This window comes from Drosophila tropicalis, unplaced genomic scaffold (assembly GCF_018151085.1).
Source record: "Drosophila tropicalis isolate 14030-0801.00 unplaced genomic scaffold, ASM1815108v1 contig_878, whole genome shotgun sequence".
NCBI classification, from domain to species: Eukaryota; Metazoa; Arthropoda; class Insecta; order Diptera; family Drosophilidae; genus Drosophila; species Drosophila tropicalis.
Genome location: NW_027173374.1, coordinates 4,281,870 through 4,426,048, shown reverse-complemented (window position 1 = coordinate 4,426,048; position 144,179 = coordinate 4,281,870). Strand labels below are relative to the sequence as shown.

The following is a 144,179-nucleotide window of genomic DNA, read 5'->3' as shown; positions in this document are numbered from 1 at the left end:
ACAGAATTCTTACTCAAGCATAAAGAATGTGCGCGATGCCCATTAAAGTGAATTTAAACAAAACAAAATAGGTATGTATATACATACATATATAGTATATTATTGCTTAAGGAATGAACAAAAGAAAATTTTAATTAGTTGAGTGGAATAAATAAATCGAAATTCATTTTCGATCTCTTTGCTTATGCGAATATGTTGGCGCACACACTCACTCACATATACAGAGATTTATGTATATATATTGATACATATGTAAAAGTGTATGGCAATAAACAACTTCAGGAGGCAGAGCAACCCCCTGCCGTATGGGGAGGTGGCAGGAAGACATCTGTCTGTATCTGTAACTGGCAGCTGCAGCCTGCACTTGAAGCAATTGCAGCGTGGGAATATTTGTTCTTTTTTTTACACATGAGTCTTTTGCTTGCTCAGTGGCTCCGCATGCCAAGGAAAACAAGAACGGGGGAAGGAAACAAAACACACAAAATATGCAGAAAAATGCAAAAATTTTGCTTGTCGACAATCAACGCCCTTCCAGCCATCCAGGAGGCGGCAGCAGGGTACACAGTTGATCGGCATAAGCATAATTGAAATGTTGCACCTACAGGACAGGAAGTATTTACTTCAATAATTTACATTTACATATCTGCATGTTGTTTTCACAATTTGTTGTGTTATTTACTTTAAAAAATATGATGAGAAAGACAGAGGAAACAGCTCATGTTTAAATTATAAATTGACTTTTTGTCTTATGCGAATAATAATTTGATGTTTTCTTTTTGGCATCAACAACAAAATAAATGTATTCCATGCATTGTAAATGCGAAACTCCGCCAGACAACATACATACATATAACATAAAAATATGTATGTAAATCTACATCGCATACATATGTACTTCCATTTTTACTAACAGATAGCATTTCTAGCCAGATATGTACATATATCCTTAAATTGACAAGATATGAGAAAGAAATCGTAATACATGAATTTTCAAGCAATCCATGGGTTTGTATCCTGCGACATTTGAGGTCATATCATTGCAGGACGTATAAGGATTTCGCCAGCAATACGTTATTCTTTTCAATCTGTCTTAACCAGCGCGACAATTTTTAACGTAAATATGTAGAAAATCAAATATTGCAACAAATTATTTGCAGGAATAAACAAAATATAAAAAACATATCCCAAAAAATACGCTGTACGTGCAGAATCAAGAGAGCAAGTAGCAACAAACAAAGCAGCTTAAAGCCAAGGGGGCTAACATCAAGTACACCCACACACGCACACATACCTTAGCTTTATGTATACATATATACTAACTACATAAAACGTGGAGAAAGAGTCCTGTATTGATTTTCAAGCTCCTGGTGCTGCAGGCTATGAAAAAGCGAAATAAAACGAAAGGGAACAGTAACGAAGTTTGGATATCCTGGCAGGAAATTCAACTACGATACAGGCAGATAGACATTTGTGTGTACATATATCAATCTCTTTAACAAGATAATACATATCTACAATAGTAGTAGCAGCAGCAGCAATCAAGTGAAACTCAAACAACTGTTCGCGTTCTCGCCGGTTGAAGGGTATGCAAATGAAATCAGAAAAAGAAATCTAAACGAATGCTCTGATTTTGGATGCGCTTAATTTTATAGTACAATGCGAATGATTGTTGTTGTTGCTGCTAAGGACTCCCAGTGGAACGTGCTCGAACTGAGAGTGTAGAGCAGGAACAGGAGCGTTCAGTATTTAGTTCTTGACTGCACCGGAAGTGAATTCAATGCGGGTGCCCCCAAAAGAACAATAGCGTATGCATTATTTTTCACTGCTCTCTTTTTTTATAAATGAGAACAGGATGTCAGGGAGTTGAGAAATGTAAGCGATGTCCGTTTAGTAACCGTCGGACCCGCCTGGGGGACGAATGTTTTAATTAAACTTTATTTTTTAATGGTTGCATAATGTGTGCAGGATGTACGACAACATTCAACCAGACACGGTCGCAGCATTGTCATCGTCATCCCCATCTTCCGCATCATCATGATGATCCTTTATTGCCAGGATTATGCATTGCCTTTGCTTGTTTCTGGCTTGTGGCATGCAATTTTGCATTCAGTTGCCTTCCTTCCTCTTTTTGCTGCCGTGGCATGCTGCAACATTTTCGTTGTAATTTTTCATGCATTTTTCAACGCTCTCAAAGAACACACGAAAAAAAGTAATAAAAGGAACGCCAAGTTGGCATGCCATTAGAGCGAGAAAAACTTTAGCACATGTCGACTGAGTTTGTGTATGTGTGTGTGGGTGTGCTTCTGTGCACGTGTGTGTGTGTATTTGTCCTTTCTTGCGTTGAAAGCTTATCGTGAGGGCATGCCAGTTATTTCTCAGCTTTTATTTTTCATGCAATATTAAAAGTTATGAAACATTTATTTACTCAGCACATTGGCAAAGTTGAGCCAAGTTGAGCGACGAAAGTGAGACAGAAAGATAAACTGCCAACGCCCATTGTTCGGAAGCATTAGGAAAATATTTGCATTCACTGAAATTGGTTCAACTATTTCTAGACGGAATATGTAATAGAGTATGCTGAAGCGATACATCATTCCGAAATGTGTTTATTATTTAACATTTATGTTAGCTACTGTAAGTAAATGGGTAGCAAGTAGTCGAGTGTGTTTTGATGTCATTTAGTGGGCTTTTTTGTTTGGCAGCCGAGCAGTCATTGTCTCTAAGAGTTGCATCTACATACATATGTGTGTATCTTCACTCCATTCGTCGTTGTAACCGGCCTTGTTACGCTTCTTTTCTGCCCCTTATGTAGATTTATCTGTGTCAAAATGGCGTCGTCTGCATATTGACATCGTTTTCGACATCGTCTCTCTATATCACCTGTGCTCCTCCTACTCACTCCACTGCAAAATGTAGGGACACGCGCTTGGTCCAACCTTTTGGCATTTCCGTTTCCTCTTGACTGCCTGCTTTGTGTGTGTTGTTGGTCTGTTTGTCTTTTAATAACTGCGTGTTCGTTTGTCTTGGGTAAATGTCATCAACAAGGTGGAATCAAAAGAGAAAAACTTCATGTTGTATTTGGGTTATGTTCCATGTGTTTGTCGAGCAACATTTAATCAAATTAATACACACACATGCACAGGCACAGGCACACACACACATATCCCATCAGGATGTCTGTCCCGACAGCTGGTTGACATTTTACAAGCTTGTGTGTCTCTCTGTCGTCTTCTTTATTGATGAATTATTCGAAGGAATGGGATTTTCAGAAGCATTCGTTTGTGGCAAAAGAATTCGAAATTTTATTCTAGGCAACTTTACGGAAACTTAAAGTTATACCGTCTTCTTTTCCATCCCTTTCTCTAGTCCTTGTCAGCCCGACAACTTGACTGTTTGGTATTCCTTTTGAAAGTTGGCTTTTCATTACATTTCCATTTTCCTTTGCAATCTAATTGAACTGAAAACTGTCGAAAAAGCTGCCGGCCATATCGGTTGTCTATCTGTCCGTCTGTCTCGTCTCGTTGGCTGGATAAAAGAGCATTGGATATGGAATTAATTTTGGGCAACTTAAAGGGCACATGATCCAAGTTCATTCGAATTAAATTCAAAAAAATAAAAGAAAGCACTTTGCTTTTTTTCTTCCAAATTTGCCCGGTTGTCTGGTTTGTAAGCTCAGGTTTAATTAATGTGGGAATATATATTTATATACCTACAGACACACACACGCAGAGGACAACTTCGCCTCAAAGTATGCAGTTACAAATGGCTTTCATTTTGACATGGATTTTGCCGTCTCGGCGTCTCAGACAGGTAGAGGGTACGTGCTTTTATTCTGACTAAAGCGAAAGGGCAAAGAGAAATGCCAAAGCGCAACCATTATAAAATGTGCGCAGTTTTAGATCAGCTTATTCCCTCTTAATTGCAGCATTTCCTCTTGTTTGTACGTATATAAAAGAATGTTTAAAAGTGATTACATATATAGAAAGAGAGATAACGGCAAACGCAGGAAACCAGTGAGATTTGCCTTTTGGTCAAGAGCCCTGTAAGACCAACAACTAAGTGAATTCCACTTCACATTAAGTGCATGGCAAGTGAATGAAAGTGCTAGATTATAGCTTGATTAAACTATTCAGATGATGATGCGCATAAAAACTTGACCAGGCGACGGATAAATTCTTATTAAGATATTTTTGTATCTATATATTTATATTCTTAATCATCCGCAGACGACATAGAAATTATCTTTCAGAGAAACCGGGGTAAGCAACTGACATATTTAAGTAAATAGAAATTATAATCTGCCCCTTTAAGTGAGGAGGAATAACACAATTGGCAAGAGTCTTCCTATTCCCCCATAGTCTCGTGTTTTTCCATTAATTATTATTGAATTTTATTATAAAAATCTAAGCCCATAATCTGCCTGGCTAAATAAAACACATGTTGTTGGCTTTTTGTGGATTTTACAATAAATAATTCAATCGATTTTGGCCACTTAAATTACATTTGTACAGTTTGATGGACATTTAGTAAAATTAAAACAGCTTTATAAATTCAACAGCATCACTTTGGGCGTGATTATATGAACATTACAGAAACTTGTGGTAATGGGATGGGAATAGAAACTATAAAGGAAAACAAATATAATTTGAAATAAAAAGATTGGCTAATTTAGTTCATTATGTGGTTTTTGAAAATGAAAACTGATAAATTTATTATTGCCTTGTGTGTACCCATTTCAATTAGCCAAATTGAGGGAAAATTGTTTGGCGGAAAAATCAATAGCCTGGCCTGGGCTGTGCCTGTGGACACACAAATGAAGCATGTAATCATTTGCCGCTTGAAAGCCATTTATGACAGAGCAATGTGTTAACCAAAGTCAAGCAGCTGCCATAATTTTTCTGTCGTGATGGATGAGGTCGCCCCAGCCTCAGACTCAGCCTCAGCGTCAGGTACATCGTCAGGTGTATGAAAATCAACAGCTACGAAATGAGCATGAGATGCTAAAGAGCAACGCACGCCACAGAGAGTCAGGCAAGCAGGCAGGGAGTGAAGTAAGGTGAGTCAGTGTGGCAGTCAGCCAGTGAGGCAAAAGCAAGTCAAGCAAGCGTAAGTTAACCCTTTTTATTTTGCCCTCACTTTACTTTGAAATGCGCTGTCGTTGACGACGATGTTTCTCCTCTTGATGTGGCTGCTGTTGAAGTTTTCAATTTGGCTTGCTAAAAGTTTCGATTATGTTTTACCCATTTTGGGTAAATTGAATCAAGCCAGCCATAGGAGGTAAGGCTGATTGTGAGATGAATTGAAATTTCCGACATTGATAGGATTTGCGGAAGTCGTGCTTAGCTTCAGCCACTTGAACAAGAATAATTATATTATAATGCAAAAATCTTAAGAAATAAGCGATAAATAAAGAGAGAGCAACAACATACATACTTTCCATAGAAAATGATAAGCATGCAACTCTTAATGCTTAGGCTAGAGCATGTTAAATTAGTCGATTAAGAGCAGCAGCCATGAAGGGTTCACGCTTGCTGATAGTGCTACTCTGCCACTTGCCCAGTACTTGGATGATGCCCCAACAAGTAGATGCCAACCAAGAGTTGGATATGAGTGGAATTTACTTGGACAGACTCTTGCTGAATGTGAATACAAGTGTTAATCCTTGCGAGGATTTCTATGGTTATGCATGTGGCAATTGGAGTAGCAATTACATAGACACGGATATCTACTTGGATATGCCGGGCTATATGGATTATTTCTACAATAAGCAGTTGCTCAGTGCTCTGGAGGAAAATCACTCTGCTGGGGGCATATTTGTAGAACTCTGGGCGTATTACAATTCATGTGTGAGTCTGAAGCAGCCGTCCCTGAACGAAATATTGCATTTAGTGGAAAAGGAACTCGAGTTGGAATGGCCCATCTTTAGGATCAATCAAAGTGAGCCATGGGCCAATGAGACTCACTTTGATTGGCTTGGAACATTGGCAAGACTAAGAATATATGGCCTGAATGGCATATTCTTTAGACAGGAAGTGAATGTGAGACGTGAGAATGGTTCCCACTACGTCTTGCACTTGATGCAACAGCAGCCAGTTGCAGTCAAGTCCCAATTGGCTGAGCAACAAGTGCTTGACTTATATATTGCTTTTGGTTTAAACAAGACATTGGCTCAAAATCTAACAGCTAGACTTTTGCAATTGGAATGGCAAGTTGGCAATCTGACGAATATGTATCTACAAAACGAAAATGAAAGCATCACTTCCGAATTGCCAGAGTGGACATTAAAGCAATTGACCGAAAAGTTACCTCAACTGGATTGGAGATATTATTTTAGCACTTTATTGGCTCGCTCTCTGCCCGATGAGCAGCTGATACAAGTGGTGCAATTTGACCAGAGTTATCTTGACAGACTACAAGCGATACTTGAGAAAAGTTCCAATGAAACATTGGCGTATTACATTATGTTCAAGTTACTCTACTACTTCAATGAGGAATTGCCTTTGGCCGGGAAGAATCAGGATTTCTCTGTTGCTTGCATCCATCAGCTGCGTGGCCACATGCCCTTGGCCATGAACTATCTCTACGAAAAAAGCAACTATGCGGCACGACGAGATGTCTTTGATGCAGCTTTGCAGCAAATTATGGCAAATATTCAAGAACAATTCGATCAACTGCTGCAAGAGAATCATCTGCATTTGAATAGGAAGGAGATGACCTATGTGAGAGAAGAGCTTGGCACTTTGCGCCTCAAAATAGGCAATATTCCACACCAACTTACAGAGGATCAACTGGGTCTACACTATAGGGAGCTTCATTTGCATCCCTCACGCTTTTTTAGCAACAAGTTGCAGTTGCTTAAAATGAACTCACGTCTCGTTCAGCAGATGTTGCTCAATCTACCTCAAACTCTTTACCAGAACGAGGGCTATTATCACCAGGAGGCAGCCGTCTCACAGAACTCTTCGCCTGTAAAAATCTTTCAGAATGCCATTCTCCTACCCTATGGCTATTTACAATTGCCAATTTACGATGTACGCATCGATAAACTGTTGCAGTACTCGCAATTTGGATTCATCTTGGCCCACGAGCTGCAGCATGCTTTCGATCTATTTCACATTGTGTACGATGCCAGGGGCAACTATAATGAGACCGGCCTAGGTTTGGTCCAGCATTTTGTGGAGTTTATCAATTGCTATGCCAAGAGCCAATCGGACCATGTCCTGCTCTCGGAAACTATGTCGGATATTGTGGGTCTGCGGCTTACCTTTGCCGCCTACTTTGACCAAATTAAGACAACAACAACAACAAAAACAGAAGAGCACCCACATCTCTCTCACTCTAGGGGAAACTACACACACGAACAGCTCTTTTTTCTCAATTCGGTGCAGTTTTTGTGCGGTAACATGCAGAAAATTGAGGCAATGGCCTACAGTGGAGATGCGGAGCATGGATTGCACAACAAACGAGTCAATCGCAATTGGGCCCATCATGAACACTTTGCCAGGACTTTTAACTGTGCGCCTGGACAGGCTATGCACAGAGAGGAAATTTGTCGCTTGTGGTAAATTTTAAGCAAAGACAGAGAGAACATCTTGAATTTTGTTAATTAATGTGTTCTTATAAAATCAAATTCGTTGGAAATATAACTTTGCTTTTCTTAGTAGCGATTAAACTTTTGTTTACAAATCATATCGTTGGCTTTAGAATGGTTTGAGCGGAAGTTGGATGCCTACCATTTGTGACCTTGAACAACACGTTAACAATAAAGGAAAAAAAACAACAATGCGCATAAATTACAATGGACGCGCGTCCGCTTGCGTCTCTTCATTAACATGTAAATGTTGTTGCAACCCGGCAAAAAGCAAAGCAAACCGAATGCCACACCCAGAAGCGACCCTAAAAAACATGATGTCAGCCCAGGCACGAGGCACCGGCATCGGCACCGGCACCGGGACTCACACACTGGCGACGACATCGCCCATCAAACAAAAAAAAAGCTCAACTTGTATGCTCTGTTAAGATAGCGGCGAGGTAATGACAAAAGTCATATTTAACTTTTGCATTTTGCATATTCCATTTAATTTATTGTTGCGTATATATTAATGGCAATTTATGTGGCCCACGCACGTGTTGCACTCATATGAGTAGTGGGTGGAAGAGAGGAAGATGGTGGAAAAAGAAAATTAATATTGTACATTTAAATTGTGTCAGTGGTGGCAATGGGAAGGCATGGCCATGGCACATCCCCGAAGATGAGTCCGGCATTGTTGTCACACTTGATATACATTTCACACAAGAACGGATACGACAAAAACAGAACAGAAAACCGGTGCAGCAACTGGTCATCACACATGGGCACAGTGACACACAATAGCTAATTTCGATGGCTTGTAGTTAACCAATTACTTTTTCGGCTATCTATGAACCACTGTACGAAACGGCGTTGACTTTTGTTTTGTAGGGTTTCATGACTTTATTTATATTCTTTTCAAATGAAAATGACAACCCGGGGGAGCCATGCAAATGCCTCGCTCTCGGAATTGGTCATTTGATATGAAAATTCCCCCACATTTATAACGTATGAACTTGTGTCCAGCAGTCCAGGTCTGAAATAATTCATGTGAGCTGTGTAGTGAAAATTAAAATGCAGTTTAACTAGTGTCCAACTTGCAGCTGTCTCTCGCCTCGTCGTCAAATCGTCCACGCGTCGTCGTCATGTGCAGTTAGCCAGCCAGCAGCCGGTAAGCCTACACTTGAAGCCAACATGGGTTGAGGTGACTTGTCTTAACCAACTTTAACTTGCCAGGCAAGCCTTTCAGCCATTCAGCCAGCCAGCAGCAAGCACTTTGCATAATGCGAAACGAAGTTTCTGCCGCTGCTTTTGCTGCTGCTGCTGACTTTGGCTCAAAGGCAAATGTGGGTTAAATGCTTTTTGTGGCTTGTGACCACAGAAAGCATTGAGCGCCACAGAGTCAGTCTCATAGTCCGTTGACTGTGCATTTTACTATATATGTATGTACTTGCATATACTTTTTTATTTTTCCTTTATTTGTTTTTCTCTTTTATTTCCTCGCCGTCAAATGCAAATTTTCAATTTGCTGCAAAAGTTTTTCATTTAATTTAATTGAAAGTCAACAAATCGCAAACCTATGAAAACTGATTTTTTCATTGTTTGTTGCGGGCAAATGAAAATAAAGTCAATTAGTCTATAATTAAGTGGTAGTTGATTCTCTTTTTTTGTAAACAGCTGCAATCCAAAGTACCTTTAAAATATTTAACTAAAAAGTTGTAAAGAAATAAAGTTAATCTCACGATCAATGATATGATTTTTGTTGATAATAAGTCTATTTATTGTTAAAACTGATCTAATTAACTCACAAAATGATCGACACTTCCGCATAATTTGTGAGTTTATTCAAAGTTTTTCTTTTAGTATGAAACTCGATGAACTCATTACAAAGGAACCTTATCGAACAACAACAGAAAAAGAGATGAAGACAGGGCGGCAACACAGAGAGATAGAGAGAATGAGAGCGAGCTGTAGAACAAGGCAATGGCAATACAAATCATTATCGCTTTGCCATGATGCCTTTCAATACTTGGCATTTGTTTTATTCTTTTACGTAGCAATAAATAAACAAATATTACACATACGCCTCGTGGCTGCTGCGTCATTCAATCTACCAGTTGAAATCAGTTAACAATTCCGGCCAATTTGTTTTGTGGCCACAAAAGAAAAAGAGATACCCAGAAAGGAATAAAACTCTGCAGCTGCTGGCAATGGTGGGCGATAACAGGCAAAATAGCAATCACCGAGTTAAATGAAAAACAAGTTTGGCTTCCAAAATAAACTTGTTCGATGCACAAAAAAATTGCTAATAATTGTGAATGAATGAATTGAATTTCCGCTTCGGGGCAAATGTTTGCTGGCTGGCCTAACTATGTCAACTTGATAAGGTTTGCATCACAAAGAATAGTTTTAGATACACATTTATTTTATAAGCGGACTCTGTCTCTAGGCTCGTCACTTATCGTCATTGCAGTCGTCTGTCTGGCACTTTGGTCACTCAATTATTTATGCTGACACTTTGTGCGGTTGAAAGTATAGAGATAATTGACTCACTCAAACAAATGCACACAGACACATGGCGTATACGTAATGCGCTTGTTGCTTAGGTGCATGTTAATGCATCGACAAACAACAATCCGCCTGCCACTTCATAGACATGACCATGGACACCAAAAGCGCACCACAGAAAACGTTCTCTCTATCTCTCTCTCTTAAATACGAACCGTATCCGTCCAAATTTAATGGCATCGATTGGCACACACAACTTGCGGAAATTTGCAAAATTTGGTTTGGTCCAAAATTGAAATGAGTAACCTGCGGTACATTGCAATTAATTGAAGCATTTTGTGGTGGCTTGAACAAGAATTATGTCCATAATGAATTCGGAGCGGAGAGTAAACCAAAGCCAAAATATTGTGTTAATATTTCTATTTTAATTGCATTTTCTTTCTGTTATTGTTAGTGCGAACTTTGTTATTTCTTTGAGTTGCAAAAACGGAAATGAAATCCTATAAAAGGCAATGCAAAAAACAAACTGTGGAAGCCCTGGAGAGAAAATGTAAAGAAAAGAATGGAAAATTTCCTTTTTCTCTGTATACTTTGACTTATTATTTATTTAAAGAGAATGTTCATGATGTCATTTAAATTCTTTAATATACTTATTTTTTATTAAATTTACAATTAGTCTTCAGAATTTATATTTATAATGTGATTAATAAACTGAAAATTATTCTTCTTTATCTATGAATCAGTCAAAAAAATTTTTTTTATTGTTTTGAGTGATTAATCAGTTTTGGTTGAAATGCTTATCGGCTTATTGAATATTTTTTTTAACAATTTCTATATACATTTTAAAAGTCCTAATCAATTTAATATAAATTCTGTCTTTTATAATTAATGCCCATCGACAGTTGTTTCGCTTTGTAAAGCAAGTTTAATTGAAAAAGTGGTTTTAATAATTAATTTTCATAAGCTCCCGATTGCTTTAGCCATTAACACTTTTTTTATCGCTAATGTTTACTTTTATAGGTTTTTTTTTAGCCCACATATCACTGACCTATCCCACGGCTGAGACTCACAACCAAAAATGAAATACTCTGTCTAAATATATGCATATAGTTTATTGGCTTTACTGATCGAGGCTTTTCCTATTGTTGGCACAAACAATTAGCCAAAGTGTTGGCGTCATCATCGTCGTCGTCACTCTCCACTCAGTCACCTTAATGGCCACAATGGGATAGGTAAGCCCGTGCTCACAGCTGGGCACATGAATACACACACACACACACACACACACGTGTGTACTGATATGGGCAAAAAAGAACTCATAAAAGCCCGGTAAATAAATGTACGGCGCCGTTAGGGCGTGGCTGTTGCCTTATACGTTTACACACACACATATATTCACTTACACATTCATAATACTGACATGGCAATTCATTCATATAACTTTTGGTTAGATTGCGGCTTGAATTCTTGTTGTTTTTTACGCTTCATTTGTTTGTTTTCCTTCTTTTGTTTTTATTCGGTGATGGAGGGGCAGATCTTTTTGCTGGTATTGCTAATTAACAGTTGGGCACAAATCCCTTAGTTTAGCATATATTCATTGCCATAGTTATAAACAGATTATGGCCATTTAACATGCCTTCGATTGCCACACAAATATCTACATATACATACATATATATATATTTTTTTTTTTTTGGCAAGCAGAGGAAAAAACTATAATTGAAGAGAGAGAAGAAGTGTACGAACTAGAGTAAACAATTGTGTTTGCCTTTGAATTATCGTTGAGCGTGAAGACAAAAAATAATAAATAATAATATTAGGCTTAGTGTTTGTTCAATTTGATGTTTACCCTGCGACTGGGGTAAGTTTCCCTCTCAAAAAAGTGCAGGGAACCTAAAACAATGATGATGTAAGCAAGTTAGCTGTCTGTAATAGTTTTTACAAATTAGTGGATAAACGTTATAAACGTTTACAATGTTGCATCACGCTCGCTATCTTACAACGTTGCAAGACTGAGAAACTTCTTCTATTGCAACATTATTACTATGAAATTACGATTAGAAGCACGTTGATTGAAATCTCAAAAGAAATAAAAGAAAACAAGTGTGATTTTCGAAATTTATTAAAAATAAACTATTGATGAGGGGAAACATCTTTGATTATCTTTGCCGAACAGTATTCAACATAAAATAATAAATATATAAATAAATTACGCAATTATCCAATTAATTTAAAGCATTTAAAATTATTTTGGACTTTATTCAGATTTTTGTAGATTTTATTTGCCAAATTTAATTTAATTAAATTATTATGCACTTTTCTAGCACTGTAAAATGTTTTCAGTGTTTTCATTATGTGTTTGTGTGTGTGTATGCCAGTATATAGAATTGTTTCAACTTTATTGCAAGCAATTAAAATGGACGCCAGGATATGGCAGATGTGGGTCATCAGGCTGTGGCTGCTGCTACGAAAAGTTGTTTCAACCAATGAAAGTCCATTAGAATGCCAATCGGCAAACCGAAATGGCAGCTCAGCTCAGCTAATGCCACAGGAATACAATGTGAAGTGAGAGAATGAGTGAGTGGGTGGGTGAGGGAGGTTGCGGGGAGGAAGCTAAAGAAAAGTTTACACAATGGAAATTGTGCGGAAATTGTTGTCACACATCAAAACAAGAGAAACTGGAACAGAAGCTAAAACAAGGATTTCACTTCTATCTCTAAAGCATTTAATATGCACTAAGCAAAAGCATGACTCACTGGATAAAAGTTTACTCAAGGCTTATTGTGGCTTTTTCAAGTAAACAGAAAACTTAATTGTCATTTGTATCTTTTTGTCATTTTCTCTTGCTTGTTTTTCGGTGCAAGTTGTTTATTATCATGAACAGAGGAGGACAAGGCGTAATATATAAACAAGATTTTTGTCTTTTTAACCGTCTTTAGAGACTAAAGCAGAGAGAAAATAGAGAGGGAGCGAGCGAGAGAGCGAAAGCAGTGTTCATTAATCAACCAGCCCACGCCCACGAAAAGAAAAAATATCGAGAGCAATGTAATAAAGAGCTAATGACAGTCACAAGAGATAGCTTTGGCTTGGCTTGTGCAATTTACGGGGGTGTTCCATGGACCACCCAATCTAATATACTATATACATACATATATACAAGTATATACCGACTTTCAATTGCGTAAATCGTTTCGGGAGGAGGAGAAGGAGAGTCAGAGACCTATTGGCAACATCAATGATAAATGTTTGCTGCACATTGCATCGAGAGAGACAGAGACTTTGCAAGGGTAATTAATGATTGACTTCAGTTGGACTATCTTTCGAACGACTCTTACGTAAACTGCAAAGAAGGAGAACAGGTGAATTCCCAGAGAACAAAACAGTCATTATATAAGATGATCCCAGTGAAAGGGACTTTAGTTGCATTATTTACTTACTAAATTCCAGTTAATCTTGTTAATATTCAAAGGTAGTTTAGTTATAGCTGTAATTAATAGCAAATTAGATTATTTTCACCTATAAGTTGAATAGCAACCAACTAACTTTCAAGCAAGAATCAAACTAATATAGCATTTTAGAACTTTCTGATTTTTATAGCTCAACTTTAACTATTATTTGCCTAAGCATTTAACAAATTAAATCTAAGTATATATGTATGCAAAGTCTTTACACCATTCACTTCTAGTTGCCCAAAAAGCATTTAGTAAATTGTATAATTTGTGTATGCTTAAAAGTACAGAGAAAACTGCCTCTATTCACATCGCATCATACTCCATCCCACCATCATTCCATGCAAGCTTTCACCTAAATCCCTGACCTTTGTGGTTGCCATCTTCTTTAACTACATTCTCCTGAGTTAATTACTCACGATTCATCCGCCTGTGCTTCTTCTCTCGGCATGCCACATTCCCCTGGGTTTTTGAGTTGAAAAATGCCTTAAAATGGATTATGCTGGAGGTTGAGGTGGATGTGAGTGTGAAGTGGGTGGAGACGTGGATGAGCACTGGCGGCCATCATCAAATTTGGGTCAGGCACTAAGTATAAGTGAGTGTTATGTAAATTACAGTGCGCTGTATAGAAAAGGATCCTGCAAGGTCTATTCACACACACACAACCAAACCCTCCACAACGTCTCCCCTCTTTTGGAGCTCTGATGTATTGTATGTTTGCTTTGCACATTCATCTTTGTGAACAAGCAAATGTTGAAAGACCGCGCCCGTTTGACAGATATTCTGCCGTTGGTTAAACTCAAATCGCACTTGCTTCTCTCTTTTCCATTTGGTTCTTCTTCGTTTTTAATTTCAACCGAAGAATGATATGCTTACACACATGGTAGATATTAGATGGAAGTGAGTGAGTCGTCGTCGTCTTAGTAAAGTTTTTCTTGTTGCCGGGGTAACCGCAAAAAAGATTATATCATAGTACTAGAAGTCGTCAGTCTTCAGTCTTTAGCCTTTTAGTATCCCCTTGGTTATGCATCGGCCATTGACCATGACGAAGACGTGAAAGAAGAAGCAAAAGCAGAGCAAAGCGAGGCAAAGAAAAATGTAAATAAAGAACAATAATAAGAGGGGCACAGTCTACACTTTAAGAAACACATAACTAGTTTCAATTTGAATTCTTTTTTTATATACATTTATCTCTCAGTTATACATATTTCCAGTAGATCTTCGTTGCTTACTTGTTTCAGAATTTGCTCAAAATTGTTAATTGTTTTTCTCCAAGTGCACTTTCTCATATGAATGTCAGCACACTGAACGGATCTTAAGCAAACATTAACACTTGCACAGGGAAAAAGAAGAAGGCACAAACACAAGCAAAAGTCAACAATCTCATAATCAGTTCAATTACAACAACAATAAGACAGTTTTTTTTTCTGCCTAATGAGTCTCACAAGCCAAGCGCAGGCGGTCGAAGCGACCTACCGATAAACTTCAATTGCAAAACGCCAATAAAGCGGGCAAAGGTTAAAAGGCCAGCATTTTTTTATTGAGTGACGCAAGCAGGTTCGTGTTTTGTTAGTAAGAGAGATCGTTGAACAAAAGGCAGGAAGGAAACCCCCGAAACAATTGACGCTGACCCAATTTAAGGGACCGTTTTTGGGCCCGTTGTATAGATGGTTTTGGTCATTGCATTAAATTAATTATTACGTATGACATGTGCAGCGACTCCTCTCTCTTTCTCTTGTTTCTCTTTTTCTTCTTTTGTCCCTCCTTCACTAATCTAGGGTGCGTCCAGCATTTGTGCTAAAAATAACAAACTACACCACTTGGGCTGGGGACAAACTACAAAACAGCATTTGAAACTATTTGTCATAGAGTTTTTGTTTTCATTCGCTGGGCTGGCAGCCTGCAACGGCCACAAAAATAGCCGCCGTACAAATCTCACTTGGGAGTTGCCCCATCACCGTTTGCTCCATTTGTTATATGGCAAAGTAGGAACATAAAAAATCTATAATTGAAGATCGCTTTTTTAATGCTCTATAGTTCTTTATAGTTCTTCCAGCAAGATGAAAAATTAACTCAGAAAATTAAAACAATTTCACAGGTTATTTTATATAATCTTAACTTGGATAACTGTAATGGAGAGATTTTGATTCTTAACGAATTTCCGAGTACTCTTTACCTTTCAAATTCTATTAGTTTACTTACGAATCTAATTTAGCCTTTCTTCTCAATCAATTTCAACATGTCCAAATGTTGTTTCAAAGATCTTATTGTTAGCTAAAATTAATTTTAAACGCCCTTTATTTAAAAAGTCCTACCTTTTCGATTTAAAAGTCAAGAAAAGAAAGTGTATTACCAACTCTTAGATGAACACATCAATCTCATGGACCATGCCCATACTCTGCCCGTGTGCCGGAGTCTTGCAGGCCTCTTAGGCGATCAATGGATTGGTTGACTGCCTGGAAACGTTCCAAAACGTTTTGTATGTGGCTAGCGAGCAGCAAGAAAACTTAATGCGGTCACTGGCTTTTTGACATGGCGACGGCACACACTATTTTCGAATATTCCATTCCCTATCCGCCCCTCTCCACAACTTCACATTCATCAGTCGTATCCATTACGCTTTTGGTCAGTATTTGAAAGAGTTTTGTTGGGGGTTTGGTTTGTTTTTTTGTTATTTTTAGCGCCGGCTAAAAATTGAAGTGTGCTCCGAGAGCATCCTTCAATGTTTGTTATGTAAATTTCTCTCTATCTGCTGATGATGATGATGATTTGGAGTGCTCGGAGTCGGCGGCGGTGGCAGCGGCAACTGCTTGGGGCTTCGTTGCAAACTAATAAAACGTCAAAGCAATTTTGACAACATGCAACTTGGTTAAGAAGAGAGAAAAAAAAGAAACTTGTCTCGAGTTGTGGCAGCTTGCGCCTTGCCTTGTGCATATTGCAAAATGGAAAAGTTTGTCTATTGGTTTTCTTTTATTTTTTCTCCTTTCTTTCTTTCTGTCTGTGCAATGCTTTCATTTTGCCATATTTCGACGAGGCGGCAAAGAGAGAGAGAGAGACTCAGGGATGTTAGTCGCAACTTTAAGTCATATCTAAATCGCATATCATATAAATTGAAGCCGTGTGAAAATTTGCTTAGGAGTTTGAAGAGGTGCTAGGATGATGACGATAAGCATCTCTCTGCTTTTATTATAGACTTGTCAAGTGCTCATAAAAATTCGTAATCTGGCATTGACTTACACTCTGACTACCTGGGTAGGTGTGTCACGCCCAGTTTTGTTGTGGGGTAACATGGGTTAAGTGCGGCGTCATTAGCACACACACACATAGTCACACAGTCAGTCGGAATTCGAATGAAATGTAAGAGAGGCCACTTTTTGCAGAAAAGTGTTTTACCACAGCAGGATCTCGACACAAGGACTAAAGGACTCTGTTTTATGGCATGTTCTCACTCCGGCGCCATCGAGAATCGGCTCACATTTAGCATGACTCAGTCAATGTTTGCGTGAATTTGCCGCATTAACGACCGAAAGGACCTTCATTTCCCAGTCATTTTGATAATAGAGTGTGAGGGAAACGCAACCAGAAAACCCGCTAATAATATTATAAATGTTCTAACATTTTGCCTTTCTCCACATCGTGTTTCTTTTTTTTGGCAACAATGTGCACCAATTCAATTAATTTTAAGGGAAAAGACCCCCTTAAGTGGCCTACAGGTTTATTTTTTGCGCTGCGCTGTTAAAATTTTAATGTTGCGGTTTTTTGGGTAAATTAAATTTTAATTGTTCTGGGACCTTTGGTGGAGCATACGAATGATTCCTTAATTTATGTATTTCAAAAATTTATCAGCTCATTAATTATTTCTTAAAATCCAGCAGAGTAAACAGAACTTTATTTTGTAGTGCTATGAAAAACTTTGGCCAAAAGCCTGACGAAAGTGCAACGAACCGAAATAGAAAAACCCAAAGAAACGACAAAAAAACAACGAAATTGCGCAAAAAAATACGAAAAAATTATATAGAAAGAAAAAATATAATATTATGTGCTTTGCCTCTAGACGGCGCTACCACAAATGCAAATTCATGGCGAAAAAAAGACCCAAGCAAAGAACTAGGCGCCCTGGAAAGGCAAGAGGGGAGAGGAGTGAAGTCAGCTGTCGGCAGTCGTTGCTCTTGAGCTTGAAAAAGGCAAATATGCGATAGAGGATAGAGAGGGGAAAGATGAGATGAGAGTAGCGAGGAGCCCCCCTATCAAAGAGCGGAGTTTTGCATTTAGTCAGACAGTGAGTAAAGTGTGTCTGGGCCGGGTCTGACAATTACGTCAATGAAAACGCCAGCCACGAAATGTAACAAAACGAAACTGTTAAACACAAAATGCCACTGCAATTCATGATAGACGAACCATTGTCAGTCCAATTAGACGAAGGAAATACTTGGAAAACTCAACTTTAGGACTTTATTTGTATATAAATTAACGAGTAAAAACTAACATGAGCCAACAAAGAGATTAATTTTAAAACAAGTCACTCAATAACTCAAGGATGCATATATGCCCGTTAGAAATCGGATACTTTTTATGATTTGTGCTGAGTTCCGAAATTGTTATGAAAGAGTACCAGTCATTTCACTTCAGATTGTTTTTGTTTGCTTACTGTTTGTCTCTGATTCATTGGAAATTCTAGTGAAGCTTTGGTGCTATTGTTGTTTTTGTGTTGTGTTTTTGATAGCAGCATCCCAGAATTATGGCAGACGCGTCGTCGTCGTCTGCTGCTGCTGCTGACTGTTGCCTTTTGGCGCTTTCCCTTCGCCAGATTAACTCATTCATACATTCATGTTAACCATTGAGTAGAACGAGTAAATGTGAGTGTGTGTGTGTTTGGGTTTGTATGTGTGGGTAAATGGATGTTGTGGCAGGTGCAGGCAGTGGCAAGAGAGTAGTGAGCATTGTTGAAAGAGCCATGAGCCAGCCTTTTATTATGATTATTTTCATTTCAAAAGTTGGCGGTGCAGAAAAAAAACCACAAGCCGAGAACTTTTTCTGTATATACGGGCAAAATATGTGTGTATATGTATAGTTAGGTGAAATATTTAAAGTACGCAATGAAGTTGCTGTAGTAGAGCCAATATAAAAACACTCAGACTTACTGAAATAGATATATGTATGTATGCATGTACATACATACATACATATGTATATAGTTTTATTGCAACGAGAGCTATTCGAAAACTGCAGAAAAGTTCAGTTGCTTGGCATGTCACACAACTGAGCTGAATTTGTAAACGAGAAACTTTGCATGAATATGTTTTTCTTAGAACCAACCATAACAAGGCGGACTGAAACTTACCAAAAGTCAGGTAAGAATAATTGACAACATTTTTCAAGGATTAAGGGTTGTAAGAGTTTTTAACTGAAATGATTTAATATCTTATTATCAAAATGCTACCCATTAACTATCTTTTATCTTCAAAAATCTCTAAAAATGGCTATATTTTAAAATATTATGAAATTATCTTTAACATATGTATGTACATTAAATATACGCCTACTAAAATGTTGCCTTTTGATAAGCATTGGTTGAGTACATGGACTACTTAGAAGTAGAACTAAATTTAAAATATTGATATATCGGGGATGTCCATACCCTGCAGACTCTCCCCTCGGGATCCCTAAATGGTTCAGTATGTATAGAATGTTCAAATATATTAAAAAAGTCCTTTTTTAAGGTTTTAACAGATCTTTTGGGATCCGCAACCCAGATTAAATCCTTTTTAGTTGCTTTAGAGAAAAACCTATTAAACAGCCCTCGCATTTGTATGCGTTGCCTTTGTAGTTTGGCTCGTTTAACTTTGAATTGCAGCAGCAGCCGGCATGCCGGTTTCTCTCTGTGTTTGTTTATTTGTTGTTTTTTCTTTGCTTCTGCCAACTGCAACTTTAATTGGCGTTGGCAAACGTGTTTTATTTTCGACTAAATTTGGCATTCATTTCCTACACGATTTTTCTTAAAGCGAGGTCAACTCTATATAGTTTTTATGTGTGAGTCTTTTACTAACCTTTTCGGTGTTTGGCGGCTCACTTGTATGCAGATCCGATCATGGTCCGAAGAGGGGGACGGAGCAGTGACCTTAGCCTTACTTAGTAGTTAACAGCTGAAGATGCGCGCGCGGGGATGGTGGCTCCCCTCTCTCTCTTACTCTCTCACGTTTGTTCACTGGGGGCGGAAGCTTAAACACAAACACAAACAAAAGTCGCCCTTTTTTTGGCAGAATGAAAGAAATTAAACGCTCTCTCTCTCTCTCTTTCCCTTTCACTCTTATGCACTCACTTGGTGGATGCTGTTGCAGCGCTGCAACATCATCCACATTTCACTTATGACTTTTGATTTTCTATATTGCATGCACTTTTCCTTTTTCCTTTTGCGCGTCTTCTTTGGTAATTTTTATCGTTTATATCGTCGTCGCCCTTTTCTCGCTCTCACTCTCTCGCTTCGTTTGTTTGTCTCCCTCCCTCGCGCGTTTACCACGCGTTTGCTTCACACAGCTATCCTGCGTGTGGGCCAGGATACAATTTTTTTCTATTCCTTCTTCCCTTCGTTTTCGCCTCGGCAAAAACTATTCGTGGAAGGAGCTCTTGGACATTTTTCCGTTTTCACATTCTCCCGTTCACCATTTTCGACACTTTAGATGCATTTTCCCCAACAAATTTTCACAATTTTCTCGCGCAACAACCGCCCGCACAACCGCTCACTTTGAAAACAAAAACAACAATAAAAAACAACAACATGGCGAATTCAATTCGCTCAGCGCGACGAATTCGCCCAAGATGTAAAAAAATGAATATTCGCCCTAACTTTTTGGCCACTCGCCGCAAAGACAAACAAAAACAATGAAAGACAAAATCACATCGAACAAAAAAGTCGAACTCGAACACAGCAGTCAAACAAGGAGTCCAACATCGAACAACAACATGGCGAAATCAATTCGCTCGGCGTGCCAATTTCGCCCAAGCCGTTAAAAATATGAAAATTCCCCGTAAAAAAGTAAAGTGGCCAGATGGCGAAAATATTGTATTTATCGACACAACTTGTCCGGTCATACGAAATTCAAATCCAACATCGAGCGATGGATGCCAGCATCAAACGAATGATGCCAACATCAAAATTCTTATCCGGCTCCCATTGTCCGACTCCCACTATTTTACTTCTTATCCGGATCCCACTGTTTTTTCAATGGCGCAAAATTTAAAACTATAAAATGTGATTGCTTTAATTCATAGCATTTCAAATCAAGACAAATGAAAATAAACAATATTTTTTTCTTACTTATTCGTTGTGTATCGTATTGAGATAACGTATCGTAATTTTTGTCATCCCACCCTTCCCTCCAATTTAGGCCATAAGAAATTAGAAAACTGCATACCAGAAATGTTTAATTTATTTTAAAATAGTCTTCGAAATCAGTCTGTGGAAACTCGAACGTACAACGTCTGTATAACATTCGCACTGTGCAATCACACTAATGGAAAGTGTATTGGGCGCGTGCGATCTCAGTGGAAACAGGTGTTTGAAAAAAAAAAAAAACATTGTCTGCTCACTGATAGGTGATAGGTGAATGGTACATATATACTATAGTGAGTGGGTGTCGAATAACTCATCAGTCAAGTCGGTTAAGTTGAAGGTTGTGGAACATGAGTTCGGTTCACTCGCTCTATCAATGGTGCGCTTTTACTTTCTTTGTCATATTTTTATTCTATTTTACAATAAATCAAGATGCTGGATTAGCTTCAATGAAAGTGGGTAGCAAAAAACTTAGTTTGAATTTAAGTAAACAAACGACTGTAAGTGAATACGTGGACGATGATGAGGATCTGTTAACGGAAGAGGTGGCGGAGCCGGAGGAGGCGGAAGAACAGGAGGTCTCTAAGGTTAGGACACCACAACTTTATTATGTGGATAATTCAAAGTGTAAGATTCCCTATGTGGATCCCTTTGGCCCCGACACATTGGCCGTCTACACACCCATGCAATTCGAGACATGCTCCAATGAGACGGCTCTGGTTACACCAATTTTTAATCACAACATAAAACGATATGTGCTGCACATCAATGAGACCTTGGCAACAATCTTACTTAACTCCAGTGACATTGATTACAATTGTTACTATCTGGAGATAGTGCGCGATCAGAAACATGACAGCTACAATAGGTAATTTAAGCAATCAATTATTACTGGCTATGAAGTAAAGTGTTAATTTCAATTATAGCTTGAGCCGGAAGTACTTTTCGCAGGGATTTGTGGTGCCACAACATGTTCAGGGATTGATAGTAAAATGTCAAAAATTTGACAATGACTCGTTTGTCCTGCAAAATGATGGCTATTCGCTTATACAGTATGTGTCACCACCTCCAGGTCTCTCAAATGTGCCCGGAAAACGCAAACCGAGTGTTATAATGTTTGGAATCGATAGTTTGTCGAGAATTAATATCAGGCGAACTATGCCCAAGACGTACAATTACCTCACTGGCAGTGGCTGGTACGAAATGCAAGGATACAATAAGGTTTGCGCGATCAGGAATCACTATATGGCCACTTTTAATGATTATTTGTTAATTGCCTTCAGATAGGTGACAACACCTTCCCCAATTTGATGGCCATTCTTACTGGATACACACCAAAAACATCTAAAGAGCTACTCTGCGATTGGGAACAGGATGGCTGCTTTGATCGTATTCCTTTCATTTGGCATTATATGAAAAATGCCAGCTATTTGACAGCCATGGGCGAGGATGAGTCGGGCATGGCTACATTCAACTATTGTAAACCTGGATTCCTGCAACAACCAACTGACTACTATGCCAGGCCACAGCACAAAGCGTTCGAACACTTTCTTGATAAATGGAAGTGCGAGGAATGCTCGATGACCTATTGTATTGGCCGCCGTATTACCAGCAGTTATATCTATGATTTTGGTAGAGATTTCATCAACCGCTATGTGGATGAACGTCCCATTTTTGGTCTATTCTGGTCAAACAGTTTCAGTCACAATGACTATAGAATGTCCTCCAAAATGGATGACTATATCTTGCAATATATGTTAGACTTCGAAACGGATGGAGTATTCGAGCAGAGTATAATGATATTTCTCTCCGATCATGGGTCACGCTATGGCAAAATATTAGGCTTTGAGAGTGGATATTTAGAGGAACGCTTACCGGCAATGTTCATTTATTTGCCGCCGTGGTTCCGAGCTCATTATCCAGAGTTCGCTAAGGCATTGCAACTTAATCAGAATCGCTTGACGTCTAATTTCGATTTGCACAACACCTTGAAGCACATTATCGAACTGGGCGGAACTCCCGATGGTCCTGCCCTACCCAGATCCAACGACTGTCCCAAATGTCATTCGCTTTTCTATGCCGTCGATCCAGAGAGGTCGTGTGACGATGCTGGCATACCGGAACACTTTTGCACCTGCGTACCATACAAAAGATTGAAAGCCGATTGGGCTAGCCGCATAGCACCAAAAGTGATAGATCGCATCAATGAGTATTTGGACAGAAGGAATCTGAGCAGTATTTGCAGTACACTATCTTTAAGTTATATCCACAGGACGGAAATAAAAATCGAGTTGGAAGAAAATTACCATGACGAAATGACTACCAAAGAGGTGGCCATATATCGCACCAAGTTCAAGGTGCGACCAAATGGCGCCGATTTCTACGCCACCGTGACATTCAACAATGTCACCGAAAACGTTGATGTCGATGTGGAGACAATAAGTCGAACAACGTCTTATGAAAAAGATGCCACATGTGTCAGCGATAAAATGGCAAAATTATATTGCATATGTAAAAGTAATGTCAGAGATTAGTATTAGCTTTACAAAATGTATTAAATAGAATCCAATTGTAAATTAAGTCTTATTAGATTAAATTGGCTAGTTGTGGCAAATTACGATTAAGGAAGTGAGTGGGCTCACAGCAGAAGGTAAAGCCCGCCTCTTTGCTTTGTTCAAGGTGTATTGTCTGGGGACAGGCGACTGTTTGGCAAACTGCATTAGGCGATGGCCTTTCTCTTACATGCACATTGTTAAGAGTTAAGAAGACAAAGCGTTTATTGGAGCCATCACTAACTATTTTGAACAGCCATTCGGGTACGGGATTTCGTTGAGCTCCATCTAAGTAAATTGATTTCCTATGACCACTATCGTCTGGAAGCTTGAGAACACCCAAGCCTCCAGTGCAGATCTGCAGAGCATTATAGTGTCCCAGTGTAAGTTCACGACGTATCCAATTCTCAATTTTCTTCCAATTGTGACGATTGATGCTTCGGAATTGGGCCAAGACATTGATGTACTTGAATGTCTGACGCTGATGAAAGATAAAATCAGCTGAGGGTGCCAAATGGCCGCGATCAAAGACGAAATCCCTCTCCGATGTCACATAGGTTTGCTGTGCTCCCAGCAACTCTTTAAAGCGCTTGTATATATTCTTTGCCTCGAACGATGAGGCTTGTGCTCCACTTATGACATTGTCGGTGGTGAATGTTTGCATGGGTCGACCACTGCCAGCTAGAGAAGGAAATCTGTTTATGTTGATGTAAATTAACAAGATTCCGATACTTGCTTACACAAATTATTGGGATAGACCAGATGTAGGGTGAAATAGACTGCGACATTGGCTACATTATAGCAACTTCTATAGATCTCGAGAAAGGTCTGCTCATTAAGCTTATAACCCACACGATACATGGTATATGGACAGGTTTCATCGGCAATTTGTTCTACACTTGCCTTGATTGGTTTATGGCAATCGCTCATGGGTAAAGATGGCTCAAAGTGACCACCTGACTTGCATGTTGTCTGTCTCACATTATTGGCATCGCATATCATATCAAGCGATTGTCCCGTTGGTACCACACTTAATCGCTGGAGGTAGTAATTCCTAGAGTCCGTATGAAAGGCAAATATACGATTCGTGTCCGAAATTTCATGACCAGTCAGCTGGCAATCAGCATCAGCATAGGCCACAACTGAATTAAAATCAATACATCTGTTAGTCACTGATTAAATTTACAAATTTACGGCACCTACAAAAAAAGAACAACAAAAGCAGCAATAAATTTGTCTGACAACAGCACATCTTGCCTTATAAAGCACAGCTCAAACACTGATTCAAGAGAGATTTTTGAGAGATTTTATTTATACTTTAGAGAGTGAGAGCAGAAGGTAGACAATATTGGGATTGTTATCTCAAGATCGTCAGATCAAGTTCTCGGGGAAGTTGTCTTTCCCTCTCTCTCTCTCTCTCTCTCTCTGGCTCTATCTTTTTTGTTGTCAATAACGAATCAAATAAAGTGGTTGTTGCCTCCCCCCTGACGTGGCACATCGCAGGTCATCAGCGATAAATAGAAAACATTCATGAGGTTCAAGTCAATCCTCGGGGCATGCACTGTAAGAATTGATTAGACTCAAAATCAGTTTTATTTACGTGATAAATTACTGACAATGAGTTAAAATTAAGCCAAGTAGATGAGATTAAGTAAAGTAAATAGAAATTCAAATGAGTGTTCATATTTATTTTTAGTTTGCTCTCTTATTTTCACAGTGCATTTCAGTCATAGAAAATTCCACGCTCTCCTTGTGGCCTATCGGTGTTTATTATCAGAGAGACATTGCCAAGTGCTTGGTCCGCTCACGTATAATAACAAAAAAGTATAAAAAAAGTAGAGAAAGGGGTTGCCCCTTTTAATATCCCTTTATGTATCTATATAGGTGTGTATGTGTGTGTGTGCCGTTTCAACAAGCTGCAGTTTATGTGCCTTGCATTTTGTCATCAGCACTCATAAAATGCTATCTAAAATTAAATCTAAGGTGCAGCGTAATATAAAAATCCTTCATTACACTCCAAACTTAGCTGGATTACAGCGGGAATGTGGCTTTGGAATTTAGCTTTATGGGGCAGGTCGAGAGGTAGCAGAAACCCGACTTAGTTGGCTTGTACGATCCCAAAAATGTTGTTGGAAGTAACGAATGCATAGAGCAAAAGTTTGTACCTTCATTTGGAAATTTGAAAGAGAAAGATTATAGCAGCTTTAAGTATCTGGAATAGCCATCAATTTAGTGACTTCTTAATGCTGACATGCTGATAAAAAGTGTTTTTTATTCATTGTTAGATTGAAAACAGATTGCAAATTAGAGAGGAAACGTTGTAGTATTGCAGCAATATGTGTAACCCGCCCTAGCAGTATCCACCAAAGTAACAGGACAAGGCACGCTATTACAGATGGAAGGAGCTGGTGGCCGGCGGGTGGCATAGATATTGTTGTAGGTCACAAAGATGGCAAGTGGCTGATTGGTGGCTGTTCGCACCCGTTTGTACATCCACTCTGGAACCGGATTCTTTGTGGCAGTGCCGAGAATTACTTGACGCCGGCGAGTAGGTGTTTGATTTAGAGATAATGTCCCTACAGTTCCAGTTTTAATGTTAAGCCTGGCCTCTCCAGTGATCTGATTGCGGACCCATCGCTCAATGGTCTCCCAATTGCCATCGTTGATGGCTTTGAATTGAGGCACCACATTTACATACTTGAAGGTGGCGCACATCTGATCGCCAAAGAGAAAATCAGCTGAGGGGGCCAAATGGCCACGATTGATAACCACAGTCCGATCGTTGGGTATGTAAGTCTGGCGATTGCCAAAAAGCCGCCTAAAGGTCCTGTAGATATTACGTGTGAGAAAACTATTGGCATCTGCCTCCGTGAGAGCACCATCTCGAGTGAATTGTGTGCAGGGACGGCGTGGATCTTTAAGGAAAAAAGCTAGTTACATAGCCAGGAAGTGTCAGTTAACTTTTAAAACTCACAGAAGCTCTTGGCATATACCGAATGAACTGTGAAATGGGCCCGAACATTGGTCCGATCGTAGCAGGCACGATAGAGTTCCATGCGGTGACTATTGATGGTATAGCCAATGGAATACATGGTCTGTCCACAAGTGTTGTCCGTGACAACAGTTGCACCAGGGAACATCGGATTTGTACAATGCATGGGTAATGAGCGTGAAAATCGGCCATTCCTCTGGCAAGTGGTTTGGATGATGTCATTCGGCTGACAGATCATATGTAGGACCTCACCTTCACGCACTCGTAGAGTACGCTTCAGATCATATTGGCCAGCTGCGTTCCTATAGGTGAACAGGCGGTTCGTTCCCTCGACCATAGCACGAGTTAGAGTACATTCTGCCCGTGACTCAAGGACTACAAAAACGAATATATAGTCAGAGGACTATAGATAGTAACCATCTCTCTGTGACTCACCCAATCCCAGAGCACAGAGCATCAGGAGTAGCAATTGATAACCTGCCATGGTTGTTGCTTTGCTGGTTTAAAATGCACTTTGGGATGGCATTTTATAGGCTTGACACTTTGATTCGGTCTTTTGTTCTTTAACACTCTTTTGAATTCAAAATAAAAGCTGCCACCCAACTTATGCGCACGTGTCGGCAGCAAAAAGAACAAGAAAAAACACAATTATATAAACTATATAAACTATTTTTGGCACCATATTTCGTTGACCAATTGTGTGGTATTTTAATGCCCCCAATTCTGTGTTCTTACCCAACCAAATAAAGAAAATAAACAAAAACATATTTCACAACGGATATGCATGGCAAATTTAATTTCTTCCGACTCTTTTGACATTGGCAGCACTTCCTTGACCGGACTTAAATACTGGGTCAACATGTGTGCCCCGGCTTCCGTTTATACTGTTGGTTTAGTCTCTGCAGTTAAAATGATGACAGCAACCAAATGAAATTTCCTCATGAAATACGTAGAACCAAAAATATTTCGCTTTATTTTATGCCAAATAAATGTTCCAATTCTTGGCCAAAAACTTACTCTCACAAAGATGCTGAGTTACATCCTACTGAATACTTTTGTTTATTTAACGGGTATTATTTCGACACAAAATAAAGTGTAGTCATACACAAGCTTCGAAATGTGATTAAAACATGGAAAAGGGGGGTTGGTTTAATTTGGAAACTGTGGTTTTTATTTTTGTTAATAAACAAGAAAGTAGAAGGAATTATAATAATTATAATTATTAACATGCAGCCTAAGACAAAATAAATAGTTGTAAATTAAGCTACGGCTACTTTTTATGTTTTAATTAGTATTTAGTATTATATCCTTCATTTATATTTCCTATGATGGTCATACCTTTTTTTCCGTCGACGTCGACATACTTAAATAGCTTTGTTCGAGTTGAGACTATTATTATGTAAAAAATAACAAAAAGATTATAGCAATTCCACTGAGTTTTCAATGCTCAGGAAATTTTATTGGCACTATTACACAATTGTCCCACTGTGCATTGTGGATGAATAAAGCTTAACCCAAATTGCATACCATTTTGTTTGAAAGTAGTTTTTAGCAACAATAATGGTATATCTATGCGAACAATGACTGAATGATTCTCGTCTTATGTCTGTCATTGTGTAGCGGCATTGGTGCTAACAAAAATATCAACAAAACCCGAGTGGCAAGGTATTTTAGGCTATTGTCTGCTGGGCGTAACGTAATTTCCGCAGCTTACGAGCAATTTGGCGCTATTTGGGCAATTTTAATGTACATCCAAGAAGGAGCAAGAGAGTTTGAGTGTGTGAGCGTGTGTGCTCAAAGAGCGCACCAAATTATGCTATATGTATAAAATTTGTGACTCGAAGCGAAGAGAAAACGCATGTGTGCATCTGTGTGGTATCTGTGTGTGTAAGTTGGATTGTAATGGTCAATAAAAATAAAAAGGGGCAAGGCAACAAAATCAACAAGCCGACCAACCGACCGACCGACCACAAGCCGAAACATAAATTAAATTGCGCCGCACTGCAGGCGGATGGAAAAGATTGGAAGAGAATCGTGGGAGTGGACAACACCACATTTACAATGCCATTGAGTTGCGTGTTTACAGCACAATTACAACTCTTAGGTTTTTATGCGTACCGAATAGATGAGCTCAAGAGTAGATGAGGAGACAACTCGAAATGAGATGAGTGTATCGTTCCGGCTTCTAGTCGGAGCATTTGTAAATTTATGCTGCAATTTTATGAGCGCCCAGCCTAGCCAAGACTGGGGCACGCACAGTTTAGGTCATGTTGAATAATTTATTTAATGTCTACTTTTAGGCGCAAGAGCAATTGCTGTGCTTTTATTGCATTCGTACGCATCGAAAAGCGGAAACAAAAATTTATGCCAAGCCACCGAATGACCATTAAAAGACATTAAAAAACAAAAACACATCACAAAACCCAAAGTCAAAGTCAATTCCTTAAGCTTTAGATGGATGAATCAAATGTGGTGGGATGGAATGGAGGCGTTTAGTTGCTTTTTAAAATGCCGGTTGTTCAGTTTAACGATTTATGAAAATTGATTTCAAGGCATAAAAGACCACAACGAGGAAACGCCTAAAAGAAAGTTATAATGTGACTTTAATTTCTCTGGCATACGAAATGAAAACAGATTGAATGCATAAATTTTCGCATTTAACTTTTATTTACCGACATTTGGCAGAGACTATTTACCGAAATTAAGGATTAAAGGTGGCAGGATCGCAGCAGAAAGTGAAGCCATCACGTGCTGTATTCGGCAGCTGAATGGGACAGTTGACGGCTCTACAGAATCGCGGTGCCGGAGGTCTTTGCGAGGCAAATATGTTGTTGTAGGTAAGAAAGACAACCGTCCTTCTTGTAGTGGGATTGTCGACCCTCTTGTACATCCATTCGGGCACAGGATTGCGTCGTCCATTGAGATACACCTGTCTGCCAGCTTGTTGTCCCACTCGCAATGTCAGTATGCCGGTGGCCCCAGTTCGCACATCAACAAACTGATTGCCACGTACAGAATTGCGTACCCAACGCTCAATGGCCTCCCAGTTGCGATCGTTGATCGACGCGAACTGAGGCACTACGTTCACGTATTTGAATGTGGCACACATTTGATCGCCGAATAAGAAATCCGCTGAGGCCGCCAAGTGACCGCGATTTATAACGACATCACGATTATTAGGTATAAACTGCTGATTATTTCCAAATGTTGCCCTAAAGGTAGCATGGATGCTTCGCACCGTATAGCTGGCCTCATCAGCTTGTCCGATCACTCCGTCCGTACTAAAGCGAACGCAAGGCCGCCGTGGAACTGTCAAAGAAAACGAAGCTTAATAAATTCCGATCTTTCGTTTTTATAATGATAATCGGCGATACTTACAGAAAGGTTTGGCATAAACACGATGGGTCACAAAGACCGCACGAACCGCTCGAGTATCGAAGCAGGCACGATAAAGCTCCAAAAACTGATTTCCAGCTCGATAGCCTATCATAAACATAGTGTGTGGGCACGATCGATCCTGCACAGGTTGTACTATGGCAACAGGTGGAGCCCGACAAGTCTGGGGTAGACGAGGTTGGAAAACTCTAGTCTGCAGACAGGTGGTAGCCACAATGTCTGTGGCACTGCAGTACATTTGCAAGACTTCATTAATTGCCGAACTCACGGTACGTTTCAATGACAATCGCCGATTCCGATCACGTAACATGAATATCCTTGTTGTACCCTCCACCATTGGCTGTGTAATTTGACACTGGCCATTGGCTATACCCAAATTTAGTGCCAAAAGCACTGCAGAGCTCAAAAGTATCAGTCGCATCATGTTTGTAGTCTTTCTTCCAGACTATGCCTCTGTTGGCATTAATGCCAGGCTATTTATAGTAATCGCGAAACGCATGGATCTTTATAGTCAGCTATACATATACATATATACATGTGGATATCTTTTGTATGCACAACTGTGCTTCTGTTTATTGTTCCAGTACGTCATAATCGATAAGCAATTGAATGAAATTATGTTAATTATCTCAGTATGCCGCTTTATCTTTTCTCTCTGTACAACACGTGTCGTAGATGGGCATTTAAAATGTTTAAATCATTATTTTGTTTCCGTATACTAACTAGAGCATTGTTTGAATATATTCATAAAGAAATTAACTCTACGATTTCCAAAAGCATAAGGTGAAAGAATTTAACGAGTGCTTCTGATAATTTTTTGTCAAACGAAAGCGAATAAAATAGAGTAATCATTATTACTGAATGAACAGTATTAAAATACTTTAATGTTTGCCGTTGATTCTTCTTGATGCTTTGTATTTGTAAAAGAAATTATTGAAAGATCGGTAGCTGAGCAAAAGGGTTTCAAAATTTCATTGTTCTACCCCCCTAAATAAGATCATAGTTAGTCTCCTGTATTCTAGACGGCTATATAAGTAATCTAGGTAGACATATACCTGCTTGCATAATAAATAATATAATTGGAAACTAACGAGTCCAGTTGATAATATTGTTATTAGAGCCCTTTATCTACACATTTGCAGCATTTGTTGTCTTTAATTATAAAAAAACACATCAATTTGAATTATGTTTCATGCAAATTTCTAATCCCACAAATGTCCATATGTGTTCTTTTCAATCTTTGGTTTGGTTTTTCTGTCTCTTTTCGTTTGTATGTATTTATATACATACGTATGTATATGCCAAACTGTTGACTTTTGGACTGTGTCACTTTCAAACCGGCAAATGTATTTTGAGAGCAAATGTAATTAATTATTGGCCCATTGCCACAACCTGGCCAAAAGAGAAACACTTTCAGCAGCATGTACATATCTGTATCTGCTGCTGTGTTTTTTTTTTTTTTTTTTTTTTTTTATAAATAGGGGGAAAGCATTGAAAGCCGAGGTGTGGGACTTGGTATCGACCTTGGTTAGTGGTCACCGCACCGCACTAAAACCTACCCTATGCTCCGTATCCCTCTCGCGGAACCAACGCTGAAGTACTACTTCACGAGGGGGAGATGGCACGTATGCCTCGTCTAGAGTTTACCTAGAACTGAAGTTTTGGTTACGCTGGCGTTCAGCGCGACGCAAGGATTGCATGATGACTGCTGCCATGTGGCTAACAGCTAGCCAATTGTTTTGCGAGCTAAGTAGGATATCCATAAAGTCGTTGACTATAAATGGCCTCCCAATGCCTAGGCTTAGCTCTTCCCGTTCAGCAGAATATCTAGGACAGACAAACAGGACGTGTTCTGCGTCTTCTATATTCCCCGCACAGTGTGTGCAAAAGGGATCCGTCTCATGTTTAAACCTATGCAAGTAGGATTTAAAGCATCCATGTCCCGTCAGTAACTGTGTCAGATAGAAGTCAGTCTGACCATGTTTGCGATTAAGCCATGGCCGAATGTCGGGGAGAAGGCGCCTTGTCCAGCTCCCATGGTTTGAGTCACGCCATCTGCGTTGCCAGTTAGTCAGAGTCGTCTCTCTTCTAACTGGCGGCGGATCTCTATTTCTAGCCTCGTTAGCCAAGAGGTCTAGTGGGGCCATATCAGACAGCACCAAGGCGGCATCTTCGGAGACTGTCCTAAACGCGCATATGGTCCTGAGCGCGCATGTTCGGTACGACGATCTGCAGTCCCGGCTGTAGGTGGGGGATGACATCGCTGGTGCCCATATGGCGGCGGCATATAGGATGATGGACCTTACCACTGTCGAGATGAGCCATCTGCTCCGTTGCTTGGGGCCGCCGACGTTAGCCATGAGGCGAGTTATAGCTGACGTGGCCTTCGCAGCTTTATCTGCGGTATACTGCAGGTGGGCTTTGAATGTTAGCCTATGGTCCATCATGACTCCAAGATATTTAATGGCAGGCTTTGATGTTATTGAGCATCCGGCGACTTCGATCCTGGCTGTTTCCACTTTTTTCCTGCTGCTTATGAGCACGGCCTCGGTTTTGTGTGCGGCTATGGATAGTGAGTTTGCCTCCATCCATTCCAGGATCCTGAACACTGCTGCATTGGTGTTTTCTTCCGCTTGCTGTATATCCTTGGCCACAGTGACGATGGCGATGTCGTCCGCGAATCCCACTATGCGAGTGTCAGTTGGCATGTCCAATCGCAGGACAGTGTCGTACATAACATTCCACAATGTTGGCCCGATCACTGATCCTTGGGGTACTCCACCTGTGATGGTGTGTTTCCGTGGACCAGCTGCTGTGTCGTAGAGTAGCACCCGATCCCGGAAATAGCTGCATATCAGGTTAATTATGTACTCAGATATGTTTAATCGCTCTAGGGACGCGATAATGGAGTCCCAGCTGGCCGAATTAAAAGCATTCCGTACATCCAACGTTGATATAAGGCAGTATTTTTTGTTGCCGCCTTTCCAGCGTTGCCCTTCGATGGCTTTAGCGGCTATCTCTACCACCGAACTGATGGCGTTGATAGTGCTGCGTTTCCTCCTGAATCCGAACTGCCAGTCCGACAGTCCATGACGTTGCTCCAGTTCCTTCTCCAGTCTGTTGCAAATGATGCGCTCAAAAAGTTTCCCAATCACATCAAGCATACACAGGGGTCTGTATGCAGATGGGTCATCTGTTTTATCACCTTTGGGAAGTAGGACCAACCTTTGTAGCTTCCACCTCGTAGGGAACTCCCGTTGCAGCATGCATGTGTTGAAAAGTTCCACAAACGTCGACGCGTGTTTGCAAACTAGCAGTTTGATTACAAGAGCCGGGACCCCGTCCGGGCCCGGGGCCTTATGTACGTTTATCCTCTTCCCTGCTTCCACGACTTCACCAACATCTGTGAATATCGGTGCACATGGTGTTCCGCTCGCTGCTAAGTTCCTCGTCGGCCTTGAAGGGAATAGCGTTGCTACAATGTGACCCAACTTGGTTGGATCCGTTGGCATTATGCGCCTGGCGAGTTTGCCCATAACTAGTTTATAGGCAGTCCCATGTGGCTGCGCATCTGCATCTGCGCACAGCTTCTTCCAGCAGTCCGCTTTACTTCTCTTGATCTCCATATTCAGGTTGGCTCTTTTCCGTTTGTAGTCTGCAAGCAGCTCCGGAAACGTGGGCATTCTGCGGGCACGTTGCTGTCGTCGTCTGGCCTGATGACATTGCCTCCTGGCATCCGCAATCCTGGCATTCCACCAATGTACTGGCTTACATTTGTTGAGTCCATGCCGTTTGCGTATCATGGCTGCATCACATGCTCTACGAAGAATGTCGCCCATGTGGTTGGCCTGGGTGTCCGCGTCCGCGCTGCTGCTCCTTGTCCCTTGGGTCATCATGGTGAATAACGCTTCTTCGCTCAGCGTGCTTGGGGCCCAGCTGTAGAACGTCGTTGGTGTGTGTGCAGGTGGACAACTCTTGATAGAGCACACAATGGCGAAGTGGTCGCTGTGCGTGTAGATATCCGAAACTGCCCACTGCGCGCTGCGGGCTAGGCAGGGGCTAGCAAACGTGAGGTCGATCACGGAGCCTCTGCCAGCCTTATTGTAGGTGTGAGTGTTGCCTACGTTGAGCAGACTGATGTTGAGTGTGGCAAAAGCGTCCAGCAGGGCCCTGCCCCTTCTAGTGGTCCTTTGGCTACCCCATTCCGTTGCCCATGCATTGAAGTCGCCGGCTATGATGGTTGGCGTGTGGGTTCTGGCGTCCTCCACTAATCCATCCAGTATGCTGCAGAATTCGTCGATGTGTTTGCTCGGTGCTATGTAGCAGCTGTAGACATATACTCCATTGTACCTCGCCCTTACATATCCGTCCGCGCTGTGCTGATTCTCCAGATATGTCCTGCTGTTGCTCCAAATTGCCGCGCCATAACGGTGGTTTTGCGTCCAGCTGTGGTCCTGTATATGGGAATATGGCTCGCACAAGATTGAGAAATCTACTTTCAGGTCCCGCACAGTTTGTTTTAAGAGGTCCTGTGCCGACCTGCAGTGGTTTAGATTAAGCTGTAGAAACTTAATCCTTCCTATTACTGCCAGCCTCTACAAACAACGGGCAAGCTCTGCTGAGCGTGTTGTGCGCCGTATTGCTCCGCTTATGTCGTGTGCAAAGTATGCACGCTGCCTTCTGGTCACACTGCTTTGAAGCGTGATCCTTGCTACCGCAGTTGAAGCATAGCTTGGATGCGTCGTGCTTGCTTCTGCACCGAGCTGCTGTGTGCCCAAAGTCCAGACACTTGTAGCACCGTCTCGGCTCAGTCTTCAGGCGTACTCGGCATATGCACATGCCTACTCGTATTTTGCCCGCCTGCAGCAGCTTGTTCGCCAGATTCGGGTTCACCATCATTGTTGCGGTCTGTGTACCGCTGTACGCTTTCCGCATCTTTGGGTGACATTCTGCCGGCAAATCCTCGTCGATCAGTTCCAGGACGGCGAGCAGAAGATCATCTGCAGTGTGGAATTCTGCGAGATCCTTTATTTCTACCATGGCCTTATCGCTGATCGCCTTGACATCAGCGGTGTCTCCAAGTGCCTGTTTCACTGCCTGCTGCAGTTTAACAGTTGCGTCGTCCGCTGGCTTGGTCAACTGTAGGAGTAGTTCCCCAGCTGCTGTGCGTCGAACCGCACATACATTCTCCTTGAACTGCTGGATTCCGGCGTCTGTGTGGACTGACTTCAGTACCATCGCGTAATTGGCTGGGTCTTTACACTTCACCATGATGACGTCTGGCCTCTTCTTTTTAATGGGTCTGGGCCTGCTTTTCACTATGTGCCATTTCCCTCCAACGATGTTCGTTGCGTGAGTTGTTTCAGCTACTACTGGTCCTGATGATACTGCTGTTGCTGCGGGGCTTCGGGTCCTTGGAGTCCGCTCCTGGATTGGCGACTTCTTTTTCCTCCTCCTGTCATTCTTATTGACTGTCGGTGGGTCTTCCGTCCTGGTATCCTTCCTTTTGGTAACCTCTTTGTTGGTTTTGGCGGCAGCATTGCGCGTTGCGCATGCAAGGCATGGTCCAGCCTTCACCGGATATTCCTGCATCTGTTCCATTACCTGTAGGTGAATGGATTTCATCTTAAGATGTGCCTCCTTCATCCATTGGGTTGTGTTGCGCGTCGGGGGAGCCTTTTTATTAACCGAGCCATCTATGATCTCGTCTAAGATCTTGCCCAGTTCGGCCATCAAAATGTTTGGTGCCTGCGGCGGTCCTTTTAGCTTCTTCGGTGTGATTCCACTTTCGGTGTTGCAAGGGCTTGCTTCCCTTGCCCGTTTGGGTGTCTCTTCTTCGCATCCAGCTGAGACAAGTAGTCCTCGAATGGCCGGCGGGGCCGAGTGAAGAGCCTGCGGTGGTGTCCTGGCGATCTTGCTTCCTTTGGCGAAAGGATTGCCTCCGTTTGTGCACAGTCCGTGCTTTTTGCTGCTGCTGTTGCTTGTAGCTATGTCCGCTGCATCGGCCAAGTTTGCCACCGGTGCAGTAGTGGTGGTGATGACGGTTGTTGGGGCCTCCAGAATCCGTGCCCCTGCCATGGCTTGTACCATGGGTGGATTTCCACAACTGTGGCTGCCACCTGGAGTAGTCGACGTTTTCCCAACCATTTTTCCAAGTATTTTTTGCATTTTATACCTGCTGCCAGGTTTTATACGCTGTGGCCGCTGGCACAAGCGCAGACCACAGTCCTCTTCGTGCCTCAGAGGCCCTGTGGGTTTGTTGGTCCTCTTCTTGTAACCTGAAAAGATTGCTAGTCGGTAACTTAAGACTTACTCAGTCTATAGGGGATTTTTAAAAATCGCGCCTAAGCGAGCGCCCAAAAGCACGCAGCACTTTGGAGGCTACTGTTGTGAGCTTATGTTAAGCCGTCAGCTGGCTTATCGGCTCTGTTATCGATCGACGGTTCACAACACTAGTTACCAGCTGATTAGTTGCAATCGGCAAAGTAAAAAAGCGCTAAAAAGTCAAACGATAAGAAAGAAAAAAAAAGTGCAAAAAATGCACTTTTCCCACCACAGGAGAAAGCGCGGGATATGGTTAACACCCCCGCCGCCCCTCCCGGCGTGGCCTCCAAGCTAAGGCTGATAGGAAATAAATAATTTCTCCAGCACAACAGTTGCAGCCAGCTGGGCAGCCGATTGCAGTCCAGGTGAGTGGCCAGTCTCTTGGCGACCCTTCCTAATCCTTCCTCTCTATATTCCAGGTATTGTACGTCAATTGTGTAGCTTTACTTTGCGGAGCGACTGATAAACGCGACCTCACTTGAAAATACACATGCACATTTTTTTTTTTTTTTTTTTTTTTTTTTTTTTTTTTTTTTTTTTGTGCTGCTGTGTGTGTGTGTGTGTTTGTCGCCATGATTTCATTAAAATTGTTTGTTGGACAAATAACATTAGTTCAGTTTAGTTTTGCATTGATTTTCGGTCATGTTCGACATGCCACAACAACTTCAATTACACTTTTTGTGGTCTCTGCTAGTTGATTATCCTTGGAATAGAATGGATTTAGTAGTTGTGAGGTATGCGTAAAATTCACCAGCTGAGCGCAATGAAATAGCCAATTCGAAATGAGGGAATGTTTTTTGGTAGATATTTTCAAATATATTTCATAAATTTATGTTTTTGCATGGTAAGTCCCTTAACGACCATAAGCATACAAAATGGTGGCAAGAAACTAATACATGCGCATATATCAGACTGGCTAAAGCCAAAACGTGCAAACTTTTCTTATGTAGCCAGCCAAAGAGCGGAAGATGGCCAAAAGCTCAGCTCGATATCGAAATCCCTGTATGTGTGTGTGGCTGGATGGATATGAGTGTCTCGTTTTGTGTTTAAGGATGCGGATAAAAGGAGGCGACATTTGACTTTTACGCGCAATTGAGCCACATAGTTGAGGTTGAGGCTGAGTGCTTCAAGTGGCTCTTAAAAGCAGACCTAGCAGAAGATCTGCCTGCGCCTGCCTTCTACGGCCCAAGCTTATAAATATTTATAACAGCCCACTTGGCACTCACTAAATTATTAAGTAAATGCCTTGCGCCATTCAAAAAAGGTATAACCGTCACCCTTACCCCATCTCTAACCCAAAAGAAAACTTTCCCTAGTCGGGGGGGTCCAATAAAATTCTTAAACACATTGTGAATAAAATGTTGCCACAGGAAAAGCTTTGACAATTTCACGCGGCTTGACTATTTCCTCACAGAAACATGAATGTGTTTATATATTTTCATATTTACTATAATGTGTCTGTGTGTGTGTGTGTGTGTGTGTGGGGTATCAACGATTAATAAGCATGTTAATGTTGCGCGAAATTATCAACGAAATGGGAAAAGTTTGTTGTTTCTAGTTTGCAACGACTTAGAGAGACTTAAGATTTATAAATGGTTCATGGTTGCCTTTGAACTGCAATTAACTAAAGACGACATATGAGCAATGGCAAGTTAAATAACTTTCACACTACAGCCTCATAAATCAGAGATGCCAAAATGCCTTAACTTGGTTCAAAAAGTTGGAGCTATCACTATGTTGCTTGTATGGTTTGGCCTGCTTGCTTGTGTGTGTCACTGGTCGTATACTTGATATTGTATTGTCCGGCATAGGTAGAATACTGTGTGGCCATTTTTCATTTGACGTTTATTAAATTTTTTACTATAGCAACACACACACACAACCATACACCGAAGCGTGAAAGGTTGCAAAAGTCTGAGAGAGAGTAAATTTAATGCAGGACTTGCTTTCGGTTTGGCCCCATTCTATTGAGTGTCGTGTCGTCAGCTGAATAAATATATTCCTTCGGTTTTTATTTTTTTTTTTTTGATAGTTGCTTTTTGTTCTTAGTTTTGCAAATATCATCATTAAGAGCTACACATGCCACACAATGTTCAAAGTGAAACAGCTCCATTACATTACAGTTTGCATAGCCTCAATTTAAGAGGCAATTATTTGCTTTGTAGCCATCCTGCCAAAAAGGCTGCTGAGACCATGGCTGAGATAGACAGAAAGACAGAGTAGACTGACAGACAAGGCTTTCCTTTGCCCCGTCTCGGTTTGCCGTTTTTGCACAATTTCCTTCCGCTTTGCTTTCGTTGTGAAAGTATTACGATGATTTGCATAATTTTAGCACACCTAAAGCTACAGCAGCCGCTGAGTGGGGACTAAACCACAGAGTTGGGTCCTCCTCGCGCGTCTTTTTTTCTTGCGATTTTCTTTTTTTGGGCCTTTTCTTTTGACTTGCCTTTATCTTCTTTGCCTTTGCCTTTGTTGAGGCATGGTGGTGCCCATAATGGTGGCGATGGCGGTGTTCTGTGCTGTGGTGTGATGAGGGGAGTATGAAACAGTAGCCTACATTTTTGTAACTGATGTGCTGCGTTGGCTTGCTGCTGCTTTGAATCCACTCTTCTTGTATTCTTTCCTTGGTTCGTTCATTCTTTGGTTTTTTTTTTTTTTTTTTATCTCAGTGCCTGATCGAAATTGCTTTTGTGTGGTTGCTGGCCTTCTTGTTGGTATTCGTTTTAGCTGTTGCTGTTCTTGTTGTTGCTATTTTAATTTCAGTCATGTGTGCAGCTGCCTCGTCTCGGCCCCTGCCATGGTTTTTGCTTTTGTAAAAAATTTTCTTTTTAGGCAGTTTTTAGCAATTTTCTGCCTGTTTTGGGTTAGATATTCATATCAGTTCTATACATATTATATCCATTTTCCGCTATAACTGTTACTGATTGCCGCTTTGTGGCATGCCACAATAGCAACAACAACAACTACAATGGAGAGCATTTTGTATCTTCTTTCATGTGCCTTTCTCGTTTCCCTTCTGTTGGAGTACCAATTGAGATGCAAATTGCTTTTGCCTAGCATGATTTGAAAATAATTCAGTTGGTTGGCATTTTCTCTCTCTTCTTGCTTTTAAGAATTTTTTATTGGCAATTCAACTAATTTGATTTGCTGGCGATAATCTCTCGGCTTTTATAATTCACCATTTTACATTTGGCCATCAAATTGATTCAAGTCTTAAATTTCAATTGAAATCAATTTCAACCGTGTTGGAGCATTAGGCGTCTTAATCGTTAATATTTATTTTCCTTGGCTAAGTTCTACACTTGCTTATTCACAGAAATCTGTTTATTGCCATAAAAGCGTTTTTGAATTCAAACTTAAACATAAGACTTCTGGTTAGTTAAATGGCGAAGAGATTCAAATAATATTGTGAAAATTAAATTTAGTTTTGTGGAAAACGTTTTAGCACTCGTCGCCGCCATGGCGACTAGTGCTTCCATTTCCTTGTTCATTTTCATTTGCAAATATTTATTTGTACATTTCCTTTTTGCACTGTTTACCCACTTCCGTTGCATACACGCACACACACATACAGACAAACAAACACTTACACACACAGCAAAACATTTGTAAGGGCTTTCATTTTCACTTGCCAGAAACTTTCTAAAAACCAAACATACATACACATACACATACAGAAGCACACAGAAAGTGCTGACCCAGACTAAAATGCAGCGACGTTTTTAGTTTTCATTTCAGTTGCGGCTTGGATAAATGTTTTCCTGCAATTTGCTTGCAAACGTGTCCTGGAGGCCATGGTAAGGAAACCTTTAACCACAAAATCCTAATGAAATGAAGCTTGATGTTGAAAAAATGGACTCTAGAGAGTCAAAAATTGAAATTTTCCTTTTCTTTTTGGTTTTGGCTTAAATACTCAATCATGGCATGAGCCAAATCGCTTTTCCCATTCTACTGTATTTATTTTCGACTTGTGCTCTCCACGCTTTTCATTTCTGGACGTGTCATGCATTTTAACATGCCAAAAGTCATTTGATTCCGCTGACTACAGAGCAATTGGTTTTGCTTCAGCTGTCAATTGATTAATTGTCTTTAAAATGTGGCACTGGCCTTAAGCCGGCAACATTCTTCAATTCCTCCCAATCTCAATCTGTATAATTTCATCCTGCTCTTGCCATTACATTCGCTTTAAGGCTAGCCAAGCTGGGAATGATTTCCACTGTTAAACAGCTGTTAAGCTCATCCTGGGTGATGCTCACATGGGAAATCAATGCATCGGCCATGTCCTGAGCCTGCCCAGCGGACTCAGTTGCACTTGCAATCTGCCCGACGCTGACATGCACATCATGAATCCTTAATGCTCACATACGCAGTCATGGCATTACGAACACGGGTAGGCATTACAGAGAAATAAAAGAGAGAAAATGCAACCAGACTGCAGTGGAATGCAAAAAGTTGGAATCTGTATTACTTCCCATGATGACGCACATCACATTCACCCACCAATGCCCACGTTGGACACAACAGTGAAAATCGCAATCGCAATCGAGGCAACTCCATGTGCATTGCGTGTCTGTTAAATTAATAATTAATTGTCGATGTTTTTGTTGTTGCTGCGCCTCGATTCTATTAACACTTGAATGCTGTATGTTATGGTCCTATGCAGGATTTACGCGCACACCTGTCCACAGTTGAGCCAGATTAATTGCCATGCCTACCCCATTTACCTCATATATGTATATCTAGGTACTATCTCTTGGCCATTCGAATTTCTTTCGCTTAATGATCAACATTTGCCCAAAAATCTCTGACATTGACGTCCTAATTAATAAATTATTTTGTTACAAATTAATTACATTGTTGTGGCTGCTGAAAATGAATGGTCATGCGCTTCCCCTTATATTGCTGTGCGTAGGTGCTTCTATGGATGTGTGTGGGTGCTGCTGGTAAATTGCTGCCATTATATTTTGTAGCATACATTTGAGCGCCGACTATTGAACTTTTCGACATTTTATAAATAGATTTGCAAAATCTGTAAAATTTAGCTAAAAGAAGAATGTTGAAAACGAATATTGCATACATTTTGCAAGCCTGCTGATCAACGGACAAGAATTAAAGTAAGATTTATAAATCTCTGTGCGTTGGCTACGGTTTTTGCAGGTTTTTAACACATTTTTTGCCGTTTCTTTGTCATTCTTCTAATGAGGTTATGCCTTTGCCTTGAATGAAGTTGTTGTTTGGCTTTTGTCTCTCACATGCCTAGATATATCTCTGACTAAAGCTGTCATCATTCATCGCACATGATTTATCATCTTTCAATCTAACTTGTTCGTTTTACGTCATAGCTGCTGACAATTGATTAAGGAATATGTATTTTAATTAAACCAAATGCCTGCATTGCATGTTAAGGCTATTCACTTAATTAAATAAATTTTTATTTAGTGGTTGGGCAAAAACAAACAACAAACAAAAAATACTTTGGTGCTTTTAACGGTAAACACAAATGAAATATGAAATAGCTGCCGCGTCTGGTTTCAATTACAAAATAAGTAAATAATGGAATTTTTCCTTTTTAAAAATCGTTTATTACTTTTACGCGACATCCATTAATTAAATACAAATGCCGGGTGATTATTGCGTGCCACAGCAGCCGCCTTGCTCCTGCTGCTGCCCCTTTGTCCTGTGGCCTCTTCGCGAATGTCACATGCCTCACCCAAGCAGTTGGATTTCTTTTGCGAAAAAGGAATGAATGCAGACGACAATTAATTGTTGCGTTTGTGTGTGTAAATACCATTCATTTCGCACTTTCAACATTTCATCTGCAGTTGTCAGTTACTTTTGTCATAAGCCGCTCCGCGCTTGCCCCATTGTAGCACTGTCGCTGGCATCACCACTGCGGCACTCTTATGATAAATGAGTTGTTTTATAATGCGGTGGCAGGCAACCTGTCGCCTTTGTACGCTTCTTTCCCCCTTGCTCAGTTTGTCTGTGTGTGGCAAATATTTAATCCTTTTGGGTTTTAAGGCATTTCCATTCATTCATTCATTCATTTAGTTTGTCTCTCTCAGTGCAAAGAGCCTCTTAATGCAATGTCCACCATTCGGGCATAATGAGCCTAAGCACAACCTACTGCCAGTTGGTTGCTGGAACTTTCATTGGAAACATTGTTAAAGCCCGCCCTTCAAATGCAGCGAAAGTTTTCACTTTACTGGCAAAGTGGTAACTTGCAACCAACAACTCGCATCATGTGCCACATTCAGAGAAAACTTTACCACTTTGGTTTGCCAAAGGAGAATCATGCACCTGTGCCTTTATGCTGTAAATTGAAGATTCATATTTTCAAACGGTGCCGACAATTTTACCCTGTACTTTTTAGCCAATTAAAGTCAAGGGCAGGTGATGGAATAAAGTTTATCACTCGGCCAGACAGTTAGCCAAGTGAATTGCCCAAATGGCCATTGGGGCTGGTCCTTGTCATTCTCATATTCGATTAAGTAAATCCCAGATTGAATTGGGCGCGTGTTGGCAACTTTTTTGTAATTTATTATTTTTCTGATTTGTCAGCAGAACTTATAATTCCCCTTGGGTGTGGCAAACATATAAATTATTTCATTAAATTGAAGCTTATGCCAGCTGTAAAAGCCGGTTTAAGACCTACTATATGTGCCATACACACATACACAGCCTCACATACAAACTCATGCATACATACTTGCAGCTAAAGGAAGACAACCTGAAGTTCAAGCTTTAAATATTTTATTTTAAAGTCTTTGGCAAAGTGAAAGAGAAATCCCTTTGCCACGTTTTCGGGTGCAGAATACTTGTAAAGTGAAATTGTTGATGGCAGGTTTGGGTCGCTCCTTTTGACATCTTTCAACTTTTGTTGCCATAATCTGCTTTACAAAAAGCCTATGAGGAAATCAGCTGCAGAAACATCTGGCAATCTATATGAAATTCAGGTATTTATTTATATCAATGCACTGAGAGAAAATTAGTCGTCAAGTAACTCGAAGCTAGTCCAATTAAATAATTGGCAGTAACTTTGTTGATTTGACCTTATGCGGCAAAACCACCGCTAGCTGGACGAACTCCTCCGTTTTTGATCAATCATAGGAAATAAAACAAGTGCTTATGAAAAAACGCGAAGAAATATACCAATGTTCATGTCCAGCTTTATTGAGTCAAATTATTTGAATTTAAAATTCCAACATATTGTTTGCTAAATTTTTAGCTTAGATAGATCTACCAAGGAGGAAGTAATTTGATAGCCGGAAATTCGTGTCGCCTGGCTCGAGACCAATGCAACACAATATCATCATTATCGTCATTATAATCGTTTTGGTCATGGGATATTTCAATAGCTTTGTCATTGACAGCCGATTGTGGCTGTGATCGTAGATTAATGAATTTACAGCGTTTCACTTTGGATTCTAGCTGACAACGTGGGTTATCTGACGGGGGAGATTTATGTTACAAGGACCCATGTAAGCCATTGCTCGGTTGTAACTTACCCAAACGAATCTGTTCGACTTGAATGCCGGCAGTGTATGCGGGGCAATGTTTACGCTTGCGTCGGGGCATTTTTTTTTTTCTGGTATAATAGAACGTTAACAACTACAATTGAACTGTTTGTTTGTTTAAATGTGTGTGTGTATGTTATGTGTAGGATTTGACACAAAATGCTCGACAAATCGTGCGTGAACAGAAACAAACATTCCAGTCTCGTCAATTGTTGTCAAGGATTATGAATTTCAACGTCATCGTTTCACTGATAAATCTGAAGAGATTTGCTTAGCATCCATCAAAGTGAGCATTCTTATTATTCAAAGTACTTACACTTGGAGTCAATGGCGGAGACGGGAGGGTGAATGGAAATGGGGGCAATGTCCCGGGCAAGTGCGTGTTGGATAGTATTGTTGTTAGGGAGCAACAGTGGCAATGCAAAGTGAAGATAAAAAACAACAAACAAACGAACGAATAAAGGAAAAAGAAAACAGCAAACGCCACAAAATGGCAGACACACTCACACATACAAAATCCATTAACTAAAGTGTCAATTTAGTGACAGAGATAAAATATCACACGCACACAAAGAAACAGATACACACACATGCTACGCAATGTCTTTACACACTGTGTCCCTCTGTCTCGCCTGTCTCTCTCTCTCTCTCTCTCTCTCTGGCTGTGCGTAAAATAAAAGGAGACCAAATGAATGGATAGAGCGCAGGGGGCATTAGCAGATTGAAGGGACTGCGGGGCGAATACCAGTGCCTTGGCAAATAGCTGAGCACAATGAATGACAGTACTTTGTATTTTCCACATTCTTTTCCTGCCATTTTTTTCTTTTTTTTTTTGTTTGTTGTAACTTTTTCTGTTTTTTTTTTTTTTCATTTCCCTGCTCTGTTCTTTGTGTCGTGTTCTGTTTATTTGTTTGCTCATGTCAAAAGATCTTGGGATAAAGTTATCGTTATCGGTTTCTGTTGTCTATTGGTGTATGCGTGTTCCATGTCTTTGTTTATCTTCAATCACCTGTTACATGCCACGTTTTGTTTGCATTACGTATACGCCACATAGGCCTGTGATTTTTGCCAATCGTTTGTGCTTTTTGCCACTGTGTAAAATTGTGCAATTGGCAGCCAAGTTGCCAAATTTTCAACATCAAAGGCTGTGGCCGTGTCTACTAGACAGGAGGCAAATAGTGAAAATCGTTTTCTTGGCGCACTTTTTTTTGTTTTTCTTTTTGCTCATTCTGGAATTGCCTTGCAGGCATTTTGTATGCGCTACGCGCCACGTTTCACCACAAAGACGGTACACAAAGTGCAAGTCAATATAAAACACAGCCAGATCCAGGCATTGCAGCTTCTTTCAATCCATTTGCCTGCCAATCCATGCCATGCATGCGTGTCTCTATCTCTCCTTCTCTTATTCTCGGTGAGAATTTCAATGGCAATCCAAACATGCAGAAGCAGAATCTTGCAAAAAGTTCTGTTGCTTTTATGCAAACTGTAGCCAAAGTGGCATAAACTGCATTCGAATTCAAATCGCTGAGCCACTGATAAATGACAAGTTCGTGCAAATACATGTAACAACAGACGTTAGGCAACCGCATAATGGCGGAGACTCTAAAAGGAAAACCCATTTCGATTGAAGTACAATTGCGTGTTTGTTTAAAGATTGCCAGCAAACAACTTTTATAGCCCTCAAGGTTTTGCTTTGAAAGTCTCACATTTGTTCACAAATTTAAGCTGCAAATCCACAACTTTAAGCCACCCGGAAACTCTTACAAACAAAGGCTGGCAAAAAAATGTCTACTTAATTTTTTTTTCCCCCAAACTATGCCCCCCCCAAAAAAAAAAAAAAAGTCCAAATATATATTATCTTTACCTAAATAAACACATATTTACATAAAAAAATTTTTTTTTCTTTATTCTTTCTTTGGTCATGCAGTAGAGGGTTAAAGACAAACGTCTACACACATCACAGAGTATTAGAAGAAGAACAAGAAAAATGGCTCACTATTTCTCTTCAATTTTTGCTGTTTGCTAAAATTGATTTTCATTCTCGTTCTGGATGAACTTAAAAGAAGACAACAATTTTTGTCCTATAGATTCATAAGCCGTACCATCTAGTGCTTTACGGACAGAAAATACTCTGAAAAAATAACAGTTTTGTGTTGCTATCTGCTTTCTGACCCGAAAACCCGAATTACTTCTTCCGAAATGATTTGTTTTTTCAATTGGCCGAATTTCCACTTTGGGCCTAATTGCAGTAGGGCGAGGAAAATCTGTGTAAAAACAATATGAAATTTTGTTTGCGTCTGTGCTTCAATTACCTTCCAAAGATTACCTTTAGGTTGGGGCTTTTACATAAAAAGAAAGTATGTAGTAGTCTGTGCTGGAAAGCGGATTGAGGATGTTTCTTACCTTATAGCAACATTGGAATGTTAAAAATTTCGTTGCATACGTTGGGAAGGTAGGCCAGTTTTTAATTATCCAACAAATATCACTCTTGAGACTAAGCCAACACACAGAGGCAATTCATTTTTGGTGGCTCGAGCACTTTATTAGGCCTACGTTTCAGCCTTGAATTGAGCCTCAAGTTGCTCTCTCGGTTTTTGCGCGTATCTAAGTGAGACACGCATATTTTTCATACTTTACACAACAAAGCGTTGCTCAATTATTCAAAGCAGTTACACACACAACCACCACCCCATACACATTCCCTCGTAGACAGAAGGAGGAGTGTCTGTGTGAGAGTAGGTGGGTAGGTAAACAGGGAGGACGCCTGTCTAGGATACTTGGGTTACACGACATTGACTAATGTTGATATGTTGTCAGCATCGTGCTCCTTTTTCTTTTTCCACTTTTTTTTTTTGCCCATGATGGTTTATTTTTGATGTGTGTGCAGTTGAGCTTAGCCGACGTGCGTTCCTGCTGCTGCTCTTGGTGATGCTGCTCTTCCTGCCTCTTTCTGTTCCCAATTTGCTGCTGTGCGTTTTGCCTTGTGACAGGAAGCATAGGCTTATAAAGCGAGCCTTCAAGTCAGTGTATCTCTGTTTCTTAGAGTGAGTGTATGTGTATGTGTGTATTGACGTGACACATAGTCGTAAAGGATTTTCTTTGATGATGTTATCGTTAATGGTCCATGGGTACGGGCTCATAGTATAACATTCAGTGCCAACTTCTGCTTTGGCTCAACTTTGGCAGATCGTTAGCGCCCACGCTGAATATGTACACTTTTTCTTCTTGTCGAGGGTCTGTTGTGTTTGCTTCCAACGCCTCTGCTCTTCTGGTTTGAATAATGATGCTGAGAGCCACCTAGAGGATTTGCCTTATCACCAGAGTTTTCTGGGAGGAGTGAGTGGATGGTTTCTTACAACAGCCTACCAATTAAATCTATCCCAGCTGAATTGGCTTTGGCCTAAAAAAAACAACGAGCAAATGCAATACATTTTAATTAGCCACCCAGGCTCAAGGATATGCCAAATTTAATTATATGCTGACCATTGCCAGGCAAATAAGCTGGGTGTCTTTGTTAAGTAGTTGTTGCTGTTGTTTGCTGTTTGTTGCCTAGCCTGTCATGTTTGGTGGTTTTTCTTGTTCGTCACTGGAGTATCATATTTATTCATGTTAATTGTCAACTTGCCAGACGTGGAGACGTGAGAGAAATATGCCAAGTGTTAATGCCAACGGGACCAAAAAGAATACGGCCTTGACTTTTTCCCCAAGCACCTTTCACCTGTTTGTGAGTGTGTCAAAGCTAATGATTATGAATAGGGCCATGCCAACCGACACAAAAGAAAACTAAATGAAGAAATTTTCTTTCTTCACTCCTACCTTATGCTCGATTTAATTACCTGGGTAACTTGATTTTGATTAGAACTAAAATCAAAAATAGATTCATATATCTGAAATAACATGAACATAAGCACAATACTGAAAAATACTTAAAATAATTGAAAATGTAAATGTCAAACGAAATTTATAGTCCTTAACTACATTTAACACTTCGAAGTTTATGTGGACTCGTTTTTGTATTGAAACTTAAATATGCCATGGTCCACTCTAGAATATTTCGTTCACAAGCTATTTAACTTGGATTATCTTAATAATTTTTGGAAATTAATTCTTGTCGATCTTTGCTTGGTCTTAATTGTGGTTCAACCAACTGGAATCCATATATTTCACTTGTGACACTTGATGGCTAATTTAATTTAAGCCACACAATGTATAAATTTAACTAGCAATGAGACAAGAATTCAATTTCCTGCAAATACATTCACATACATTGTAAGAAGAGTGCATTCTCTAGCATTTGGCATTTTGCATTAAAATTCTTATTAAATGATACGGCTCTCTGACCAAGAACAGCAACAACATAAGCAGTATGTTTGGCCACAATATTACGAAACATACTTGCCACATAAACATGAAGAGAGATTTAACAGCTGCAAACCACAAAAACCTTTCTTGACCACACATTAATTAACTCCCACTTTCCCCTCCCAAAAAAAAAAAAATATGAACAAATGCGGCAGAAATGGTGTCTGACAAGAAATACGTATACGCAGTGTGAGCTCTGATATGGAAATGTGTTTACTAGTTGTGTGTCTCTCTTTGTGTATGTGTGCTTATTTTGCATGCAAATCAGTTTAAAATTGACATAAATTTCATATTGATAGCCTGATATATTGACTGTATGTTTTGTTAATTTATGTGAGGGATCCGCCTCTTCGTTGTTTTTCCTAATTAGACAAAACGAAAACGAATCGAACGAGGGAACCCGAAATGGAAAACCCAAATGTTATTTGCAAGGGAATTGGCGAAAAGCAAATGGTTTTTTTTTTTTGTTTTTTGGTTAATTGCTAATGGAAATTGCATGGCTTGTTTAACAACTCTTGCACTTGTGTAACTATTGAAACTTCTGCAGTTGTTACCCATGTTCCAGTAGTTGCTGCTCTTGTTGGTTTTGTTGTTGCTGCATTTACACTAAACAAGCAGACAATTTTGGGCTTACATTTATAAAACCCGTAAGTAAATTAAGAGATTGTACTCCACACTAGCGAATATCGTACTTTCAACCATATATTTTTCTCTTAAATTTAGGTTTTAGTACACGGAAAAAGCTCGCTCTCATTTCAGAATGAGAGACAGAGAGAGCGAGAGAGGCAGGACTACTCTTTTATGCTTAGCTCGTATTTTATCGTTTACCATACCGAATACCGAAGTGAACCTAGGCCAACGACAGTTCAGTTGCCTTTCGCCTGTGACGTATCCTTAACTGGGGCTGTGTGTGTAACACGTTCTACCAGTTTGTTTTTATACTCTCACAGAAGGGGCATATTAAATGTATACATCTCTTACAACATAAGTTATATAGCCAATATTTAAATAATCAATCTAAAAAGATAAAATTTAGTTTAATTAAAGTTTCCTTTTAATGAAATAGAGAGACGCAGATTTTTAAAATGAACTTTTACCCAATGAAAAGGGCATAGAAACATCGTAATAAAAATATATGAACTGAGAAACTTAATGCGTTAACTGTGTTTCTGGATTTATTTAGTTTAAGAATGACCCGAAGGCCAAGTACACGTTTCTTTAACTGTTGCTGAAACTAAATCATTCATTTTGTTTGTTGCCCCTCGACATGAACTATTTTTATTCTCGGCACGTGACGAATATGCTGTTAGCCAGCATCTCATTCCCTGCTTTCTCAGTTCAGTCAAGTTGGTTTATCTGTCTTTTGCTTAGATATGCTGGTTATAAATAATAAATATTTACATACAGACAGCAACTAACTTTCCCCCTTTAGGGGGCATCCTATGACTGTGAGTTGCTCTCACATTGGTCACGCTCAAGACGGACATTTCACACCAATTACTTGCAATTTGCATATAACCAACCGCATGCAAATGACACAATGCAAAGTTGCTCCTTATCTCACATTCCATTTGAATCTCAAATGTAATCAACGTTGGCCCAAAACCTAAAACCAATGCAAACTTTGCTCCATCTACCATCCCTGTCTACCATTCTGTCCACGACTGTCCGTCTTTGTCTCTGAATCACTGGCGGTCTCCTGGACTCTGACTGTATTAGGTAATGAATTAAGATGCACATTGCGATCAATTGTTTGAAAATGCCGCAGCGACGAGTTCGAAATTCATTCGGCAAATTGCTAAAGTTGCAACTTTACATTGGGTCTTTTTTTTGCATTGAAAGTTTTCCGAGTTTGAAATTAATGATTTTCACAAGCAAAAAGTTTATCAGTGACATTCAGGAACTAAGCAGCAGTTAAGCCAGAAAGTCAATCAGTGAGACAGTTAAGTGAGTTCTTGTATAATTAGTTTGTCAATATGCTAAAATTTCTGTCCAAGTTTCCTTGAAATCTGATAAGGTTTAATATCTATCATATGTCAGGCCTTATTTAATTAACCCAGTCAAAGTGATTTGTCAATTTTCAGGCTCAGGTTCTTCTACTTGGCAGTTATCCGTGCTAATGATGATATGTCATTAGAATGTGACTCACTGCTATTGCTATTGCTACTGAAAGTGGCATTTCAATTTCGTTTGAATAATTTATAAGGTCAATTCATTAATTGGCCCAAGTCCATATGTGCAGTATCATAAAACCACACATACAGAATATGAATGGGTGAATATATGTACATATCTGTGTAGCATGATAGGCTAAAAGTTCAACAAGTGTTGAAAATGGCGGCGACTGGGGTTGAGAGAAATTGGAAAATGAAATTTCAGCTGGTGTTGACTTGGCTTGGTTGCTTGCAAAATCAACATACAGAAAACAAAAAATCTTGCTGTAAACAAGCAGATAAGCTGATGCCATAATACATATGATAAAATTACAAAAATAAATCGACCATGCAATACCATACAATCCTTGTTATTAATTTTAAAAATATTTTTTCAAAAAAAGTAAATACATATTTTAAAAACGTGATAAAATTTGATAATATACTTAGGATTAATATAATTTAAAAGTCTCTTCGTTATATTAATGCATTACCATTATTATTATTAAATAAATGTATTATTTTATTTTGTGGAAAACTATCTTTAAATAGTTATCGAAATAATAATATCAACAAAAGTTACAAGAAAAGCTCTCTAAAATCTCCTTGTTCTATTTGTTTTTATCCCTTAAAAGTATGCAGTATAATTTAATTTCCATACGTGGAGATAGCAAATAACTATGAATGTAATCCCAATTTTAAATTTTATGTCGGTATCAGCTAACAGTATTAGATTCCATTTGATTGAAATCTATTTTAATACACAAGTTGTTATTGACAACAGTCGCTTGTTGATTTGTGGATTTGAATATCAATATGAATCAATAACAGATAATTGGTTTAATATTATTGTTCAATGACTTGGTTAAATGTAAAATGATTTGAGTCTAAAGTTACCACAAAGTGTGTCAATATTTTGTATGATTTGTAATCCACTGATATACCCAAAATTACTATGCACTGGTGAGTAGACTGAATCATTTGCATACACCATGCGAAGCATCGCATGCCAAGAAAAGGGATGTTGTCTGTTGTTTGCTAAAGCAAAGTCGATACTAAATTGACATTTAGTATAATAAATTGTATGTCTTGTCTTTGTTGCCTGCTTGCTTTGGTCGCGGATTTGGATTCTGGGATTGAAAGGAGCAACATAAGCAGCAGCAACAGCAGCAGCAGTAAGGCCAGCAGTTGCGATTTTGTATTGTAAATTATATTAAATATGCAAGACAGTGCTTGTGTATAAATCCCCTAAATGAATTTCAAGCACGCAAACACACGCGCCAATGAGCAGCACACACTCACGCATTGGCACACGCATACTTAACACACACGGATATACACACGCACAAGCCACACACCCACACACCAAGCACCCAATTCTCTATATAGACAACACATTGAGCAATTTTGTGCACTGTTTTAGCACGCGCGTCGCTAAAACTTGCAAACTGTTTATTGGAAATTAGTTTAAGCATCCTCACCCACAACAAGAACAGTGTCCTTGGTTAGTTAAGCTTCCTTATTGCTCTTTAGTGGCTTAATTTTTTCTGTTGCTATTGTATATCGGCTGACTCATAAATCTCGGTTGGAAAATCGTTTGAAGACGGTAGAGGAAAAATTTCAAAACCCAGATCACGTTTACAAAAGTATAGCAAGTTTCGACTTCCTATAAGCACTTTGTCCTAAAAGAAAATAGAAAACAATTGCAAAAGTGAGTGGGGGAACATGGGCAAAAAATGTTGCAAGAAAGGGAAAAGGGAATCGGTTTCCAAGGGACAAATGTGTGGGTGGTAAATTGACAGCTTAAACGCAGCAATAACATTGATGCGTTTCACATTTAGTGCACAAGTCTCAAAGGCAACCATGACGTATACTTAACCTTTGCTTTAACTCCCCTCTTCTGTTTTGTCCAGCACTTAACCCATTGACCAGCTTTGGGGCACGACCCATTTGTTGCTGCCACGTTGTAGTTGCTATTTCTTGGCACGCTTGTCACATAGAATGCTTTACGCTCGATTGAGTATTTATTTGATTTCTCATTTGTGTCTGCCAGCTGACTATTTTTTACCTTGTTCTTTTCTATCCTCTTCTACGATTTCTTGCTCTGTCTCTGTGTTGATTTTCTCGCAGTGCTGTGGAAGTTTCTTGGCCACTTTTGGCTTCCTCTTTTTGTGTGTTTGTCTGACAATGAGTCTATGCCAGTATGTGTGTGTGTCTGTGTCTGCTGTGAGTTTGTATTGTAATTCAAGTTCTGTGGCCAAAAGTTAGCCACAGTTGATTGGTTAGGCGACAAGGCTTTTTGTTCTTCCTCTTATTGTGTGCCAGGGCAAATTTCGATGGCTGGCTGCCGTAATTTCCAAGTAATGGACGGGCACAAAAGTTAATGAAACTTCAAGTCATGATGTCTCTCCAGGCAAAAGTGCATTAAAAAAGAACACACAATCCCACAATTATACGCTCAGTTACTTGCAGAATTTTGAGCCAATTGTCTCCCGGCCTTGACTCTTGGCCTAAATATTTTTTGCAATATTGTGTATACGTCGCAAGTTTCTTTTAAAGACGTATTTAATCAATTGATTATGACTAATAAATTTTGTTAAACAAAACCTAATTCTTTTCCTCTCTCTCTTTCTTTTAATCTTTCTTTCTGTTCTATCGTTTGCTTTTCCTTCCGTTTATCATTTATCTCCTCTTGGGCATTGTTAAGTGAAACGTGTTTGCCATTCTTCACAGCCAACGGGCAGTGATTTCATTACGGGAATATTTTGAAGTTGGTACTTAAAGTTTTGCCTTGTGTTATCTATATTTCTATTTATGTACGAAAATTCGTACATAAACATCCAATGCTGATAAGAGTTAAATTAGTTTGACCTCTATTTAACCGATACCGCTCATCTGTCGCGCCGATTGTCATGGTTAGCAACCACACTAACAGATAACCTGCCAGGATCCGACTGGTATATAGGTATGTCATCTCGAAAAATGAATTTTAGACAATGACGTGTCATGTACTGTGGCAAACCCTTGACACTGATTTGCGACGTTATGTCAAAAAATTAACATAAATATTATTTTTCCGGCCTGCAATATTTTGATATCAACATTTAATTTAAATAAAATTTTGTTTTAATAATAATAAGTAAACAGAAGAGTTGACATGAACTTATAATTATTTAGACGTTTCTTTTTGTCTAATTAATTAGATTCTTTTGGTTTAAAAAGTTCAAATATCGAATTTTAGCATTTTAAAACTAAAAAATTAATGTCAACGATTTATTTAGACGACTTTGGAGATCTTCTTTATATATAAAAAAAGAAGTTAGTTATTATAACTTGAAAAAATTAAAATTTGATTGATTATCCTAAGGAAACAAATTTAAATTTAAATATGACTTAAATTGAAGATTATGTAATATCGCTGGAAAATGAAAAGAACATTTCATACCCAGCTCATTACTCTTGTATACAAGAGCTGTGCTTCTGACAAGACTTGTTATTCCTCATAATCATTTATTTTTTTGTTTTTTGAAGCTGCTTGCATTTACCCCGAGAGATGGCAAACAATTCTGACAAATGACTCAAGGCGCAGGCAGGCAAACAATCAGAACGACAGACCCGATCTCTCCCTCTTCAAGCCATCGCAACCCATCCTATCACATCTCATCCCTGACTGGCACGCACAATTTATAATTTACATTTTGACTAACTTGCAGAATGCAAAAATGTTGTCATTTATCTGGTGAAGTTTTCTTAATAAAGCACACGCACATGTGTCTGGGCAAACAATGGATATGTGAATGTAAATGAAAATGCAATCAGTTTGTGTACTCAGTTTGCCTCTATCTACATCTGCTATCTGTATCTGAATTCCGTATCTGAAGCTGTAGTTGGCTTTGTAGCAGTGTTCGGTATCTGCCAAATTACAAAAAATGTTCAAACATTGCATTTTTTGGTGTGCCAGAAACTCAAATCAACTTTTGGCTCCAGGCATTTGAATATTTAAATTCGATTAGAAGGTAACAATGCCTTTCGGTTACGTTTTAGTTTTGCTTACATATTACAAGAACCTTTGCCCTCTTTCTCTCTCCATCTCTGTGGCCCACTCTCTAAAATCTTTTGATATTCGTGTTGTTTGGAATACTAGTTCAAATAAATTTTACACGTATGCATTTACATATACTTTCTTACCCTTTGTACACCTTTTGGGCATTGCTAAGAATTTGTAATCTACTTGTGAGCTTTGAGTTGAATGCAAAAATTCGACTTTTGACTCAAGTTGAATATGCACACAAACACACACACACACACAGTTGCCTTTAAAGTGATTTGGATATTTCAACAATATGTACATACTTTTACCATATTTAATTCACAAAATTTTCGGATATCCGCACAAAGAGTAAGCTCCGCCTTACTATCGTTGACTGGTTTTTGGTTTTGGGGCTAAGAAAAACCCTTTTGAAATTTCGGTTGAGTGGCTCTCATAAATTTGTAAGTCTCTACTAACCCCCTAGTATATCTACTTCCATTTCTTTTACTGCTTCTCCTATATTTACACTGGCTCTATAATTTGGTTTAGAATTAATGTGCCATATGGCGTTTTTTTCCTTTCTTTCTCCTTTTGGCTTATGGTGGCTGCTTTTCACCTAACTAGCAATTTCTTGTCATAATTCATTGACGAAATTATTAAGGAAATGCCATCAGCCACTTTCAGCTTAATTGGCACACTCCGGCCTAAAGTTCTTAAGCATTTGGTCAATTGCCTTTTTCCTATTTGTTCTCTTTCATGTTTTTGTTTTGCTTACATAAACTACTCATGGCCCCAAGGATTGTAAAGACATTGGGTTCTGTGTCTGTGTGTGCCATAAGTGGTCTTTATCTTCCTTAGAAACAAAAAAAAGCAACTAGAGAAAAAACACAGAATGCTGTATATGTATGTTAGTATAATCTGACAAACAGTTGCCAAACTTTATCATAGAAGCCATTTCCCTGCGGCAGTTTTGCAAAAATTTTCTAGTGTATAGTTGCTACTGCTACTTCTCCCTTCTGGTACCCAATCTCTTTTTCTCTTCAGCTCGCTGTCTCTGTTTGTATCTCTATCGCTTCTAAATGTTTTAACTGTTTCTGACTGGCACAATGGAGATACACAATGACTGGATGAATGAATCGGGGGGGATGATAATGGGGATACAGCCATAGAGATAAAGAAGTCTTGAGTCAAGTTTCGTGCTTTTGATGAGCATTGGCGTCTTTTTCAATTCCACTTGTAGATGAAATTAGCTGCAGTTTTTGGTTCCGTAAAGAGTTTCAATTTCTTTTCCTTTTGCACAAAGCTTTGAGATGCATATTTTGAGCTATTAGTGAGCCTGAGACAATGCCGTGCTGCTGGCAAAACAATGTGAATATATTTTTCACTAGTTTTTCATAAATTATTCACAACAAATGGGACACAGAGTGAAATAGGGAGTAAGAGAAAGAGAGAGTGGGAGAGAGTTATGAAGAGGGACAAAGAATGAAGGAACAAATGAAAAAAGTTGAGCATGTTTTATTGCAAGTAGCTAAAAAGATGGCACACAAAACAATGTGAAACACACAGATATATAGCGGAAGACGTTCGTTGTCGTCTCCATCGTCTCCTCCTACATAAACAATCCAACATTTTCCGCCGACTTCTGCATAAATTGAGCACAACCTAGATGAAGAACAGCATGAAATATAGTGCAATGAACTTGGACAACTAACTGAACAAATTTTTTGTTGTTTTGGTAGCTCTCAATTCCCAGTTGCTGGGTGAGGAATTTTGTTTAATTGAATGGTACAGCCAAATTCAGTTTTCACGACAATGAAATATTACAAAATGCTTAAGAGAATATAATTATTAATTATTAGTTTTTGACAGCGTTTCGGAAATATAGAAATGCAATTTGAATCATAAAATATTAACATAAATTATTACATATAGGGAAGTGATGTTTAGTTTCACAGACTCAACACCATCACCCCAATTTTCCATGGTCTGTCTTCTGTAAAAGTATAATTATTTTGTAAAAGCAACCACTTTTTTACAATGCTAAAATCTGAATGAAAATGCGGTTCAGCATCGGCCGAATGAGTTTACCGAAATTACCCCACAAATGCACATGGTTTGTGGTTTTTGTTATACTCTTAAACTCTGAAAGACTGCCGTCATCATCCGCATTCCACTCACTCTCTCTCGCTCTACATACCTCTTTCGTGTTTAACTTACGTTTATAATGACCATCATAATAGTTGGTAGTAGGTACGTTTTATGTTGCATATCTCTTGGGTCCGCAACAATGTTAAACTTTTCTTTACCTGTAGACTAGTCCTTTTTTCACTTTTGCTAGGTGTTAGTGCAGCCTTTAACTAAGTTAAGTGATTTTCAGCTCAATTAACAATTCAAAAGAAAAATCAAAATGTGCGCCAATGGGGTATGAGTACTCTCACTTGAAGTCTTCGCCGCAGCAGGAAAGTGTTACCATATAAACAGACTCTACAGAGGTCGACAAGCGGGTGCTCTTGAACAGAAAACTCCAATGTCAGGCCTTTGAGAATGACAGAATGACAGGCTGATAGAACTGCCTGGCCATAAAACACTAAAGGCCACTTGCGGGTCGTAGAATGTTGTTGTTGTTGTAGGTGCTATTGCTATTTCAGCTCCTCTACAATCTTGAGCGTGAATTGCTACTAAATTGCAACATCAGAGTTAACTGCTCTAAACTTACGTGACATAATTATGCGTTTGACTAAGATGAAAACTCCAACAACAACAACAAGAACTGCAACCGAGTAGACAAGCAGTTGTTGGGCTGGCATATGGCCGCCTGGGAGTGTCTGAGCTGAGTGCTGTTTGTTGTGTAGTCCTCGTAAAAGTCCATGCGTATACGTGTTTACATATACATATGTGTGTGTGTGTGTGTGAATGTGCGAGTGTGTGCGAGTATGTGAGGTTGTTTACACATTTACTCTGAAATGCATGCGCCATGCAAAACGTGCGGACAGACAGCCAGCCTGGCCAGACAAATAGACAAACAGTCAGTTAGGGCAAGAGCAGTGGCCCGCCCTGTCTTCCATTCTGCCCGTTTACCCAGTTCGTGCCTGGTAACATTTACATAAGTGTGTTCACACACACACATAGAACGAGGCATCTGTTTGCCAGCGGAAGGCGCTTAATGAGCACACATCGCTCTCCCTCTATTCCTTCTGCCTTTTTATGTTTGTGGGCTTGGTAGTCATAAAACAGATTTTTATTGTGCCAAAATTAACTTGCAGCACGAACAGACAAAATTTCAATGAACTGGTCAAACAAGCATTCAAACATTTTGGCTTAGAAAGAAAATCAGTTCAAGGCCAACATCTCAGTCCATCAAATACCCACACACACACACACATGTTTTGTGCCAGGCTTTCAGTTTTTGCCTTAGACTCGATACCACTTTGATTAACGATATTGTGCACTAATGTCAAAAGTCATTCAATCAACCCAAACCAACCCAGCTACAGCATGGACATCCATTGAGTCCTCCAACCTCATCGTTCCAATCGATTTCTAGTCTGTCTCCATGTTTCATTCATGGTTTCGTTGGCAGCGGCATTGTATTTTGCGTTGACAGTATCGATTGATCATTGGCACGTGATTGAATTCAATTTGATGAAATACTTTAGCCAATATGTCGTCAATATCGCTGGCGCAAATTTTTAACGATGTGAATTTTTCTCTTGATTTTTTTTTATTTATGCTACTGTCAATTTGTGGAAAGAACAAAGAGAACAATGTAAATAGATGATGTTCGCTTTCAATGGCTTTCGGTTTAAGCCACGATGACATTTTAATAAGAAAATATTTAAGGCAAGTGGAACAGAAAGGGAGTTGGATATTATGTAAATTTATTCATAAATATATTCATTAATACTTCCTTTAATAATCTCTTAATAGTAGCTTTCCATGAACTCTGAAATTGTTTTCGTTTTGCATAACTTGATATTAATATTTTAATTAATATAAACTAAAACATATTCGTAGAAGAATGTTTTAAATATGTAGAAAATACATTATCTTTGTCTATTCGATTTCACAGAAGTGAGTCCAAAAATTTCTTGTTGGTTATGACAATTAACAACGATTTTCCATTAACAGAATCATTCTCATTCAAAGGTAAAATCTACAGTTTCCCTCTTTGATTGTAGAATTTTTAATGCTGATTCAACAAATTATACGAAAATGCTATGCAAATGCAAAATGGTAAGCCGAAAAGTTAAGTGCGTCAAACTCTTTTGGGCGAATCAATTAAAATGCCAATTGTTGTCAATGTTGGCTAAAAGTTGACAGAAGCGGGCATAAAATCCGCTTAAATGTTAAATGTTGTTTGTTTGCCAACAACAGGACGAACAACAACAGCAAACTGGCAAAACGAATGGATATTATCTTTTTATCTGTTTGGCATGCCATTATTATTGCTGCTGCTTCTTCATTTGCTACTGTTCTCGTTGTTGTTGTTGTTGTTGCTGCTTTTTCCTGTTGTTGCACAAATGGCGCAAAGCTTTTAGAGCCGCTGGCAAACAAAAAGTAACTGTGCACAAATTTCTTTACTCTCTCTCTCTCTCGTACGAACTTTATGCGGAGCCAGCATGGCGTATACGTAATGTGCTTAAGACTCGAAATTTAATTTGATTTTCCAATTACAAGCGAGTAGCTCACATACTCATACTGATGCACACACACACACACACACGAATACATACATAAACATACTCATGCAAACACATGCACAGAGCCAAAAAATATGCAATTCTTTAATTGAAAATTGATTTCACTCTCGCAGCAGCAGCATCAAGTGTAAATTGCTTCATTTGTATGCAATTTGCGGTTTTACTTGTGTGCAACAATTTTTGTTACCTTGCAACTATTTGCCAACAATTCAAGCATCGATTTTAATGTATTACTTAAATGCACACAAATGGTTTACAAATTAACAACAAGCACAAATTGAAAGGTGACCTCTCCTTGCAGACGATATATGTAAGAAGATAGATTGAAATCATGGAAGTTGGTAATTAATATCATTTCACCTGTCTATTAATACCTTAGCCAAGAGATTATAATTCTTAATAAACACAGCAAGTTCTCTAAAAACTTGAAGTGAGTTTCAAATTATAAAATTAAATTTTACTTCTGTTTAACTGACTTGTATTAGGGTATGCTTTAGTTGCATGAAATGAGCTTCAATCACCATATGGAAATTTGATGTTTTGTTAGCTGCATCCATCAGTTGACAACAATAATATCCATCATGGCATACATTAATGGACATCCATTGAAAGCGTCATTTCTCCATTACTTCGAATTATTGAGATTATTAGTGGAGCTCTCCACATTGATGAGTATATAAAGTCAAAGTGTTTATACATATTGTGGTACATATGTAATCTATGTTGACGTAGCGATAAACTTATAGCGGACTGACATGGCTAACAGCCACAAAAGATGTTAATTAAGAAGTCAAAGTTAATCGATTTGTGGCCATCAGTGGGCAAACATGATGACTGTGGCTGTCTTTAATGCTGTTCGATTGAACTCAAATGTGGTTATGAGGGCCCCCCAATCCACCACCCACCACTTGTGGCTTTCGTTTGTTTTTTGACGTGTACAGAGTTTATATAAATGCATTAAATACCAAAATTCCATTACTTACTTTGGGCATTGCAACATTCATTAATATTATTCAGTTTGAGGTTTTTAAATAGCATAAACACCTCTGTATGTAATTTGTTTCACTTTAAATCTAGTTCAAGACATAAAGTAAACTGTAAAAAGTACTTAGTTCAAAACTTGAGGTTAAGAATAATTTTGCCCTGAAAACTCATCCCAAAGATACAACTTTGATGCAACTTAAACAGCAATTTAAAGTCAACAGCACACACACACATACACACAGAGAAAGACACCAACTTAGGCATAGGTATATATGTAATATAACTCTCTTGGCTCCAGCAATTGTTGAGCAAAACACAAGAAAAATAAGCAAAAACTTGAAACATTTTTAGTTTTCTTTATTCTGCTCGTACTAGTTATGGCTACCGGAAATTCACTAATTCAAAGATGGCTTCCATGGCTTTGGCATGGCATGGTCTGGATCTATTTTGCGCCAAAGTATAGTGTAGATTTTCTATTTTCCATTTGCCATCCGTGTGCCATTTTCACTACGTTAATGTTTTATGCCTGATTGACTTTTGCTTTTGATTTCTCTGTAAGCTTTTGTTTTGTGCCATTTTTTTTTATTGGAAACGGACATTTTTATAAGGGTGAAAGTTTGTTTTTTTTTACGTTCATGTTTTGTTATTAAACTTTTGCCCGCTAGCCAAGCATTCCATCGCGCTTTGTTCAGCTGACCGTTGCTAAGTAATGAGATTGATTTTAATGTCGGCTTCATCTATTATTTTGATTTTCTTCATTATTCGCCATTCCTTTTTAGTTGTTGTTTTTTTTTTTTTTATTCTGCTTTGCTGCCCACTTGTGCCACATTTCATTGAATTGAAATTCGTAGTTGTTGGGGGTGTATGTAATTAAATTTGCATTGTTTGAATCAGTAATAAAAAGCTAAGTGATTTTTCAATTATCGTAGCATACTTTGTCGGGCTTTGGTCCAAAAAGTATTTCGGCTTTACAATTTATTAAAGTGCCTGTCCAGCTGTGCAAAGTGGTTAAGTATTAATATATAGGAAACAGTGCACTATTTAAGGATTGCTTAGAACACGTTACAATACTGGACATGAATTCCAAAATAGTGAAACAAAATTAAGTTTCTAATTGCCGATTCGAGTACAGTGTACAAGGATTGCATGATGGCCTATCATGTACTCAATTAGTCATTGCATTAGCCAGGTAACGTTTTGTTTAGCACGAATTTTCTCTCCCCACTTCCATCCTTGCTATGTTGCCAGTAAACTATGTTTGCTGTTCAGTAAATAAAGCAATTTGCAATTGAGTCACGTAAATTGTAATCTGGCAAATAAATTGATTTGTTGTTAAATTTGCTCCAAAAAAAAGAACAAAATGCAAAGAGCCAACCATGTCAACTATTCCAAGCTCCTGGTGAGATAATTTTACTGCAGAAATGAAAATCGGCCGCAATGAAAACATTCCAATATCGCGAGCAATGGTAAAAACAATAAAAGAGCGATGAAAAACGAACAAGAACTTCGAAGTCTTTTGCCTAGAGCAACTTAGTCCCGGGTGTTGCTTGTCAGCTTTGTGTTTATTTAAACAGGTCAGGAGGGTTAAAAGCCTTCGGGTCTACAAAACAAAATAAAAATTAAATCCTCTGTAAAAGGAGCTAAGTCGTTTTGGTTATACCCTAGAAAGTGTGGGTATTGTTTTCTTTTCAGTACTTTTCTCTAGCAGTGTCTAAAAAGACCAATCTTTAAGCTATGGTTAGGGTATGTGACAAAAGTGGACCAGACAGGAAAAATAGAAAAAAGCGTGTCTCTACATCTGTTTCATCGAGTGAAATCAAAACCGTATATTGTGTTTGTCAGGACACATCTATATGGCGACTGTTTTCGTTACTTTTTCACTTTGGCACCGTCGATTTGTATCGATGTCATACAAGCACACACACACATCTTGTGGCAATTTACTTGTCCACACCTACGAGGCATCACTAGAATCTGACACAAACCGAAAACCGATTGTCGGAAATACAAACCGAAATATTTTCTTCATATTGTCACAATTAAATATGTTATTATTTTAGACTATAAATCCAAGTGCATGGTAGTTAATGTGATTTATGATTACTAATTTGTTGCATTGCTATTTACAAAGCAACTGAATACTTACATATGTATGTATATATGCCATTGATGCTGCTTTTAGTTGGTGTCGTCGTCGTCGTCGACGTTAGAAAATTTGCCAAAATGAAATTTATTACCTGGAATTTGATTTAAATATTAAATACGTCTGAGATGCAGGTATTTCCGAATACAGGAGCAATATATAGACTTTGGCCCCATGCCGTCAAGAGTGTTAGTGGTTTGAACTGCTGTCAGTTTGTTCCATGGTCCATCTCGACCGCAGACCAAATGAAGCACAACTGAAAATAGCTTCTCTTGCCCAGCCGCACAAGGAGCTGGCTGAACGAAGAATTTTTCACACAACATCCTCGCCCGTCTGCATGTCTGTCCATCTGCCTGTCTGTCTGTCTGTGGCTTCGCCTGTGATTTACAAGCGTAAAAAAGCAGATTCATAAACTATGCAACACTTTCTTTTAACTTTAGATTGGTTTGTTTTAAAGTATAGTTGCTTTTTCGGGTTTTCTCTTTATTTATTGGATTGCTCATTAGTTTCGTATTGCATAAGTATTAAATGTTAATAATTTGCACTATTGTTGCACAGAGAATTACATTCCCGATTCTCCATTAAACATTAAATTATTACAAAATATTTGAAATGTTTTATACAAACAACAACAATGTACGGACAACCAACGCCAGGGCAGGGGTAATGTAAGAGAAAAATGTGCGATTTTATTAAATTTTCATTAAAATTTATAGTTGAGCCCTGCTAAGGGGAAAATGTAGATGCTCATAAATCAGCAAATTAATATGTGTACATATATACACAGCTTTGGAAATGGAGGAGGGTGGTCCATCATGTGGATAAACATAATTCATGGTTGCGTGCGTGTTTTCTTGTATAGAATTTTAGTGACAGATTCGGAAAACATTGTTTACGTTGTGTTGGCCAAATGGGCCAACAATTTCATTGGTCAAATTCAGTTTGTGGCATTTTGCTTAAAGCTTTCAACACGAGAACTTTAAAAAGTTTGTGCCAGCATCCATTAGTCGTCTGTCCGTCTGTCTGACGGCAATGTTGCCAATGTAACGTGCAAATAACAAATAAATGGCCAACTAAAACCAACATCAATCAGGTCATGTTTATGCGGGTGTTTGGCCTGCCATGGACTTGGTTACCACTCTACTCCATCTCAGTCTCTGTCTACAGACGTTGGTCTACGGCCTCGCCGTGGTTAGTATGAATGCTGCACAAGCTGGCGGCCATATAATGCAATAAGTTAAAGTTATTGATGTTGCACACAAACACAATGACAACAAGAGCTGTAACAACATTAACACACTGCCGATGTCGCTGTGTTTGGTCAAGTGACCAGAAAGCGAATGCAATTCAAGTGGTTTGTGTACCCTAGTTGTTAAGAGGATAAGCTTGACCCTTGCTTGGATAAACTAGATTGTTGATTTTAAAGTGTGCATCTGTGTGTACCGATGTACATATGTATGTGTGTGTATGCTGCTAGTTAAAATTTAAACTTTGGTAATCTAAACTGAAATCGAGTGTGAATTTCTTGTTATTTATTTTTTGACTCTTTTAATTATTTCATATTCTGAACTATAAATCTTATCCTTCTGAACCCTATGTTTAAACATATTATTATTATTTAATTTATTTTCTAGCGAAATTTTTTTCAAACGTTTTCAAAGGTACTTTAAACTACAAAGATTGGTCGAAACAAGACAAAGTCCTTACAAATTGGTTAAGCAACATTTTAGGCGGGAAATTACGGATTTTCTCTTAAATTCCGCTTTATTTTCTTTATCCGAAATGCCTTTTAAACAAAGGAAATTTTATACATAAATTGGTTTAAAAAATAATACAAAAAATGTTATCGCCATCTATTGTGAAAAAGTGCCACAAAAATTTTGAACTCCTTTTTTGAGATGTACTAAATGAAAATTGCCAAGCGAATTCTCTACCAATTTCCCGGTTGAAAAACTAAAGAGATGGCGCCACTATGCAGTGAAATACAGCACATGTAAGGAAGATGACTAGTGCGCATGTCCGAATTCGAAAGGACATTAATTCTTATTTTAATTAAAAATGAAGGATTTTGACTTTGCACTTTTATATTTTGTCTATAGCTTCTCTTTTTGATGAAAACCATTAGGCTATGATTAATGGCTAGTGTGTTGCTAAAGTTTTTTTGAGAAAGTAAATATACAATTTGTCTTCGCAAGATTGAGAACCATCTAGCGAAGTATTACGAAGTTGCTGAATGTGTAGAACAGAAAGAGACAGAAAATTTGAGAGAGAGAAATAGAAAATAAATAAAAGAATCAACTATATTGTAAAAAGCGCGTAAGTTAAAAAAGGGAAATTCATACAAAACGTTGACTGGTAGGAAGCTAAGTTTTAGAAATAAATGTTTACTAAAGCAGAAAGATATCTTGAAAAAATATTTACGCTATCATTTAAAAACTAAACAATTGAGCTAGCATCTGTCATGGCATCAACAATATTTATGGATGTGATCCCGATAGATAGATCAGTGTAAATGCTAGTGATAACTAATTTCTTCTGTGCGTGAAACACTTTTGATTAATATTAATATACCCATTTTAGTTAGTGTATAATAATATCACGAAACGTGTAGTATATTGCATACGAGTTACCACTTTTAATTGTACATATTATTTCTTTGGTGTCGAAACACCAATTAAAACTGAAAAAATCATTTAATTATAAGTATACTTATCGATCGGTTCGCCAAAATAATGTTCATCGGGTTTTGTTTAAACCAGTAATAAGCCTGATAATCTATGACTACAATTAGATGTTATGTCCATAAGGGTATAAAAGCCATTTGCATCTATCTATAGAAAATGTTTCACGCGAAAATATACCTCTGAAGCCATGGCCCGCTTACCGGTCATCCTTTTAGTTCTGTTTCTCGTTCAAAATATACAAGGAACAACATACGAATTCCTTTTTGATGATCAGGACATATTTAGTAATTGTACCAACCAGCCATCAAATGTTATCGGTCTTTGGCAATTATTCGATAATTCGGAGATCAGGACAGTAATGGATAATGATATAATAAATGTATCGGGTAATCTCACCTTACTAAATAACTGGACAATTGAACCAACCGATCGTATTATGGTAAGAAACACTGAAACTACATTTTACCCATTATTTAATTAATAAAATTTATAAAATATATATAATTTCTTTAGTTTAGGGTCAACACATACCATTGGGAAGTTGGCAACTGGCAGCCTACTGTTTTTAACTTAGTCTCTAAGGATTTTTGCAAGGTTATGTATGATAAAAATCAATACTGGTACAATCTCTGGACTGGGCACATAACTAATGTGAATGAAGTGAAAGACAATTGCATCAATGTTCCTGGGGTAAGTATGTATATCCAGAGGGTCAACATATTAAATATTATTTATTTCAGACCAAGTATTTATTAGAGCCCTACGATATTCAATTCGTTGCTAATGCTAGTGGACCCTCCATTGGTGGTCGCTATAAGTTTGAAATAATTTTCGAAGCCTACGATAATTTGAACGGGAAACGCCCCACTAGCATTTGTGTTATGTTCACAGGCGAGGGAATCAAAAATTAAATACTTTCCATATGTTATTGTCTTTATTTTGTGTCTGAACTGATACAACAAAAGTCCATGTTTATCCATGTGTTTCAAAGTATAATAATAAAGGCTATTAACTCTCAGTACGAAAGGCTTTTGCGCCGGGAGTATCGCATAGTGGCTCATTCATCACAAAAAACGCTTAAATGCAATTTCGATGCTCACCGTTAATGACCCTAAGTCCTTTTTGATTGCTTACAGAAATGATTCCACTTGGAAATTCAATAAATTCAGAATGGTCTCTTTTTTTTTGTTTTGGCTTTGATTGATTTCAATAGTATTTTTGTATATTTATCAGTTTATATGAGTTTTCTCTTATATTTTCATTCCCAGTTTAAATGTCTATTTGGTACATGATATGTTTTGCACTTCCGAATAAGTTATCGCCTTAGTTCATAATATGGTCTGAAAAGTTACCGCTCATGCTATACTTGTTTGTTTCCCATGCATCTCTCTCTGTCCCTCTTTCTTTTTTCCCTGCAATGATTTGTCCAATTTACTTATTGGCTTACTAACTCTGATTTTGGCTGATCTACTAGCACGCACTTTCCGTGTCGTTTTGCAATTTGGAAAATATTATTTGGCCGGTTTTTGGTTGTTGTTTGTTTTGGCCTTAAAACTTCCGTTAAATTTTGGTCCGTCGAGTTGTCTCATAGCCATGTGTTATGTAACAGATTGCAGATTGCAGTTTTACTTCTTTGGCCGCCAGACACCGTCAACTAGTAGGTTTTTTTTGCAGTAATGTTACTTAAAATTGCAAAATTTGTGGCACAAATTTAAAAGAAAAAAAAAATCAAATGCGGTAGCTAAATAAATAATTAACAAATACATAAAACCAATTCAAAGCAAACGAAATTGACTCAAAAACCAAAATACAAAAACAAATACACGAAAAAGCAAAAACAAATGTGCTTTAAACTTTCTTTTTATATGCCACTTTACACTGCCATTTCTATGGACAAACATTTGTTGACGTCTCTCACGTTTCTGTCTTTGACTACTCCCTCTCCGTCTCTCACTCTCTCTCTCTCTCTCTCTCTCTCCTTCTCTATCTTTCTCTGTGTTTTTGTGGCTTTGCGCCTCGTTGTTACCCGCTTCATTGATTTTCATTTACACTACAAATAGCCGCCTTGCCTTTAACTCTATCTCGTAATTGTTGCAATTTAACGACGCCAACGATGAGGTAACCAGCAGCAACCACAAATGTAAAGTGCCTGTTGGTCTAAAGAGCACGGAGAAAGAGCAGCACTGAGATATTTTAGTTTTGTAGCCAAGAGAGTTTGGATCGAGTGCTTTTCATTTTCATTTGCATTTGCATTTTGTTGGCCAGCAAAGTCTTAATGCTTTGTTTACCACATTTGCATACAAATTCCAATTAATAAAATGAATGTAAAATGCATTTGATTATTTGGCCTATTGTAAATTTAATAAATATTTGGACAAAGTATTTTTTTTTGGTCTTTTGACAGTTTAAATGCTTTCACTATTGTTGGCTAATTTGTGTTGGCCATCTAGTTAGCATAATGAAGTGCATTACAAATGCAACAGTTTTTTTTTTTTGTTTTTCTGGTGAATTATATAACTAACCAAACTGACACTCCTCAATGTTGTCATGGGCTCTAATGTTTCTATTGCCAAAATAGCAGAGTTGCGATTCAAATACGTTTTCTAATTTCGCTTGATCTTTGCGTGGCTTGTCACGTTGACGGAAATGTGTGAATTATATGAAAGAAGATGTTGAAGAAGGCGGAAGAAAATAACCAACAGTAAAGTTTTCACCATCAACACACACATTCATACATATATTCACAATTTAATTCGCTCTTAAATTAACGTTTAGGGTTTTTTGCGGTTGGGTTTTCTAAATCTTCAAGTCTACGTCAATTTTGTTGCTCATAGGTACCAACAGTCGATACAGTGCAATCATCACCATCAGCAGTCATGTCCGATAAGCAGTTTAAAAGTTCATCACTCTTCGTTTGTTGATTATATTGGATACCTTTTTCTGCTGGTTGTACTCTCTGCCGGCAATTTAAGCCGCTTAACGGCATCGTGTAATGCCTTAATTAAGACTTTACCCAAAATGCCTTGATGAATTGTTAAATGAAGCACAGAGTGGGCGTTTTAGGAGCTCGCCATATACTTAAATTTGTACATGAAATGATTACTATTCGTTAGGCTTATAATTGTAATTTTGGCAATTCGTGTTTATATTGCATGAGACAGCTATCATTACATTTATGCTGATTATATTACCATTAGCACGAATCATTTAGAACTTAAGGTTTGTTTCCAATTACCAATATTTTGGGGTGTCAAAGAGAATTAATGTTTTTGCTATTTATCAAGAATTTAGACACAATGAACCTTTTTTTTGTGTTAATTATAATTTATAGATGACAGAAAGAAAACAACGTTTTGAGTAATACTTTGAGGAATAATTGATTAATGGAGAATATGTAAAAAGAACTTTGTTTGTATTATAGAGTAGTTAGAACAATTAAAATGTTTCCAGCATCCCTTTAAACTAAACGGATAACAAATTCCATTCCAAATAATTCAGATATTTTAAGGAAATATTTAAAAAGGAATAATTGTGGTTTCTTCCTTAAAAGTAATTTAAGGCAAACAGTCAATCGAAATAGCACAATTTTCTTCATAGTTGCAATCTATAAGAGCAAATCAGTTACAAAGTTTTCTCATAAATTATATTTTCTTGACGGCATTGTTATGTCTTTTTGGTGTATTAAGCAATTTACATTCTTCAGCAAGTTTGATGCCTGAGGATTGCAATTTTAACACACGCTTGTGCATGTGTATGTGCTTGTAGTAAACACTTATATATATATTCAAATGCATTGCATGATTTTTCTATAAACTAAACCAACAAACTTCTCTTATTGACTCTCTGTATTGTAATGTTTTTGTAAGGCCAAATACTCTTTTGATCTCCCTAACTCTTAAGAGCTCTCTCTCCCTCTCTTTCGCTCTGCCTCCATTTCGCTCATCGTTGGCAGCATTTCTCCCAGCATTGACACTTACTGCGCTCGCGAAGCAATTTCAGTTTCGTTTATGACTTCGGCAAGGTAGGCAGCAAAATAATAGCAGCTGCTATAATACAACAACGTTTTTTTGTGGCAGGTTTTCGTTACACACACAAAAAACATAAAGTTAAATTATAAAGCAAATTACGTGTTGTTGTTGTTGAATCGATCGTCTTCGCTGCGTTGCCGTCGCTTCGTCAGTCCACGTTGTTGGCCCAAAACCTCGTGCCAAAGTGGAATCAAGTTAACAAAAAATTAAAAGAAAAAAACAGCTGTTTGCTTCCACAGCTGTCAGAAAAAGAAGAAGCAACGCCAATCGTACAATCGACTAACATGAAGTTCGTTGCCTAAGTCTTTTGTTTCTGTTTCTGCATCGAGTCAAGCGGGTAGGGTACGCGAAGCGCACGCGAATTTCTGAGTAAGAAAATCAAAAACGAAATAAACAAGATTGTTTACTACTAGCAAAAAGAAAAAAAAAACAAACCACAGAGCCGAAACCAGTTGTGCAACTACACAATTCGAATATTCAGCAACCATTGACTACTAGTAGTTCAGCAATTTGTGCAGTGGATACCAGTGCCGTGCCGGCGAACTCCGTTCCCTTTTTGTAAAACAAGCATATCAAAATGGCACCTAAGAAAGAGTCAACCTTGAGCCATCATCAGCAGCAGCAGCAACAGCAGCAGCCTGTTTTGGATTTCGAAAGGATAAAACGACATTTCAGCTGGTCGGATCCAAGTGCCATGTGAGTCAAAATTTACAATGTTTATGAGCGAAACAAAGCCAATGGAATCTACATATACAAACACGATGCTTAAAAAAAAAAAAAAAGAAAACACAAAAGTTGTTAACCAGCACAATCGATGAAAATCTTCTCTACCCACAATTATTAAAAGTTCGTTGCTTGAGTCTTTTGTTTTGCTGCCCATGGGCAAATCAACAAAAAGCGGTTGGCTTTGAGCGCCCAAGTCAAGAACTTTAATTTCCGTTTGTGAATCAATAGACCTTTTGATTTATGTTATATAACACAACTGCACGTGTTTTCAAGTCACCGATTTGGAATTATTTTTAGTTAATTGTTGTTGTTGGTTTTATTTCGGCAGTGAAATTTTTCACTGCCAAATGAATGAATAAATTAATTCGATTGAATGAACGGAATGAGCCAGAGAGCGAGTGAGAAAACAGTAATTTATTCAGAGGTATTTGCAGATTTTTTTTTTATAATAACGTGAATGACACTTTGATTGGGTAAAGATGACTTTACGCGTTTTTAAATCCATCAAGGATTCAATTTTCTAATCGTTTGACGCTTCGATGATCTCATACTTACTTGAATTAGCACTTATATAGTCAATGGATGGTCTGAATGACTCACATAAATTGCAACAATAAATATATATTTATTGTATATGTATGTACCTATAATATATATGTATGTACATATGAGTATTTCGCTTTTGGTCTGCACAAATTCCACGTCATGCTTATTAAGCGCTGTGTTTTAATTGCAACAAAAAGTGACAATTGAAATTTGCTTCTTTTTTATTGCAATTATATAAACAACACAAGAAAGAAAAAAAAAAAACAAATGTATGGCAAATAATGACACAATCGCTTAGGCACAGGTAAGACACCTTTGAAGAGAGAAGATTTTTTTTACACTGGATAAAAATAGAATCCAGGGTCGGCTCGTCGTTCCGTCAATCTGTATTTGTGCAAACGGCTGGCTGGCTTTCAGCACTTGAGTTTAACTAATTGCAAATTTCAATAATTTCACTAATAGAAACTGCCAAGCGCACCCTAATCACAATGAATAACACACAAATAATGAGTTTTCATGCGAATTAACGTCCATCATCAGCAGTCTCATTATCATCGCTCTTCTCTTCATAATCATCATAATCATCATCATTATCACTGTGAACATCGTTATCGCTGCTTGTATATGTAGTTATTAAACATCCGGCATAATGTGTGAAAAATACTTGGCCATAATTCAATACATTTGTGTAGATCAATCGAGTCTCGCAGTCTGGCTCTGTTTGCAATTAATTTATGCAACATGACATAATGTCAAACATCAACCACATGCTATGTATATCAAAGACGACCAAAAACCAAAACAAAAAACAAAAATGGCAAACGAAATCAAACTGATTTCTGATTGACTGTAGGTCGGGGCTTTGGCCAAGCCATTCGGCATTTTGTCTTTGTAATTTTTTTTTCTTTTTTTTTTTTTTAGTGGCATTTATTATACAATCCAAACAATCGGCTACGTCATTTCCGCATGAACTAGTTCGATATTATCTGCAAATCAGTTTCCTTTTGATTTTGAATTTAATTGAATTCGTTTTTCTGACAACAAAATTCTCTGCTATTGCTGGCGTGCCTTTAATTATTATTTTTATTTGCTGTTGTGTTACTTGGCCAACTGATTGCTGATTATTTGAATGCAAAACATGTCTGTTATAGTGGTTTGATTTTAGCACGCGTTTGATTTTTGAAATTCTAATTGCTATATAATTGAAATTCCAATGGCATGAAACCGTTTCCCAAAATGGAAACTAATTTCTAGCCTAAAGATTTAGTAGTAGTAGTTTGTGGCTATTGCAGCATATACTTCGTTGTGATTATTCTTTAAAAAAATGCTTACATTTTACTTGGTTTATTTAAGAATCTTTAATATTTATCTGTTTAACTACAACACCGAAATCCAGGGTTTTGACTATCCAAGGATGCAGTTAATGGATTACACAAAAAGCATTTTATTAAATTAAATATGATTTCTTGACTGCCTGTTTCTCTCTCCATAACTTCAAAACATATGTATATATGATATTTATCATTGAAATTAGGCAATAATTAGTATTTCTTCTTACCATCACAAATACCATATTTGGAAAAATTTTAATATTCAAAGATAATAAAAGCTCAGTCCAAATTAACGTTCCTTCACTTAGTATTTAAATAAAACCTAAAAAATGAGAGCTTTTGGTTTTATTTAGTGCGTTTCCACTGTAAAAGCTTTAAACTTATTTTTGAGAACTTTAAGCTAGGTTTTCACCCTGAGCTTGGTTCAAGCTCGATTCCAGCTTATGTCACAAAAAGCTGGATGGCTGATTATAAGCTGAGTGCTGTGAAACTTCAAGTTATTTCAGTCAGTGATAAAAAGCACATATTTACGCATTTCGCATGCCCCAAAAGACACTTTCAGGCAAAGCGCTGTTCGACCTGCTACTACTCTAATTGGCTCCAAAGATCAGACTCGTTGCTGCCTGGCGATATTAAAGTAAATTACGATTAATTTACTAATAATAATTGCACGAGTAACAATCAAGCGATAAGCTACTTAAGAAGCATTTCAGGGAAATGTTTCGGGTCATTTGTAGTCGAGTTGAACTCTATGACGCCCATTAGAGAGCATTAGGCTTAATAGATACATATTTATGTATATTCCGGATTGTGAGCTCACGGTTTTAGTGTTTTAGAAGGTCTTAGAAATGACTGCAAAATGATCGGACAAAGCCCCCGAAAATGATGTTAAGTGTCTGTAGTAAGGCCTGACAATAGAGGATTTATTTCCTGGTGGCTTTTGTAACCTTTTCTGACTAACTTTTCTCACAACGCACATAAAAGTCACCTTTTTTAAAAGTGTTAACACAATTTTGTTTTCTACATACAAACAAAAACGTTTTGCAAGAATATCACGTAGTTTTTACCCAGAATTTTCCATATCAGAGGGCCTGTCACATAAATTAACACCGATTGTTTAAGAAGTGCCTTTTCTTTTCATTTATTTTCATTTGTTTGCTTTGATGATGCATATCGGATGAGTTAATACTTTCTTTTGCAAAACTCCACAACGATTGCACGAAGCTCCCTTTATGCATTGTCTTACATTTGATATATGAAAAGGTTTGTTGTCTATTTGTTCATGGCATTAACAACAATTTGACTAGTTTGCCTGCTAATTGGCTTAAAATATAGTCGAAAAGGTGGGCCAACGAAAGATACATTGAGATATACATTTAAACACACACACACAGTCACACATATAGAAGAGGGCATTGCACAATATGCGGCCAATCAACTTGGCGAAAAAAAACAGAAAATCTGGCTCAAATGCCGTGCATTGTGTGCCAAAAATATTTTCCTTAGATAATTATAGGCGAATACCTAGATATACATATACATACGTATATATATGCAGTCTCTGAGCACGCTCGACTAGTCGGACATTTAGTTTTTCATTTCATTTTAGTTTCTGTTACTCATTTGGCAGTTTAGTTTAAAGAAGACCTTGACACATTTTGAAATGGAGTAAGGGTATATTAGTATATGTATATGTGGATATTGTATGCATCTTCATAAAAGACAAAAGCCAAAGCCCAATTTCAAATTCAAAAGAGAAAAAAAAAAAAAAATGGACCAACCGGACGAGACAAAAGCGATATAAAAATGATGGCAATTTCATTTGTTTCTTTTGAGCTGTATGAGTTTGGGTTTACGAGACGACAACGTCTTTTAATTGAAATTAATTTGTCTGCCTGCATTTGCAGCTCTTTTGCATTTGGCCAACAATTCAATTCAATTTAACTTGGCTCAGCCCTGGTCTGTCCGCACCAGACCAGACTTCGAATGTAAGCTGTAAGAATTGCATAATATTTGGCAAATAACATCAGCAACAACAGCAACAACTAGCACAACCGGACCGCGATTTTAAAACAACCAACAAAAGAGCTTTGCAATGCTGCGCAAGCTTTTCTTTCAGTTTGTGGTGGCAACTGCAATAAAATGAGCAAATATTGCAACTCGAGTGATGAGGGTAGAGAGTGAAATCAAACCAAACATTTAATTTACAACTTAAGTCTAAACCCCCTTTAACATAACTCTTTTGAGGGATATCAGCTTCCCTATTCAAATATATAAAGTGTTACGGCGTCAAATTATTTTCTAAAACGAAAAAAAATAGTTAAACCATCAAAGAAATAAATTAATTACATGAAATTTCATGTCTATATGAAATTGTAAAATATCATAAAAGAAATAGGTGATTAGGACACACAACAGAGACACACACAGTGCGAAAAGCGAATTTCAAGCGAAAGGGAAAATTTATTGTTTTCGTCTATTGTAAAATGCAATGCAATGGTTCAAATTTCAATTGTCGTTGCAATTAATTTAACGACTTGGAGCAACTTTTTCGTCGGCAATCTTTCACAGCTTCCCAGCGGCTCCCTCCACCACATCGAGACTTCCTCGTCGAAATGTGGCGACCTTGTGCCCGTTTTCAACACCACGAAACCAAAAATGAAATTGTCTGTGGCAGTATGAATGAATGAATGGGCATAAGCATTGGATAAAATAGTACGAATGGGAACGGCTAAAAACCTAAAGAGGCTTAGCCATAAACCAGATGTGGTAAAAACAAAAAAAAAATAACTACATACAATACTAAAACAAAAGCCGTAAAGGAAAGACGAAAATAGAGAGTAATGATGCCATGGCAAAAAGCAAAATGTTGTCAACCAATTTCTTTGATTGACTTGGCCAGTTGTCGTTGTTGTTGTTGCCTGCCTGCCTGCCTGCACTCTGCAAACGAGTCAATAAACTTATCCAAGGCAGTGCTCTGCCGAAGCTCAGTGACTTGCCAAAAAATAAGCAAACCTAAACGTTAGAGTTAGAAAAACTGCAAGCCAGTTAGTGTGTGTGTGTATTGGTGTCTAATGTTGTTGACTTAGGTGGTGGGCGTTACAACTTTTATGTTTTAATACAAACTAAAACAACAGTTACGAAATCTTGTGAAGGTCTTTACAACAGACTTGTGTCTGCGCATACAAAAAGACGAAATTAAACTAATATGCAGATATGAGAGCTGAGAGATTTTCTGTTAAATTAGCTGGAAACTCATGCTCATGACTCATAAGGGCCATTGCAAAATCTCTCTGACCAGTTCATGATGAAAAGTAGTAGGAGCCAAGTCAGGCACCGAAATCAGATTTCAGGGCCCATTAGCACGTTGTGGTTGGCTCTGCAACCCACAAAGAAAAAAAACAAAAACGATGTCAAGTGCAGCATTAAAAAAAAAAAAAAAAAAAGTGGAAATAATTTAAATATCTACGAGGATGTTTACATGCAAAATAATGCGTTTTATGCCAGACATTAAATCTGACAAGCATTGCCAGGGCACGCGGCTTATAAAATATATATATAAATATATTTAAAAGGAAGTTAAAACAGCAAATTGAGGCTTAAACAAAAAAAATATCGATTATTGTAGCTAGATAAGCGAGAAGGCTTACAGAAATTAAGTGTATAGTAAACCGACCTTGCCACTTAATTGATGATCAACAGATACAATAATGATATTAACAATGTTACTTAAAAACATTCCATTCATATCACACAGAGCATTTTTTTTCTTTCTTCTTTTTTGCGCGCACTGTCCCTTGTCCAACCATTTGTCAGCTATTTAAAATGTTAAAGCGCGTCTCGTTGCCAAATCCAATTTGATGGCACATTTGTCCAAAAAAAAAAAAAAATAAATAAATAAAAGAAAAAAGTAATCGACAGGGTGGGAGAAGGGGTAAACAACACCCACAGCTGTGGCTATCGGCTGACTAGCTGTGCATTTTCAATGTCATCATTGCGCAAATGCTTTTGGGATTTTTGATTCCCCTCTGTACCTTAGTTTACCTTGCCCTGCCCTTTGTTTACGCCCTTCTTGGAAACCTGTTAATTTATGGTCTGACATTGAAATTGTGCAATATTCAAACCAAACAGTCCAAATTCAAATTTGATTTTGGTTTATTGATTTTTCTAGCCATCGTCAAACCAACCACGTCTTGAAGTATTCTTTGCCACATTAATTATTACAATTAAATTGATTTTTTACCTTGACGAAACAGGCCCGGAAAGACAAAGAAAAAGAAAAAGAAAAAAAAAAGCTGAAGTCATTGATAGAAGCACGCATATTTGGCATTAAAAATGTATTAAATAAATTATGAATATTAGATTAATTTGTTGTGTCTTTAGCATTAGCCGTCATTGATGAACTTAAGTCTAGCTAAAAAAGTAAATCTTTGATGAACCAGGTGAATGTAAAAACTTTTGCAACTAGAAGAAGCTATCAATACCGGCCAAGTTCTCAAGGTCGAGTTGCATAAGCATGTGCAACGTCACAACAGCAGCGTCAATGTATTTACTGGAGAGAAAAAAACCCAACAACTTGGACCCTTTTTTTATAGTGATTCCCTCCTCTACCCAATCTTCCAACTTCAACGTAAACTCCGAAAACCCAAAGTCTGCGCTTTGAAGGTGAACGAGCTGAAGCTGAGTCTCTGACTTGAGCGCCAGGAGCGAAGCCAACAAACTCTGCTGCTCAGCAAACTTTAGCCAGACTACTCGAGCGCCTTCCAAAACCACTTTGACTCAAATGTTGAGTTGAGTGTATTTGCGGCATTTCGATGGCAACATACACAGGTGTTTTTAGTTCAGCTTTCAGTTGTGTTTCTGTCAGCAAGGTAGCCGCAAGTTCGAGTGTAAAATCGCGCATTTAAACACACACGTGCAAAAGTGCAATATCTACGCCATTTCTCTCTTTCTCTCTGTCACTCAGTTTTTGGATCTCACAGTGTCTCTCTCGGTTCGCCAGCGTATCTGTTGCTGACAAAGTGTAAAGTGCAAAACTAGCCAACAACGTTGGCAGCGACGTCAACGTCAACGCGTTCGCATTAAGCTTAACCGAAGTCAGACTTTTAGCTGGGCCATCGACTTGAAGTCAGTCTTGGTCGTACCTTACCGAGCAACGCACGTGTCTTTAAAGCTTGGTCTCGATTTACGGTTCGGTTGAAAAGTGATTTGGTGCGCCCCCCAGAAAACACCAACCCATTCAATTCTAAATCCCCTTTTCTATCATAAGCCTAAAGTGTTCATTAATTTACAGCAATTAAAAGTTGTAAAACCAAAGGAGATCATCTGGATATACCTATGTATATATAAATATAATATTAAGATCGAGTTCGTGTCTTAAGTCATTCATTGTGCGTTTATCCTAAACTCTATCATATACGGAGAGTTTCTTGTGAATTATATACATATAGTAACAACAACCACATCTCGACATCGATAATATTTTGCAAATATTTAAACAGTTCATCACTCCCATTGTAAGTGTAAATTTGCTCATTAAACAAAAGCCCCAAGATGCTGAGAATTTTTCTTTGCCTTTGTGTATTTTTGGAGTTTGTTGAGTTCAAAGCAAAAGGCAGGAGGATAGAAGGTATTTCAGCACCACTCAAGGGCCACCATGATGTAGGCAGGAAATCGGCAAATGGCAGGCAAATACACAGAGAAACAAATGCTTAAAAAGAATACACAAAAGAAAAATTATACACAAACAAATAGAAAAAGAGACACACGAACAAATACGAATATCTTTATTCTCTATTAAGAAAAAATAAAAAACAAATGGCTGCCGCTGTTGCCGTTTATTGTTACTTCAAAGTCGACAATTACTTTGTTAGCGAACTTCCATCATCTTCCACATCATCAATAACAAAAGTGATCGCTTCCCAGCCCCCCCACACACCATCATCATCATCATCATACATCCAACCCAACAGAAGGGGAAACGGGGCAAACCAACTGAATGACTACTGTTCATTTTGTGAAAATGTTCAAAAGTGTGCGCTTCGTGTTTGGCATACAAATTGATTGCCAAAACGTTGTTAGAATGCTCGAGAGGAGAAGCCCCAAGAGGCTCGCTTCGCCATTCAATTTTATATCATTTAAGGTTAATTCAACAGTGTTTTTCCTTTACACTAAAAAAACAGATATGGCCATTATTTAAGCTCATTAACCACATTTATCCATGAATGCATGGACTCTGGCTCTCTAAAATGTCATTAGGTGATGTCTGATATTATCGACATTGCACTTTACTGGTTGCACTTAGTTTAATTTCCATTTTACTGATTCGTTTTACTGCAAAACCAAAATGCCACGAGGAAAGTTCAGCAAGCTCAACACCCTAGAAATGTTTTATGAGTTACTTAATCATCCAAGATATTCTATATCCCTTATGAGGTAAAACCTATGACCATTTCATTTCCTTGTGGTTATATCTGACCTTAAGTACATCTAAGTATTACTTTCATCAGAAGCAGGCATTGTGGTCATGTATTAAATTTGTGTTTAAAAGTTGTAACGTCTCGAAACTGCGAGAGTTGATTTTAAAGTAGTAAATCTAGTTGGGGAAAAAAACGAGGACTCTGACTCGAGTGACCATGAAATGGTAACAATAATCACCACATATATTGGACATTTTATGGAGAGACCAAAATTATAGCTCTAAAGGTTTTATTCTGGAATTTTCATTGAAGAAGGGGTTTTTTTTGTAAAGCAATTTACTCTATGGCAATGAATAATACAATGTTACACCAATTGACTTTTCAATCAGTTAGATTTTAGTGGCTTATGAATAATTAAAATGTGCTTATATTTAGCAGGCAGTTAGTTAAAGCATTTATACTATCGGCTTAGATATTTTCCGATTTCCTTCGTCACACTATCGCACGCGCGCTTACACTTACACATACACAAACATCTAGAATGCATTTGCGCATAGAGAAGAGGTCAGCAACAGCCGGCATTGCATTCTAAAATATATATATGTATATATAACGACAGAACCGAACTAAGTTGTTAGTAAGTCAATCAGTTAGTCAGACAGTTAGCGCTGTTAGCCATGTTTTTGCTGTTGTTGGCACTTTCGAGCAAAGTTCAGCTTAATTAAGCGTTGTGACTTTTTCGCATTTTCATTGCACAAGCGCACACAGATACAGACATAGATATAATAACTGCATCAGCTGCTTGTATATAGCGTAAAATAAAAATAATAATAATATGGTACTTTTAGCTTTATACAATTGGTGCACTTAAAGACCTTCGCCGCAGGCCCTGAAATTTTGTTGTCAAGGTTGTCTTTCGACTCTCGCTATGTGCATTTCCGAACCGTGCAGCATTATAAGTTGGGTTTTTTTTTTTTTATTTATAAATATATGTATGTATCTTTTGTAAACTTGAACTGAAATGATTTTGACGTCAGTTTTTTTCTTTCGGTTTTTCTCTATATAACACAATCTTTATTGTCATCTTTCTCGCTCTGACTCTGTGCTACGCTTTGAGCAGAGTTCAAGGTGCTCTCACACACACACACACACACCTGAGGAAACCTTTTTAGCTGTATTTTTATCTGTATCTGTATACATCTAGGTAGAGATGTTTTGCCATAACTGCCGCGACATTTAATTAAAACCAAGGCGGTTGTTGTTATATTAACATAAAATGCTTTACATAAACACTAGCAAGAATTATAAACTAACTGATTATTGTCATTATTTAAATTGATTTGAAGTGCCATATATTTATCATTCCCGATTTCAAACTAGAATTTAACTTCACCAAGTTGGAGAGTGCAAAGCAAATATGTATTGCTTATTTTTCAATTTAATAACTTAATAATCAACACATATCTTATTCCGTTAGATTCTTAAACAAGTTCATAATAGTGAAATAACGTTGGACAATTTACGAGCCTAGCTAATAAATAATTAAAACAGACATTGGCGACATTTGTGCAGGTTCCCGACGACCTTTTAGTACTGGAATTTCCAACTGAAAAAGTCTAGCGAGACAAATTAGATTTGAAAAAAGTAATAATTATATTATAATTATCGACAATTGAACAACTTTAAGCAGGAATTGTAACTACATTCCATTTGCCACTGACTTAGTTCCAAATTGGAGGCAAAAGACTTCAACCAAAGATTTTCTAAAGATGGTCATTAAAGTATGTTTCGGGTTTTTTTTTTTTAGTTTGCGATGCAAAATGCAAGTGCGGGTGAAGGGGGCAGGCATTTTCCTCTTTTCAGAAAAGTCTAAAGACATGTGCTGCATGTTGCAGAACCAGTTGCTAGCCATGGCTCAACATCTTAACTGGTTTGCCATTTACAGTCCAGGCCGAAGAAGTTGCATTTGCAGCCACCGAAACTGTGTCGCATACATGGAAACAAAATGCACACACGGACACACAGACAAACACTTGCATTTACAATTATGTCATCGGAAAAGCCAGCCGATGAAAATGAAAACTTTAAAACCAAAAACCGAAGCAAAAAATCAAACCAAACCAGGCCTGACGAGATCGAAAGTAAAGTTTCATGCCAAGTTCCAATAACTTGGCAAACAGCCGCTCATTTGTTGGCCATTTTTATTTGTTTTGGCCAGGTAGTTCTAGTGCTTTGGCAGACCCTTTTGTGGAGGGGGGCCCGATTTAATGTGTGGCACATGTCTTTAATTTTTGTTTGTCTTACCATACAATTTTTGTCACGTATGACATCTGCATATAATAGACATTAAACCATAATGGGGTTTTCCTGTCTACAAAACAGACAAACACAGAGAGAGAGAGGGATAGAGAGGTAAATCTCTTTGCTTCCAGCCTAAAAGTCGTTCAGCTATTGCATTAAGATTGCCTCATTGAAATTTAAACTATATCTATTTTATAATTTTATGCATTGCGTGTGTTTCTATGTGTGTGTTTGTGAGCAACTCTAAACTGCTGCAGCTGCTTGAATTGTATGTATATGTATGTGTTTTTATGCTTAAGCGCTTTTTAGTTGATTGCTTAATATTTTTTTTGTTTTTTGTGCTTTGAAGCCAACTCGTTTACTTGTTTATTCTGCAAATTCATTGAACTGCTGCAGCCCAGTTGGCCAGTTATGTAAATGACTCATATAGGCAAAGCAGCTAACCAGATTGCAGTTGTAATGATGCACATACATATATGCATACACATTTGTGTATATGTGAAAAAGTTTCCGTTGCATTTGCCCGGAAAACAACTAGCTGACCTTGGCACGCAATAACAACAGCAACAATCACCTGTGACTTTTAAGAACTTTTATTAAGCCTATTTGGAGAGCATCCAAAGTAAACAAAAATTCCCAATTCCCTCCAATGTCAACTAGGTACATTTGCTTTTTAACTTAATTATCATTATCATTATGGTTGTTGTTGTTGTTTCATTTTAGAGCTGACTTAAGCAGCTTTTTTTGGTGAATGACAAAATGTTTAAAGCAGCAGAAAAATAATAATAACAATAATAAGGCTTTGCCCACCTCACATGACTTGGCATTAAGTCCAAAACACAACTATGCGCCACAGTAGTAAAAATAATATCACATTGATACAACAGAAAGAAAAAAACACACAAGAAATAAAAGAAACAATGATAACAATAACTGCTAGCAAATACCGCAAGGTGTTGATTGTATAATGGTTGGATCATTTAATTTTGATGAGGGCGCACATTCAATGCACTTGTCCGATCGTTTTAAATTGTGGCCCATCAACGCACAATTTCGAGAATACTTTTTACTTGGACTTCAAAACGACCAATGGCAATAGTAGGAAGAAGGCTTACTGGAAATTTTAGATTTAGAGAGTTAAAGTTGAGGCTTGTGCCTTGCCTTTGGGGAACTTTAAATAGTAGTAGATGGTTTTTAATCAAATTTATTGGAGACATTTGAAAGTATTATAAATTTGCCCGCATTAAATTTTATAGTCCAGTTGTATAATATTTGCGTGCCAATTGACCGGTTCCGGCATATATTCAGACTTTAGCAAAAGAATTCTTTTTAGAATCAGTTAATGATGTTTTTTCTCTATTCTATTGCCACAATGACACATTAAAAAAAAAAGTAATCAGTCACCTGAATAATAACCGTTTTTGTAAGCAGCTCAGAAATATTTCATTCGGTATTCTCATACAACATTCCTCGCAAAAACACAATCCTCTTATTTGGGCAATGCCCAAATGGTCAAAGTACAACATGACGTATGCGCAATAGTGTAGTTTGTGTGTATATACATACATATAATGTGTATGAAATGCCGTAAGCAACAATTACAAGCCGTTTATTGTGTGAGACAACTTGACAAACTCCAAAACCCCTAAAAACCGAAACTCCAGCATCAGGCGCGGGCAAATGCATAAATCAAATAATAATTTACGCTCAAACATGATTATTATTTATACATTTCAGCAATGTTGTGTGCATAAAACAGACATACAAAAGCCCGAAATCCACTTCACGTCCACTTGAGCATTGCAAAAGATTGGCTGCAGTTGCGTTTGGTTTTTGTTTTTTATATACCTCTATACAGTTTTTATAAGTTGTTTAATAGTTTGTTGGTCTTAAAAGTAAAAGTAACTAACATTTAAATAATAGCATATAAAACCAAACAAAAGGTAAACTTAGACCCAAAAAACACCCACCACAGGCAGAAACAGATCACGACCGCCAAACAAAATGCTGATATCAACGTAAGTAAATGAACACAACACACAAAAATCTTTCAAAATGAAAAAAAGACATAATAAATTGCAATCAAAATAGAGTGAAACAAAAGGGAGAGAAATAGTAAACATTGAAACAAAGCGCAAGCAATAGCGACTTCCAATTTTATTTATTTACGTGTATTTGTTGTTTTTTTTTTGACCCACTGATGTTGACCCACTTCAGACAGAGCCTCGCTAGCTCAGTTCAGTTGAGTCTGTCTATCAGTCATTGAAATTGTTTTTTGTCTTATGTTCGGTCGATCTTTCAGTTTGTTTCCTGCTGTCAACGCCTCTTTACATCTTGCTTTTTTACACTTGTCGCCCCATTAACATTGCATAATTCCAACGTTGATTTGACTTTTCCAACGTTTCGCCCTTTTGTGGCTTGTCTTTTAGCCATATTTTTTGTTTTTGTTTTATCTCTTTTTGCATATTTGCAAGCCCCAAAGCCAAGCCAGCCGACCGCATTTTTTAACAGGGCGAACAAGTTTGTAATTGTGTCAAATACCAAAAAAACAAGAAAAAAAAAAAACAAAAAGCTTCTTGCATAATCTCAACCTATATCGATTCATTTCTCATCATCGCAATGAAGCCATCTTGTCTACCTGCCTATCTTGCTTCCTCTTTGGGTCATAATTCAATTTAACTATTGGCAGTTTTTGCATTGTTTTATTTTTTTTTTTTTGTATATAGTATTTATGGCTTCCTGGTGGGCTTGTGGTATGTGAGCCATTTAAAGAATAGAATGCTCATAATTATATGCCAAATTGAGAAAAGGCAAAACAAAATGTTAATAATACAATACAATTGACAACAAAAGTAAATTACAAGGCATTTGCATCTTCCGTGTCTCTCTCTCGGCATGGAAATGGTTAAATGATGTTTTGCTTATCAAGTATTTTCGACTGGGATTCCCAGACAGAAGAACTTATTTCACATTCTTTGAGCCTCGTATACAACTTGTTTATAATTCAACTCATTACTTTGCCATTTAGGCGTGGCAGATCGAGAGCGAGTGAGAGAGAGAGATGGCATTGGTGGAGACCCTGTTTATAAGTATTGCATGCTTTTTGTCATAACTCGATTATATATCATTAGCCGGCTCAATCATCAGTTAAATCGAAGCACGAAATGTGCACAGGGCAATTGCATTATCCACCTAACCTTTCAGGAGCACTCAAAGCCGCTATTTGCATCCGTCTTATATAAGTTTCTAGAGCTAACTGACGTCATAGAAAGTAAAAAATAATTTTGTTTTGTTTTTTTGCACAATTTTTATAAGCAATGTCTTTGAGTGACCTCATTAGCAGTGGGAGTTTTCTTTGTTTTAGTGTGTTTGCTAGCAACAAAACCCTATTTATTTACATGCTAAAGTCCATAAATTTCACACTTGCAAGTGCCAAACGGTGCAAAGTGCAAAAAAAATTTATGAAATGTGTCAGCTATTGTAGATACATACATATTCTCGAAAGCGTCAACCCTCAATAATATTTAACAAAACAACAGGGGAAACGTTTTATAAAGAGGCAGGAAATGACAAAGATTACAAGAATTTCAAGTTACATAATTCAGTCAACAATAAAAAGCTAAATATGAATGTCCATTTCTCAAGCCTCTCAACAAGGCATGCATAAACTGATTTAGATTCCCAGACCATGTTCAATCCATGTCAGAGTGAGTGTCATCCCATAGATGTGGCAAGCCCATTATAATTTGCTATGTAGATGCCGTAGCTGGTATCGCCCAGCATGATTATCAATGTAGGCATTCCGTTTAACTGGCATTTGTATGTCGAAGTATTTATCATGTATATTCACTCCCGCACCACAGTTCAATCAATGGGCACATCGCACAGCATGCATGCATGCATCCATGTCTAAATGGCGCTCTAATAGTTAATTAAATTATCAATAAGCATACATAAATACACTGGGTAAACACAATCACACACACGCACACTAACAAAATGCTCAAATTTCCAGCCATAAATGTCAAGCGCACCCAAAAAGACGAGAAATAAACAACCAAAAAACTTGGCTTGTCATTATAAAAAACTACTTGGCCTGACCTTGTCCATTGTTGACTGTGCTCACACATACACACGCAAACAGAAACAGAAATTTACGCAACTTGCGATTGTATTTGCTGCTTGCTTGTGACTAAGTAACTCCCCTGAGCAACAATACGCAAATCGAAAGACTCAGGCAACGAACTTGAACAACATTTCGTCAGAAAGTTATTGCCGCCGCTGCTGCTGTTGTTGTTGTTGTCTCTGTTGTTGGCAGTATCGTTGTTGCAGCACCAACAGCATGACATTTCTAAATGCGTTTCATATTGAGAATTGATTTAAGCAAACGTCAACCTAAAAATGTCGTCAAATGGGTTTGGCAGGGAAATCGAGCAGCTGTCGTCGCTGTTGTCGTCTCGATCGCATTATGCAAATATTTGATAGGCCGCATAATGAAGCTACTTCATTTTCATTTTGAGGATGTTTGCTAGGCACTCGATCATTGGGCAACCATCAGCAATCATGCAGCAATCACCAATCACCCCACCACCGTCCCCCGTCACAAATCAGTCTTGTGCCTCGATATAAAAAATGCAAATATTTATTCCCATTTGAATTGAAATTTTTGATTTAACGAGCAGGCAAAAAGGCAACGCAATCGATTAGCAAAAACACAAAATAGAGAAAACGTAAAGAGAAGCAGAGAATAAAAGACTGAGAGATAAAAACCGAAACCAAAGCCAAAATGTTTTTTGAAAGCAACAACGTTAAACTGCGCTCAATCAATGACCTTGAACTAGATTCCCCATACAACAAAGTTTGTTTTTTTCGGCTTTATTTTTCGTTTCTCGTTTCTCTTGTTTGCTTGTAGCACAAAATATTGTTAATGATATATGCATGTAAAAGATCCACAAAATAGTATATTAAGTAGATATGTAAAGAGGTGTAAATGTGAAATGATTAATTACTTTCTTTTGCCAATGTCAAATTAAGTAGGTGTATGTACTCATGTAATTATATGTGAATAGCTAACTAACCTTGACCCAAATGCAATTTCGCTAGCCCATTTTGGAGCCCCTAGGGGCAGGTGAGAGGCATTCTGCACAATTAGTGCAGTGCAAGCAAAAATTGCATTGCATAATGGGCAAGGCAAGTGTAAAATACATTTTGCATATATTTACTTTATAGCTGAACGACTTGAGAGCCGCGTACGTTAAGCAATCATATACAGACCAGGCCCAGACCAGGCCAACAACTTTATTTCGCACAGCGAGCATTCACTTTGTCCACATCTAGTCTTGGACACAGACTGACCAAGTGCCCAATAGCAAAAAAAAAAAAAAAAAAAAAAAAGAAAAGAAAAAAGCTTTGGCAAAACGAAAAAACGAAGAAAAATAGACATACAAAAATCAAATCCATTGAGTAAGAGACGAGTACACGCGTTTGAGTCAGTGAGTGAGTGTTGGTGTCTGTATTGGACAAACTATAACTATTATTTAAAAAGAAAAGTGTTGTTGTTTCTCAGTTCGGGTTTTTATTTTTGCAATGTGCCGCTGACATAGTTTTCTTCAATGCGAAGCCGTAGCCAATGAAGCAAAGTGATTCAAGTTTTTATATTGAGCGTTATGCAAATGCGTCGACAGCAGGAAGCAAAGTCAAATGAAATTCTAAGGCTTAAACTAACTTGACTTGGGTAACAAAGTAAAAACCAGTTTAAAAGCAACAAATACATACCATTTGGTCTAGAAATTCATACCAAAGGTGACCCGGTAACAATTAGTTCAATAATTATTGGTGCTGCAATAGATTAGAATTATTAATGATTATTAATTTACCTGAAAATTGCAAGAGAGTTTGTAAATGTTATATTTTTTATTCATTCATTAAATATAAATCAAGCGATTAACCAGTTTTTAATGAATCAAATAAGTTGAGAAAATGAAAAGTAAAATATTAGTCATTATACAAAAAAATATCTAAAGAAGAGCATAAACTATTGCTAAAAAATATATTCTATAAAGCATTATATACACTGATTGTGAGAAATAGTTTATTTTAAATTTAATATGAGCTTGAATATTATATGAAAAACCTTAAAAAATTGCTCAATATCACAATGAGTCTACAAAAGGTAAGAAAAAGTGGTTAATGACCGGAAAAGTAGGCAGTAATAATAGTCGATTAGTCGTCAAAATCAGCCTTGAAGTGTCAGATGACATAATTAAGAACAGAGTGTTGAATATAAATCAGCACAAGACATATAAAAAGTGCGCTTGTATATGAAGACTTGTTTTATAAAGTATTTTAATTTAATAGCAATTAAACTTTTGCATTTATTGATGTTTCTTTTATTTTTGTTCGATTGCAGCATATCCACAGATTCCGTTATGACGGCCACAAACAACGATGGTGGCACACACGATTCGAATGCAATGGCCACTTGGGGCGCCCCAGCAGCCGGACCACGTAACACACAGGCAGCTGTCTCAGTGCGACATGCGTTCAAAGCCTATGGCAAAAAGAAGAATGCCAATCAGGTGTTAAACAATCTCAATATGACAGTGCCCAAGGGAACAATGTAAGTTGAGTTATCAAATGAAAATAAAAATTACAAAAAAAAGTGAAATGCTTGGCTTTAAGATTGCCGTTTCAATTAGCAGATAAATCAAATAGAAACGAAATAGCGAAAGTATCTATATAGTGTAAATAATTAACACATCACAAAAACTATATATGCACACACACGCACACACACACATATATACCTACATACAAAGATTCGAGTAGGTAAATTGGAGATCAGTTAGTGAGGAATGATTGGGCAATGTTAAAGCTAAACGATTTCCTCTACTTGAGGTCAGTTGATTGCGCTACGCTCGACTTTAATTGCGGCAATTACAAAAATCTAGTTTTAGTCTCAGTTATAGTCTCTTGGTACATACAAAAGTAAATACAAAACAACATTTTTGCATTATAATTTAAACCGTCTGACGAGGGTCGCATAAGCAGTTCCTCCTTAATTTTCTACTGACGTCAATGAGAGATTCAATATGTAATTAAACATTTGGTTAATTAAAATGCAAGACATATTGCCTTCACTTGCGATATTTATAAATATGCTTGACGAATTATTTGCTTAATTTGATATTTCAAATGGCAAAGAAACAATTAATGAGCCTCATTTTATCTCTCTTATCGTAGAGCTTTTGCTTTTTAATGGTTTTTCTAGATTTGTTGGCAGACATTTTCGTTTTAAGAGGCCATAACGAAATCGTAAATCATTTAATTTTGTTTGTCTTCCTTATAATTAATGCGCAATAAACAGAAACCAAAACAACAAAAAAAGAAACAACATAGTATCGTTCCAGTTCCAGTAATTAAGTTCCATCATCACTTGCAATAATCTTGACCTGGCTAAGTCAGGCTTTGGTTTAAAAACAAATTTCGATACGTTCTGCAGTGACCTAGGTCAGTAGTTATCATCAAGTCAATGACCAGTTTTCAGTTTCAAAGTCGCTGTCGTTGTCTCAATTAAAAGACCGCGACTTAAAACTCAGAAATTTGAATTTTTGTCGAGTCGACTGTTTCGGGCATGGGCAATATCAAATTTTGTTAAATTGGTTAAATGCCGCAGCGTGTTAATTATAATAATAAATCCAATAACAGACCAAAACGTGCGACCTACGTGCTGCAACATTTTATTTTGTCAAAGGCCGGAGTAAACGAAAATAGACGACAACAGCAACAACAACGATATAATAACGAAGCGTTAATAACTATGATCATAATGATAATGATCATCATGATGATGATGATAGTGAGTGGCTCCATAAAGAGGTGGAGTCGTGTTGCGGCATTTGATAGCTGAATGCGAAAATATTTCTTACTTTTCAAGGTGAACATTTCGAAATAATTCAACTTGAACTGTCGAAATTAACATTGACATCGTCGCTGGCATACACGAAACATAAGTCTACATATCTATTTATTAGGGAGGAGTTTATTTTGACAAAGAAAGCCGATAGCTTAAAACGGTTTAGAAGGTTTTGGAAATCTGTTGTTACTCGTTCTCGTCATGGTTCGTTTGATGGTCTAATGAAAGGTGTTTAACCTCTCTCTATCTTTCTTTTGATCGCTAGTTATGGTCTTTTGGGTGCCTCCGGTTGTGGTAAGACCACACTGCTTTCCTGCATTGTGGGACGTCGTTATTTGGATTCAGGAGAAATTTTTGTGCTCGGCGGAAAACCCGGCACTCGAGGATCTGGTGTGCCTGGCAAACGAGTAGGCTATATGCCCCAGGAGATTGCCCTATATGGCGAGTTTTCCATTCAAGAGACCATGATGTATTTTGGCTGGATATTTGGCATGGAAACCAAAGAGATATTGGAACGTTTGCAATTTTTGCTTAATTTCCTGGACTTGCCGTCCGAGAAGCGTTTGGTAAAGAATCTCAGCGGTGGTCAGCAGCGTCGTGTAAGTTTCGCCGTTGCTCTGATGCATGATCCCGAGCTACTCATTCTCGATGAGCCAACTGTGGGTGTGGATCCTCTATTGCGTCAAAGCATCTGGAATCATTTGGTTCACATTACCAAGGCCGGACAGAAGACAGTGATCATAACTACACATTATATTGAAGAAGCGCGACAAGCTCATACGGTGAGTGGTCTAAAAGAACAGCGAATTCATAGTTTTTAATTTATCTCTTGTCACGCAGATTGGCCTTATGCGTTCCGGACACTTGCTGGCCGAGGAATCGCCCAGCGTTTTGTTAACCATGTACAAGTGCATTAGCCTCGAGGAGGTGTTCCTCAAGCTCTCACGTATCCAGAGCCAAAAGGGTGATGTCACCCATGTGAACTTCAGGTAAGCCTCTCTAGCATGCTCCGTGTGGCTAATCCATTGATCTGTTAGACCCATCTGACCACCAAAACCTATTGATCTTCTCTCATATGGCACTCGCATGCTTGCAATTTCTGTTTTCACCATCTATATCCATCTATGTGTGTGTGTTTGTGTCTCGTGTTTGTTCTGGGAACAGTAACAACATCTCATTGCATGCCATGGCATTCGGCAGTAAAATGGACAAGCCAAGTTCCAGCCAGGAAGGCGGTGTCGTTGGCCTTAATTTCCACCAGAGCAAGGAGGTGTTGATCAACGACAGCAATGGATCAATTTACACGGTTTGTTTGTTACCTATTCCTTATGGAATTCCATCACATAATATATGGTCATATGCTTTTTTTAGTTAAACCAAGAACCGTATAGTCCACCGCCATCAAAACGTAATAACAATCCCAATGACGAAGAGAGTTGTCAAGATTGTTATGCCAGTCTCTGCAAGGTTACGTCCAAAGGAAAGATTCGTGCCCTATTGACCAAGAATATGTTGCGCATGTGGCGAAATGTTGGCGTGATGCTATTTATCTTTGCCTTGCCCGTGATGCAGGTTATACTCTTCTGTTTGGCCATAGGACGCGATCCACAAGGCCTTAATCTGGCTATAGTTAATGGAGAAATGAACGATACGGTAAGTTACATCAATTTTCCCGTCAACCTTGATAAGTATATGCTCAAAAAAAATATTGATATTTCATAGGAAACTTGCTTTTGGGAGGATGGTTGCCACTTTGCCAATTTGGGTTGTCGCTATCTCAATCATCTCAATACAACGGTGGTGAAAACGTATTATGAGGACATAGAAGATGCGAAAGCGGCAGTAAGGCGCGGCGATGCATGGGGAGCTCTATATATAACAGAGAATTTCACCGATGCCTTTACTGCTCGTGCTGCTCTGGGTCGCGACTCTGATGACGAAACATTGGAACAGTCTGAGGTCAAGGTCTGGCTGGATATGTCAAATCAACAGATTGGCGTCATGTTGAACCGTGACATCCAATTGGCTTATCGTGACTTTGCCATGGGTCTGCTTGGTCAGTGTGGCAATAATCCCAAATTGGGCGATGTCCCTATTCAGTTCAGAGATCCCATATACGGCACCATGAATCCCTCTTTCACTGATTTCGTAGCACCTGGCGTTATCTTGACGTAAGTACAATTCATTTCGTGACAGGCAAAACAAATCGTTAATCTTCTCGTTTATAGCATTGTGTTCTTTTTGGCTGTGGCTTTGACGTCATCGGCACTTATTATTGAACGTACCGAGGTAAATAATTAAGTTAATTCAGAAAGTGAAACGTCTTTTTATTCAATATTGATATTTGCAGGGTTTATTGGACCGTTCTTGGGTTGCAGGCGTCTCGCCGGGCGAAATTCTCTTCTCGCATGTCATTACCCAGTTTGTGGTCATGTGTGGCCAGACCACTTTGGTGCTCATCTTCATGCTGGTTGTCTTCGGAGTGACCAACAATGGCGATCTGTTTTGGGTTATTGTACTGACACTGCTGCAAGGAATGTGTGGCATGTGCTTTGGTTTCCTCATCTCCTCTGTCTGTGAGCTGGAACGTAATGCTATACAATTGGCATTGGGCTCCTTCTATCCCACACTTTTGCTGTCTGGTGTTATTTGGCCTATTGAAGGCATGCCAGTGGTGCTAAGGTAAATTATTCACTTAAATAAACTAAATTGAAAGTGTTCTAACTGTTTCTCTCTCTCCTTCTCTCTCTCTCTCTTTATAGATACATTTCACTGTGTCTGCCCTTAACATTGGCCACCTCATCGCTGCGTTCGATATTGACACGTGGCTGGGCGATATATGAATCTGATGTTTATATTGGTTACCTGAGCACGCTCTCTTGGATTTTGGGCTTCCTCATACTGACGTTGCTTGTGTTACGCGCGAAACGCGGCTAATGTTCAAAGAGGGACCATAATTCTAGATACATAGTATAGTTTTGAGTTTAGTCGTCATCGTCGTCCTCGTCGTCCCTTTCTAGTTCATAAGATGCCTAAGGTCCTATCAACTTTTCAGTTTCCCTCTCCTCTGAAATACCTGTTTCTTCACTCTCCTTTTTCTCTCTCTATATATATATATATATATCTACTATATCTGCCCAGAAACGTCATAAATTATTTAAGCACACATGCACCAACTTCTTCCTCTTCTTTCTGTTACTTTCTTTGAAACTATTCAATAATTTAGGATTTTGCACATTTTTATAGTATAATTTGTAAGGTTTAGGTACTTAAATGAATTGTTGTAAATATCTTAGATGATCACAAATCAAACAAAACAAAAGTTAATACCGTGACGCAACAAACCGTCCATTATTTGCAATTCAATTTTCACGACCTTATTTTTTATTCAACAAAAAAAAAAAAAAGAGAAAAGAAAAAAACGGGCAAACTAATTTTATATATTTTCAATGGACTGTGATTGTGTTTTTTTTTATATAAATATATATTTCACATACCTAAAAAAGCAAAAAACACAAAAAAAAAAAAAAAACAAACAAACAACAGAAATAATGCAAACAAAAAAAGGAACAATGGTGGGTTTTGTTAATAACATTTTAAGTAGTTTAAAACATTTTTTGTATGGGTTTAAGTTTTTCTAAGTTAAAACGTAATTAAATACAAAAATTTACACTACACTGAGGTATGTGAAAACCGAATCATTACGATTTCACAACGAACAAATCAAATCAATGAAAATGAAATAAACAACGAACAATTAAAGCAACTTGTTAGCTTAAGACAAAAAAAATCAATAAATATGTGACCACAATTCTATGGTTAAATCAACATATCGAATAAAACGTGAATAAAATAATATATATAAATGTTTAAATTTAGTTTCTTTCGTTACCAATCACAAACCCGCCAATGTTTTGAATTCTTCAAAACTATCGATAGGCATTTGTGGCTAGCAAGCTGAACCAAGTAAACAGTATTAAACCAGAAGCAAATGCAGTAAAATATGTAGTCACCAATTATGTATAACAAATAATATTTTCATTTTTTAATGTTTAGTTTCTGTAAATTCTTTATGTAACTATTTTATCTTACCGAGGAGCGCCAAAAATTTAAATATTTTCTTGACTATCGATAGCAAAAGGTTGATATCGGACTCAAGCATTTCCAGTCACAGAAACATAAACTGGTTCTATTTAAATTGATAATAAATTGCTAGCCGAAAAAGGACCAAATATATTTTGATAAAGTTTTAGTACATAAGGCAATGCTTCGCAAAGATCCTTTAAGGCATAATTGCATTTTCAGTACAAAAACACAGATGGTTCATGAACTAGTGCAAAGTCATAGAAAATTTTAGCCCATGGTTGCATTTCGATTATAAATAATATAAACAATAACAAAGAAGTTCAGATTTGCCAATTCTCGTTTTTAATTAAAAATGTGATTTAATCGACAAAATGGACAAATCAAGTGCCTATGAGAAGTTCACTGGCTACGTGGACCAGCTCAGGAATACGGAATGCAGGTTGGTGCTACCGGATAACCGCTGTTAATGCAAAATTCCGGCATAGTGATTAGCTGCGCTGCTAAAAAAAATAATCCAACATATGACCTTGTACTATGGGAATTTTGTTTTGTTTACCTCTTAAAAAATGTAAATATATTTAGGATTTGCATCAATTATTAGGGAATAACTTGTTGTTTATGACACACCTATTCGGCAAACTAAAAGTTTTTGATAATTCTCAATGTAAATCAACAGTTGGTTTGTAATATGACCAAAGAGAAACCGCAAAGGTTACTGACTAATTGGCATTTCCGCTATGACACCATTATTTAATGTCTACATACATATGTATATATTATTATGATATTATTTCATTTACAGCCAGAAACAGAAGATTGTCTGCTTTCAGCAGATTGCTGATTGCATTTTATCACCGTCACTGGCAGGACACATTAACTATGCGACTCATTGTGGAACTGCCACCAATGTACTTCTGCTATTCTGTGAAGATCTGGACTCGGTGGTCCGTATGAGCGCCGAGGAGAATTTGAATAAGATATTTCGTGGACTGGAAAAGACGAGAGTGAGTCGAATTCTAATGGATTTATATGGCGAAATCAAACGGAATGGTAATCAGCGGTAAGAAAGACGTCTTAAATTCGTCAATTTGTTTACTAACACTTTTATTTCTTTATCAGTTCGTTGAGAATATGCTTGAATCTGTTCTCCTACTATGCACCTCAGATCAAGGAGAAGTACACAAAATGGTATGCAGTGCGTCTACTCCCATGCATGTCAATAATATCCCAACGCAAGGAGACGCTATTACAGGAAACGCTCTCCGATTTTGTTAAGCATTTCGGACGCCATGTGCAGCAGAGTTTAAATGACAGCGAAACGTGCAAGTTGCTTGAGGTTAGCTTCACCAACTATTGTCTTAAATGCCACTAATTCCTTCCTGCTTGCAGATATTCGTTGGCAATATTAGCTCAGATTGTGCCGTAAAGCGGAGATGTTCTGCCCAAAATTGCATCAGCCTCATCGAGCATGCCCGCAATAGAACCCTAATGGCCAGGCATGGACTCAACAAAGTGATTGGTAAGCCGAAAGCGTGCGTAACCCGCAAATGCCGGATATGAAAAGCGTCCGACGTGAATGCGAAAATCTCATCGATGTTTCACTAAATGCACAGTCAGCCAGGCTCCATTCCCATCAATACTTAATGCAGTTGTTTGTTGAGCTAGCTCATTCCAAATTTAGTTACAGTCAATACTCCATAGTAGGCATTTGTTGTTTTCAGGACTATTACGAGATTTGAGAGATACTGATATACTTAATATTGTAAAACAGTTACCTTAACTTATTATAATCTGAACATCTCTGAACCAATTGTGGTTTCCAAAAAAAAGAAACTTTTGGACAAAAACTTGACGGCCAAAACCGAAATCCATTAAGCAGACTTAAAGATACATTAAATTGTATTATGTATTTACAAAGACCCTTTCATATCGGTTCTATAAATGTTTGAAATCGCAATACATATAATAACTGCTTCAATTAGCGAGCCTTCACTGTTCTTTGTGTTGCATTCAATGTCTATTGTTCTTTGGTAAACTAATCCCTATATCGGTGGCAAATAAATTGTTGTTGTTGGTGTTTGCTATTTGACGCGTTCGCGTGTCGTGCAGGCAGGCGGTAGTCAGCGTAAAAAGGCGCTTTATATCCATCAATAATGAAAGATATGTTTAAATAGCGAGTAACGTTTCGAATGCACCAACTGCAAAGCCATATCTACTTTTATATATGTATGTAAATTCGAATCGGTATATAGAGCAACACATTTACATATGTATATGCATGTATGTACTATGTATTCGCATTTATGTACATAGTAGGTTTATATGTAAATATATTCACTTTATTGGATAAAAAATATTTTTTAATATTCTAAAAAGCCGCAAATCCATGCAAAATACCTCCGCACACACACTGTTGCCAGTTCGCTCTTCATGCACATAGAAATGAAGTAAATGCAATCAGAGTTCGCGGAATCAGGGAGACAGAGTCAGGAGTTTGTTTGTCTGTCTGTATGGTAGTGGTGGTGGATGAGTGGTGGTGCTGCATAGTTGGCGGCACAATAAAACCAAATGGTCAGTTGTTATAAATTATATTTCTATATTGCAGTTGGTTACCTTTCGAACAATCAATGTTCAAACATCCTCTACATACAAAAATTCCAAATATACCCTTTCAAAGTGCATAACAAATTAGTTTTAATGCTTGTTGTCTTATAAAGTACAACCTAAGGATTTTGTCCGTTAATATCTGTATATATATGTATATAATATTATATGAATAATATTTTGCGTTAGGGATCGAAAGTTCCTAGAAAAACCTTTTCATGTTTTAAAAAATTCTTGATAAAACTTTAAAACTAGAGCATTGCTGTATCAGCTTCAAAAATAAGTTTTAAATATATTTTGTTTTTATATGAATTTGTTTTGATTTTAGACAACGATATTCGAGAACCAGTTTTTATTTTGCCATTTGCGCAGCAATAACTGCAATAAGAAGAACAAAAGTCATTGTAAAAATGCAAGCACAAATCATTTTTTATTGAATTTTCATGAAAATATTATTGGCATACCTGGACCAGCCAGTGTACTCTGGATAGTGTAGATGGGTTAAAAGGTAAATGCACTATAGTTTATAGCATTCTTGTATTTTTTATGCTGTGGTATGAAACTTCAGTCGGCTGCTTTGCAGGTTGAATAAGTTTAGCAAGTTGTGTAGTAATTCAATTTAAGAGAGACGATAGCAAACTTTATCAATTGTAGGGAATAGGTATAGTTAGTGAATGGTCTTAGCACAGTTGCAGGTGGCAAAATGCATCGTTTGCTTTGACTTTTGCTCTTTTGCTTGGACTCACAAATGTTTACCTTCAAATCAACTCCTTCAGTTCGTAGTTGGAGGGTCTTGGCTAGTCCCTAGCCCTGTGTCAACTTTATGCCACTTCTTGTCATCACACACACATACATATACATACACAAAGCATAGGACAGAAGAGGACAATGGAAGGCAGTCGGCATCCTTATACAGTCTAGCGCCTCTTTTTATGGCAACCCATCATCGTCATCATCATCATCATTATCAACATTATCATCGTCATCATCATCGTCATCATGATGGCAAAAGGCAGCACTTGTGTCCTACCATGCCCCAACAAACAGACACAAAGTGCGACCCTTAACTCTACTACTCTGTCTTTTCATCTCTCCCTGTCTCTCCTCTTCGTTTTTGTCTGTTTGTTTGTTTGTCTCAGCCTGTAGACGAAATGAAATTTATGCACTTGGACACTTCCCTGCAATAATTCATGCGAAATTGAATCAGATATTCATTCCTTTGTGAAGCTTTAAAAACGGATAATCAACGTTGTAAACAAAAATGCAAGCACCAGCAGGAAAAATGATGAAATTTATGTTCACTGCGAACCTAAACAAAAACTCAAATTTATATTTCAAGTGAGCCAAATCAAATGAATCATATTTCCCGCAACAACTGAAATGAAATATGTCAGAGACATCAGTAGAGAGTTGATGGTATGTAGTTTGTGGGTGTTGGCATTGGCCTATTAATTGCACTCTTTAAACGTGCCCAGAATGACTCGTTTTGCCGCAGGCGGTGGCATTGCTTCCATTTACAAAGTTCTTGCGGCTTTTGGCGCAATTAATTGATACACATGAACACAGGCCGTAAGTTTTGCTCGGCAAAGTCACCACTTGCCAGGCCACTGCCTTCCATGAGGGGCTTGTAAAAACTTACTCCATGGCAAAAGTGTTTTCAATTTTCCTGCCCCTCCCAACCCCCTTCAGCCTCTTTCTGGAAAATGAAAACTAATTGAGTAACAAACTTGCAACATGGCGTTTGTGATTGGGTGGCGTATACGTAATGAAACGACAAATAAGTAGAGACAACTCTAACTCGAAGCCTGCGAGTCTGTGTGTGTGAGTCTATAAATATCAGATGAAAAGTTTTCAACGAGATAAATTTAATTGGAGGCAATTTGCTGCTGCCAAACATACGTGTGTGCGTGTGTGTGAAAGAAGAAAAAGTTGCGCTGGCAACACCCAAGATGTATGAACTGCAGCAATTGGCAGCGACCGGCCACGAGCTATTGATGTTTGTTAGATAGCTTATTGGGAAAATTGAAATTGCCAACGCATGCTGTGCGGAAAAGTTTTTTCAAGTGCGTTTTTAATTTGTGGCAACAGCCAGTCATAAGTTTGTTTCTCCCCCCGTGTACCATTAACTTAGTTCTCTCTCTTTTGCACTCACTCCCTTTTTTCTGTTACAGAACTCTTGCTAAACGATGGCCAAGAAACCAGTTGCGTGCTAGGTGCCTTGGGTCTGTTGCGTCTACTTTTACCTCAACTAATACGCGGCTATTGTGCTGATTATACCGATGATGGTGAATCCTTGGCGGCGGTGGGTCAGCAGCAGCAGCAGCAACAACAACAAGTAACAACCGACTGTCGGCAAATTATTGAAATTTATGATTATTGTTTGCACCTGCTGAGCACGCAGCATACAACGAATCACGCTATTATAAATGCCGCCCTCGAGGTCATCAATGGCATACTTCAGAGTCTAGATGGTGGAGCAGGCGGAGCAGCAGCTGTCGTTCAGATGAACTCACTGGCTCAAAGTTTGCGCCAACTGTTATGCAATCAAGAACTACAGCACAATGAGTATTTGCGGCGAAGGAAATCATTAAAAAATCAAATATTCCAATTGAAAAATTACCAAGTGGCGGCAGCAAGTCAACAACAACACCAGGACCAGGATGAGGAGAATCAACTGGAGAGAGCACCAATGATGATGACTACTACTACAACTACAACTACAACTACTATGCAAATGCGAAAGAATTTGAATTCAAATGCAAAACTGCAGCAGCAAAAGTGTCAACAGCAACAACAACAACATGACCAGCTAGTGAAGGCTGACAGCAGAAGCAGCAGCATCTCGCTGGGAATTACTATGGAGGAAGATGCAACTTCCCTTGCTGATGAAGGTAAGGCAAATCAGGGTTGAGTGTAGGTTTTTCTCTTTTTTTTTTTTTTTTTTTTGGTTTTGGGTGATGTTCAGCCATGCGACAATATGACATGACGAAAGATAGACACACAGCCAGACCAAGCCGAAATCAAGAAAATTGAGCAATTGCACAGGACGATGTGAAGGAAACGCCCACACAATGCACATATGAAAATTATTAGTGCATGCTTCTAGGCGGTCTACATACATACATATACATATGAATGGCAGAACGAGGTCAGACCAAATCTTGCACAAATATTTACACAAATTGCAAAAGCTAAACCCAATGCATCTCCCATCTCACTCTGTTTCTCTACCTCTCTCTCTCACTGACTTGGCAGGCAAAAAAATCAAGTCGAGTCGTCACATTAGAAATGCCGCGCGCAGCATCAGCGAATGCGTTGCCATCATTTCAGATGATGACGCGGATGCGGAGGTGAAGAAACATGAGCAATCGGAGGATGACGATGACGACATGGAGCTTCTGAATGCTGAGTGCGATGACTTTACAACGCTGTCGCAACTAAATGAACCACAACAGACAACACCGACAGCAATAGCAACAACAACGAAAGATAAACTGATTGATGGCTGCACCAGCAGTGAGTTACTTTCCCCACAGCATCAGCAGCAACAGTCATCGATGCAGAATCTTCTTGCCGATGATAAATCCCAAAATTTAAGTGATATCGACAATGAATCCTTCAATAGCATCGATTTCGAAGCCGAAATAACAATTGCTGGCGGCAGCAGCAGCAACAAAGACCAACAGCAGCACGTCGAAGCAACTGCAAATCCCACTGAAACGAATGATTCGACGACGGATGCAACAACTATTGGCACTTTTTTTAACAATCTGCTGTCGCATTCCAATGCAGGTGGGTACAATCCTTCAAACAATAAACATTTTATTAGCAACATTTCCAATTGAAAACATCAATTTTCATTTAATGTTATTGCATTTCATGGTCCACCGCAGACGCCACCAGAAAATTTCTATTTTGAGTTTTTGTTTTTCGGCAATGTCTACCCCAAAGTATTTCACATTTATTTACAATATTTGGACATGGCAATCAAATTATTTGCATAATTGCGGCAGAGCCTGGGAAAATGGCAAACGAATAGAGGGGAAGGAAAGCAGACGTGACACTAGCAAATAATTTGCCATGTTTGCATGTTGCCTCTTGCCAATTGCCAATTGCACTTGCTATTTAATGAAGCGTAATTGTTGTTTCTACTGTTGTTAGTCTCTACGGCATCGGCAACCAATTGAAATTTTGAGTCTCCACACAAACTAACTTATTTGCCTAGAGTTTTTTAAGGCAGAAGTCGTTACTGTGCTGTAGTACATGCAATTCATTTTGGGCGGCATAAAGCGTCAACAACTTAATGTAGAATTTTTCTTTGGGGTTAATGAATTCTCTCTTGCGATTTGTCGTTTATTATTGGCCTTACCTAAGATCTGTTTTATACTAAGGAAAGAAACGTGAGAAATGGATTCAATAGGTGTAAAAATAAGATAATATAATAGGCTCTATGCCTCTCGACAACAAATATTATTAAATATGTATGTGAAACACATTTTATGCTAACATTCTTATAACAAGATTCAATTATGGTTTTTTAATGGTTATTAAATTCAATTAAATGACATATTCTTTTGACCTAAAAAAAGAGAAGAAAGAAAGTTAAGGAGCAACCGGCACAAAGAGAGACAAGAAAGTAAAAATGGCAGACATGATGCCAGCCAGATCCCTGGGATGTGCTCTTGCCTCTGATGGACCAGAACCGGGGCAGGGGCAAATGCCAGAGGAACGGGAAGACTGGCGAGAGTAATAAACAAAGAAAACGTACTGCACTGAGCCGGAAGTACTAATTAAGCGAATGAGTTGGGGGCGTGGAAGATGTGGCATAGTGGTGGATATGGTAGAGATGGTGGAATGGTGATGGCGCATAAAAACCCACAGCCACTTGACGTAAATGTTGGGCTTAAATCCGGCATTTTTTTTTGCAACTGTGTGTGGGTGTGTGTGTGTACTGAGGATTAAGCTTGAAACATGGCAATGCATTTGCTTCACTCCATTCCACCCATGGCTCGCTTTCGCTGGCACTGCCACTGCCACTTGGCCGAAGCATCACACACTGCAAGTTGGCAACAAAGTGGTTAAGACAAATGGGTTACGTGATAAAATGCGGTTACTCAAATTGCATGTATGCAAGCTTACATGTTGTGTCACAGTCTGTGTATGGGCAGAAGGGAGTGTGAGTATGTGTGGGTGTGTGTGGAGGAGTGTGTGTGTGTGGGTTTATTTAGCAAGCCAAATCGAGAGAAGAACCGCCATCAGTGGGCTGCATTTAGCTCTTGTTTCGTTGTTGTTTTTGTTTTCTATTTTTTATTTTTTGTTTTTGTGCACTTATGCGCTATCAGCCTTTTTGTTTTGCTGCTTCCTCCTTTGGCTTGCAAGTTTTTGTTGTTATTTCCACCTCCATCTCTCTCCCCACCTCTCTTTGTTGTTGTGTTTCTTTTATATCAGCAGCCGCCCATCTTCAGTCGTAGCCAAAAAGAAAATAAGTAACAAAAAAACGTGTGTTACTAACCCTGCTGATTTGTATACTCTACTTATATGTAGATAAAGCATCCTATATAATAATTTCCCTGTCTTAAGATTAAAGACCATTTTGAAATTTATCAAAAGGTTCTTTTAGTGCCGCGCAGGACTAACGTTAATGAAGAGACTCCAACCTTTTTCTGAATGTCATCGATGTGTGTTTCTCTGTGGCAGATAAGTAGTTCTTTTGTTTCTTCTTTCCTCTATTGATAAACTCTTCCAAAGTTGTAGACTATACCATGAACTATTGCAAAATAATAATGACTTAAACTATACCAAACACCAAACTGTTATGGTCGCATCTTTTAGACATTAGAATGCCAAAGTACTCCAAACTTTTTGGAATCTTCTTAATTATTGCTATTAGTTATTTTTCTCATCTTTTTAAATAATAACTTTCCATAAACATTTTCATAAGAATCTTCCGTAACAGTTTTCCAAATTATTCATTTTTAAAAAGTTATCTTAATTTTAATTGCTTGCCTAGAAATCAAAAGTCTAATTTAAATCAATCAATTTTACAATTTTAAGGACAAACTAATTAGCTGTTAGTCATAGAGCATTCAGTTCGTTATATTGGTTATATTCACCATGGCATATTACTGTATTATCATAAACAATTTTTTTATGCCAGCCGTTGTCTGTCGGTTTTTACTCTGTGTGGTATTTGCATATAACTAAAATGCATTTGCTGGTGTGAGGGTGTATGTGTGCGTGTGTGTGTCCATATGTCTGTGTGTTAAACATAAAGTAGCAACCAAGCAAAGTCCTCTTACTCTTACTCCTACCAAGGCTAAAAACCCACTGCTTCTTCTGAGCTTCCCTGCCTGCCCGCATCCCATTTCCTACGCGGTTTTTCGTTGTCGTTTATTTGCAATTGTTGTTGGTTTTTATCCATGGGTTTTTTTTTTTTTTGTGTTCTTACGAGTTTTATTTTTGTTTTTCTGAATTCTGTTGTTTTTCTCTCCATGATTTTGGAACTAGTGAGTAAAATTTTTAGTGAAGGATAAACTATTAAAGCATAAAACGCTACCCCAAGCATATTTAATTATATGCAACAGCAGCAGGCAAGTCGAAATTGTCGGATTTTAGGTTTGGACTAATTGCTAATGAGTAATTTGAGGATGCCACTAAAATATCTAATTTTCTAGTATTAACATGAAAAATTTTGTACGCTTTAGTTTTTATGATACATTTTTAAAAGCAAGAGTTAGTTCAGTGAACTAACGCCTCGATTTTAAGGAGCTTTTTGCTAGTCTTCCATCCATTAGAAGAGATGGGAAGGAAGAGGGCGGAGGGGCAAGTAGAAAAACCACAACAAGTGCATTTAGAAGATGGAACAATTTTTTAACCCACTTAAGTGGTCGAAGGGCGAGCTAACTAGTTATAAAATGAAACTTTTCAATTAATTTTCAATAGAGAAAAAATCGTTAGCCCAAAGGAAAATAGTTTAAGCGGTTTTCTCTAGCCATCTTTTTTGTTTTTTCTTTTGCTTTATTTCTACAACAGTTTAGAAATGAATATATGTTGGCTCAGAGCCGTTGGGTAATGGGGAATGAGGTAGAGCGGGTTGCTGGCAACCACAAATTAGCCAACGCCATCGCTGGCATTAGTGTCAGAGGAACTTATCTGGTAAAGTTACGACTACTCGAACTAACTTGACGGCTCTTTTGTGCTTACAGCTTCGGAGTCGGTCAGTAAGCTCTTTCGTCAATCAAGCGGTTCTAAATCCACGCCCTCGAAGTCAGCTCCAACGGCTGATAAATCGGATGCTGTCTCGACGGCATCGCTAACTCTTTCTCTCAGCTCAATGGCCAGCAGCAACATTATTGAGCCGGCAACGCCATCAACAGACCATGCCACCTCAATAACCTCGACGCCGACACCGGCTAAGGACCAGTCCCCTAGTTCGGTGACGGCCTCTTACACTGCATCCACAGCCTTGTTGATGGATGCCCCGGCTGTGGAAACATCAGAGGAAGAACCAGTACTGCGACGCACACCTAACGGTAAGGTGTTTAGAGAGATGTTGTCATTTGGACAACTAATTAGAAGTTTTTTATTCCTACACAGCTAATCCTTTTCTAGTGGAGAATTCGCCGCTTAAGCAAACAGTTTTGGGACATGTGCTAATCAGTGTGAAAATTGGTGGAATTCTAGAGCAATCACTAGTTTATTATACGGCTCGTCTGGTTGGTGCCAGGTTTTTGCTTAGCGGCCAGGCCAAAGGTTTGCAGCCAGACAACGTGAGTCGCGTGTCCATTAAGAGTCTTTCCCTAACGGTTATTGCTCAATGTGTGCGACTTGCACCGCGAGTGCTGCAGTTACCCCTGGAAATCACGGATCAAGAACTACGATTGCTTGAGCAAACCATGGAAGTGGAAAGTGGCCAAAGCACTGAACTTTCCAGTCCACAGAGCAGCAACGACTCTCAGAATACTGGGGACAGGAGAATATCCGATACTGGAACTGTCCAATCGGACTTACAGGACAACCAACTCTTATTGGACATAAAGGATGATCATTTTGGGCAAAGTACTTGCCCAGTTTACTGCCAGCAGGGTCCACCTAATCTTAGCCGTAGTGCCGACACGGCTCTTCTGCGACGACAGCTTGACGCACGAACAACATCTTTGCCACAGCCAAGCAAAACTCAAACGGACAGTCATCTTTCCAAATCCGAAATTATTTCTAGTCCTTATTCTGTGACCATTGCAGCAGAGGATGCTCCGCCACTTGCTCTACCGCCACGCCCACCGAAACGTACCAAATCAATGCGTAGTCGAACTGGCAGCAGCATTTGCCCCACCGCTGGCCCGAACCCGACACCAGCCCCAACTGGCTCCAGCCAAGCCTTATCAGATGTCCTCTTCTTCTATATCCACAGTGACCCGATGCTGCGCGGCGGAGTTCAGCAAATTGTTGGCAACTTTGTGCAGGCAAGCCGAGCAGGATTATATCTAGAATTGACACGCAGTCTCAGTTTACAACATTTGCTTGCCATTTTACTAAAGGTAAGTGTGAGAAAAATAAATATTTCATACAGTAAATATTAGAGACTGTTTTAAGAAGTCTTCACTCTTTTGTGATTATTCGGTTTACGAAGCTCCGATATACCGATAATTAGACCCTAGGATCGGAGAGTATAAAGTCTTTTTGTAATAAGAAATAACGACAAAGCTAGTGGACTTTTACATTTATATTATTTATACAATCAAGCTCAGTTAGTTAAAGTTAAATGGAATATTAATACTTAATCTGCGTCACTCTATGACAATATCTATTTCACCTGACTAAGAAAGTGTATTAGGTGTAACGATGTAGCATTACAAAACTCTGCTAGTTTCTTTTTGTAGATAACTTTTTTTTGTTAGCTTCCTTTACTAAAAGAGTAGTGGTATGTATTTTCTATAAATATGGGCCCCCACCTTTTTGCTGTACTTTTTTCTATGTTAAGCCAACAAGCTAACATATTTTAACACATGCAGGCAAACATACACACAAACACACACACAAACGTCCACACTCCCTCTTGGCATTTACACACTGGGATACGGACACGTGTCCATATCAATGGAACGCTCGCTGCCTTTTGAATATTTTTCTGCATTCAACTTTGCTGTGGTGGCAGCTTAGCCAACGGCATTTTGTGAGCTTTGGGTTGTTGGGTTGTTTTTCATATGAAAATAAGAACGAACGAGAGAAAGAAAATTCTTATCGCCTTCGCAATGTGCAAGTGCAAATGCCCCCAAAGGGAGTTTGGGCGCGCATCTATTCTAGCTAGTTCACTTTCTCTCAAAACCTATCTCCAACTCCAACTGAATGTTCTCGCATAAGTTGCACATTGATTTCACTCTTGGGGATTGGACATGGGATGCTGCGGATGTTGCATGGATTCGTATGGAGAGTTTCTTATTGAATTCAATAATTTAGTGGCCAGCCGAAGCTACGAACATTCAAATTGCTGTTTGGCAAAACTCCTAACCAACCCCACACCCCAAAAGTGCATTTTGATTATGCAATGTTGTTTCGCTTGCCCCTAACGGTGTGCAATGGCAATGCAAAAAGAGTAGAAAAGGGGGGATATATAGAGGACGTGCCAGCTGAAAATCACATTAGATGCCTGCCGTATAATGCCTGCAAATCCGTCTCAATGGCACTTGGCTAACACACACACAGAATTGAAGTGGCGAAAAAGAGAGATATGGTAGTAAGGGGACGGGGCAGGCCAAAGCAACTTTGATAACAATACCACTTTTTGGCTGGAGTTGAGACTTGGACTAGGGTAAGGAAAAGCTTGTTAGAGATTCGTTAAAAATGCACACACTTACAGACAGATGGGCAGACTAAGGGATGAAGAGAGTAGGGGAGTCGAGCGATGTGGGGTCGGACAGTTGTGATTGTGGAAAAACTTTTTTACTTCTGCAAACAATAAGACACAAATTCGTTTAACGTCTCTCTGTCCCTTCGTCCTAAAAAAAGGAAAAAAAAACTATCTCCTAAGGCCATGTGCATACATATGAAGATATTTAGCTTAACTTTTTTCCTCCCTTTACATCTTTTGCAGGGCCTTGAGGATGACATACACACAGTGGCCATACAAGCGTTGAATGCATTCGATAAGATATTTCCGCATGTGGTGTCCAAATATTTGACATCGCCGCCATGTCATTATCAAGCTCATCAGCAGCAGCAGAAGGGAGAGCAGCATCCAAGTGGACAACAAAAGATGCCAGGCCAAACTTTTCCAAAGGACCAGGATAATGCCTTAAGCAGTCAGCAGCAGGAGCAGTATGAGAATAAGCAACAAAGGACATCTAACGATGACAACTTGGATTGTCCAGGCAGGATGTGTGCCAGGTCTTTGCCCACTGATAATGATGAGCTACTGGCTGCTCTTTTGAATGATTTCCAATTGCAATCGACTAGTAGGTTACAGGAGATGGGCATAGCAGAGCATCATACCCAACTGGGTAATGAGCCTTCTGTTGCTGGTGCTGCCATCTGCCCAAAATTGCTTTTGAGCAAACTTCGACTATGCCATCACAATAAATATTGGTTGGTCCAGAATAAATACGCCGAAGTTATTTCGAATTTAAATTACGTGCTACTACGTTCTTACTACGCAAATTTTGATTGTGGCTTGGATAACAATGCCGATGAGGACAAGGAGCAGCAGCAGCAGCACGAACAACACGATGCAGACAAGGACATTGCCTGCACTTATGAGGTAAATGGCTAAATCTTCTTATTACAGGCAGCAGACATTGTTCCTTTCGCCACATTCAGAGCGTTTGTTTATTGTGCAGATTATTTTACGAGCATGTTTTCCACTGCTGCTTCTTTTATTCCACTTTGCTTCGAAAGCAATTCAAGAGCCGGAGACTCTCTCTTATTGAACTTTTGTGCACTCAAGTGTGGCCAGACGCTTCACTTTGCTCTCCGCCTCCCTGTGCATTCGCCCCGCCCCGATCCGCACTCTCACATGGTAGATTTGTTTATTTATTATTTTGACAAAGCCAAAGCAATTTACTTAATGGCAAAAAAGAGAAGAAAATGTAAAAAAAAAAAACAAAAAATACATACATTGAAAATAGACAAACAATTGACAAGGACCTGCAAACAGGCAAAAGACTGAGGATCCTTTAGCTGAATATGGGCAGTAAAAGTAATTGAAAGTTTATACACTGCGTTTGTTTAACAAAACAAAAATTTACCCAAACTTACCAACAATAGCTCATTTTGATCAAAGAAAATAGAGAAAAAATAAATATTTTTTGGTTTGGCTAAAAGTAGACAAAACATAATTTTAAATACCTAAATTATTGTCAGGAAAATTACTCCCGCTTCAAAGATTTGTAACTTTTATTGACATGGTATCAGGTATTTGGCATTTGTTTTTGCATTCCTAGTCTGGGGCTCTTTTTCCTTTCAACAAACTCCATGGGAAGTTATGAACGAACACAGAAGTATACATACATATATCTGGCATAATGATGCCTCAAAGAGTTTTTGGTCGCGAAAACTCATCTAGAACCTGCCAAAAGTGCATAATGAAAACTTCATCTTCCACTTTTTGATTTACAACTTGCAGTTGGTAGTAGTGTTGTTACTCCTGCTGAACTCTGTCCGATTCGCTTTCTAAAACGCTTTTTCGTGATCCCTTACAGACGCAATTTCTGGCCGAACTTTTGCATCTGTTGGGCGACGATGATGTTCGAGTGAGGGAGCATGCCGCCTGCTGTCTCTGCCGTTTTATAATGCAAACGGCGCGCCATCAATGGCAGCAGCACCAGCAACAGCAACAGCAGTCGCCTCTAAAAACCATGGGTGGCATTGCCATGGCTGGCAACATCAACGATGAAACCGAAGCTCAACAAACTAATTTCAATTTGCTTTGGGATTTTTTCGACTATCGCATATTTGGCAGCATGTCCGTGACGTTGCGTAATTTATTCCGGACCAGTTCGACGATTGGCCCGCCATTGGCAGATCCAGATGCAGTATCCTCTTTTGCTACAGCCAACGAAACATCCTCTGATTCTTTGGGTGGAGGAGGACTGGGTGGTGGAGGAGCCTCAACGGCGTCGGCCTACTTTGCTGGTAGTTACTATGGCGTCGGCGGCATTTCGACTGCCGATGGCCATGTTTTTGCCTCTACAACGTTTCAACGTCAAATTGCGCAAGAGGAAAAAGTTTTGGCCAAAGTTTTGTATCGCATGACAAATAAATTGATGACGCTGAATGATAAAAATTTGCAGGTAAATATTTATTTTGGTTTGTGCAAAAGGCAAAAGAAATGCTACAATATTCTATCTATCTATCGACCCGACTCATCACAACGTTCTCTTCCCCACTCTCTTACACAATTTTCTTACAGTTTGGCATAATTTACGCGCTACGGCTGCTGTTGAAGCACTTCAATTTTGTGGACTATCAACAGGCATGGACGGAATTCAATTTCATTGAAATTTGCATGAGCTATGCCTACTACAACAGTGCAACAGCTGCGGACTTGAGTTGTCAGAATGATTTGATTGATGTGATGGCCAAATTAATGGCAGGTGAGTAGTAGTAATCCTCCCTTAACAGCCTTCTCCTTTCGACGGCTCGCATTGTAAAGGGGTTCACAAGTCCTCCTCCTATATCATAACGAGCGAGTTTTGTCCAGATATTTCCCTCACTATGTATCCGTCTAGCAAATTTCAACTGCTAACCATTTTGGATGCCATTTACATAGTTATGTCTGTATACATATAGGCCTAATGATTGCTTTTGCGTGCCTGAATGCCCTCTCAATATTTATGATGACATTCATGCTGATATTTATTGAAATTGTTCAAGTGTCCAAGTTCAGTCATCAACTGTGGTCAGTTTTGGTTAATTTAATTTTTACTAAAATTATGAAAAATTTAACTGTGAGTGTGCACCCAAAAATTGCATATTTAATTGCATTATGGTGTAATAAATGCTGTGGAAAACGTTTGCATAAATCATTTTAATTAATTGTTTGTCATTAAATAGATTTGCATAAATATTTTCGTACTGCAATATAAGTAACGTTGCGTTTTTTGCTTTGAATTTCCTTTTTTTCCTATAGCTTTTTTTTATTTACATTGATTACAATTTTAATCAAGCAAAATGTAATATTAGCATATACATAATATTTCTTTTTTCCATTTGGTATGAACATTACATTTTATGTTTTTAAAAACTGCCAGAGATAAACGACTAAAAAATGCTCTTCCAACCTGCAAAATCGTCTGTTTTACTTTTAAACAATCTCCGCGTTTTTCATCGTTTAATTTATTTCACAAAACTTAAGTTTATCAATAATATCTTTAGTGCCTTTTGATTAAGATTTGCTTAGGAAAGTTTTGCAATAATATAATAATATTAATTAGAAGACATTCTTTGTTACATAACCTTGATACTTTAGTTGATTTTTAGTTACACTTTACACTCACTAAAAGCGCTAATATTCCAACATAAAATGTGCATTTATTTCAATTTGCAATCAGGGAAATTTAAAAAATAATATAAACATACGAAATTGAATGACTCGACATATAAAGTGCCCATTAATTGCAAGAAGTACATTGTTTCTATTTTATATGTTAATATTTTTCGTTTCAATCCAACAACAAATAATACGTTCAAGATCAAACATCTATATTTTGACAATAATCAAGCATTCTTTAATGTTCAACATATCCAAGTTAAGCAAAAATTAAACAGGATACTAAACTACATTCAAACATATTATTTTACATACTTAGTATGGAAACAGTTTTTTAATTAAATCATTTTCAACAGCATCATTAACAAAGTGCACCAAAAAGGATATTAAAAAAATATATGTGTACGTACATACATGTACATGGTATACATTATACGAACAACAACAACAACAACAATAACTGCACTAATAAACATTTCAATTCAATTTACGAAAAATTACATGTTCAGTCTAAAAACAAAAACCAACGAAAAAAAATTGAAACAAACCCAAACTTCAATTCAATTTCACACTTAAAACTTTGCTCTTGTGGGCAATTTTTGTACGGCTAAAGGTGGTGCAACAGTGGTTTAGTTGGATTTTTGACAAAGAGGGCGGGGGAGAAGCCTATTTTAGGGGGCGGGCAATGGTATCCTGTAGTTTATTTATTATGCCAGACGCGTATTTGCCATGCGCTAATGTAATCCACCATAATCAAAAAGTAATTAAATTATTAATAAACCATTAAATGTTAAATAACTTTTCGTGTCAGAGGCGTCGTCAGGTTGGCAGCCTCTCTCTCCCCCTGTTCGTTCCCACTTCCTGTTGTTAGATCGTTATGTTTTGCATTTACACATGGAATTATTCAACAATTTTTAGCCCTAAAGCACTTTTGCACCTCTTTTAACTGGTTACCAACTGTGAATCAGCCTTGCCATGTGTAGGTGGCCGACAGGCTTATCTATGAACAATGTGCATCAACATTTGAAAACAAAATCGCCAAATGTTTGCCTAAACATTTTTCGGCAGTTTACTTTATTCTCGTTTGATAAGTTTTGACAGTTGCCTCTAAACATGCAAATAGTTTTAAAATATTTGACAGTCAGTTGACTTTGTTCGTTAGGGTAATTTTAATTAACAAAACTACCATTTGGTGCAACATTCAATTAAAGTAACAATCATATCACAACTTGTGTTTTGTTTAAAAAAAACACAAACAACAAACAATCAGCTAAAGCCTGATGCCTAATAAGGTAGACATGTATTTTTTGCGTATTAATATAAAACGTACCGAAAAGCTTTTTATAATAAAAATGTATGTACGTTGGTGTAATAATTAACTGACATTGCTGCAATTTGAATTGTTGCAGGTTTACAAGTTTACTTTTTTTTAGTTTTTGAATCTTTTGTTTTGTCTCTATTGAATTGAACATGGATATTAAATTATATTTCCCTCAACGTCGGAGGCAAAATGGCTGCCTTACGAAATGTTTTTGGGAGTAGTGGATGGAACATTGCCCTAGGCGCCATAGTGAACGAAATATCGTGCTATAAATAATTATAAATTGGCTACGGGAAGTTTGGCGTCGTCTCATTATGCACAATTTTCAATTAATTAGCAAATGTAATGCAATCTCCAATACCCAGAACGGTCGCTACTATGCTTGGGAGGTGTGAGTGAGAGGGGAATGGGTAATTGAGGGGTTTATTGGGGTGCGGGCGTTGGGCTAGGTGAGAGGATTTTTTTAAATGGCTCCCTTAACACTTAATTTTTATAAATATTTATGCGCAGACAATTTAATTTATTTGCAAATAATCATTTTTTCACTAGTATTTTTCTTTTGCGAGCGTAAATAAAAATTTATATTGCCATTGTTGACACATAAATTGAAATGTTGCATGCAACATACACACACACATACACACACACACATACAGAATCGCACACGCAGAGATCCACGCACACATTGCAATAATAAATGCATATAAATCATAGCATACTTTGAAGCGTTTTCCGCTTGTTACCTATGCAACTTTTGTTTTAATTTCACATTATTTGTTTGCCTTTTGCAAATATACTTACAAACATATATACACTCAGGATGCATTCATATATGCAGCATATATTGGATTGCCATAGCAATCATTGGCGATTTTTTATTAAATACTTTTTGAAATTGCAAATCCATTAAAATGTGTTTTTAATTTTGTGATCTGCAATTACGTGAGCCATTTGTATAATAATTTGAAGTGCTCTCATTGGAATTTTAACACAATTAGCCCCCAAAAGCCGCAGCAGCAATTAATTTGCCATTAATATGCCTTGATAACCAAATCCATTCTCAACGAACACAGGTTCCATTCTTGCCACCGGTGAGACAAATGCCAGCCAGTTGGACTTTTTGCTGCGTCACTGCATGAAATTGCTGAACATCTACTATCACTTGGTCACCAATCAACGGTTGCAGCAGCAGCAACAACAACCAACTCACTCTAGCACCACCTCCAGCTCCAAGAGTAGCAAAACCGAATTCTTCACGTTGCCCAGCAGTACCGGGAGAACTGGAGAACTGGTAGCGCTTCAGGCTCTAGGTTACTTTGGAGGCGATTACGTTTACATGAAACTTTACAACATTTTAAGAGGTGCTAATGACAGCTACAAGGTAAGTCAAGCCACACGGACACCCCGGACCAGGAACCACGGACCCAAAGTCAAGCAAGCGGGGGCCATTAAGTCGCTGAGAGAGAATGGTAAAAGTTCTGAGGCACGTGCACTGAGATTTGCCAAACCAGCACGTACAGTGCATTGCGTCGTTTTATATATATATATGTATGCAACACTTTCGGGGTGGGCGCTGGCAATGAGTTGTAAAAATGCAATCCGCGACGAAATGCAGCCAACGTAGCATCTTCGCTTGACTTTTGCCACTCAAAGTTGTTGGCTGCGAGTGACTTAATGTGTGCATTGCATTAGGCGTTCTCCTTTCTCTCTTTTTACTCCAGACTGCACCCACTACTATGACTTGGCAGTTGGGGAGTTCAAGCCATTTGGTTTTGTGGCTGGCTTTTAGGCAACTCTGTCATTTTTGTTCTTTCTTTTTTGCAGATAACCATAAATCACGAAGCAGGCAGCTTATTAATTTGCCTGCTAAAGAGTTGCCTCAATGCGTTGAGCTTTTGCCTGGATGCAAAGAAGCCTTCAATGCCAACAGAGTTGAAATTAATTGAAGAAATACTCCGCTATTTGACCAAACTCATAAATTATGCGCCCGCCGAGTGCGTTGCATGTCTGCGGCAACTGTTGAAATATTTATTTGCCCAAAATTATGCCAGCCGAGTGCAAAGTGAAGCAAATGAGCAATATCATGCCACATTTACAGTACCCTATTTTGTGGCCAAGGGCTTATGCTCTGGTTCAAACTGCAGCAGTGGCATATTGCTGCCAACAATAAATTCAAAAGCATCTCCAGTGACAACAACTCAGGGACTAATTGAAGCCTCTCCACTAGTCTACAGCAGCAGTAACCAGCAACTCCATTCACTGGGCATGCTGTTTGTTCAGGGCCTGTCACCAGCCACACCGCCATCAGGCGACTGTGTACGGCTTATAAAGCTATTTGAGCCGCTGGTCATCTACTGTTTGACGGTGAGTAACCACACACAGACATACACGAATCGGTGTAACCTAGCAATGGCTAATTAATTTTAGTTGTAGCCAATTTGTTTGATTAAAAATGCACAGACACGAAGCCCGACCGTCCGACCATCCTGTTGGAGGATGCATTCACTGATATTTTATTAATGGCAAACATTTGCCAAGCACTTGTATTTTACCCGCTCACCCACTGCCTCTATCTCTCTAACCTACAGCTTTTTATGAAATCCAATGCATTGGTTCAGGCTCCAATATTGCAATTGCTATCACTGCTATTGGATTTAAATGTTACCTATAGCATATTGGATTCGAAAAATGTTATTTTCGAGCAAATACTAAACAATTTGGAGCTAATTGAAAATGGCATGGATAGGTGGGTACACTCATCCTATAAATTTGAAATTGGAATATTGTTTGCATAAATACTTTATAGGAATGCCTGCATCATAGTCCCGCACATGATAAAATTTTTGATGCAACTAACACACAAAAGTGATCGCCAATTGATAACCATACCAAAGATTATCAGTATTACCAATAATCTGTTGGCCAATGGTTCAGTACGCGAAGTGGCTTTAATTGCCCTCAAGACTCTCAGTTACGAGCTCTTCTTCATGCAGAGCCAAAACGCAGAGGCTATCACTTGCGGCAGCGACGATAATAACTCAACGAGTCCTTTGAGTGCAGAACCAACGCCGGATACACGAGAAGCTCTGCTGGCCCAACAACGCGAACTGGACACACAAAAAGAAGTTGTTCTCGGTATGCTGGAGAAATTTATTGATGCCACAGCCAGTCAACAGGTGTTGGCACTTTTAGTGCTCTACGAACGCAGTGGTCAGCATCTGGTGGATGTGGATGTGAATCTGGCAAAGATTTCATATCGCAGTGCCCATGATGCGGATGCCATCTATGGTTTACTCTGCCGCACCCTTTACGGTAGACAATTGCGTGTGCATACGGCCAGAGATTTGCGCCTAGTTGAAAGCTGTTTTCGCAATAATGGCAACTATGTCCTTGCTGATGGTAAAGACTTTTTGCAATTGCTGCAACTCTTCATCGAGCAGGTGAGTGATTATTCAATAGAAAAGTTAACCAAAGAAGCAACTGGCATCAGACAGATAACTGCATTAATTATTGCATAAATTTTACAACTCTCATGCTGTCAGGATGTCTAAGTCTTGCTCACTCTCTGTCTGTGTGAACCTTTTGCTTATAAAGAGTTTTAGGTGCAAAGTGATTTTGAAATATTTATACATGTAAATGAAAATTTGGAATCAAGTGGGTGACTATGGCATGTAAAATGAAACAAGTCGAGCTCTCAATATCAATTCTATCATGATGGCAAATCAATAGTGTGTGGCAGGCAATTGAGAGAAGGAATGCCTGTGTGTGTATCGTGAGTAAGTGTCGTTAGTCCCATCTAACGTGTCTGGCATCCACTTTAATGCCTAATTGAAATAATGCCACAAGTTTCAATTACTTACATAGATCCACTCTGCTTGGGGTTTAACAATAAAGAGAAATTACTTTAAAATTTTTCTAAAAATATTTATTAAAATAAAAATGTTTGATGTAATTAATAATAAAGCAAGTTGCTTTAAAATTTTGTTAAATTTAATGATATTAAAAATGATTACCAAATACCAATCACTTTAAAATTTCTGACATTAAAATAATGAAGATAAATTTGATTATTCAAATGCACTATTGTTTTTAGTCACGTTTCTTTTTAAGTCCCTTTTTATTGGCAATCATTGTCTTTGTCTTTGCTTGTTCCATGATTCTTTTTCTCGATGTGGCAAGAGTTTGTTGCATTTTTCTGATGTCGTCATCAGCCCGATTTGTCATTGCCTGTCCACCTGGAGACATTTACATACACACGAATGCACTTACAATGCATTTTTTTTTATTTTGTTTTTATTTTTTAACTATTTCATGCCCCATACTCTTGGTGTATGGTCTTGGTGATGCATGTGGCGTTGTAGGTAATGTGGCACATGTCGTCTACGTGACATTTTTAATACCTACGCTTCAACGCCGCACATTTTCAACTATTAATGTACATTTAAGCTACATTCACACACGCACACACACATACATTAACTGTCCCCGTCCTCCAGTTCGTCCTTTAACCATTGAGATCAGTCAACCGTTGTGCTACAGTTAAAACCAACTTAATTACATACTCACACTTGCCCACCCACATGTCAGTTGAGTGAGGGTCGGCTGCATCTGCTGCACCCTCATCTCACCTGGCTAAAACCCTTCATGCTGATGATGCCTTAGCCGTTGGCCATGAGCCATCATTCGAGTCGCATTAATGTCGAGTTTATTTTTTCTGCTTTTGCCCCCTTTGGCTATACAACTTCATTTAACTTGTAATTTATGCACACAGCTTAAAAACTTTAACTAATTATCGTTTATTTAATTTTGATATATGCTCCTACCCACTACATGTATATAGAAAAAAGTGTACATATTTCGCACAAAGTACACGCACTTTTTGCCATCCACGTGGCATGAGTAATTAAGTCGGTTATAAGTCGATGCAACACCCTCACCCTACTCTCGGTAGTTGCAACGTCAAATTTTAATTGAAATTGAAAATGTGCCGCAACTTAAATAACATTTTGCGTGTAAATATTCAACTGAAAGAAGTCCAAGAGGCGTTCAGAAAAATGCTTATCTAAAATTTACCACAATTTACCCCCGGTTTAAGCCCGTCCTATGTGTGTGTGTGGGTGTGCGTAAGGTGGTGTGTGGTTGTTAGGCGGGTATCCTTTCTAATTACAGTCGGAAAATATGTTGATGTTGCTGTTGATGTCGCCAGTAACTTTGTTCAAAAGAGAATGTGAGAGAGAGGGGATAAAATTTATGCAAAAGTTTTGCACTTTACTGCACTGGCGACCAACAACTGAAGGAGTCATCACCCAACTAGCTAAACCTCACTGTTACTTACTATTACTCTCTCTCAATTCTCCCCCTGCAGGATGTTGGCAACTTTGGTGATTTAGGTCTGGCAATGGTTATGCTCGCAAATGTAATCCTTAAAACCGAGGAAATTTATTTAGTGAATCACATAAAACTTTATTTGAAAAATAATCCAACGGCCGAACAGCGTCTATTGCGGTCTGTAGGAGGCACAGCATCATCTCTGCATCTCCAGCAGTGGCAGGATGAAGCCCCATCGACATCTTCGGCAGCAGCTGCCGCCAGAGCTGCTGCATCTGCCCGTATCACTGTAACGAAATCCCCGGCCATAAGCGAAATTAACTATTTAGCCAAAGTTTTAAGCGAGAAATTGCTCGGATGTCTGGATGCTCTCCTACATGGTCTAGACCCTCAGTCGTATCCGGATGCAGAGCCGTGTTTAGTGGGCAATAGCTATCGCCACCTGGCCGGCCGATTCGTTAACGCTCTGTACAATGTTTGCTGCCGCTCGCGTCACAAGGATGCACTTCAATCAGTATTCCGTTTGGTTTTGGCCGAATCTGAATTTCTCTGTAAATACTCCAATTTACTACTGCTGAGTGCTGCTGGCCATGAGTCCCTAGAAGGCGTTCTACTGGCATGCCTGCGATTGATGTTGTCGATGCGTTTAGTGGAACCGTTGGTATTGCTGGATCTGGCAGTCCAAATGCCATTGAAATGGACCCTTAAGCGTGCCCTGCTGCATGAGGTTTGCCAAGCAAAAGGGGTAAGTAACGGTATCTACTACCACGTATTAGTTTAATTTTAATTCGTCAGAGTGGCAAAGCTTTGCTTTCGTTTACGGTCATCATGGCTGCGTATAATTTTAATTGATTGCCACTTTAACATGCGCCACTTGTTGCCTAATGGCCGGGCACTCCATTTGAGATTTTATCGCTCTCTCTCTCTAATTACAGGCATTCGATTGGAGTCCGCAACAAGTGGAACGCCTGCTAGCTGGCAAGTATCTGAATTTCCTAATTACTGACCACTTGGAATTCCTTGGCGAGCTGTCCCAAGTACATCCTAAGTGCAGCTCATTATTGATCGTAGCCTTGCATCGGCATGCCAATCGCCTGAATCGAGTAAGTACACACACAAAAGAAATAAATTTAGCATAACAAAGCCAAAGAGGTTCGATTATATTGTTTGGGTTTTTTTTTTTCGTTTTCTTCAATTGCCAGCACTCAATTCGCATTGTTGTGCGACTTCTCAGCCGTCTTTCGGAGACGGCTAACTTCGAGAATGATGATTGCATATGGCAAACAGTCCAACTGCTAAGTCGTTTGCATCAGCTACATGATGAGAAGCGTTCAGTGCAATTGCCCCTCGAACGGCTGTCGCGTCGTCTAATCTCCCAGATGGCACCGACAGCCAGGAATAATATCTATCTGCGGCTCATGGGAGGCGAGCAGAAGCTAGAAATGCTGCTGTAAGTAAAAACGACGCAAATGGGAAAAGAGTAGCTAGCATTTGGCTTTTGTGGCATTTTCTGTTTTATTTATATTCCTTTATAGATTGAAGGACTTGGAGAGTCCAGCGGATAATGGGTCTGCAACGCCGCGCATAATTGATGAGAGCTGGCTTTTTGCTCAGGTAAGTGGGGACTAAACCACTTGACCATAATGGCACAGCTTCAGCTAATTTGTCCTTTTCTTCTACTTGTTCATTTTCTCTACTCACTGTTAAAGTTAATCAAATTTGCCACCCAACATGCGGATGCACCGCATCAGCAGCAACAACTAATGCACCTTTTACTGGAGATTCAGTCAGAGCCGAAATTGCAACGACTTTTGAATAGTCTTGGGCCGGAACAAGAAGCTCGACTCCTCCGCCATGCTCTGGCCGGTTCACTCGATGCCATGTTGTTTGCATTTCGCCAAAAATGCATTCAACATGCCCCACACATCAACTACATGCAACTGCCACCGCTGGCACGGGTATCCCATTCTTTACTTATGGCCAGAGTAAAGCTTGTCTCCACATCCCTTGAATTTGAAAACCATGTCAGTTTGGAAGATCTACATGTGGCTCAGGCTTTGACCACATTGCTGGCTTCCATTAGGAACATTGAACAGTCAGCTCTCATCTATATTGAGGCCAGGGTGGTTGAGAAATTTATGGTGGAGCATTTCTTGCGTCCAGAGCATTTGGAGGAACTGCTCACCTATATGGGGTGGCTGGCCAGAGTAAGCAGGAAGCACGACCATACAAAACGCAATGGTAGTGCCTTGGGGATATTTTTGAGTACCATTGATGCATTGCTGCAACATCCACGAATTTGGCGTGAAGTCAACGCCAGCACAACTGGCCTACGTAGTGAACTGCTTGAGGTCTTGACCATGACTGGACGGTGCTTGCTGCAGGACACAATATTCTATCAGCGCCATACGACGAGTGCGACGAACAAGGACTCAAATGCTCCACAGGCCATTTTCTTGGCCAAATTGATTGAAACGCAAATTGATACTGACGCCTTAGGCAGCAGTAGCAACGAGGCACGCTTGCAGTTTGCCGGCCATGAGTTGGCCCAGTCCCAAGTCCAAGTGCCGTTGGTAAGTGACATTCACGTTGTGGTAGTCATTTATCAGTCTGACTTGTGTGGCGACATGTTCTCTTCGTCCTTCTCTCTTTCTTTCTCTCACCCCTCCCTTTATTCTTGGTACAGTCTTTGGTAGCTTCTATTGGTATCTCCTTGCTGCGCACGCATCAGTTCTATGCCTATGCCGTGACTCCTCATGAGCTGATGCAGCATCAAGAGGAGCAGCAGCAACAGCAACAGGCAGATGGCAAACTGCCCACCATTCCTGTGGACAGTCTAAGTGATGTGGATGTCTTGCGACAATTTGTCAAGCGGTAAGTGTGATGAAAAAGCAAAAAGAAACTTTCTTAAAAAAAATTTTTAACGAATTAAATTAAACATAAGAGATTGTCTAACCAAAATATACCTAATTAGAGATAGAAAGGAAATTTCGGTCATGGACACATCAACCGGATATTTCAATTGTCCCTGCCTAGGCTAGCTATTATCAATAAGCCAACAGACTAGTTTGCTGCCATTGTTGTTGTATGTAGATGTCATTGTGTTTGACATCAACAACAGCAGCAGCAACACCAGCAACAATAACGGCAAAGGCAACGACAACAACAAAAGTTGCTGACAATGCTCTGACAGCGTTGACGAGCGCATGAAGCGATGCCGACGATGATGGCTAAACCGCAACTGGAAACATCAACATCCTGTTGTTCTATTACAAACATTCGTACACACACACGCACACACACAGAATCCTAGAGCCCATTGCATGTATGTCTCGTCTGGTGGTTGTAAGTCGTCTTTGTTCTTGGCTTGGGTTTCTGCTTGTTTGCCTCGTCCTTGTTGGTTGACAGCTTCCACATTGACTGTTGTTTCTATGGCAGTCGTCATCATTACGCTGTCAGCAGTTGAATTGTTATCCGCTAGGAATTGGCGGGCACGGGAACGGGCACGGAATATCTATCAAGCTGTCTGCAAAAGTCTATATCTGTGTGTGTGTTTGGGTGTGTGGTCTGTGACTGACCAGCCTAAAAGTTAAGTATCCTTAAAGGCGCGCCAACTAAAAACCATACACGAGGCTGCCTGACAAAAGCACAAAACATCAAAACCACATCAGTGCTGCCAACAGCAAATGGAAAAAGCAACGGCAACAGGAACAACGGCATAAGCAACCGAGCCAAAGGCAACAGCGACGATGATAACGTCAAAATCCCCCAAAGGGCTGACAGAGCGCAACATCAACAACAACTATGAGTCAACTAGATGAGATGAGAGCGACTACCATATAGAAGCGGGTTGGGGTAGCATCATAGTTAGGCACATGCAACATTTTGGGACATAGTTAGCGTACGATATAAGCAAATTATGAGCAGCAAAGTGAGATAAATGCTTGTCTGTGTGTAGACGCACATATACAAACAAAGCCACATCATCGCAAAATAGGATGCGCATCCCTAAACCAGTCTCAATCTCTGCCAAGCAGCTTGAGTTACATTGTTGCTAATTGCACAGAACGCCACCAAGCAGCACCGAAAAGCAAGAACAACAGCAGATTACTCTCTTTCTCTTTGCCTGTAACTGGCACTAGGCATCAACATGTTTTCCCCACACACACATACATATATGGAAAATCAATTTACGCTGGAAAACCATAGCAAAATCACATAGTTCCTTGCAGGCCATCAAAGTAATCAAAGCCTAATTGAATAGCTTTTTGGTCATTCGTTGCAAATGCATTTTATTTTTGAATATTTCAAGAGTTCATCTAATTAAATTAAATTTTCAATCGTTAAAGTTCAACATATAAGTATGTACCCATACAAATACATATACACACATATATTTGATTTTCTAGCTGATTGCCTGACAGCAGACTGGTAATTTAATTAACACCAACTAACAGATTTTCTCCTCTTTTCTCTTTCTCCCTTTTGTTAGACTATCGATCTTTGGCTATACAACAAGGCAACAATTTGAGGAATATTTTATGACTTTTCTGTTGCTTATTAACAAAGTGTATGATGAGCATATGGTCGATCATCAGGAGCAATATCAGATCAAGCAAGTGTGTCTGCTGGCCATTATGGAACTTTTAATGTCGCATAAAACGTTTCCCATTGTTGGCCTGCAAACCACTGGCCAGTTTCATCATACGACACGCTGGAAACGCATAACTTGTGACAGCATTAGGTAAGTAAAAAAGTGTGTGTGGGAAAATGTGATGGAAAATTAAAATGGCAAAGTTTTCTAATGTGTAATACATAAAAACAAAAACGAAAATACAAAAAACCCCTCACAAATTAAATGGCAGCTGTAAAAGTTCCCGATGTGTGTTTATGTGTGTGTGTTTGGGGTAGTTTCTGATTTCCTTAACTTGACTTTAACTTTTTTTTTTAAATGTACAACTAATTTGTTAACACGAGCGGGCAAACAACTACTTTTTGGATAAAACAAGTTTTTCACTTGATTTTACAATGTCTGCGCTTTTAATTAAACTGGAGCAAAAAGTACTTACTTTGACTCTCTCAATGTGTATGTGTGTGTGTGTGCTCGTGTGTGCATGTTTGTGATTTATGAAAATAATTTGAAAAAAGTTAACCAACAGGAAACCCTTTTTTTATGTGTGTCGCGCGGTCAACCAGTTTCAATTGCCGGCAGCCACAATGGAAATGTAAAAACGACAGCAGCAAAGTTAAAAAGTGGTAACAAATATTCTTTTGTCAAACCCTCGGGCCGCCCCTCGTTATTAGCTCTGGCTGGTACATAAATGTTTTGTTTGTTGTCTACTGTTGATTTTATAAATTAGTTTTTAATGGCAATGGCCAACTAGTTTTTTTTACAAACAACCTGAGGTATACGCAATATGCGTATAACTACCAACTGATAATACATTGTACATGCATATACGGTTTATTAATAAAAGTTCTCTCTTTTTATGTGTAATTTGCAGTTTGAAGAAACTGCATAAAGTGCAGCTGTTGGTCGATGCATGCAATATCTTCTATCAGGCCAATCTGGAGCGTCAGCTGAACCGGGACAATGTGATTGGCACACGCAACTTTGCTGCGAATCAATATGATCTACATTTCTGTTGGGCCCAAATGGAAGCATATGCAGAAGGCAGTTCATCTACCGCTACCACACCCGACGGGGAGGCGGCAGACATTAAGCCATCGTCCAATATTGCATCCGACATGGCCATACGCAACTATCGCCATTTCACACAGCTGTCAGGCATTGACTTTCGCAGTAGCAGCCAGTTGGTATTCGATGTACTGCAGCAAATGATCGAGGTGAGTGTAGTCTTGACTTGTCTCATCCAAATGTATGGCAGGCAGACTGTTATGCCAACTGTCACGTATCACGCATTGACTGCAACTGTCGGTTATATCTAATTTGATTATGCAAGAAGCTGCAAGTTGACTTAGCGGACATTACATGTCCAAAAGCGAACGAACGAACGAATTCTGAGTGAATCCCAAGTGGGCCTCAAAAATTGAATCTGTGCAGCTAATTGGAAAACTGTCAAGTCATATTTTTTGTTCTACATTTGCTCTTATTCTCGACAGCTTAACCACGTTCTAGTGCTGCCCAATTTGGTAAAGTTTTGTGAAATCTGCGAAAGTCGGGATCAAATCAAATGGATAAAAGAACGAATTCTTAAGCTACAGGACCAAGTGGCCATGGATGATACCATTTCACATCAGGTACACGCACCCACCAACTGTCTATCTTCCACTACAGCTCTTTATCTTATTGCAATCCTTTGAATGAGATGTTTTCATTGTTCTATGTAGCATATAATCTACCTGCTGTGTCGTACGCAAGCCCTTTTGATACCAAGTCTGGGTGAACTGCAGCACTTGTGCTCCCTAATTGGTAATGTCTATCTGAAGAGCTCGCATTGCTTCATACGTACGGCCACATTAAGAGGTCTGCTCTATCTATTGGAGTGCTGCAGCAAAACCAACACTGCCATGGGCAAGCTGAGTGAGGAGCTGGCCATGTTGCGTACACTAATTGTGGGCTACATCAATCGACATGGCATCATTGATGAGAGGTAAGTCTCTCCGCAAATTATCATGAACCACATCAGTGTTTTGAATTGACTAGGCTTGGCTGTTAATAACGTCTGTTGTTGCTACCTTTGCAAATACTTGCCATTCATTGACTTGAAAACGCAAAAAAAAAAAAAAAACCTTTCATGTCTTCATTTCCTGAAAATGGCAAAAGTTCTCATTTTCCCATTAGTTTACTGGTGTCTCATCAGCAGTTGCTCGACTTCCTTGGTCTTGGTCTTGTTTGGTTTTGGCTGGCCACCAACCTGGGCATTTTTTTCGATCAAAAAAGTTTTCAAGGACTGCGCCGGAAGTGTATAGGAATGCACAGCCCTCCAGGTGGCATAACTCGACAACGTGCAGTATATATTCACAAAAAGTTTAAGCCTGTCGATAGGGTTTTCCTTCGCCCGAAAATTCCACTGCTGAGTTTGATCGACGTTGTTGTTGCATATACTCTAGCAAAATTCTAATTATTGGCATTGCAGGTGGCAGCTAGACAACTTTCTCCCCCGCTTCCTGCCATTTTTATCTTACCCAATTTCCACGCTTGTGGCTTTTGATAGAGAGAATTTCACATGCAGCACTTCAGTTGCTCAGGGCACTATAGAAGCTTTTGCTATTGTTGTTGCTTTTCAACTCTTCCGATAGCATGGCATAACTTGCCAAAAACTAACAAGCTGCGCAAACAACCAACAAAACAATAGTGTAAACTGCACCAACAATTCGTATTAAATTTAAATTACGCATACGCAACGTGTGCCTGCCATCCCAAAACCCAAATCATGCCAAACTAAACCTCAGCTACCGGAGGATGCCATTCCAATAAAATAGCCTCCATAGGCAGAGTTTTGCTAATTAGTAAATTTCCAACTATTTCGATACCTACCTTTGCCTGATCTAATTATTTTGTAATTTTAGCCAACTCGAAGCCAAACGCTAACATGATATACCACATTTGTGTGGCTATCAGAAAACTTCTAATTAATTTAGACGAAAAAATATTTATTGCATGGGCATTTCTATATTTTTTGTTATGTACATATGTATCTTTCTCTTTTCAGTCCTTTACAATTTAGCGAAGAGCATACGAAACTTGTCTGGACTCTCAATTACAGCCTGATCGAGTGGACTTCGAAATTTGTACCGCAATGCCATTTGCTGTCTAATGCAATCATTGCAGCCAATAATTTCCTAAAGACAACTCACAATGAGGAGCTCTATTTGTGTGTACTGCATGTGAGTTAACTAACTAATACATACGCATATATGTTGGTATAGGATCTTGATCATGACCATTTATGTGGTCATCAGTGCAGTGTCTAGCCGTCATCTAGCAGTCAGTCAAAATAGACGGGACAGAGTAACGGACGGTTCCCTGCTGCCACTGGCAAATTGGCCACTGACAGGAGTCTAAACGCCCCACGACTTGGTTCGGCGCTTAGCCCGAGCCAAAGCCAGAGACCAGCCATGTTGCGCTTAATTGGTTTTTTGATTGACAATTTTCCAAAAACGGCATGGCAACCAAAAGCAAACGAAAAACGTAAAAAAACCAGAGGGCCGGGGCTAACTTCGACCGCGTCAAAGTTTGTATACCCTTGCAACTTTTTTGGTAACTCTATCCTTACCTATTAGCCATCAATGTGGAAGAACGTTTTATCTAAAAAGGCTTAAGCTTGAGAAAGAAAGGCCTACAATCATAGGAAATAACGAAGATATTGATCAAAGTCACTGTTTTCCACCGATCGTTCCTATGGGAGCTATATGATATAGTCACCCGATCTTTATCAAATTCGGCACAGTCATTAACATATATATTAAATTAAGAAATGTTTAATTTAAAAGCAATCGCGTTAAAAGTAACGAAGTTATTTACAAAAGTCACTGTTTTCGACCAATCGTTCCTATGGGAGCTATATGATATAGTCACCTGATCTTGATCAAATTTGGCATAGTCGCTTATAGGCGTAGTAAACTCTCTAATATTAAGTTTCACGACAATAGCTCAGAAAATAACGAAGGTATTGAGAAAGTCACTGTTCGTGTCTTGGCCGTTTGTATGGGAGCTATATTATATAGTCACCCGATCTTGATCAAATTTGGCATAGTCGCTTATAGGCGTAGTAAACTCTCTAATATTAAGTTTCACGACAATAGCTCTGAAAATAACGAAGTTATTGAGAAAGTCACTGTTTGTGACTTGGCCGTTTGTATGGGAGCTATATGATATAGTCACCCGATCTTGATCAAATTTGGCATAGTCGCTTATAGGCGTAGTAAACTCTCTAATATTAAGTTTCACGATAATAGCTCTGAAAATAACGAAGTTATTGAGAAAAGTCACTGTTCGTGACTTTGGGGTTTGTATAAGAGCTATATGATATAGTGGTCCGATCCAGCTGAATCCGAGATATACAACGCCTGCAGTATATACAAGCCTACGTGCAAAATTTCAGCTCTGTAGCTCTTACGGTCTAGGAGGAGTTTGCGTTGATCCAGACGGACGGACGGACGGACGGACGGACGGACGGACGGACGGACGGACATGGCTAGTTGAACTCGTCTCATCGTGCTGATCAAGAATATATATACTTTGTATGGTCGGAGATGCTTCGTTCTATGCGTTGCACACTTCTGACCAAAATTAATATACCCTTTTTGCAAGGGTATAAAAAACAAAAAGAGGAAAAAACGTATCTTTGCTGTCATAACTGACAGAGGAGCAGCCAAAAAGTTTATTGGCCACACTCACACATACTCATGCATATGTATACATGGCTAGCATACGTGTCGTTCTTGTTGTTGTTGGCCAATTGTCGTGTATCGTCAATTGGGCGTAATGAAAAAGTATAGAAAATTAAGCTTAAATATTGCATCACATTCCATAAATTTGCCACACATAATTTCAGGCATTTAAATTGCATTTTAACTGTAATTAAAAACTTTATTTAGCTTTCACTTACTCAGTTCCCATGTCTCTGTGTTTGTGTGAGTGTGTGCGAACGAAAATTAAATTCGACTTTTTAAGCAATTTATAAAATTTGCACGCAATTCAATTCCGTCCATTTTGTTGTCATTGTTGTCACTGGGTTTTTTGCTTTGATAGCCACACAAACACACAGAAACACATAAGTGAAAGCGCAATGGCGCACAGCATCAGCAACAGCGGCAATAACAATAACAATTTGCCACTCAATTAGCGTGGCCATTACTGAAAAACCCACTTAAGTATGCAATGATAAAAATTCAAAAGCGAATCGAGCAACAACGAAAGCCAACCAAAAAAGGCCAGCCAAGTATTCAGCCCAACCCCGCTCCCATAGATATCTAGGGGCCCATTTCCCATTTTCTCTTTGTTTCTCTGTGTTATGTTCAGACTTAAATATTTTGCTTATTGTATTTATTTGATTCTCTTCTTGCACTTTCTTTTGTTCCCCCCTCCCTGTTCATAGGGTCTAGAGCGCATGGTGGTCAATAGCGGAAGTCGGCCCACAGCACAGCTGGGGAATGAAGTGAGCCTAGCCAAAAGTGGAGCTACTGGAGCTGCATCTGGAGTCGTGGTCACACCGCAGTTGCGACATAAAATTGAAAAACTTGCACTCGAATTGCTGAAAATGGAAAATGAGAAATTTTCGATTCCGGCATTGAAATTGCTTTTGTCCTGCATCTATGTGGGTGAGTATAAAATGAACAAAACACAACAACAAAAAACAACAATAGAATAAGAATACCAATAACAAAAAATAGCATCACGATAAACAAACAATGCGGGGGTGCTCTATAGTTAGTTAGTATTGGCTTGGTAGGATTCTTGAATGAAACTAACAAAATAAATGAGGGAACCCCAAAAAAAATATATTTTGTAATTTCATTTAATGTCGCAAACAAACACCGCAAAACAAACAAAAAAAAAATAGAGTTAAAAGCTTTTTGTTAAGGTTGGGATAAAAACAAAATTTATATGGATTGGGGTGCAATGCAACCTCAATAATCAAACAATTGATTAATATAAATATATAAAAAGCATGACCACATTTTCTTCATTTTAATTAACTTTTGTTTACTTGTATCAAATAAAAATATTCAAGCCAAAGTCGGATAGATTTAAAATATCCATCATACATAAAACTAACTAAAATATTAAATTTCGAAATTTGCAATTTGGGATCAAACCTTTTTTTCCTTTTTGAAATATTATTATTATTATTATTATTATTATTATTATTATTATTATAAGTATAGGATATAGTTTTAAACTATCAACCTAACTATATTTTACAAGCACTGGCAACTAAGGCCTTCGGCTTAGACGAAAACTACATCCATACACTAGCCTGGGATTCGAACCCGGATCCTCGTTGTTCAGTTGCTCAAATGACTGGGTCACTTAGACAACTCGTCTACCGAGGACTGCATTTTTTTGAAATAGAACAAATACATTACTATGCAGTTCTGGTTTCTTCTATCACATTGTTTACAATTTCGCTTATTTTGTCCGGAGGTTTCCTTTTATTCAGGTCAACTTGTTGGCCCCTAATACTTGTGGTCCAACTGCGAACTTGTATGTGGGTATCTACCTATACATTTACGTATACATATATGCATTTATATGCTTATATCTCTGGGTGAGTCCTTGGGTTTTGGTAATTGCTATTTCACGACTGACTGTTGCTCTCTGCTGGCTAACAATAATCCCTGTTGCTTTTATTAGCGCCATTTCGTGGCAATTATTACCATTTGCCAAGTGTTGTCTGCACACTGACTGGAATGAATGTCATTTACGCAGATTTTTTTGTCGCCTCTCACTTCTGTTTTGTTTTTAGTGTAAATGCTAGTAAAGTGGATTTTGTCTGCTGGTTAGTTTTGTTTATGTAATCCTTTTGACCGGTCAGCCAATTTTAGGCTCATTTGACTGAAATCGGTTGAAATTTAAAGGGCAACCGACTTGGTTAACGGGTCAATAGAACTCAACTGAAATCCGCTTAGTTGCAATAGCCACACGCATGGACAAAAAAACAAACTCAAATCAGGCAATGGATGGTTAAGCCATTAACAAAAAAGGCAAGAGTGGGATGGTAGGCAGCAGAGAAAGAGAAAGCAAAAATGATTGCTCTGTCGCTGTTGTGTATCTGCAATCGTTGACTCCTTTCGTTTTTGTGAAAACAGTTTTTGGCCATTCAACTTTCAATGTTGGCCAACTAAGCACAGCTTTCAGCTGGCCAGAAATTATGCAAGCCATTCGCAAAACGGACACAAATATGTCGTCGCACTACACACAGAACGCACGTTTGTATTTTTCTTGCACTTTGTCAGTCTCTGGAATTGGCTCGCTGTCCCTTTCCCTGTCCCTTTTTTTCCAACGCCACAGCACGTAAATCCTTTGAGCAGTGTCAATGTTTGTACGATGCTAACTTTGTGCACCCTTCTAAATGGCGATGGCAATGGCGATGGCCAATGTCATCCATGGGTTTTTTCATTTTTCAAAGTTTTCTTTTTTCTTTCTTTCGCAAACACACACAAATTTCAAATTTGGTAGCCCAGGCTCTTGACAAAACGCAGCCAAACGGAAGTCGGCCATTGCGTATGGCGACCGTTTCCTTCAAGCTCTTTTAATAAACCACGTCGCGCAAGACAATACACGGCCCATCGACCGACAAAGAAAACAGAAAACAGTGAAAATAAAAATCGCGGAGAAAGCATAACAACGAGCAGACAAAAGAAAAATGAGTAAAAAAAACTTCCTTCAAAAATGCCACAAGGCCATGATAAATATTTGCTTCAATATTGGGCACACGTTTTTCGGTGGGTTTTCTAAGGACCCAACAGAATCAGCCTAATACTAAAAACTGCAAAAACCTTTTCTATACTCTATACCTAGGAAGATGCCATGTTAGCATAGGCATTAATTATAAAAAACACTTAATTAGCATCCAACATAGATTTGTTTAAAAAATTTAATTTAAAAATTAAAACAAAGTTTTCTTGTAACAAATTTAACATTACATCCACCGTACTTGAAAATAGGGAAATATTTGCTGTTCTACAAATTAAGTCAAAAGGTTTCTTAGAAGAACGTATTAGGATCTGTCTATTAATTATGGCTTTAACCTGTAGTTTATTTTTGTGATTTTTATTCTACACACAACTTATGTCCTGCAAATGCGATAGAGAGTGTTAAATATTCGTTGTATTTGGTGGCGTAGCTCCTCATAGATCTATGTTATTGTAGTTCTCTTTCAATGATTTTTTTTTCATTCTGTGGCACTTTTTTGCGCTTGCTTAAACGAATTTTAGAGTTTGTTGGGTTTTTTTTCGCTCTCTCTCTGTTTGGCCAATTGCTAGCGGCATTTGTGGCGTGCATAATTGTGGCCAGGCGCCGGCCGATACCATTCACCCACATCTCCATCTTCCCCAAGTCTACACTTTGGCAACAACAATGGTCAAATTGGCAACAGCCAGGCCAAACAAGCTACCCGCAGGCCAACAGCCATGGCCAACAATGTTAAGCTGGAAAACAAAGGCCAAAGTTAGCGCGATGAGGTAAAATTGGTGTATGAGGAGATTTGGTGGGGTAGCTTAAGTGGGGAATGGATTTGGTTGGTATTGTAAATAATTCGACGCCGCTAAACCACATTAAGCAGCCATGGCTTTACTTAACCACACACATACACTCGCATGCATCAAACACAGTCTACTCCGCATACAGACCCCAAACTTCCGTCAAAGTTGAGCTACGGCTGTGGCTTTTGGCACTTTCAACCTTTTCCTTTAGCCCCGCAGGCCCCTAGGAGTGGCTATTATTTTTGCACCTGACTGAAACTGAAACGAACACACGAATTTCCTTACTTGTTCTCTACTCATAGACATTGCCTGTTTTATATGAAATGACTAATTAGAATGAGGTGTCTTCTTCTTTTCAGGCTCATCCACACAATTAGAGACCACCGAATTGTCAAATGGCATTGTTCAAGATGATCCAGAGATCATTGCCCAGCAGAATGATAAAGTCGATATACTTTTGCATTGTATTAAATCATCGAGTCGAGATGCCGCGTGGATTTATGGACAAGTGCTGTGCCAAATTATTCGTGATTTAGTGCCACCGAATGAAATATTGACGAAGGTCATAAAGGAGTTTCTGGCCATAAATCAGCCACATGGCGATGTTATTGCCATGATTGTATATCAGGTGAGTAGTGGCCAAGATCTTGGCTACTTTCCTTTAAGTCTTGGGCTAGTCGTGCGTGCCCGCATACACCAGCACACGCCTACACCCACACACACACATATGCTTTTGATTTTATGGTCCCTCTGTTTGCGCCTGGAGACCGGAACGGAATGGGGCCAATGCAGCGCTAATGTTTGCCTTGGTCACAAGTCGAAAGGGTAAAATACTCGGCCAGCTGCTTCTTTTTGGCCCTATAGGTGGCACACATGTCTGTCTTGGTGTGGATGTGTGTGTTTGGAGAATTTTTTGGCAGCTTAGAAATTAATGGAATTCATGGCTACAGCTTTGGCCTCTGTCCAGTCCCTGGTATGTGGGTCAATAAGAGGCGAAACTGTGGGCTGCTGCCAAACAGCGATAAAATTTTTTCATTAGGTTCAAGGTTGTTTCATCTCTTCCCCCTAGTCTGTTAACGGGTGCGTGTACATGGAAATAATTTAGTAAACAAACCCAACGGAGAGGGACTGTCTCATCTCTCGGTGGAAATATGAAACCTCTAAGCCGCTCTAGCCAACTCAACGCAATTTGCACAGTCATTTTCAGGCAGCAGCAGCTCCACCAAACAGGATCCCATGCTACAGGAATTTCATTAGTCAACTCTTTGCCACAAAATGTGCCACCCATCCAACCAACCCACCATTTAGACATCTTCTGGTCGAGAAAGTCAAGACACCCCTCTCTCTAGTTTGTTGTACAATAGAATTTAATTTCCTTATTGTTGGTTAAACATTTTTTGGTAAGAGTAACTAACCCATTTCTCGCTTTCTCGTTTCTCTCTCCCTCGCTTTCACTATTTTGCAGGTATTTCGCTCAGCTATTGACTCTTCGTACCTGGAAATGCTGCAAGACTGGTTGATCTGCACATTGCCAACGTTTCTAGCACAGCCGGAGCAGCAAGGTGTCTGGGGTCTCAGCGTCATCTTTTTATCCGCCTCCATAAATCTGCATTTGATTAAACTATTTCCGTTGGTTGTGGGCTTTGGGCCAGCAGCGGCAGCAGCAGCCGGTAACTCGACGGCAACGGCCACGGCTACGGCTACGGCAACGACAACAGCGATGCCGACAGCATTGCCACCTCGTAAATTGGGTCAACACGAAATTGCATTGTTCGTGACAGCTGCACAAGATTTCCATGCGAAATTGAGTGGCGAGCAGCGGCAACGTTTCCGCGATGCCTTTGGCAATTTTAAGCAGAGTCAAGTCTATGCCAGGATGTTGCATAGCCTTTGATTGTGATAGCCCCGTAATAATCACTATCCCTTCCCTCCTTTACTCTTCTCTTTGGCTATTTATACTACTACTACGTTTAATTCCAATAGCTGCATCGTTTGCGGATTTCCTACAAGCACCGTGGACGAAAACTTGTTCCTAAGACAAGCGCAAGCGTGAATAACTAATTGCCAACGGCAAAAGTTCAAGCGGATGCATCCTCCGATTTTGGCACAAAAACTTTTTTAATAGTTGCCGAATACAAAATTAATTTATGCTTTACATTATGTGTAACTAATATTTAAATTATTGCAAACGAATAGCAGCAACCAGCACTCTGCCCACTCCAATACCCTCTGCAATTTGGCACTTCTTCGTAATCTGGTGGAAAGTTTAACGAGACCACCCGCAATTAATTCCTGCGGTTGGTTCAGCCGTATACGGATGCGGACACACGAACATTCAGTCCGACCCGCACACACAGCGAAAAAGAGAGAGATAGAGAGAGAGGAAAGCCGCATGCGGAAATTATGTTCTTGTCAGTTTTCGCATAAAGTTTATCATTTATTTATCATGACGTTGCTTGTTAGCCAAACGAATGAGTGAGACAAGGACATAGAGAGAACTTGGCCTCGGGTCGCAAGTAGCCATTATTATGCTGCTTAACCAATTGCTAGTTAATTGTTAAAACAAACTTACTTAAAAATTCCATTAAACGAAATTAAATTAAACACCTTCCAAACAACACTCACACCCACACTTCACTCACACTTATATTTATATGTATGTATGCCAATGTTTATTCCAATTTTAATAAAGTAACAAATATTAACACTTCCACAAACTATAAAGTTTTCTTTCAAAAATGTAAGTTGCTTCTGGTTTTTAATCATATTATAACATAAAGCAAACCGAAACTACTAAAGGCAATAATCGTCTTTGAACTCTATTTGCAAATCTGTTTAAACTTTTGCACTTTTGCCTGTTCTTGCAGGTAACAGTTCTTTTTCTTTGGGCCCTTTGCCAACAAAGCGCATTAAAATAGACAAAATGTCACATCCTAAAAAAAAAAAAAATATCGAAAGTTTCAAGTGCTAAAAGAAACTAAGAGGGACTAGTAGATGCCCTTGCCACTAGATATTTTATAAGAAAACTGTTAAAGTTGCAATTTAATCAACTGAAATTTGTAAAATTACATATTTTTTTTTGTTTGCCTGTTTTTTTTTTGTAGCAGTGGATTTAGTAAGTTTATTTGTATTTAAATGTAGATCATTTAAAATTAGAATGAAATTCATAAATTACCCACCTTTCCTTTATTTCTTTCTTACGTCTCACATTCTTCTAGGGCTGCAATCAACTTTTCAACAAACACACAAAAAAAAACACAACATACGCAAACACATACATATGTATATGTATGTACATATGTTCAAATGGATGTATGTTGTGTGCTTTCCAGTTTCTTAATCCTTGTATTAGCTTACACTTTACTTCACACTATTCATTTAAAACTTGAAACTAAACATTTGAAGCACAAATACAAACAGTACGGTCGCCATCTTTTTAAGACTTCTTCGGGGGGCCAGCGGAGCCCCCCTTAAAATTTTCTCACTTCTTCCTCGCGAATTATTAACTTTCTTAACCAAAAAACAAACATTGCTTTGAGATGAATGCGAAGTAGAACATTTGATCACCGATTGCTTTAAGTTCATTTCGATCTCATTTATTTTCACTTTATTTACTTTTAAACATACAAAATAAAAAAAAAACTTTTCACAGGCCAAAGCGTTGCGTGCCAAATAAAAAGAACAGTGTTGCCAGATTCTAAAACACGCTGAAATCCGCCAAAGTCGCTAAAACTCGCTAAAATTGACAGCACTGTTGCGAAAACGAACAGAAGAGAAAATAAAACAAGATTTAAACATTTAAATTTATTTTACAAAAATATTTCTATGAAATATTTATAATATCATAAATTGATCCTGAAATCGAATCTTTTCATTTATATTCACTTCAATTGTTTCCTTTTTAATAATTTTTTTATATATACATATGTATAACTTAATTACTTTCTAATTGAAAATAATTTGTGTGTGTGGGGAGTCTGATAAAAAGTAGTTTCATACAGTTGTAATATGGCAATAACAAAGTTTAGGTTCATATTTTTCATTGCAACAATTTAATGCAATTGCACTCTGTTGTTAACTGTATAAAATAGTGGCAAAAACCGTTGATTCAATGAGTTTCTGATTCTCAGTAAGCCAATGGATCCATTTCCTTCAGAGTAACGAAAAAAAATTGAAGGAAAAACGATGAACGATTTCCAACAACTTGCTGGCTTACACGAAAAAGAAAATGCAGTAGGAAAAAATATGCGGATACCGACTAAGAGTTTGTGTGTGTGAGTGAGAGAGTGTATATGTATATGTGTGTGTGTGTGTGCTGAAATTGACAGATAAACTTTTGCTTCATGCGTGTGGGCGGGACGTATGTGACTGTGTTGGTAGGTGGGAGCTCAGGATGGTGCTGGCTTTTGTGTACATACAAAGCATACCGGAAATTTGCCAGTTCAACGCAAATCCACAAAACAACAACAACAACGACAACAAAAAATGAACGGTTAAAAAAAGAAAGTTACAACACTCACACACACAACTAGCCCCGAAAATGAACTGCAAAGCTGTTGAAAGTTGTTTTTCTGGGCTGGCGCGACCGCATTATGCAATCGAGCGCAAAACGCGGTGGGTGTGACTTATACACATATGTACATACATACATACATATGTATAAGTCAATGTCCGAGTCTTAGTCCTTGTCTCTGTCCGTCTAACAAACTATGCATGCCCATGTGTCTCCGTGTGTCTGTGTGTGTCAAGACAATATCGTCATAGTCGCGCCATTATGCCGCACGCCAAGAGGTAAGAGTGGCAATTTGGCCAATGCTTTGGCCCATAAACTGCAACATTTCGGCTATCAGCTATTGGTTACGCTCCATTTGCCTCGAAATGCCATATAGCCATAGCCACAGCCAAGAAGGAGCACAGATTGTTGTCCACCTGAGCTCAGGTGGATGAGCCCATGACCTGGACCAGATTCCATTTTGTTTCACGTTAACAGCGTTTACAGTTAGATTTCTCTTTGCCACTGTTAAATACGAAACTCACCACTTTTCGGAGTAATTCTCTTTGCGTCAGGACTCTCTTAAATCTTCAAACAAGTCGAGCTCTCTTGCAGTCCTCTTCTCTCTGTATCTCTCTCTCTTGCTCTTCGGCTCTTTTTTTTGTAGTAGGTCAGTAGTGAAAGTCCTTGTTCCGTTCCATAACGTTTCACTCATATTCTGTCTGTTTGTATTGGTCTGGCTTTAAATGTTATACTCATATTTATGATTATTGTTATTATGATAATGTCAGCACTTGCTGTTGTTGTTGTTGTTCTGATTCGAGGACCAAAGAAGTTAAGAGCAGTGAACCGTGAGTTTTTATGGCGCCAATAGTTGACCAACAACATTGATTTCCATTTCATATAGAAACGACAAAACCAAAGAGAAAAAAAGCGAGAATGGACGACACCTGTTTTGGCCATTGCTTCTGGTCTTTTAGCAGCTAATTTGAAATTTTGATTACATGGCCCAGGACGTCGACCGGATCACGGCTAGAGTGATACGCATTAATTACATTCAACGTTACCTAGTGTCGGCTTGAGCAGTGGGTGGCAGGGAAGGAAAGACTGAAGACTGCTTATTAAAATTGAATAAATTATGCAAAAGTACGCGCATAGCCACAAGATGGACACGGCATAATTAATACCATGTAGCCGCTGGGCGGCCAATGCAATCAACATCTTTGGTTTTCGGCCAAAGTCAAGGCTTAGGTGCCACAGCCTCGAAAGAAGAGAGAGAGAGAGAGACAGAGAGAGAGATGCCTTGATAAGCTAAAATGAGCTAACCAAGAGTCAAAGGCAAATGCCTCAAGTGGTTTTCCCACGACACAGAATGAGACAGAGAGTGGAGGAGGGAGAGTCTGTGGTGCAAGGAGGGTTGAGGTGCTTGCTGGCAGGATATTAGAATAAATAAATGCATGAGTGAGTGTATAAATGAATGCAAGTACGAGTGAATGCACACTTGCAACTCTCTGTGTCTCTCCCTCTCTCCCTATGTGTATCTCTCACTCTCTCTATTACTCTCTGTACACTCTCATCGATGGCAATCCAAATGTTTGTGCTGGTTACAACAACGTCGTCAACGATGACTACCAGGAGGATATGAAGTATGCTGAATGCTGTCTGGAGGGGGCTACAAGGCACTGCAATATCCATGACAAGTATTTCAATTTCACGTTTTACGCATCACTTAACGCCCATTCAAATGCCAGCAGCGAAATTTATATGCGCATTGCAATAGTTTTTGGCAAACGCAAACTATATTGCGAAAACGCTTCAAGTGTGCCACCCCCACCATCCCTCACCCACCATCCCTCACCCCCCTTTTCGCTTCATCAACACTGGCAACGCCAATTTAAAACAGATTGATTTTTCAATTTTAAGCTTCTGTTTTTTGTTTTTTTTTTTTTTTAATGCTTTAATAATTTACACACAAAAACTAATCACTAACTACAATTACATGTTTCAAATTACTTTTTCCTATATACACAATACGGAAATGACCGTAAACATTTATTAAAATCCTGTTGTCGATGTTCGTGCACAGGACGTCTTTCGTGGCGGTGGCAAATCAGATGTATAATTATTATACCGATCCGAGCAGTTAATAGCCTGCAAAAAGGAAAAAAGAAATAAAATATGGCAAATTTTTAGATAAGCAAATTGAAGATAAGTTAAATATTTAAATATTTATACTAATGCTAAAGGTAGATCAAATAAAGACACTCAATTGCGGCCAATGGTCCCAAAATGTTTGATTAATGATGTGTTTTGTTGCACAGCCGTTAGCTGCCTGGCTCTCTAAGGGGGCCAAGAGTCTTGCCCTGGCTCTGACTCTGGCTCGACGCTCTCTGTTTTGGTCTGTGTATGTGTGTACATAGCTTTGCATTTGAATGATTAGATTTGATTCAATATTCAATTATTTAAGTGGTTTGAGGTGTTGAAATACCAGCAGAGATAAACTGCCATCGGCTTAGAGACTGCTGTCACCACCCACAGACAGACTGCCCACCCACCCATCGGGGACGGGTGGCCACATTGGTATGGGGCACGGGGTCGTTTGCATATAAATGATTTATGAATTTGTGTTTTGATTGAACTGCCTGAAATTGTTGATTAGTGCCTCGTCATAGGAACAGCAACAATAATGACAGCATCGACCTGCGGGATCAGCTCAACTGTACCAAAACCATATACAGTCGCAGATAAAACGACTCGAGGGAAATGAAATACGATTTTAGGTCCATCAGAGATATGAACCTTTTTCAACCATCAGCGAGTTGAAATGTTACCCGAAATCTCTTTTGTTATAATTTCATTACATGGGCAAAATGCATGGTAAATAATTGAACAAAAAAAAAATCCATTTATCTGTGCCACATTAAAGACGAGGCTTCATTTCTATGTCTTAACTGACTCAAATCACATTATGTCAGCGGTGTCAGGTGAGTGTGTGTGTGTGTGTGAAGCATATTTGACTAATTGTATAATGGACAGGTCAGTCAGCTAGGCAATTAGTCACAATTGACATATACACTCTTTTTCATTCACCAATTTTTCGCTTTTTTCTTTTTTTTTTTTTTTTGGGTAACTTTCTAAAGTTCTGGGAAAATAAAATGAAATAAGGTTTTCAGCACACGCGTCTAGCACAACATAACATGGCCGAATAAACAATACAACAGCAACTACAGCAATGGCATGGCAATTTAATTAATGTAATTAATCTAATTTAATGACTTGACAAACACATCAATTAGCAAAAGGCGAACGACCAGTCCGGAACGCAATTTATATGCAAAGTGCCAAAGACTTTGCACGAAATGGAAAATATTCCCTGAAACTGAAACTGAGATAGCAAAAATAACGCCAACTCACGCACCACAGCAACAAGAGCAGCAGGAAAACAAAATTAAAATATTAAAATTAAGCCACAAAATGATTGAAAGGAAATGTTAAATATAACAAAAAGAGAATACCAAAAAAAAAAAAAAAAAAAATGTAGAACCTCTCTCTATCTCTTTCAATCGAAGGACTTTCTCCTTCCTATTTTCTTCGACCTGTTTTTGTGTCTGTTTTTGCTTTGTCCCTAAAGTAATTAAAAGTAAGTAAACCAAAATCGTCCTGCCGGAATGCGATTTGGGTGAAGGCATCAACTCGGGGGAAGGAATTCAAAGTCCAGTGATTTGCGTTCCGCAACGTTTTTTCGTGTATTTTTGGACGATTTTTTCTTTCTGTTTTTAATGTTTATGTAAATGGCCGCTGACCAAAAAGAATTAATGCGTCCCGAAAGTGAGTTGAATTGGAATGAGCCGATGCTGTGGCCAAAAGAAAAAAATGCGTGTCGACTTGCGACTGTGTGGGCGTGGCATCACGAACATCACCGAACAAATGCCAATGTCGACGGCCTCATTGAATTTGCATAAAATGTTGTCGAAAAGGCTATAATTTCTTATTCTTTCAATGTGCCTGCTAATTTGATAGTAGGTATCCACAATTTGTTAGACTGGAAAAAGTCGTCGTGTGAAAATCACAATGCTAAAAATGATAATCACAAAATGCCAAAAAAAAAAAAATAAGCAGACTGATTTCAGAATTAATTATTCAACTGATTTTCGTCTCTTTAAAATTACGTCTTCTTTGTCTTTAAATTATAGATTTTTTAGTATTCTAAATATAAAGGGGAATGTATGATTTATTTAAAATCTTATTAAATTAAATAACATAGTATATTGGCAATTAAAAAATCTGTTTAAGATGAAGCACTGTCTAAAAGAACAAAGAGTTAAAATATTATAAATCTTTTTGCCTTGAATTTCTTAGCCGAAGGATGTTATTTATCATCAGAATTAACTAGAATCGAAAAAAAAGACTAACAATAAGTTGTAAACTGAATAGAAAGGAAACAAGAATGGCCATCAGGGAATAGAACAAGTTCTCGTGACTTGATTTTTATAGTCTTTTATAGTTAGTGTTGTTCTATAGTTAACGGCATTTAACTAGAATGCCGGCATTAAAAATGTTCACTGTTTTGTTGTTCTACTCATTTTTTAGTGATTTGTCCATGAGAGGCAAATAATTTTATAGAAAATGCTCAAACAGATTTGTTGCAGCTGCTGTTCATTGTTTAAATCGAATATATGTACATATAGACTTATATACCTAGATGACCAATCAAGTGATGATCTGTTCTGCTTTGACGGCATTTGGTTTGATGGTCATGGCTTGTTGTTTCTATTTGATAGGAATTTTGCTGTAAATTTACCTATTTATATATAGAGAGAAAGATATCTATACATATATATTTGGATATCTCTTGTTGCTATTTGCTTTGGCGTTTCATGTGAATCCATATTCGGCCCACGCGGCGTATGCGCGTTTTTCGCACTTAACTCATTAAAATCAGGCCCGCCTGCACGCCAAACAAATTAATGAGGAAACGCGCCCAGTTTCGTTTTTGTTATCTTTCTTTTTTTTTGTTTTTTAGGTGTATATATTATTATATTTTTTTCTTCTTATATTTATGTTGTATTTTTTTAGTTTTTTCTGTTGTGTGTTTGTTTTGTTGGTTGCTTGCTTGCTTGTCTGTTGTTATCGTAAATTATTTAATTGCATTTCAGATTTTTGATTTGAAATTAAAAAATATTTCATTTCCAAAAGAAAAAAATACATTAAAAATGGAAAATTGAAATCGCTCGATAGCGGAAATTAAGGCAATTGCTTGACGTTTTTATAATGCCATGGAAAATTACCTTATGCAGAAAGAGAGCGAGCGAGAGAGAAGATAGAAATAGAGAAAAATTTGCAATTATTTTCGAAAAAAAACGTGTGTATATGATTGTATTAAAGGATTTGTGACACTCGCAATACATATAACGGGTTAAAAGGGGCGAGGACAGGAAAAGGAAGAAGAAAAACACACACAAACACATCCACAGAAAATAAAAACAATTGCCAACAGTCAATACATCAATATATTGACCAAGCACTCAGCAGGCCAGCAATTGAAGAGCTCTTCAAATGCGTTCCCCAGTTCAGCTCACCTTGTAGAAAGCCTTGCGAAAATTGTCAGACAAAAATGCATAGAGGAGGGGATTGATGCACGAGCTGGTATAGGCCAATGTCTGTGACACAATCTGCAATATGACGAAGAACATGCTATTGGCATGATATAAATTCAATGATTTCAGCAACAGGATAAGCTGAAAATAAAAGACATTTAATTAGTTCTATGGTTCGTAGTTTCAGAACTACCGTTTAACTCACCTGAACTGGCAGCCAGAGTGAGGCAAAAGCTATGACCACGACAACAACAAGTCTGGTGACCCGTTTGCGTCCCCTTTGCGACTCCTTGGACATGCGTACGCCACTGCCCTGACGCCAGAGACGCATTATCATACGCACATATAGACCACTGATGATCATCAAGGGCAGCAGATATGCAGAGATGAAGAAACTAACCTGAAATGTGCTTCTCTTCAATAGGGGATTCTCAATGAACATGCACATGGAATAGCTGATGTCCGTTTTGTTATCATAGCCGGCCTGTAAAAACACAAAACGATAGAAACAAAGTATTTGACAGATAATAAATTACAACTCTATGGAAAATAGTAAAAGTAACTATTTAGATCACGCGACCGCACGGGCCCCACTGACGCACTAATGGAGGAGGCCAGGCCATAAAACGATCCACTGTCTGGCGGTCTGTCTGTCTGCTTGTCTCATATATCGTAAAAATATTTTTGCAGCCTTTAGCCATATATTTTGTTTACCATTTTGTTTACAATCATATCTCCTGCGCTATCTCTTTCTTTTTCATCCTCCCTCCTTGTCGTTCTCGTTTAAAAAGCGAGAAAATTCTTACAGAAATATTGTTTGTTTATTGCCCTCTTTTGTTGTTACACTGAGCCAACAAAAATTGAGTTGAAAATCTGTATAGCATTAGCTTAGTGTAGTCAAATCAGATTTATGTGTGCTTAATACATATATATATATACATTTGTATAGATATTTTTATGATTTTATTGAGTTCTTGTGTACCACACAAAGAGATGTTAATGCGTTTGCCATGTACAAGCGACTTCTCACTTTAACCAAACGCACGACCAGCTGTCAATCAAAGCCTTGACATGTCTGGCCAATCTGTATATATATATGTATATATATCAAGCATAGACAATTAGAGGGATTTTCACAGACGATGCCGACCAAACGACATATGCCGCAGCTCAAATTATGGACTTATCGATTTCTAATAACGCAAGATAATGACAAAACCAAAAAAAAAATAATAATAATTGGTGTCTGTTATTGTTATTTTTATTACTTATTATTTGCATATATGCATATAGATATACATATGTACATATGTATGTATGTATGTATGCGTGTGCAGGAACAATTGTAATATGAAAATAATTAATAGGAAACTCTTAATTAAGTAATATGTTGATCAAACATGAGTTAATTATGTCATTTTGTCGTACGTTTCTTTTGTATTCCCTGTTTATATTTGTATCTATACGTGTTATCTATACACACAAATACACACTCTCGCACACATGCACACACACGAATAAGCTATTCAATTTGTGGCTGATATTTTTCGGGCTTAATCCTTAAACAAAGTAAAAGCAAACAAATAAATAAACAACACAAAACTGCCAAACAATAAAATGACCCAAAAGAGAAGCGTGAAATGCCATTTAATAATACACAAACACGTACATGTGTATATGTATGTATGTATCAGATTACAACAACAATAACAACAGAAACTCATCTAACACAACCAATGGAGCATCTCAAAGATAAAAGCCGAGATAAGATACATTTAATTACAAGCAACTATAATGCCATTATAAGCATAAGAAACCATTGAATGTCTATGGCCAAAAGAAAAACAACAACAATTTTCCTTGACGTGTGTGTGTGTGTATACGTTGCGTTGTGTGGAAAATTTTAGCAGTGGCAAATTGAGAGAGTTAAACTTCTAGGCAAAGCAATATAAATTTATCAAGTCTATAAAAGGAAAAACAAAAAGTATCCTTAGACATTTATGTGTCAAGGTAAAACTAAAGTGTAAGTATATTAATAACATTACGTAAGTATATTAATAACATTCTTAAATATGTTGAAGAAAATTTAATAGGTTTCTCTTTATTGGCTATGAATGATTACATGAGGAAGATACGCTTTGTAAGGATCAATTTCTTCTTTAATGAAAGCTAAAGAAGACGTGTAGTAAAAGAAGGAACAAAGGAATAGGCGATCTACATAGTTCGAATTTAAAAACAAGAGTAAAATAGTTTGACTAAAAGAACTTAAAAGTTATTGGAATTCCATTTATCATAATCAAGGCCAAGGTAATAACGATTCAAAAAAGTTTCACATGTTACATTATTTGACAAATCCTATTTCATTTCCATTAACTGCTCTTAAATGCCTTTCTAAAGAATTTCTCTTAATAGATGAAACAATTTGAGTTATATATGTTGCTGGCAATCTTCAGATATATGAATTTTTGATTTATGATTTATGCCAAATGTTGGCAGCTTCAAATTAAGTAAACAGATCGTTGAGCAAGATCAGCAAATACGCAAATTGCAAGACGTTTTATTCCCACATGGATTGCTGCCTTCTTTTGTTTTCATTCTTTTTTTCGCTTTTGAAGGGGCGCTTATTAAACAATTAACTTGTTCTTCACACTTTGTGCATTGATCATAAAAACATTAGCACCCTAATGGAGAACGGCCATTGGCCAATCGTAGCCCACAACTGCGTCTTGTTTGTCTTCAACTGATATATCAAGGCCAGAAAAAGTCAAATTGGGTAGACTATACATTTATCATAAGCAGAATGCTGGCAGCTTATTCAAAAAGTTTTCAAGTGCAAAGTTCCCATTATGACCACTTGTTACGACTGAATGGCTAAATGGCTGGCTGGTTGGCTGGTTGGTTGGTTGGCTGGATGGCTGGATAGCTGTTTGACTGGCTGCTTTTGATTTATGCCAGAACCGTGTAGGAACTGAAATGTGAATTTCCATCCTACGCATATATTGGCAAATGTTTCGCATTTTCGTTGGCTGCTTCTCTGCTCTATAATTAAAATTTATGCATTTAAAATAGCAAATTAGTAACAAAAACAAAACAGATACACAACCCCAGCCCCACATTTTCCCCATATGTAAACACAATGCGTACGAAAGAAGACATAAAGAGAGATTTGGCTGCCATCTACCTGGCCATCTCTCTATATATTGCGGATCGAACACGAGGCAGAGGTAAAAACAGCAGCAGTATTGACGTGTAGCTCAAGCGGCTCGATAGATTGAACGAGGTGTGGATGATGGAAAGCAATAAATTGACCTGGCCTGTGTTATTCGCAGCACATTACGGCACAGTGGGCTACGGAAATCTTAGCCCACCCACACCCCCGCTCTGCTAGACTAAGACTTACCAACACATCATGAGTAAAGGTCACCGGCGAAGAGATGGTCAAGACAACCGTCCATAGTGTTATAATGGCAATTTTTGTAATATGCTCAGTGCGCAGCATACGTGATCTTATGGGATGAACAACGGCTAGAAAACGATCGATGGACATCAGGACGAGAGTATAGATCGAGGCAAAGGCCGTGACGACAATCAAGTATTGAACACTGCGGCACCATATGGCTCCAAATGGCCAATGATGAGTCACATAATCGGTTGCTGTGAATGGCACACAAAAACAAACGAATAGCAAGTCTGCTACGGCTAAATTTACAATCAATAGATTCGTTGTCGAGTACATATTTTTGTTGAGCAGCACCACAAATATGACCAAAAGATTGCCAAAGAATCCGGTTAAAGCAATGATTCCAAATATAAAGGGTACTAGCCAACGTACGACGCTCTGCACCGCCATCTCCTCCTCCAAGGTCATTTCCGAGCTGGTTTCATTGCTGCTGTTGTTGTTATTGGCCAGACTGGTCAGATTTATGTCCAGGCTGCTGCTGCTGCTGCTGGTTGTCCAGATGCCAAGTGCGCTAAGTGTTGTATTCTCCATATTTTTGCGACAGTTGAGGTTCTTCGATTGATTTTTAATTGACCGGCATTTGTTTCAATTCACACACACGCACACACACATATTCATTTGGATTTTTTTGCAATTTTCTCTTTGCTGTTGTAAGTTGTTTCTTTTTATTTTCAGTTCAGTGATTTCCAAATAACAAATTTCCTATCCACAAAGCAGCCGCAGAAAAAGAATGTACAAAAATTCAATTCAATTATCATGCGCAATAATCGAACGATACGAGCGGCGACAATATTGGCCCAGACTACAAGTCCGTGTGTTCAAGGCACTCTGTAAAGGATCCCACAAAAAAATCGTTATGCACAAGCCGGACGAGAACGAAAGCAATTTGGTTGAGAGTACCGAAACACCGACAGAGCCAAAGTGGGGTGGTGGGGGTTGCCAGTCACTGGCAAAACGATAAAGGTAATTGTAACAAGGTAAGACAACAATACGAAAGATACACAAGGCCAATGGCTGGGCCCTCTGGGCAGGCCACTCCCTGTCACTGTGTCACTGACTATCCAATATCCTTTTTGGCTCCTTATTCACTCACATACACACACACATACATATATACTCGCGCCCATGCCATAAATCTTATAATTTTGTTTGCTTCTTTTTGCGCCAAGTAAATGTCACAAATTTGCCATTGCCGCCTTCATTTCACATTGCCTAATTTCATTTCGCGCACAAAATTTGATTGACGAAGTCAACGTTTCCATAAAAATATAGATAGAATGGATATATGTATAAACATAAATGTAGGTATGTATGTTCGTATCTATATATATTTAATATTTTTTAAGAATCTAAGAATCGGAAAAAACATTCAAACTGCACGCGTTCGTTTCCAGTGAACAACTGATTGCTGGCTGAGGCTACAGATGACTATGACGACGATGCCAGCGGCAGCGGCAACAGAGAAGCCGGCAACAACAACAATAACAACAACTAAAGAAGCAGCAGCAGCAGAAATAATAACAACAACAACAACAAGAAAAACAGACGGCGTACGCAGCGTATGAGCAATGTGGCAAGAGCATGGGTAGCCGCCATCTTCTTGGCTAATGGTTTTTTTTTTTTTTTTTGACCAGGCGGGCAACTGCTCCAGCTCCAGCTTTAGTAATAGCAACAACAATTGGTCGCCAATCTTCTCCTGCTCCAATGGTTAGCTCTCTGGTTTACTCCCGCTGTCAATGTCGCCATTGTGTTGCACAGCTTGACGTCCTTACCGCCGTCGACTTCTACGTCGACGTCCACGTAGATGCCAGCGTCGCTGCTCTGCTTTGTGCTTAATTTCTCTGATTAACTGTTTGTGCAAAAAAAAAAAAAAAACAACAACAACAAAACAAAAGCAGAAAGCAAAGTAACAGCAACAAAAAAACTGAAAGAAAAAAAACGAAATAACGCAAACACAACGACAATTTGCCTGGCACGCGCTCAGTTTCCCACTCATTCGGTTCACGCCTCAATAAAGCATTTACCCACCTCCCGTTAACCTCTGGGAAGTCGGCACCCTCTAAATCACCCAACCACCCACCAACCAACCCACCAGTGCGTCCCTACCACCCACCCACCCTCTATGCGTCCAGCCTACGTTTATTGTCTGGTGTGCTTATCGCAATGCTCTTATCGTTCCCTTCTTCGACTGGGGGCCAATGAATGTAGGCCCCCACCATACCCTTACCTTCTCACTCTCTCGGTTAATACACCATTTACACCTTTGGGCGCCTCAGCCATGTCACAGCATTACATAACCGCAGTGCCAGAGCGCAAGCAGCCTTTGCCTAGCTGCAAAACCCATTTACATGGTTTTTATTGCCATTGCCAGCCCACACATTGCCACCTCACCTGTCACCCACAGACCCAGCTCAGCTTAGCTCCTGAGATACAGACCGAGACAGAGACTGAGTCAGAGACACTGTGGCGTTGGCAGCGATGCCAACGTCACTTCCATATCCTTATTGCCAGACCTGTGGCTCATCAAACCTGCGGCCGAGCTGTCGCTCAGCATTTACGTTACCTTGACGTGGGGCCACACGCCTCAACAACCTGATGAGATTAAAAGCAAATTAAACGAAATGTTAAAAATCGTGGACCAAGACATTGCCAGATACTGGGACAGAAACAACAAC

General features: G+C 38.6%; 9 protein-coding genes and 2 long non-coding RNA genes across 19 annotated transcripts in view; 4 read left to right on the top strand and 7 right to left on the bottom strand.

Annotated features, from left to right (window-relative positions):
• LOC137585558 (ankyrin repeat domain-containing protein 50) overlaps positions 1–20,283 on the bottom strand; it is a 29,537-nt gene extending 9,254 nt beyond the window's left edge. Inside the window, exon 1 of the mRNA XM_068301353.1 lies at positions 19,575–20,283. The gene's annotated coding sequence lies outside the window, so the exon portion shown is untranslated. The remainder of the gene's footprint in view (positions 1–19,574) is intronic.
• Positions 5,373–7,729, top strand: LOC137585943 (neprilysin-2-like). The gene has a single exon (XM_068301981.1). It carries the CDS (start codon positions 5,514–5,516, stop codon positions 7,563–7,565), a length of 2,052 nt encoding a protein of 683 aa, XP_068158082.1. The 5' UTR covers positions 5,373–5,513; the 3' UTR covers positions 7,566–7,729.
• A 192-nt stretch (positions 20,284–20,475) lies between the features above and the next one.
• LOC137585559 (uncharacterized) lies at positions 20,476–23,433 on the top strand. Its single transcript, XM_068301354.1, has 3 exons — positions 20,476–21,725; positions 21,784–22,078; positions 22,141–23,433. The coding sequence occupies exons 1-3, from the start codon at positions 21,208–21,210 to the stop codon at positions 23,389–23,391; spliced, it is 2,064 nt and encodes a 687-aa protein (XP_068157455.1). The 5' UTR covers positions 20,476–21,207; the 3' UTR covers positions 23,392–23,433.
• Positions 23,313–24,681, bottom strand: LOC137585561 (uncharacterized). Its single transcript, XM_068301356.1, has 3 exons — positions 24,613–24,681; positions 24,150–24,551; positions 23,313–24,090 (listed from the first exon to the last, which is right to left on the bottom strand). Exons 1-3 carry the CDS (start codon positions 24,659–24,661, stop codon positions 23,444–23,446), a joined length of 1,098 nt encoding a protein of 365 aa, XP_068157457.1. The 5' UTR covers positions 24,662–24,681; the 3' UTR covers positions 23,313–23,443.
• A 1,032-nt stretch (positions 24,682–25,713) lies between these two features.
• On the bottom strand, positions 25,714–26,885 carry LOC137585942 (uncharacterized). The gene is made up of 3 exons (XM_068301980.1): positions 26,837–26,885; positions 26,384–26,776; positions 25,714–26,324 (listed from the first exon to the last, which is right to left on the bottom strand). The coding sequence occupies exons 1-3, from the start codon at positions 26,883–26,885 to the stop codon at positions 25,714–25,716; spliced, it is 1,053 nt and encodes a 350-aa protein (XP_068158081.1).
• A 2,217-nt stretch (positions 26,886–29,102) lies between these two features.
• Positions 29,103–30,221, bottom strand: LOC137585414 (uncharacterized). The gene is made up of 2 exons (XM_068301183.1): positions 29,780–30,221; positions 29,103–29,710 (listed from the first exon to the last, which is right to left on the bottom strand). Exons 1-2 carry the CDS (start codon positions 30,219–30,221, stop codon positions 29,103–29,105), a joined length of 1,050 nt encoding a protein of 349 aa, XP_068157284.1.
• A 13,049-nt stretch (positions 30,222–43,270) lies between these two features.
• LOC137585443 (uncharacterized) lies at positions 43,271–43,868 on the bottom strand. The gene is made up of 2 exons (XR_011033566.1): positions 43,630–43,868; positions 43,271–43,569 (listed from the first exon to the last, which is right to left on the bottom strand). It is a non-coding gene; the product is annotated as an uncharacterized lncRNA (long non-coding RNA).
• An 18,170-nt stretch (positions 43,869–62,038) lies between these two features.
• Positions 62,039–131,318, bottom strand: LOC137584289 (uncharacterized). Its single transcript, XR_011033475.1, has 3 exons — positions 131,135–131,318; positions 85,821–85,883; positions 62,039–62,104 (listed from the first exon to the last, which is right to left on the bottom strand). It is a non-coding gene; the product is annotated as an uncharacterized lncRNA (long non-coding RNA).
• On the top strand, positions 68,719–91,834 carry snu (snustorr). Of its 6 annotated transcripts, none has more exons than XM_068299611.1 (11): positions 76,199–76,841; positions 81,783–82,063; positions 86,455–86,664; positions 88,226–88,742; positions 88,801–88,949; positions 89,161–89,266; positions 89,332–89,613; positions 89,683–90,131; positions 90,189–90,249; positions 90,311–90,642; positions 90,723–91,834. In XM_068299611.1, the coding sequence occupies exons 2-11, from the start codon at positions 82,050–82,052 to the stop codon at positions 90,895–90,897; spliced, it is 2,295 nt and encodes a 764-aa protein (XP_068155712.1). In that variant the 5' UTR covers positions 76,199–76,841; positions 81,783–82,049; the 3' UTR covers positions 90,898–91,834. The 6 variants fall into 6 exon arrangements, with proteins under 6 accessions (XP_068155708.1, XP_068155707.1, XP_068155710.1 ...); XM_068299608.1 differs by having other exon boundaries at positions 89,125–89,266; XM_068299607.1 differs by lacking the exons at positions 76,199–76,841; positions 81,783–82,063 and adding an exon at positions 68,719–69,418.
• Positions 92,347–130,672, top strand: htt (huntingtin). 3 transcript variants are annotated; one of them, XM_068299448.1, is made up of 29 exons: positions 92,347–92,485; positions 92,849–93,106; positions 93,166–93,382; positions 93,436–93,565; positions 96,822–97,541; positions 97,906–98,442; positions 101,856–102,182; positions 102,247–103,187; positions 104,741–105,403; positions 106,344–106,934; positions 107,054–107,237; positions 110,528–110,835; positions 111,279–111,818; positions 112,043–112,200; positions 112,261–112,894; positions 114,820–115,527; positions 115,718–115,885; positions 115,985–116,232; positions 116,318–116,396; positions 116,492–117,355; positions 117,469–117,656; positions 119,275–119,526; positions 120,287–120,629; positions 120,906–121,043; positions 121,134–121,396; positions 122,459–122,633; positions 124,847–125,069; positions 128,315–128,583; positions 129,421–130,672. In XM_068299448.1, the coding sequence occupies exons 1-29, from the start codon at positions 92,418–92,420 to the stop codon at positions 129,847–129,849; spliced, it is 10,623 nt and encodes a 3,540-aa protein (XP_068155549.1). In that variant the 5' UTR covers positions 92,347–92,417; the 3' UTR covers positions 129,850–130,672. The 3 variants fall into 3 exon arrangements, with proteins under 3 accessions (XP_068155549.1, XP_068155552.1, XP_068155550.1); XM_068299449.1 differs by lacking the exons at positions 92,347–92,485; positions 92,849–93,106; positions 93,166–93,382; positions 93,436–93,565; positions 96,822–97,541 and adding an exon at positions 97,711–97,798; XM_068299451.1 differs by lacking the exons at positions 112,043–112,200; positions 112,261–112,894; positions 114,820–115,527; ... (11 more) ...; positions 128,315–128,583; positions 129,421–130,672 and adding an exon at positions 111,882–112,011.
• Positions 131,319–134,389: 3,071 nt separating the features above from the next.
• Positions 134,390–143,216, bottom strand: AstA-R2 (Allatostatin A receptor 2). 2 transcript variants are annotated; one of them, XM_068300726.1, is made up of 4 exons: positions 141,445–143,216; positions 138,250–138,528; positions 138,027–138,185; positions 134,390–134,598 (listed from the first exon to the last, which is right to left on the bottom strand). In XM_068300726.1, the coding sequence occupies exons 1-4, from the start codon at positions 142,033–142,035 to the stop codon at positions 134,503–134,505; spliced, it is 1,125 nt and encodes a 374-aa protein (XP_068156827.1). In that variant the 5' UTR covers positions 142,036–143,216; the 3' UTR covers positions 134,390–134,502. The 2 variants fall into 2 exon arrangements, with proteins under 2 accessions (XP_068156827.1, XP_068156828.1); XM_068300727.1 differs by lacking the exon at positions 141,445–143,216 and adding an exon at positions 138,759–139,099.
• Positions 143,217–144,179: the final 963 nt, after the last annotated feature.

Coding starts and splice junctions, on each gene's coding strand:
- LOC137585943 (XM_068301981.1), top strand. CDS start 5,514: ATGAAGGGTTCACGCTTGCTGATAGTGCTACTCTGCCACTTGCCCAGT.
- LOC137585559 (XM_068301354.1), top strand. CDS start 21,208: ATGAGTTCGGTTCACTCGCTCTATCAATGGTGCGCTTTTACTTTCTTT. Junction 21,726..21,783: donor AAACATGACAGCTACAATAG/GTAATTTAAGCA, acceptor TTTCAATTATAG/CTTGAGCCGGAAGTACTTTT. Junction 22,079..22,140: donor AAATGCAAGGATACAATAAG/GTTTGCGCGATC, acceptor AATTGCCTTCAG/ATAGGTGACAACACCTTCCC.
- LOC137585561 (XM_068301356.1), bottom strand. CDS start 24,661: ATGTGCTGTTGTCAGACAAATTTATTGCTGCTTTTGTTGTTCTTTTTT. Junction 24,552..24,612: donor GCTTTTGTTGTTCTTTTTTT/GTAGGTGCCGTA, acceptor ATTTTAATTCAG/TTGTGGCCTATGCTGATGCT. Junction 24,091..24,149: donor GGTCTATCCCAATAATTTGT/GTAAGCAAGTAT, acceptor TTCCTTCTCTAG/CTGGCAGTGGTCGACCCATG.
- LOC137585942 (XM_068301980.1), bottom strand. CDS start 26,885: ATGGCAGGTTATCAATTGCTACTCCTGATGCTCTGTGCTCTGGGATTG. Junction 26,777..26,836: donor GCTCTGTGCTCTGGGATTGG/GTGAGTCACAGA, acceptor TCGTTTTTGTAG/TCCTTGAGTCACGGGCAGAA. Junction 26,325..26,383: donor GGTATATGCCAAGAGCTTCT/GTGAGTTTTAAA, acceptor TTTTCCTTAAAG/ATCCACGCCGTCCCTGCACA.
- LOC137585414 (XM_068301183.1), bottom strand. CDS start 30,221: ATGATGCGACTGATACTTTTGAGCTCTGCAGTGCTTTTGGCACTAAAT. Junction 29,711..29,779: donor TGTTTATGCCAAACCTTTCT/GTAAGTATCGCC, acceptor TTTCTTTGACAG/TTCCACGGCGGCCTTGCGTT.
- snu (XM_068299606.1), top strand. CDS start 69,300: ATGGCACCTAAGAAAGAGTCAACCTTGAGCCATCATCAGCAGCAGCAG. Junction 88,950..89,124: donor GTCACCCATGTGAACTTCAG/GTAAGCCTCTCT, acceptor TTCTGGGAACAG/TAACAACATCTCATTGCATG. Junction 90,643..90,722: donor GGCATGCCAGTGGTGCTAAG/GTAAATTATTCA, acceptor CTCTCTTTATAG/ATACATTTCACTGTGTCTGC.
- htt (XM_068299448.1), top strand. CDS start 92,418: ATGGACAAATCAAGTGCCTATGAGAAGTTCACTGGCTACGTGGACCAG. Junction 112,895..114,819: donor TGCAACTCTTCATCGAGCAG/GTGAGTGATTAT, acceptor CTCCCCCTGCAG/GATGTTGGCAACTTTGGTGA. Junction 121,044..121,133: donor ATGATACCATTTCACATCAG/GTACACGCACCC, acceptor TGTTCTATGTAG/CATATAATCTACCTGCTGTG.
- AstA-R2 (XM_068300726.1), bottom strand. CDS start 142,035: ATGGAGAATACAACACTTAGCGCACTTGGCATCTGGACAACCAGCAGC. Junction 138,529..141,444: donor CCTTTACTCATGATGTGTTG/GTAAGTCTTAGT, acceptor GTGTTTTTACAG/GCCGGCTATGATAACAAAAC. Junction 138,186..138,249: donor CACTCTGGCTGCCAGTTCAG/GTGAGTTAAACG, acceptor TTTTATTTTCAG/CTTATCCTGTTGCTGAAATC.